Consider the following 119,393-nt stretch of genomic DNA (forward strand, 5'->3'; position numbering starts at 1 on the left):
AACCGGTTGTCGTGGATCGTTTTATCAAACGTACAACTAGGACCCACAATGCAGGAACTGTGATTCTTCATTTGTCATTCAAATGCACGTTTTTTTTTTGTTAGAACCAAGATGGAGACTCTCTATTTGAGATGAAATCTTATAGGTTATATGTGTCTATGTTCGACAGAACTAAGGGTATTGAGTTTACTTCCGTTACGTCATATGCTTGAAACGAGAGACAATCACCATCTTTGGAACACGCCCGAGATTCAATTGCATTCCATTGTATGATGCCGTACCTATATGATGAGCTAATACGAACCCGATAAAGGAGCACCCTACTCAAAGTATCATGGCGTCAATTTAAAACCCGTGCTTAATAAAGGAATAAATGTATCAAGGTCAGTAACTCTACTGATGATTTTTTCTTATTTCATCGCTCCTTAAATAAATGCATAACATGGCACACATGATATATAAGTAAATATAATTATTAAACAAAACAACAAACTTAATACTGATTGTAATGGCGACGGTATTTATTTTATTTGCCAATTTAAAAGGGCGTCAATTATGGCCTACAATTCAAGAGGCATTAATAACGGCCCACAAGTCGAGAGGCGTCAATAACGGCCTACACAAGAAAGGGCGTCAATGTCGGCCCACAAGTCAAGAGGCGTCAATAACGGCCAACACAAGAAAGGGCGTCAATGTCGGTCCACAAGTCAAGAGGCGTCAATAACGGCCAACACAAGAAAGGGCGTCAATGTCGGTCCACAAGTCAAGAGGCGTCAATAACGGCCTACACGAGAAAGGGCGTCAATATCGGCCCACAAGTCAAGAGGGGTCAATAACGGACTACACAAGAAAGGGCGTCAATATGACTCATATACATGTAGTACATAGACTTTATAATGTAGTACATAAATCAAAGGCGTCAATAACGGCCCAATATGCATAAATACCAGTACAATAAAATGAATATAATGGCAATGCAAGTTGACTGAAAATTAAGACATTTGGTGATCAAGGAGTGTCCAATGATCATCTCATATTATGTCAATTTATTTAAACTTATATGTGAATGAAATATAATATATAATTATTCACTGCAACGATGTTAGCGAATTTCTGCCACATGGCCTATGGAAATAAACTATTTACATGAATTCACATACTAAATATAACGACAGAACACTAGAATTTCTTTGTTGAGGAAACATTTTAAAGTTTTGGTTTGGTTTGGTTTATGAGAAAATATTGAAAGTATTCAAATATCTATCTCATGCGTCTTTATCTGCAAAACGCACTAGCTCGTTCGACACCTACATTTAAAGGGACATTACGGTAAAACGTTATTTTTTTTATAGATTGTACATATTTTATTCACTTCCGGTTACGTTTCGTGCTGTCGCGATATTTATGATTTATATGAAGTATACGGAGCCACAGTACGTAAACACACATTTTTCGACATCGGATTCGGTTATAGCTGTGACAAATGTTACATGATATTTCGAAGTTGATTCAGAATTATGAATTAGGAAGAGTAAACTATACGTTCACGTTTGACTCGTCTCCCAATACACTCTCACCGGCAATGCTGCAGAATATGTGTATCGCTCAGATAGCTTCAGCTTGCATAAATATGGCCCATCTGCTGTATGTAAATGGTGCTTCCCTAGCGAAATACAAGGTATCTATCTTGGCCACTTGGCTTTCTTTTGCTTTGTAACTGTCGCTTTAACCATCTAAACCATCTAAAACTGCAGCTGATTCACTTGGGAAGCCATTTTGTTCAGAGTTGTGTGGTATCTTGTGCGCATCCGTTATCGTATATGACGCAAACAATTCACATATCCAGACTGTTGATCCACAGCGAGAGATTTCCCTTTTTCGGTTATTAATTCACATTTTCATTTACATATTTAACTAAATCCAATTGTCATTCTTCATATACGGATTAGATGGATTTTTCTTCATTTTCATGGGGACTATGAAAAGTAGTAGCTATCTATAAAATGCGCGAACGCGCACCTCGAAAGATATGTAGATAGCAACTGCTATTCATAGCCGCCATGCAAATGAAAACAAAAATAGATTCAATTCATATATTTAGGATGATTTGAAAAAAAAACAGCAAAAGAACCGAGTCATTATACATTTTTGAACTCGTGATTACTATATACGAAATATGCTCAATGAATGGAACGGTCTGTGATCCCGCCAATGCACAATCAATTACCTCATCATTTCGCTCCTCAAATTTCTGTCGATTTTTTTGTGTGTTTGTGTTTGTTTTGCTTTGCTTTTTATTAAAAGAACAAACACATGGAATATCGGATACAATAATTCGTGTTAACTCAGAATTATTTGATGTAAATAGAAGGCAAAACAACCAACATTTTACGAAAATGAAACGGGGAGTATTTTTCAGGCGTATTAATATCAAACTGTTGTAATGTGTGGCAATTACCACATGAAACGATGTTTCTGTATTCATGGTGTTTTCATGGTCGAATGTTTAGTGTGATCACTTGGTATGTTCATATAAAGAGTCAACACTCAGATATAAGGCAATACGTTTGATATATTTAGATATGTATCGGGAAAAAAAGTACGAAAAACGAAAGTCTTACCGTGATGTAACTTTAAAACGTTTTACTCCGGTTAAGGGTTAAACAAATCAGTTTGTATGATGCGCACAGTAGGCCCTAGACACCAATGTACAAATATTAATTGTATAAATCGATTATATGTATGGTAGTTTAAGGAAGCACTGTTCGGGGCGGGATAATATACGCTGTGTCAGTCAGCTGTCCTTGAGCGTGATGTTTGGTTGATATAATCTAGAATTCCCATAGGAAGAGTTACCTTACGATTGCCAGATTTTAGTACTATTGTTGTTAAACTCTTACACAGCCTTATACGTCAGTTAGCATACGTCAAAGGTACGAAGCTATAGCGTCATTTGACTTCAACAAAATCCAGGTTTAAAAAAAAATCAAAAGAATAATTACGAGCTGTTAGAAAAATACTTTAAAAATGGCCAAAATGTCTCTATGGAGAACACCTCTAAGTGAGCAATAATGAATTGACGTTTTCGAGATCTTAAAACACTGATCATGGATGGGCCATCAGGGTCAATTAAAAATCTAGCTTGACAGTCCGTATTAATCTGAGAGCTTCATGACGTTTTTGCACCATTCCAAAGTCCACCAAAGCTATACTTTTTCAGGTTTTTATTGCAATGAGCCATTGTATTCGTAGAGTAGTAAGTTAGGGGTGGTATTAGTGATGGGGACCGAACCAGACTTGTAATCAATTGAAATTTAACACATTTGACACAAGAAAGATGACAATTTTCCTTAAGAGACGCCAAGACACTGGCGCCATTTTTCACCTGATTTATCCTTCCAGACGGCCAACTTATAACGACCGCATGCCTGACGCACTTATGGCCAATACCAAGCGTATGCCAAGATTATTTCCGATTCGCATGATTCATTAAAAGCCTACTGCTTCTAGCTGTTTTACTAACTAGTGAAAATCTATAGCGTGAACATTAACCATTTGTCACCACGAGCTTCACGAAACGTGATGATCTCGAATACTCTCTGGGTTTTCAGTACGCTGTGCATTTGTCATAAATTGCAAAAAAGGATAATGCGTTTAGACTGCTGGTCAACACTATGAGTTCGTTTGTATTCGCTATGAGTTCGTTTGCATTCGCTATGAGTTCGTTCAACGTGTGTTGAATCTTTACTGCAAGTACGCTTTAGATCAGTCGATCTACGCCGCGTTTTACCGATTCGGGACCGATTCGGAGTCGGTGCACTATGCATTTATAGTTTAAGGCCTGTATACGCGCACGAACCGTAGTTAAGTACATGTTCATCAGGCGGTTCGGGACGTATTGTGTACATGTCGAGGAACATAAAACGTCGACAAAACCATTGAGATGCATATGAAGTGTAGGTTTAAAGTCAAGATTAAGTTTAAAACCACTACTCGCAACTCTAGGTGTTGGAACATTAGTCCGGGATGACTGTTAGCTGGAGTCAGTATGTGTTGCCCTCCTTCTTTCCCAACGCTGGCTCACTTTGGATCAGCTATGGTGGAGTTACGACCCTACCGGTATCTGTTTTGCTCATTTACAGATTTTGTGATAGAATGACTTTTTTTCACGACATTATTCTCATGATACTTATGTTGTGATGTGTAACGCAGCGTTATACACAACAGGAATGACAAATCCTCTCTGATATAATCAACGACACATCATGGGATGGTTGGTATATCTATGTCATTGTTATTCATAAGGTCGTGACGGTGAATGGTGTCGCTAAGATGAGGTCTATCCCCCTGTCATCTACACGAATGGCCAGCTATTCGGCCAGATAACGCCACGAATAAATATTAGTTATTAAGCAACACAACACCTACTTCTGATTTTCAACATATCGAATATTATTTGACATCATGTGATTACTACTTGTCTTTTTATTTAAATCTAATCAGTAATTCTGTCTGTCTCTCTATCTGTGTCCTTCACTGTCTGTGTCTCTTTCTCTCTGTGTCTCTCTCCGTCTCTCTATCTTTCTCTCTTTTTTCCTGTTTTGCGATAAAGCATGTTATGGATATTTCTCTATGACATTTTCTTGTGAGAAACCCAGACATTCAGACATTCTTGAAATGAATTAGCTGGAGATGACATTGTTTGTTCACGCCGAATAAAATACAAATTCATCGGTAGATTATTCTCAAATTACATCAGAACAAAACAAATGGTTCAGTAAATGATTCCTTAAAATGACGATTTCCTTTAATGAAGCATGCTGTTGGTGATTTTCTTTTCGATTATTTTAAGATAATACATTCAGCATTGTATATTCTCGCGATGAATTCTTCAATTTGCATATTATGCTTTAAAAACAATTAATTATCTTTCTGTATATAAGCATTGTACACGCAATTGTGTGTATAAATATAGCTGATATGAACAATTGTTGTAGCTTTAATTTCTCCTTAACCTGTTGCTAAGCTAGAGCAACTGTCGAAGATAAGTAAAATAATAGATATTTACTGCATAATGGTAGCCAGCTCCAGCTTGTATATGTTATTATTTAAAATATTACTGTTAAAACTCCTAGTTTCTATGGTTACGATACAAGAACATATCCTAGCAACGGGATCATTCGATTGAACATTAAAATCACGTGTTTACCATTTCCTCAAAAGATATAATGAAAAATAAATAATATTTGCAAAGGTTGGTGTAATATATGAAATCTACATAAATTTAGAGAGGATATAGGAAAGATTCATGAAACATAAGATTATACATAATTATAGTAAAGATTTAATAGCATTATATATGTACATATTGTTTTATATATTACCAGTGAAGATTTGTAGTACATACAATTCATTTATTTCTTTATTTGCTCCACCATATTGAAGAATACAATTGAAGTAAGTGCAGAGGGATATAGAAAAATATGCCAGTGTTGATTGACATAAAAATAGTTAATCATCACTGAGTAGCCATAAAGTCATCAGGGATAAACTGGCTTGGAAGAAAATACTAAATGAAGCCTTTTCAGAGAAAATAAGACAGTCTTTAGTTAATGATTGTCAATTTTGTTGCTTGTATAGACTGAGGAAGTGAACCTCGTGCCAATGAAATGACATGTGAAGCAGACCATATACAATTATCACGAGGTTCCCTTCCTTTTATCAGTCCATGACAACAACAAAATTGACAATCAATCGTGATATTTAAGTTAACCAATTTGAAATTCCCGTCGTCATTCACAGCAAATATTTAAATGTTTTATAATAAAAACTTTACCATATCCCAATAAATACGAATGTAATGCGCAGTGTTTGTATGTCTATGCATAGTACATGTGTATGTGTGGACTGTGGGATAGGACAACACTCGAAAACCTTTTATAACCCGATTTTACAAGGTTTTGTTATATGCTTTATATATGTTTTTTTAGTCCTGTTATTCAAAGATTCTAAATCCAAACTCCTGTGACCGCATACGCGATACAGTCTGATGCTGGGGTGTTCAGAGTACAAGATCACTGGAAAAAGTGCAATAATGTTGTTTTTAGTGGCAGATTAATTAAGGATTTATGTGATGTTCTCGAAATATGGAACTTCATTGTCGCACTCTGATGTAAATGCTGATAAGGTATAGTACATTGATTTGAAAGTTGGCGGTATTCCACGACCAGAAACTGATGACCTCCATTGTCATAACTGAACAGAAATTTAGCAGGTCATGAGCTCGGTGCTATCGGGAGTGTCAGTGTTCTGTCAGATCATGTTTTTTTCTCAACTGTCTTCATTATACTGGTATTTGTTTTAGCACATAAATCTTCTGTTCCACTTGTGCTTATATAAGTGTTTAAATAAGTGTTTAACAATGTTACACATTTCACAAAATAAAAAATGCATTCAAGTCTGAGGCGGGACAAAACTACAGTGAATGTATCACACGCCGAAAAAAAGTGATTCGTCTCTCAGAACAGAAACACGGGACCAAACATCTTCATCGAAAAATGAAGTAATCAGAGTTTACGAGCTTCACTCAGACGGATCGAAGTGAAAATTCATAATTTTAAAAGATGTATGAGACGGTATATTGTTTTGGAACACTGCACTTAAAACATTACTGGGACACCCAAAAGAGTAGCTTTTAGGACATTTATGTCTGTATGGTCGAATATCGCATATACCTGGACAGGATACTAGATTACAAGTTGAGTCATCAGAATATCCTGTAGATTCGCTAACTCAGACACTCGTCGATCTAGTAAACAATTGGCAAACACATCCCTTGTAAAGCCCGTTACAACGAACACATGAAATATCATGTGGAATTGGTTTTAGTTAACTATTTGCCCAATATTTCATTAAATAAAACCATGGAATAGTGACATTCGCATTTAGCCGAGCCCTTAAGGCTCAACACCTTGCTATGAAGCTTGAAGACAACCTGTTAAAAACTGTTCTAGTTATTTCACACAAAAAAACACCGAAAAAAACGACGTTTTTAGATAAAGCAAGGGACTATAACTCCGTCAAATTGAGCCATACATACCTGTCGATCGAAATAGGCCGAGCCCTTAGGGGTTTAAACCTCGTTAATACGTTTAAAGAAATGTTGTCGTAATTGCACGGAAATGAAGCGTGACAGACGGTCAGGCGGACGGACGGACGACTTCAAATTGATATCCCCCACTTTCACCGATAAATAAAATGAGATTGAACAGTACACATTAAACTATGCATTCACAGAGCGGATATTGACAAAAAGTGACATGGATGGTCCCTTACAGCTGATTACGCATGTGAAACAGAGAATCAGGAAGAAATACTTACTCTTGGTTCGAAGGAGTTTTTAATTAGGTCTATACCAGACACTTATCTCAAAAACTTTGTTCCGATATCTAGGTAATATCCCTTTTTACTCCAGTGCACGAAAACTCATCGATCTATATAGTAGCGTAAGCCCCCTTGACCGAAATAGCAGATACAGGCAAAAGCCAGTTATAGACAACTGTGTTCCCCTTAAAACGACTGTAAATGCTCGTTATGCCAATGTTTCTGTGGTGGTGTCCAATTTTGTGACACACAGGCTATGTCATGGTTCACGAAGTGGTTACCGACAGAGAAATACGTATTAGGGAGATCATTTTAAAGTTTTGAAGTATTCAAATGCAGTTAAGATATCAAAAGTGTTTCATCTGCAATTGAATTAAGCGTTTTCAACTTGATCGACCCGTCATGTACAGGTCAAATCCGTATTATGTCATGTTTTCAATATAGGAACCAGGATCATTTCAGCATAAACATTTTGGAAGGTCATCAAATGTTTGTAAAGGGCCGGTTTCCAGTAATGTTAATTCTCCATAGGAGCCTGCCCCCGTGTAATTTCTTATCTAGCTCAACTACAGTTTTTTTTCTTTTCCGAAGAATAATTTTACACCTTTCCGACACCCAGATTTCATAATGTCAATGAAAATGTATTTTTATAAAGTTGTCATTTTGAGCATCAAAGACATAAGGTCGTAAATAAAAGAAAGTTATCTCGAAATTGTAATTCGCAACATAGTATAAATTTCTTTTGATAAATATTTCCAAAACATCGTGTTTATTCATAAAACATAAAACAAAAATTTTCTCGGATGAAAATGCACTAGCAGAGGCACAATTATGAAGAAAAATGCCATAAAATTGTAATTTTCTCCCGTTATATAGTTTTGGATGCAAATTTCCATCACAAAATCGGATAGAGCTTTACTTGTTTCATATGTGTACCAAAAATCAGCTAATTCCATGTGGTGGATCGTTCTCATATCGCCGCCTGAATGTGGTTGTAAATTGAAAGAAAAGGGGAAATGAGTAACAACCTTGTCTGAAACCCTATTATATAGCTTATTATATACAAAATTTTATATTGAATATCAGAGCGGATATTTTCATGACAGTTTTATGATATCTAACGACTAAATAAACAGTATCGATATAAAGATTTACACTGAGGACACCCCCGCCAAAATTCAAAAATCGAGCAAAAATGCCTAATTTATTTCAGCTTCTTCATTTGAACACATACAGACTTGGTATTTGGAACAACCATAGAACGTAAGAGTGGCTACAAAAGAAGTTATTTTTCACTGACCCTGAACTTCATTCAAGGTCAAATAATCAAAAAACAAAAATTAAACAAAAATTCTTTTGAATCAGGTTCTTTGTTCGTTCGTTTTTTTCCTTAAACAATCAATGCATCTTGTAGTTCATTGGTGGGGCTCACTTTTCTCCGCGCTATGTTATCAGAAAATATGTCAAGGTCAAGGTCTAAGCGCGAGGTCAAATCAAGGTCAAAAATTCAAAATTCAAAATGAGTTAATTTTTTGACTGCATTGCAAAGTGCATGATTAATGAAGAGGAACGGTGCAAGTTTTATGGTCGTGCGTGATAAAAAATGACGTAGAAATGGCACTTTGAAAAATGTTTGTTTTCCCGCCAAAATTCAAATTTTCCCCCAAAATGCACTTAATTACCCTCTGCTCCAAAATCTTTACATACACAGATATTATATTTGGCACAGTGATAGCATGTACGAATGCCTACAAACTTCATTGCTTTTCAATGACCTTGACCTTCGTTCAAGGTCACAGAGGTCAAATGATCAAAAATCGAAAATTTCAAATTCTCTTTCAAACGGTTAATTTTTATTGTATATTGAAGAAAACGTTTGTTTGAAGATGTTTGCAACGTTTCCAGGTCAAAACATCAACTTTATCTCAGAAAAAATACATAGGAAAACATTTAACTGCCAAAATTAAATATTATCCTACAATTTCACTTAAAATGTTTTTCCTCCAATACTCTGACACCAACAGACTTGATAATTGGCACATATAAAGCATTAATGACTGGCTACAAAAGGTATGCACATATTTGACCTTGACCTTCGAAGTTCAAGGTCACAGAGAGAGTTGAAAGTCAATTGATCGGTTAAAGAAGGGAAGCGAAGAGAAAACGAAGAGAAATCGTAGGTAAAACGTACAAAAGCGTTCGTCAGAACGAGAACATGTCTGCAATCATTTTCTAGTTTGAAATCCCGTGTTTTGATCTTGATCAAATCTAGTTTTGTTTGTTGTTCTGTCTATTTGTCAGCCAATGTCTTCAACCACGGGGACTTGTGAAGTAGCCATCTTGGATTTTTTTTTATGAAAAAGTGTTTCTCTCACTTTTTTTCATATCTGTGTACATATTCTCAACATACCGAGCAAATACTTTCGTGTTTTTGTTAATTATCTAAAGAAAGTCGAAAATCGGCAATTCAAACATAGGCTAATTCAACCCAAGATTTGAAAATGTTCCACCTCTTACATGTTGATGATTTTTCCTCTCATCAATAGCATATTACGTACTGTCTAATAGGATAAACATTGGTTTGCATCCAACCCCCATAAAAGGGTGTATCCTCTAAAAAACACAGTTTTTGTGTCTAAAATGTTATCATTGAACATGGCATTTTTGAGATTGTTTCTTCCATAAGACAGCCAAATGGCGCGATGGAAACATGATTTTTTGTCACAATCACGCCATGAATGTATTCTTTACGGTGACCATCATTTGATTAGATTTTCATTAATATTTTACATAACATTCACATTTTATCAACACTTAGACAGCTTCTGAAAGGTACAACTTTGAGGAGCCATAAAAAACAAACCAAGTGACCTAAATCTTTATACTTTATAGATTTGTGACCACAACGGCATGGGCAATGCACCACCAACAGGAAATTTGAATCAGAGAAGGGGCCATTTTGGAAACAGGCCCTTTATATGTGCTTACATTTATTCATAGCGGTAATTGAAAATTCATCTTTGTTTTTTCAATGATAATCTATCAAATATATCAATGTGCAGTTGTATATAGAAAATATAATTCTAAATAACATCATATCATCGTGAAACCAATGAACGTGTGCCCCTCTCTTTGCCGATTAATCAACCTGATGGATGTGATCAATTCTAATATCGCGAACTTTCCTTTTCTTGATAGTAACAGTACTGCTTTGCAACGTGTACTTTGATGAAGTATAGAAGTATATGAGCAATTCAATTAATCGAAATCATGATCTTATGACAGACAATATTTGCAGGATACATGGTGCTTGTTTATTGTGAGAGGTGCAGATCAACAGAGATTCACAGAAGACTCGCATCCTTTTGTTTTTCTCTCTGTTGTCGTATAATGTATCTCAGTCAAGGCATTTGTTGTCGGTCAGGACGTCAGTGAAACATAGGATGCTGTTATACCCGCACTCTGTAGCGCCCCACTTTGCATCAATTTTCGATACGTTTGGTTCGTGAGATATTATCATGCAGACTAATGTTGCATCGTGTATGAGGAACAATACAATTGACGGAAGGATATATGTACATACGTACCTTGTAAGTACTTCTGCAGACAAATCGTGCGGGATATTAACATAGTTATATTACCTTTGATTTACAGTCAAATATTGTAAATGCAATATTTCTTTTCTAAATGTAGATATAGTTATGGTCGGGATATCTTATGCTTTTTTTCTTTATTTAGTTATTTATTATTTGTTTTATTTATATATATTTTGTTAAAGATATTCGCACGTAATGTTATAATATTGGTACCCATAAGACCGTTCATAATAAACAATTTACCGTCTATACTTATCACATATATTTGATAATATTTTGAAATATGCATTATATTTACGGATGTTAATAGGTTAAAAACACGGTTGTTTATGACGTAATGTTATCTTGGAGCAATGTCTTGGCAGGCCAACACGTTCAACATTATTTTTACATGTTTATTACGTAGTTGTCTTGAAGAATAACTTGATTTTTTGTTTGTTTTTGGGACCACCTAACAAGTATTTAAAAGTGTTTTGAGCATGTCTAATAATGTCGGTAAGTTTACTGAGAATGTCTTAGATAATCAGCAAGTGTACTGACCATGTCTTAGAATGTCAGTAAGTGTACTGAGCATGTCTTAGATTGTCAGTAAGTTTACTGACCATGTCTTAGAATGTCAGTAAGTGTACTGATCATGTCTTAAAATGTCAATAAGTGTTCTGAGCATGTCTTAGAATGTCAGTAAGTGTACTGAGCATGTCTTAGAATGTCAGTAAGTGTACTGAGCATGTCTTAGAATGTCAGTAAGTGTATTGAGCATGTCTTAGAATGTCAATAAGTGTTCTGAGCATGTCTTGGAATGTCAGTAAGTGTATTGAGCATGTCTTAGAATGTCAGTTAGTGTATTGAGCATGTCTTAGAATGTCAGTAAGTGTACTGAGTATGTCTTAGAATGTCAGTAAGTGTACTGAGCATGTCTTAGAATGTCAGTTAGTGTACTGAGCATGTCTTAGAATGTCAGTGTAGTGAGCATGTCTTAGAATGTCAGGAAGTGTACTGATCATGTCTTTGGTAATCAGCAAGTGTACTGAGCATATCTAATAATATCGGTAAGTGTACTGAATGTCTTAGATAATCAGCAAGTGTACTGACCATGTCTTAGAATGTCAGTAAGTGTACTGAGCATGTCTTAGATTGTCAGTAAGTTTACTGACCATGTCTTAGAATGTCAGTAAGTGTACTGATCATGTCTTAAAATGTCAATAAGTGTTCTGAGCATGTCTTAGAATGTCAGTAAGTGTACTGAGCATGTCTTAGAATGTCAGTAAGTGTACTGAGCATGTCTTAGAATGTCAGTAAGTGTATTGAGCATGTCTTAGAATGTCAATAAGTGTTCTGAGCATGTCTTGGAATGTCAGTAAGTGTATTGAGCATGTCTTAGAATGTCAGTTAGTGTATTGAGCATGTCTTAGAATGTCAGTAAGTGTACTGAGTATGTCTTAGAATGTCAGTAAGTGTACTGAGCATGTCTTAGAATGTCAGTTAGTGTACTGAGCATGTCTTAGAATGTCAGTGTAGTGAGCATGTCTTAGAATGTCAGGAAGTGTACTGATCATGTCTTTGGTAATCAGCAAGTGTACTGAGCATATCTAATAATATCGGTAAGTGTACTGAATGTCTTAGATTGTCAGTAAGTGTACTGAGCATGTCTTAGATTGTCAGTAAGTGTACTGAGCATGTCTTAGATTGTCAGTAAGTTTACTGACAATGTCAAAGAATATCAGTAAGTGTACTGAGAATGTCTTAGATAATCAGCAAGTGTACTGACTATTTCTTAGAATGTCAGTAAGTTTTCTGACCATGTCTTAGAATGTCAGTCAGTGTACTGAGCATGTCTTAAAATGTCAGTAAGTGTACTGAGCATGTCTTAGAATGTCAGAAAGTGTACTGAGCATGTAGAAGAATATCGGTAAGTGTACTGAGCATGTCTTAGAATATCAGTAAGTGTACTGAGCATGTCTTAGAATGTCAATAAGTGTACTGAGCATGTCTTAGAATGTCAGTAAGTGTACTGAGCATGTCTTAGAAAGTCAATAAGTGTATTGAGCATGTCTTAGAATGTCAGTAAGTGTACTGAGCATGTCTTAGAATGTCAGTAAGTGTACTGGGCATGTCTTAGAATATCAATAAGTGTACTGAGCATGTCTTAGAATGTCAGTAAGTGTACTGAGCATGTCTTAGAATGTCAGTAAGTGTAGTGAGCATGTCTTAGAAAGTCAATAAGTGTACTGAGCATGTCTTAGAATGTCAGTTAGTGTAGTGAGCATGTCTTAGAATGTCAGTAAGTGTACTGAGCATGTCTTAGAATGTCAGTAAGTGTACTGAGCATGTCTTAGAATGTCAGTAAGTGTACTGGGCATGTCTTAAAATGTCAGTTAGTGTACTGAGCATGTCTTAGAATGTCAATAAGTGTACTGAGCATGTCTTAGAATGTCAGTTAGTGTACTGAGCATGTCTTAGATAATCGGCAAGTGTACTGAGCATGTCTTAGAATGTCAATAAGTGTACTGGGCATGTATTAGAATGTTAGTAAGTGTACTGGGCATGTCTTAGAATGTCAGTAAGTGTACTGAACATGTCTTAGAATGTCAATAAGTGTACTGGGCATGTCTAAAAATAACAGTAAGTGTACTGAGCATGTCTTAGAAGAATATCGGTAAGTGTACTGAGCATGTCTTAGAAGAATATCAGTAAGTTTATTGAGCATGTCTTAGAATGTCAATAAGTGCACTGAGCATGTCTTAGAATGTCAGTAAGTGTACTGAGCATGTCTTAGAATGTCAGTAAGTGTACTGAGCATGTCTTAGAATGTCAGTAAGTGTACTGAGCATGTCTTAGAATGTCAGTAAGTGTACTGAGCATGTCTTAGAATGTCAGTAAGTGTACTGAGCATGTCTTAAAATGTCAGTAAGTGTACTGAGCATGTCTTAGAATGTCAGTAAGTGTACTGAGCATGTCTTAGAATGTCAGTAAGTGTACTGAGCATGTCTTAGAATGTCAGTAAGTGTACTAAGCATGTCTTAGAATGTCTTAGAATGTCAGTAAGTGTAGTGAGGATGTCTTAGAAGAATATCGGTAAGTGTAGTGAGCATGTCTTAGAATGTCAGTTAGTGTAGTGAGCATGTCTTAGAATGTCAGTTAGTGTAGTGAGCATGTCTTAGAAGAATATCGGTAAGTGTAGTGAGCATGTCTTAGAATGTCACTAAGTGTAGTGAGCATGTCGTAGAATGTCAATAAGTGTACTGGGCATGTCTTAGAATGTCAGTAAGTGTAGTGAGCATGTCTTAGAATGTCAATAAGTGTACTGAGCATGTCTTAGAAGAATATCGGTAAGTGTACTGAGCATGTCTTAGATAATCGGCAAGTGTACTGAGCATGTCTTTGAATGTTGGTACATGTTAGTGTACTGAGCATGTTTTTTTAAATGTTAGTAAGTGTACTGAGCATGTCTTAGAATGTCGTTGAATGTGCTTGACATGTCTTAGTAGATGTATTTTTTCTGTATTCGAATAGAAATATATCCTCATGCGTATATATGAATTATTTACATACATTTAATGTTATATTACGTTGTCTCCACACGTATATTTTAATGACTTGCCTCTTTCTCTTCATTACGTTGTTCTACGTTCCTTTATATGCAATATTTGTATGTATATAGACTTCCGTATTTCTTTCGTTTTGAAAACATGGATTGAATTCGATTTTAAAAACTAATGTATAAAACATGCCTACATATAAATATACATAAATAATCGTGTTTGTAATGTCATTACGTAAGATTTTCGTTGTCAGCGCGTTTTTAGTTGTTAATATCTATTTGCACTTAAAAGTTTCAAGTTATGGCACGTGTGTTTCATAATATAGTAGGAAAATGTTGTCACATGAAGGTTAATTACACAAAAAACAGTCTAATATATTACTTTATTCAGATTTTTATCTAATTACAATATTAAATGTCCTAATGCATCATGCAGATCTTTACATTATAACAGCACTAAGTAGACACCACACACTTCGCACCTGTTTCGTACATTATTGTTGGGAGTGCACCAAAGAAATGTCCACTGTCAACTGCGTTCATACTTCTATATAGCCTCTCACAATGGTGTTCAATCGTGATAATAATATACCACAATATTTTAAGTTGAAATGTATCTCAACGATGGTAACCGCGAAATATGTGTGCTTGCTTGTTGATATAATTACCATGAGTTGAAAGCAATGCGCAATATTATTCAGAAAAAAAATGAATTCTATTTTATTATCGTTAGCTTTAAAATTCAAAAACGAAAAACAAGTGTTTAGTCATTTTCGTTTTGGAGGCTATGTACACACTGTTTCACTTTCTGGTAGTGTTACAGGTATGTTAAAATGTAATAGAACGTCGCCAACGCATGTTTTCTATTGTTGGCAAGAAAAGAAAAGAAAACATTCCTATCGTTGGCATATTGAAAGTAATATAACTCAAATATGCTACTTTATTTTCAGATAGTATGGTAAACATGTACCAGTCAATACAGCCTTAACTTTAACTTACGTATACAGTAAAACAAGCTGTAGCTGTGTTATATATCGTACATTTTCCTCTGTATTATATAGATTCTGATTTGATTTCGACTAAAAACCTGTTTCATTACAATGTTACCCGTTTGATTCAGTATACTAATGCCGTGTTTCTCAAACTATAACATCTAAATTTCATATATAACACTTTTGATCACACGTTCTACTAGTTACTTTATATCGTGATATTGCCACGCGAACGTGAATTTATAAGTAATTGTATACATAACCGGTAAACGTCCGTGTGTTTATAGATTAATAGTGATAAAGATATCTCTTTCAATTATATATATATGTATGCTGAAGATGTATTCAGAAATGTGCTAAGTCCAGGTTTCCTGTGAGCTTCCTGTTGTGGAACACCGGTGTCTAATTTCATCAAAAGATGTAAATATCATACGCTTATCACACTTATGTCTAGCCATTGTTTATTGGGGGATGGCCTTCCCGATAAAGGGCGGTGCAACGGAGGTAAAACAACTCGTGAAAACACTCAAACGTGTAATTCTATATAGGCAGAGTATAGATGAAATTGGTGTATTTCTCTGCCTAGAATCAATATCGCAGAGATGCAGCATGTCAGACAAACATCTATTGAATATTATGGAGTAGACTCACACGAATGGTGAGAGAGACTTTTTTACTGTAAGACAAAACCCATTGTCAGCAGTATTTACTCCGATTGTCTTGTGCTGTCAATGCATTGCTTTTGACTGTTATTCAGATGACATTACAAAACAAAGTGGAGATGCGTTTTAATTAAGTATTAAATGTTCTGTTGTTGAAGCTCATAGCTCACTCAGCTTGATGTAGATTAATAGATGCTCTATAATATGTCAATGAAATAATTTGATTATTGTAAGCGATAGAGCAGCCGTAATCCTGCATCTCCTGTTTAAACAATGATACTCCTCTAGACGATATGCCATCAATAATAAAAACAATGCCTTCATTTTAGTAAGTACAGTACTACCATGATATATTAGTTATCGATCGTCATATAAGCGTAGTTTCATGAGGATATTTGCTTTTTATTTCCCTGCCATAAAATACTTGTTTAATACCTTAAAATGCTGATATGAGGCGATATGTTTTCCAAATATTTTTATATCGATTATCATTATCAATGATTGGTAACATAATTAAACAATATAAATACAACTCTTGTTTCGCATTTTTTGTAAAATTAACAAAGTTTGATATTCTTACAACATAGACATGTTTTGGTAGGTGTCGTAAGAAAAGACTAGCTGTAGGATATCTGCAGATTCAGATAGGATATCCGATGTCTCTTCGTTGGGGGCTATTTGAGATCTCGAGCACAAGGCCTGTATGAAGATCTATGGATTTACTAAGCTTCAGTCCCTCGCAGAAACGGGACTTTTTCTTTTCTGTTTCTTCTGCTATACCACGATGCGTGGACTGTTTATCCTTCCTTCTCCTTTTTGTGGACATATTCCGTCCATTGTTTCCATCTGTTTTTAGTTTCTTTCACACCAATCCTGATTACCCATGCATCCATAACATCCATGACTATGATGCAAAGAGAGGAAAACCTTTGATAAATAAATATGTCAGCGATAATGAACAATGTCCTATTCTCTATTTAGAACGGAATTGACCTGTGACTTGTGACAAGACATGGGTGTAGCTGTCTTCATTATCCATGTCCATTGTTAACTAACTCACCATTGGGGAAATAGAAGACGCCTTAAGTATTCTCGCACAATTAAATGCTGTTAAGGAATCATCCTGGGCTTACAAACAATCGGATTAACGACCTTTCACGTCATGGAAAGGTCGACTGAAGACAGTGCCAACGTCACAGTGTACTGAGTGGCTGACAGATAAGCCAATCTCATCAGTTAAACATGCTGTTGAATTAGTTCTAATGAAAATTCGTCCTATAGGTCATACACAGGCCAGCAGATGAATGACAATTACTATCAGTTCATCAATATTGGTGACCGTAAACTGTTGATATAAAAATTGTGTTAATGTTTGTACTTGTAGATTGTTAGCTTTTCCTTGTTAAAATGCATTAGTAGGATTGACTTAAACGTTCGACTTAAAGCATTTGGGTGTCGTCCAGAATGCCTAGGTTCTATATATTGATGCAATCGAATTGACAACTATAGGCTGTAGTGCATAAAGACATTCCAACATATCGATATACAGGTTCATGCCAGTTCTGTATGGAAGTAGCATAGACATTAATTTAGGTGAATTAAAAAAACAAAAACAAAAAAAAAAAAAACAACAACAAAAACAAACAAACACTGCCTCCATAAAGAAAAGTTATCAACCATAAACGATTTATTGTAAGAAACTAAATGAACATTGCAAGGAAATTGTCAAAACCAATTTTATCTGATAAAAATATTACCCGTTTGACTACGGCAACTAAGAATAAAGCCCAAATCCCCTTCATCAACCAATCTTTCATGTTATGTCATATAACAGCATATATTTTGCGTATGTTTTGCCAACATAGCCGGTGTGCTCATTACAAATATAAAAGGCGTACTGGTCAAATGATGGGACATCATCTCGAGGCCATCGGATACACATAAACGTTAGCCCTTACAAAACACGTACAGTGTTTTTACCCATAGATACAGCCTTATACAAAGCACGTTAACATCATGTATCCGAAAGGGTCATCTATGATGGAATATTACAGTTACATGTAATTGACAACGCTATATATGTTAAGTGATACCTTCTAATCTTAAATAAGATTCGTATTAAGATATTTCAACAAAGAGAACTGTATTGAGACAAATATTGACGATCTGTGAAGTGAGTGGCTAGCGAGAATCTTTTAAGGCTATTTTATGACACCCTTACACCAAAAACAATTCCATGGAGTGGTATTTAGCTCGTTACCCGACCATTGATTACATGGCCGAATTCTTATTGTCATCTTCAAAGGCATTTACGATATCTGGATAAGCCATGCATTATAATGATGTCGAGTCAAGGGTGCTTGAGTTGTACACCGAAGTCAGAAATGGGATCTACGTGGCTCATTATGCTGGTATCTGCTATATCTTTGGGTTTGATGATACTAATATCTCTACCCCGAGAATAAAATGTGGTCTTGTGTTTTCACTAAATCTGGGCTAAATATCTAGATATTATGTTCCCTCATGCTTAACAATACAACATGACAATATGATAGTAAAAATAGAAATAGAAATTATTATATAATTTATACATTTTATTATCATTAATAATCTTAAATTGCATATGAAACATATTATAAGACTCTATCATATGTGGTCATGTAGGAAAGGGATATTCCACCCGAGGGGTCACAAAATGTGGTAAAACCCGAGGCTCCGCCGAGGATTTTACCACATTTTGTGACCCAGAGGGTGAAATATCCCTATCCTACATGAACCACATATGATTGAGTATTTTTCTCTCATTCCCCAACCTAAAATATGCAAAAATAGGCACTATCTGTCGATAGCTTTCTCAGATAGACACCATTTTTTCTCAATCCAAACTTTTTTTCTACTGCATATAATAAAAATAGAACAGCGCCAATCGATTTACCATACCCCATATATGCAAACGCTGTTTGCTGTTCTAAAAACGAAGGAAACCATTCATTTCCATAGTCTAACGTTGTTTCAGCAGCCCTGTCATTGCAAGCGAAGCCAAATCACTTGATGTCGGCCAAGCTAGTGTGTCCTTTCGCGTGAAAATATAGTTCCATGTTTTATTAATAAAAAACAATAAAAGAACGTGTTTTTTACATAATTTATATCACAAATAAGAAAAAATATTAGATCTGGCCTAGCACATGGAGCAGACGATGTGTTTACAAATCTATAGATAGATCTACTTTCGGTTCGGCGACCTACTTTTGTATCATTGCGCGCGCGTGGCTATCCTACACCGGAAGCGAGGTAATACACACACAGCAAGCATGGGTGTATTTACCTGGACAGACCAGTATGATACCGGTAGGGATGAGAGAAAACTTTGTTTAAATTTTGTTCCTAGTAAGTATACTAACAGATGATTAATGAGTTAACAAATAAAAATGGTGAACAAGTAGAAAGTTAAACCGAGATATATATGTACTTTATTGTGACGTTATATTATTTAAAGTCTTTCTTTTAAATCATTGTTTATATAGCGCTCTAAATTCGACAATTTTAAGTTGGTCATTTTTAGTATGATGTCCTGTAACCGCCCTCTGCCATGCTTATTTACTTCATACATGTTAGGTATCGTGTTGCTCATGTTTATTTTCCATCACTATACAGACTGGCGTTCATGACATCATAAAACGCTTAAACATAAAAGTTACGTAGTGTTCTAGGAAAAGGAAGCAATTGGTCACGAGTTTTAAATTTCGGTTTAGGTGTGTAATAAAAGGAATGGCCTTTCCGTTAAACAATAAAGAAACATGCCTGTAGTTCCTTTGTCCAAACAATGTAATATACCGTTTAAAATTTGTCAAAGTTAACATAAATTAATGGGTTTCGTCAAGCATATGTTTATATTTAGATAAAAACATTTTCATGAACACTTTCATTTTTTCGAATTAATGTCTTTGATTAACAATCAATGCTACCCATACCAGGCACAACTATCTAAATAAAACTACTGAGATGTCATGTAAGATGAGCGATGGCATACGCTGATATTAGACAGCAGAGAACAACACTGGGATGTATTAGTTTAGTTTCCCTCTTTGCGTCATGTTCTTGATATCCATTGCCAATAGAGAACAAGAGTAGCGTAGACGGATGTACCATACGCCCATCCGAAATTTGAGCCCAAACTCTTTGGAGCCTTTCCAATGCTTTTGCACATTATTGTATAAAAACGACATGGCCATTTACCTGAAAATGTTGCCCAAAATGTGAAACGGCAATTATTTTAGAATACAAAATAAATTAATACTTTACATATCGAATGGTGACGGATGTAATTTGTATCTCCTAACACTTCCATTGAATTATTACTTCCTATAGAAGTATGCAATGGTTTTCACGAGAATCAGCAAGCACTTCCGTATTAATTTTAGCACAAGCTACTCTATTGTTACATGTTTGCAGTAGCACCGATAATAATCTGTGCAATTGCTGGCAGTGTACAACTGACAAATAATATGCTATTCAAATGATTTCGTGTAAACATTCGCAATACCGAAGTAACTTTGTTCGGCAATAATGTAATATTTCTATCGCGTTGGTGATTGTTACATTGCGGACACGAAGGTTGCAAATCCTGTCCTTCTTTCTAGTATCTCCCTTGACAATGCCTCTCTTTTGCCTTTTTTAGTTGAGATGTCCCCCTGTGAAAAACACTATAATTTGTTCCCTCGCCTAGGCATACTAGAGTCTTTAACAATGGTAGTTGCTACTCCTGCTTAACGCTCAGCATTTTAGGAGTGGGACGACTGCTTCGCCCGTCGTCAGTATAATGTGTCCAGGTATGGTGTCCTGCCGAGTGTCTTCGACAGTATGCTCAGTTGGGTGACACTATAAAGTAGGCATTTGCTCCGCGCTCTTACAAAGAGACACACACGAACATATCGCAATCTCCCAAACATACACGTTCATTCACTACAATCATGCATCTCGCACACCAGTAAGGCCGTCCTCAAATGACCTTAGCTGTTGATAGAACGTCAAATGATGCTTTTTACTCATGAGGTGACGATAGAAATCGGATAATGTATTATGTGAACCTGTCCACATCCCCACATCCCCAACACATACACACCCATGCACGCACACACTCTCACACGCACGCACATTTGTTTTACTAATAAGTGTTCGTATGGCCTTAGCTTAATCGTAATAAAAAATAAATACTGTTCAAAATTGATCAGAAGGTGAAATAAGGATATAAGAAAAATTAAAATGCCTTTTTTTTTTAATTTGTCCAGTCCTCGAAATTCTTGTCGGAAAAATGGCTAATACAATATTTTATTACAGCTACATTTTTTTTGTAATGGATCAAACCTAAACTAAAAAACAAAAATCCTGGTCCTTAAATAGTTATGTATAAACTGCTTTGGTATTCACGTGTGTGTACAATGCGTGCGTGTGAACACTTGATAATGCTTACGTACATCCGGCCAAGGACAATGACAACACTTATAGTACGTATACCGTTGTCTATAAAATGACAAGTGAAGTTTCCTCACTTAGATTTACAGCCTGTCAGCCGAAGGATGTCTAAGGTGACGGTGGTTGTACGTATGCGTATTAACAGTTTGATGTAACATTGTGTGTACCATGCAATGATAACGTGTATTGTGCCCTTGTGGGTGATAAAAACACGTCGATGGAACTTACACATTTAAACTTAAGTCAATGTCTCGTAATCTATCAATAGCTTTTCGTGTAGCTAGTGTTAGCTGGGTTTTTTTCATCAGCAGCCGAATTTATAAATCATATCTCATCAGCAGCCCAATTTATAAAATATATTTCATCATCAACCTTATTTATCATACATATTTCATCAGTAGTAAATTTCTTAATGCATTAATGGAATCTATATTTCGTCCTTAGACAATTGTGTAATTATCACCTCGCTAAAAGTAGCTTTTACACACGGTGAGTAGCCATTTGGACATATTAACTGTGTACCAATTCATTCTTACAATACATATGCCATAGAGCAGGTATGGATATTTAGTTAAAAACTATAATTCAAAATGTTCAAACGTCTACCCAGTACCTAAGAGGTCAAGGACCATGATAATTGGCCAGAAGCCTGCAGGAATGAAGTGTTACTATATGTTAATTCAGGTCAACGGTCTCGACCGACATTGTATTTTATGTTCAATACTTAAAGGACTTTATCCGAACGACATAAACGCCTAGAGTCATGACATTGATCCAGTAGCACCTTGGGATGAAGGGATACTGGTTTTGTTCAAATGTATTACCTTTTAAGGTCAAAGAAGTCAAATGTGCTAGAATATACCATTGTTAATGCTATTTTAAATGTCATTAGAATAGAAATTGAAATTGATTCCGGCTCCACATCGATGAGATTAATTGAAATGTACATCAATAACCTTGCAACAACGACAATGTCATACGTATTAAAACAGGCTAGCAAAACAAGCCCATTGTGCCTTTTGTTTTAATATATTTTCCTTCAGTAGTAGGTTACATTATGAATAATAATAAGTTATCGGCTTTATTAGACATAGATTTTCGGTTTATTGTAAATTTTTGCTCTGAAAACCTTTTTGTTGAAGACGTGTTTGAAACGTCAGCAAATGATTTTGTGAAATGAAATTGAAATACCATTTCAAAATGTTCGCAATTTTTAAATCGCCTCATTCACCTTTAAAAAATCGTTCGACACGACATCGCTCTTCTCAGAAACCAGATCGTGCAAACGTATTTCTCTACCTTTAATATTGGTTTTATTTTAAGTTCTTTAAAACACTTTAAAAATAATATAATACCAAAGCTGGTGCTTCTGTTCATAGATTAGACTTTGATGGAGCGGTCATGAGCAAATTGCTATAATACCCCAGCGCTTGTTTGTATAATTCGATGCACAAGATGGTTAAAATGAATATGATGTGATGCACAAGATACATTCCCTTGACAAATAGTAGAACATTACACCTTTGATTAAACATGTGTATATAAGCAAAGGCGGAAGTAAGGATGATATGATACTAATTAACATCATGTATGTATATAAGGACCATATCCTCCTCTCAAGATGCACTGTTCCGGGTTGAATACATAACACTTCGCTTGCAGAAAAGTTTTAAAGCGACTATCGTTTCAACACTCATAAATCGGTCAAGTCCTCTATGTATATGTTATCAGGCTTAAAACTCTATTTATCTCGGTCAATGTTTACGAATAATGCTTCATGGAGAAAGCCGAAGGGAGTAACGTGGTTGGAGTGACGAGTCCACAATCGGCTGATCTTTTGATATTGGCAAAGATTACATTGAATCTGCACAAATAACAAAGTTTGATGTTTGATATTTTTTGTTTATGCATTTACCTTCGGTCATATAAGAACATTAAATTAAATGACATATATTTAGAGACCTTTATCGTCAGGTGAAAAATTAATAAAAAGCATATTGATTTTTTTTTCTCAATGTAATACCTCAGTTGAAGCAAAAGTCGACACACCTGTGCTTTATTTTACTTGGTCTTCATAGAAAGTTAATTTCCATTATCAATTTTTACACTCAATATTCAAAGATGGTTAAAGCATGATTTCAATTTATTTACTAGAAGCCCTAAAAGACATTTATTATGCAGATACCAACCATTCCAAAAACAACAATCAATTCTGTTACAATTATGTCCCGCTTTAGGATATATTTTGAGTAAATTGACTTGACTTTTCTCCTAATGATCGGTAAAATGTAATGTATGCATTCTTGTAGGACCTAACGAATTTTGATGTTATTTGCTCTGCACTGATCTAGGTATTTACGAAAGACTGTTGTGGACACTTTTAGTTTCCGTAATTAAGAAAAGTTTTAGTTTATGATAAATTTATGTAAATGTGTGTGTATATATTTATAGTTATAGTCGCTTTAAGACATTTACGCTGATTACTACACAGTTCTGCTTGTTTGTATTTCACGCTTGTAGAAACCGATCGCTTACTATATACAAGGATTATTATATGTGATATGTCTGTTACTGCATCAGTATTGACGTTTATCAAGGTAAGTTGTCACTTTTTACTGAACTCATCATGATGCTTATATTCATTCTAGGTTATGTATGTAGATCAGTACAATTTCCGAGAAATATAGTACTTCCGTGTTGAATAATTTTACTATCTACACTAGTTCGCATTGATTTATACCATATCATTTGTGATGTTGCAGCAAATTACAACATATTGGAAGCAATGATAATCAATCTAGGCTTATCTCACTTCTTGTAGTATTGCACGAGGCGACTGCAACAATTGCTTGAGCCCCGTTCTCATTTCAGGGTTGGATAACCCATGTAACCCGTGCAAGAGCAGGGAAAGAATATGCCTAATGCATCTTACTGAATGTTGTAAGAGGCGACTAATTATTGGGCCCCTGCTGTGTAGGGGGTGGTTTCTCAAATGTCTTATGTTCAAGAAACTTTGGAGAACCCTACAATAACACCCGTTTTTTTCCCATTGATTGTTGATCGCATAAGGCGGGTAAAAGTTGGTCCCCCTGAGAAATGGGAGATTTTCTCCCGTGTTTTCTATTTGGAGGACATTGAAGAGTTTAAAATAGATCGTCTTCCCTCACTACATCACTTGAGATCTTGCATGTTTCCTTTCTTTCCTTACTGCCTTGTACTCTCTGCTTTGTTTTCTTCTATATGTGTCCCCTTGACACCCGTCCTTATATCACCCTGGTTGTTGGTATCTCCTTGACATCCGTCCTTATGTCACCCTGGTTGTTGGTGTCCACATTGACACCTGTCCTTATGTCATCCTGGTTGTTGGTATCTTCTTGACACCCGTCTTTAAATCACCCTGGTTATTGGTATCTCCTTGTCATTCGTCCTTATATCACCCTGGTTATTGATATCTCTTTGACAACCGTCCTTATATAACCCTGGTTGTTGATGTCTCATTGACAACCGTCCTTATATCACCCTGGTTGATGTTATCTCCTTGACATCCGTCCTTATATCACCCTGGTTGTTGATGTCTCCTTGACACCCGTGCTTACATCACTTTGGTTGTTGTTATCTCCTTGACATCCGTCCTTATGTCACCCTGGTTGTTGATGTCTCCTTGACACCCGTGCTTACATCACTCTGGTTGTTGGTATCTCCTTGACATCTGTCCTTATAACACCCTACTTGTTGAGAGGATGTTAAACACCTAAAAACCTAAACATTTCAGGGCGGACTAGAATCGGAACATATCAGTTATAAACCAAATAGCTTTAATTATCACGTGTATTCAAAAACGATACTACATACACATCACATTTTTGCCAAAAATGCTTACTAAATACTAACTTTTTGAATTTCACTTTCGATTTTGGACCACAAAACCTGATGATACAAATATACAGGATCCAGTGACTCCTCTGTCACTAAATGTATCATTTTTCAATTTTCGACCATAGTTAAACTAGATATTTTCATCTTACATCTAAATATCATATCTTGACGTTGAAGTTTGGTTTTGCAAACTTACATTTTGGCGGGATGTTTTTTTCGGAAATTTATAACATAATACGTATACGTATTTCAACATTGACGTGGTTCAAATATTTGTAATACTAAACATAACGGAGAAAGGATCCTCGACCTCAATTGCTTGTCAAGATTTCTCCAGTGAAAGATGTTATTGTTATTCACTCTATAAATAGAACCATTGTGAATTATTTTGTAAAAGATGAGCCTGTTGATACGTAAACGTTGTAATAATGTGACACTTACTATGTAGCCTCGTGCTGATTTGGGTCATTTGTAATCAGTAAACGTAACCAATTCCCGGATTCTTTTTTTCCGGATTCATTGCAAATTCTAATTTAGCCATAAGATTATATAGTGAGCGAGTTTTGTTGCACAAATGGTGTGTTTTTGTTCTCACTTGCGTCTTAATCTATTTAAAGACATAAACATAGGTGAAAGGACCAATTTTATCAAATGTTTAATTAGAATCAATATTTACTGAATTTTTATGACCGCGTTATTGAATAAAAAAGAAGTAATAAGGTATTGCTAATTTCAATTTATTTCTGTTTTAGGTGTAATTAGAGAAAACGCATTATCCAGCTGTAGAAATATTTAATTGAAATAAAAAAAAAAGAAACAGCGGCATTACATGAACAATAATTGTCCATGGCGTCAAAACAAAGCGTCAACAATTACATAGCGTCAGAACACTTTGTAAAAAAATAGCATAGCGTCAGTATGCTCTGTCAAAAATAACAAAGCGTAAAAACAACGTGTCAACAACATAGCGTCAAAACAGTGTGTCGAAAAAGCGTCAATACACGACGTCAACATATAGCATAGCGTCAAAAATACAGAATGTGGCATAGCGTCAAAACATTATCAAGCGTCAAAACAATGACAGAATTTTAGATCGTCAAAAGGTTGTCAAATATGCACTGGTTTCAAAGATACTGTCAAAATATAACGTAAAGTCACAAAATATATCGAAATACAATATGGTGACAAAAATACATGTCAAAATACGAACAGTGGCAAGAGGTCAAGATCAAATTATAAATATATAGGTTTACATCGCGTAAATAGATTTTATCAAAATAAGATAATGTAAGAATTCACTGTAGCATCACGATTATTCTAAAACACCCAAGTATCATCTGACTGATTCAGGGTATACTAAAACGACATTACAAAAGGATGCAATAATGTTAATGTATCAGATTGGTTGTTTATTCAAACACTTTACTATCTACGCCGTATTACCGTTAATAAAGCTGGACATTATTAGAGATTCATGATCAATACGTTGCAAATTTTGATCTCTCTACTTTAAGGTCATAAATAAGACAATAAGGAATATTCAGACTATAAGTGTTTCAGTGGTGCTTATGTATTACACTGTTTCTGCTGTATTTAATTTTCTCTTCATAAAAAATAATATTGATAATAGTACATTTTACATATGGGACATGGATTTAAATAATCTCGATACTGTCATGTTGAAATGTAAAAGAGTCTTTAAAAATGGTAGTTGCTGCTTCTGCTTAGCGCTCAGCATACAAGGAGTGGGACGACTGGTTCGCCCGTTGTCAGTATAATGTGACCGGGTGGGGTGTCCTGCTGGGTGTCTTCGGCAGTATGCGTCAGTGAAGTAGCACTATAAATCGGCAAAAGTTCCGGCCTATCACAAGGAGACTTAACACGAACATACCGCAGCCTCCCAAAACACACATATGCACACACCGCACGCATGCATGTCGCACTCACGGGAGGCCGTCCTTAAATGACCTTAGATGTTAATAGGACGTTAAACAAAATAAACCAAACCAAACCAAACATGTCATTTTTTGTGACGTCACAATGTACGTGGCGCCTTATGGTGTGACACTGCATTTGAAACAGTGGCTAGAGCCAATCACAACTCCCGAGAGTTATTTATCAAACGTGTTCCATTCGGAACACTTAGTACCTTTCTTTTCCAGAGGAACGTCACGAGGTGTTTCGGATGACTTACTTTCATTAAAAAGGTGTTATGACACTGGTAACACGTAATTTATACGATAACCTCTTTTATTGCACACCCCGTTTCGTGAAGTGGTCCAGTTGCAGGAGGCTTCATTCAAACTTGTATGAATTTTGAATATTTATCACTACGTATTGATAACATTTATCCGTGTGCCACAGCTACTTAATGTCCCATATCTGATATCCTCAGCATCCTTATATCTCCGTCGAATGACACAATCAGTAACATGTGTTAGATACACCTGTATTTGTAAGCAGTTTGCGAGATAAAGAAGACGTACGTTTCACTAAAGGCCACCCCTTGTTATCATGTTAACGATAACTTTTACATCCATTACATATGTAACGGTATGGATGCACTTTATAAACAAGTAGTATATCATATAGATACTGTATAGAAACAAGCTCATTATAACATGTTTATTACACAATATAGATAAACAACCATGTAAAAACAAAAAAAATTACCAATTGGACCGATACTTAAACAGAATAGGATCAACACAAACTAGAACCTCTGATTCACCCAACACATTTCCCCTGCTGTGTTAACGACCTAGGTTTACAAGGGAGATAGGATTTCTTTCAAGTTTAAAGTCATCTAATATAAATCGCTATGCTCAACATCAAACGATGACGTGTCGTGACCCCGCTGAGGTGCGATGATATGATGACATTCGAAGGGCACAGCCCCTATATTGATACATAGACGTTGTATATCACGAAGCGTTCTTCCGGCGTTGTTTTAAGTGTCCACCCTATATCGTGTCTGGCCCAGGTTTCACAAAAGTTCCCTTACTCAAGGAAATACCTAAACAGAAAAAAAATCCTTTGTTATGTAAGGCTTGCCTTTGTACAATTTTAAAGTTAATGAAATTGATTAAATATTGACATAAATGGGGACAGGTTGGTTAATTTCGTTTCTGTGAAAATTGCGAAAAATATAAATAAATGAATGCAATCAATAACAATTTAATGTAATTGAGTGTATTGACAATTGACATTGGATTATGATTATTCCTTTTCATCAACAAGCTGACTATTTTTCATTATATAGTAATATATATAGTTAGATTTCATCCCACTGTGCCCTGGTAGGGCATTTCAGTGTGATAACACTGTAGATGAATCCATCAGTGAATTGGTAAGCAACGTGATCATATAACCTCAGCATTCTCAAGGATGAAAAACTTTAAACAAACCAAAGCATGCCCCTGAGAAGTAAAACAAATAATTAAGAAGTCAATCATAAGTTTATCCTAGTCCCCTTTCCCACATAGCGGCATGTAAACATTATATCGACCTGTTCTTATTGAGGTGTAAATGGCCCGCACACAAATAAAATTATCAATGCTAAGTTTAAAGTACTGTATATCGGCTGTACACGCGGATATTTAATTTTGCTATAAATACACCGCGGATATTTCTATAGTGAATCATAATATCTATTGATTGAATATCTTAATTCTCTACCTTTACACCTATTTTACTGAATTTTGATATTGTAGTGTTTCGGAAAATAGCAAAAAACTAATTCCAACTATGAACACTGCGAAATAATATCAGCCGATCACAAACAACTAGAGAATACGTGTTTTATGAGCTGTTTTTTAACGCAACAGTATTCCTGCTGTGCTTTCTTTCATAGCTGCAGTTACAAAATCCTTGCACAGTCAATAATTAGGAACACCCATTATTCTGAAAACAATGGCATGCCTTTGAAAAGCAATAATTTCCTGCCATGCGGAAAACGTCAATTTGAAACTAGTTCGAACTGTTATTATAATTTGAAATAAAACATCAATACTTTTTACGCCATTACGGAAACAGTATGACGAAGGACCTAAACATTTCTAATAAAAAAAGCATACTAGATAACTTCTGTTGTGATTGTTGGGGACATTTGTAATAAAATCCTTTGTGTAAGGAAATTGGAAAGACTATTTAGGGCTGTGCAATGGGAATTCGTTTATAGATTATCTCACAGAAAATACTTAAACCACTATGATATCATCAGGTTATATTTACCCCTTTCCAACTCACACACGCTGAAAGATACCACACTGCTGACAGGGAACCCCTGTATTATCCGGATGCCCGGAACTATTCTATTATCAAATGGTGATCTATGACATATAACGTTCCAAGATGCTCTGTCTGGACATTGCTGTCCTTAGCTACTGAATTAAAACATTTACCCAGAATACACTTTTATTTATTTTTATGGTTTAGAACTACATTAATAGCCATGGAGAGTTTTGTTATTTAACCACAATAACACTTCTCTGTTTATCTTATATGCTTAAGTGTTTCTATTACATTAACTCTTTACTAATCTTTGGTTGGAAAAACTTATATGATATACAAGTTTCTATCACATAACTGATATATTTTTGTAAGATTACTGATAGGATATGTTTGTTACTTAACTCATATAATATATTTTTGTTACATACATTTTACAGTATATAGAGCTTATGCTATATAACTACAACAACGTACAGTTTCGATTTTTTGCAACATTATAACTGTAAAACTATCCATGTGAACTTGTCTGTCACACCAACCTGACTCCGTTCGGTTTCCTCGATGTAGAATTGCTGACAAAAATCAACTTAGATAAGCAGTGATTTAAAACATGTATATGTGGGTTATTTTACCGTATATGCCCATGTATCCCTATATCTAAAACCCATTTCACTACAACTATGAATTCTACAGTAATAGCCGTGTTTTACATATATGCTGTCGTATCCGTTACAACTGGATTGTATCATGGTCGTGTTGAGTGGATATTTGCCCGTGATATATATTATTTAAATCAGTGTGTAATGTTTTAGCATTATTATTTCACATTACAATCCCATGGCATTACGTATTGCATGTCTCCAGATCGTTTATGATATAGACTTCCAGTTCTCAGAATCGTCGCTTTGTGTGTTTCCGGTTCCGGTTGCGCAATGTTGCCGTCTGGGAAAATGCTCTTCTCTCATCTACATGATTCCATTCTTGTATCTGATTAGCGGACTATATAGCTGTCTTACTAGTCTTGCAAGAGAACTGTCACGTTTATTAATAACTTAAATAGCATTTTTCTTTATTGTTGACCTACAGGTCCCAATGCGTCACTTGTGATATTGATCTCATCATTTCTTTCAAGTCTGTAATTTCTATCTGTGTTATGATTCTTCGCTTATTGAGGCAATGACACCCGCCCGCATATGACCCTGATTATTGCTATGATATGAGCTATGAAGTGACACAAAATTAAAAGAAAAAAGATGTTGTATACTGATATCTCATACTAAGCCGATACCGTACATATACCCTCTTCCCTTGTTCACGGCTTATCCTATCGTCTACCACTTAAAATATGCATAGAGAAACGACACCCTTCGTTTATTCTACCGAATTCGTTTATAAAACATGTCATAACATTGAATGACTAATATAAACAAACCCATCTGTTTCCTGCAGTAAGATACCTACACTGATTGAAGTGTCTATCAATGTCCTAATCACGTGTATTAATACAAACTACGCTGCAAGTTAATTATTTAATCAGCATGTCGATATTTATCTATAGAAGATAAAAATAACGTTTATAAAGTAAATAATCTACCTTATCGTGACTCCTGCGATTTAAAATGTAGGAAATACAAGTGTCTTCGGGCAATGCATGCCCTGAAGCGTTTCTCTAAAATGATAGCCTGCCTGCTGTATGTATCGAACGGCATTGCTATCGAATAGGGCTGTATGTGTTAAGCAAAGGCGAACAAGGACGGCGATGCTGCTATCGTTCTTTAAAAGTTATATAAAGGTTTTCCGTTTACACGTGTTGCATAGATAACGAGCTACCTTTCAAGCATTTCTTATCAGAGACATTTCCAAAATTGTATCAAATATGCTCCGTGCATCCTGATACTCTATCTGGACAAATATACAAAGGTTGGGGTAATTATCAAATTATTCCGTGAGCAAATTTTGCCTTTTAGCATCTGCGATATCACGAAATCAAATCTGAGTCAGGGTGAGGTTTAAATGACCGAAGCCTCTGAACCGTGTTACAAGCTTTCATGAGAATGTAACTTAGCACCCTATAATGAATGATGTATAGTATTTGATATGCTTTCTGTTTAATGTATGTAGGAACTAGACACTCCTGTGGTTTTTATCTTCGTTAGAGGTAAACAGATGTCTTATGGTAATGACAGTATATTGCAGACAATGTTTTATTATTAAAGACAGTATCAGTAGTTACACTATGAGTATTGATCAGATATTTATCATTCTAAACTACACTTCATACAAGGACATATGTCGATGTGTGACATGAAATTAAATTAATTTAAGAAAAATTCTTAATCAATGTCTAAAAAGTAATAAAACTTAATTTGTATTACTTAAGTTATATGTAAGTATGTTATATATTGGTTTGTCATTTTAACAATCCCATGATGATAAGTTAGACATATTGTGTGTCTTTTGTAAAATTTCTAGCACATATTTTTGAGTGTGTGGTCTGTCTTAAAACATACCTATAACACAGTTCACCGTTATATTGGCGTAAATAACCAGAGGCACTACGTTCCTACTTGATTTTAAATCAAATAAATCTAAAACTCGCTCGACAATATATCAACAAAACGAATTATTTTGTACGGAGATGAAGAAATAAACGTCTTCTTTTTCGTTAACGATATCCATGTCATATTCACGTAAGTTCACGTGGACTGCATGCAAAACTGTTATACTGTAAAGCGCAAACATATGTTATATTTCTCGATGAGAACGTGTTGGCGATGATAAGTCTTGAAGCCATTGTCAACCAGCATCTCATGAAAAAATGCGAAGGAAGTTTGATAAGTCAGTATTTATTGATGATTATTCCGTCAGCTGTCAATTAGCAAAAGAATATATAAAATATATAATCAATCATATTTATATATATGTTATGGAGGCATATGTTATGAAACCAAAAATGAAACACAACCTTAATTCGAACTCAAAACCTACACACAATTTCTAAACACGTACAAAGCCATTTTGAAAAAAAAAGTATATGACCTGGCACTCCGGAAAAGGAAGCGTCTTCTGCTTCATTGGTCACACTCAAGTCACGTCCTACTTAGTTCAATACAATTTATTTATTTTCATATTTTAGTTTTACAAATCACTGTTGCCAATAATACGGAGGTTGTATAGAGAAAAACAAACGCATGCTCTCATTTATTTAATATCAGGAGTACATTGTTTCAAGACATTTAAGTTACATTTTGGTATCTCCAGACAACACCTGGTATATTGCACAGCCGAACCGTAATCGTACCATTCTGCAGTAACACCGAAACATTTGGCATTCGCCGTAATACCAGCCACAGCCAACATTTGGCTGCTATCGAAGATACCAAACTGATCTAATACAGTTATACAAGAGAAAGTGCAGCGCTCGTACGCATGGTTATATATCAGAGTAGTGTGTCTCTTAGCAAGCTTTGGCGTATATGGTGGCATGCTGTATAGTTATGTTGCCTGACCGATAGCGGAAAGCCTCAGTGTGACCTCCGCACATTTCTATTCTCTATATAGGTGGTGTTATGAGATAGAACTACAAGTTAGGGTTGTACGAAACCATCTGTTCTGTTGTAGTCAGTGCTCAAAATGTAATAAGTAAAACAGGATATATCTTAATGGATGAACCTCCAAGCTCGTGTCATCTTTTCTTACGGTGAGACAAAATTTGATATGTTTCTCTATTTAATTGTAATATATATGCCTGCTACACTAGTATTGTTGTCGCTATACGATATCGTCGTTTTTCTACTTCACCATAAACTGTTTCACTTAATTATTCCTATCTTCCATTGACAAAACGTCTTACATGATATGACTTGTTAAACATTTTTATATATTTACATTATTTTATAAATATATTATGCTGTATAATTACTGTATGTTATCTCATTGATAAATATCTTCAGCGATTCACATTTCATTCTATTTATGTTTTCTATTTACTATTAAGATTCAAATACAAACTGTGTTTGTATAATTTTGTAAGGTATTTAAATATATCGTTGACTTTAGAATAACTTTAACATCTAGCGTAGTAAACCGATAGCCCCCCTCCGGTGTCAGGTACGATGTGTCAGTTTAGATTAACGAAATATTGAATACCTTATTATCTACATTGACTGGCGACATATGGTAAGAAATAAACGACTGTAAAATATATCATTGTGTACACGTTTGTTGATTACGGTAACATAAACACAAGTCTGTCACCGTAACCCGGTAGCGATATGTAAATTACGTTTTATGTCCGGTACACTTTACCGTGTATATAGACAGACACACAGACAGACAGAAAGACAGACAGACACAGACAGACAGACAAAGCTGTTGATAACATTACTATTTACTCTCAATTAACTTTATACAGTGGTGCTTGCCACAGGTTAAATCAATAAGGAAGTTTATCCAATAGAAATAGTTAGTTGTCTACTTCAATGTATGCACGGTAAACTGTATTAGTGAGATAGGCCTAGTGTTTATGGTAAAATTATATCAATTACTTTCTGAAATCAATATTGAAATGAGTAGATTCGTTTAATATGATACCTTTTATAAGTTAAAGGTAATATATTCAGGGAATATTGATTTTTGACTTCGATATTATTATAATTACTGAATTATATATGTATACTAAGATGTACCTTGCCGCAAATTACATCAGCAATAAGAGTAGGGTAATATAACTTGATGCAGAATGTGTTAATCCTTTAAGAAAATGATAAATGCAATAAGCTTTGCTCCATTCTATGAACTATTCTCCTTCTGGATTTTCTTTGGTGTTACACTGATGTATGTTTTAATCTTACAGTTGTTATTATTTACTAACTACGCTTGATGATTGCTGTAAACATTATTTTCTTATATACTTGCCCTTTGTAAGTTTTGTTTTCAATATTTGATTCCCTCAAACGTGAAGATACGGTAATCTTTTCATTAAACTTTCAATTTTATATTGCAGGTAATATATCGCCAAAGCAGATGGAGCCGGAATCCGATAAAGCTAAGATGTGCACTAGTTTGATCTAGTGTATGATCTGTATCCGTCATTGGATTTAGTTCTGGAGCCCTAGTCATCGTCATGCTGGATTAATTTAATTACCTGCACAGCACGTGTTGTGTACCGCATATTTCCCTCTATAAAATGGACGTTTAACTTCACAGGCTACTTGTACTGATTAATGAAACAGTATTGCTACGAATACATACAATTTGTATTATTGAAAAATCTTATCTATGATTGACTTAAATTCATTTACACAAATCGTTTGTATTGTGGAAGTAACAACTTGACATGCGTATTGTCGGACACGACAAGCGTTTATGTAATGAATTGCCCTTTAATATGAACAGCTAATTATTCACGAACTCGTATCATGGTCAACACCTCAATAAGGTGGTATCGCCCTGGGAACTACCAATAAGTATGCGACATACGTAAATCGATATAACTATGGATTGTGACACATCGGGTGGTTCATCAATCGAGCATACGGTGCATTAAACTCAAAACAAGTGTTGGAACTGTCACTTAACGATACACCTCAGAAGGTAAACTGTTAAATGATTGATAAGTGTGCAGCGTAGGGAGTTTCTGTCTGATCACATTACAACTTCATGGCCGATACCCGTCCCAGGGGGAAGTGAGTGATAACCCAACTCATCTGAAGGGGTGTTGGCAGTTAAACACTATATCAGACAAGTGAATTGTGGTCAGTGATGATTATGTGTTAGGACAAAAATGAAGAACATGTCTACCGACAACTGATACGCCTGCTACCAGTTTATATATACACAGATACCACAATTGTAAATATTACGATACCCGTAAGTATATTAATGCTATTTATAGGTGTTCTACAGCGCTTAAGGCAGCTTGTTTCTTTGAAGTATCGTTATCATAATTGCTTTACTATAATAGTATAGTTGACATAACCTATTCCTGTTACAGAAAAATAACATAAATGAACATAACACCTTTTATCCTTCTATGGATCGTCACTAAATGGTAGGGACCAAAACTATGGTAACCCAGACGGGAAAGTCAGGAAAAAAGTTAATGAACCTTAACAAAACCTGCAATATAGAAACGAAGTTGCCCTAAATGTTTATATATTCAATTTTGTTTAATATTAATGTGTTGTGACTTAATAATAACATGAAAATATGTAAATAAAAAACAGTTACGATGTCAAATTCGTCATTACTATTCGTGAAAGTGTAATATCATGTTTTAATGGTAAATCATTGATGTGGATGTTTGTTGCGTTACAATATTACACTTAAGTTCAGTGCTAAAAATAGGCATGGAAACCTGGCTCATATTGCCTTCTAGGTCACCAATGAAATATGAATGACTTATGTAGAAGTTCGTGTATGTCGTGAGCTCTGAGAGTAGTTTGCACTTCCTATTGCCCTTGTTACATAACAGTAATTTGATAGAATTAGCCATGCTTAATTATGACAGAACTTCAAAATGCCCTATAAACGGCCAAGTGTCACAGTCGGCAAAGATTATTATCATGCTTTTCCGTAGACTTCTAAGTGAGGATACAAACTTAAAATCACGGGCATGGCCTAGAAATAATATCATGATGAGGTAGAAAGACGAATACGATGAATACATATATATACTAAAGTATTGACAATATTGTTAAAAACCACATAGGATAATTTGAATTACCTTATAAATAATTACCGAAATTGGAAATTTGAAGCTTTAATTGTATATTAGTGTGTGTATATGTATATACATCGCGTCCAATTCTCTGTTGTATACACGACATATAGTCGATATACCGTGGACGAAACTCATATAATCAACGTAAAATATCATACAAGAGTGATTTGATTATGTTTGATGTTGTAATAAACTTATCACTGATATCGAGAAAAAAAACATTATTCCTTTGTTTTCCTTTCTTTTATATTTAGGTAAGATGTCCTGTATGATAACCTAAGAAGTCAAACTCACTGTTGGATAAGACAGTTAAAGAGACCACCCGTGTGTGTGGCAACTATCGGCGATATAGGACCTAGACCATTATCTGTGAAAGCTTTAATGAATCTCAGATTACACCAAACACTAACTGTTACCCTTGCTGCCAACAAGTCGGATAAACGATTAAACAAACAGCTCACGATGATGAGATTTTAGAAAATATATATATTAATTTGGAAAGGAGAAGGAAAAATCGATCCGGGAACAAAAATTGGGAAACAATTTGATGCTGACAGAGTGTTCTACTTCCAACAATAATTTGAATATTGGTCATTATGAACTGATTGTCTCGTCTTCAAGGTAATTGACTGGCTAATCCGTGTCTTCCCGGATTGATTTGTGGAATAAAAGAGTGCTCGGCACTGATTAGGCTCCCAAAGACTTGGTAGTTCCGTCTATGTTCGATACAACAGTAATGGACTTTGTAAAAACTGTTAAACTCTTACCCATTGACGTCACAGGGGACTTCGCTTAATTATCCACTGGAAAATAGAAAATAGCATCAGACTTGTCGTTGTAGATTTGAATCTGTGTTCTTGGATATGAAAAAAAATTCCACGAAGAGAGTAGTATCATACGATGATTGCCAAATCATTATGTTAAACCTTCGTATAAACACATAGAGTAGTGTAAGCACACACGACTTCCCAGAAGGATGACCTGAACAAACGTCAGTGTTTTCATATGTTTCATACTTGCAGTATAGCACATTGTACTGACTGCAGTTACACCTACGCTAATATGGCTTACATTAATTTCAATGGAATTTGGCTGCGTGTGTTGACAATTTGTTTACTGATTTTAGCTGTGTCATCATGGACTACCTGCAAGAAATCCAAAAAGGTAGGACCTTAATCTTACTTCATTTACATATATACATGGCACACATGTTATAAACCAACACGATCACAGGTCACGGTACAAAAAAAGGGAGAGATCATTTCTTACTTCAGCCATATCTATATCTGAAACTCTTGTAAGTTTCGTTTGTCCTGTCGAAACAATGAGGTAATATTCGGCAACATGATATATGTGTTAAACATGTGCATGATATATCAAAACAACAACATAGTTCACGGTTTAAAAATCGCGAGAGAAACCATTTTCTCCTTTTTATATCTGGTTGAACATACCACATACCCATCATACTCATATACAAATATATACATGAAGGGAGACCTAGATAATAAATTTGTCGTTGCAATCAAAACCTCCTGATATCTGCTTACAACAAGGAGACTCTCGCATCAATCGGATACTTTATACGGTATATCACCATTATGATCCTCTTCTTTGATGGAAAGCTGACAGCGGCTGGTCGCCTTTTGGCGTGGGGAGATGATTCGGCTCCACTGTCCTTAAAATTGAGTTATGAATTGTATGGTATGGGTGGAGGCTGCTCTGCTTATTTGTGAAAATGAGATTGAATGCCTGCTGACTTTAAAGTTCATCCGCTGATGTTCAGAAAGTAGCGATAATCGAATAGATACTTTCATAACAATGGTGTTCATTGGTGTATAACACAATGTATCCCATGTCTATTAAAGCGATGGTGTCGTGTTAAGCACATGTCTATAGACACCCCTAAAATAATTAAATATGCCTTTATAGTCAGACTCTTTCATAACGAATTGAACGAAACCCAAGTAAATAGTTCGTTATATCCAAAACTGTTATATGATTTTATAACAAACATTTTAACTAATTTAAATATCTTCTAACAATCGAAATAAAAACGCAATCAGTTTTCAATATATACTCAAAGTTAATGTATTTCACAAACCTCACTTTGTTTTGAAAACATCGTAACACAATGTACATGGACATCTAAAAATTCAAGCAATATCCTCTCTGGAAGATTTGTTGTTATCCCCGACTTTCAATTAATTTTTTTCGTAAAGAACACATCTCGTTGGATAGGAATGTAACTATCATCATTTGATACGTAGACATACCTACACGAATAGGATATTGAAAGATGTGTGCAGAACATACGAATAGAATATCGTATTCTGTTTAGATGAAACAAATATCACAACGAAAATAAAAAAGGTAAAGGATATATGGGTTGGGGTTATGCGGCTGAATTTTCGCTTGATTATAGAAAGTTTGATTCTTAATTGTGTAATTCAAGAGAGATTTTCACATAAAACTTTCCTCTACCAATTCACTGTTACTCTCGGTGTAAATTATGTGTCAAGTATTTATTCATGACAGAATTAATCGCTTTTAACGAGGCAGAATGATCTTTATGTTATGCTGTGCATATACCTATTGTACAGTCCTAATTAGCCACACTTGGAACATCGGCAGGTACTCAGTTACTTCAAAACTACATGGTTATCAGTGATCATTTGAAGTTAGGTCAGATAACTCTGTCACAAACAAAGGAAACAACACAGACAATTATCAGTGAGTGATCAACAGACATATATCGGTGTGAAAAAAACAATCAGGCGCGCTCATGTATATATCTAAACCTATTCAGCTAAAAACATATAACTGATAAAATGTCATGTGATATTTCAATTAATTCTCGACCAGCAGAACAATTTAATTGGTGTCAAAGGACACTTTTGTACTAGTTCTGTTAAGCTGACTGGTAGCAGATGCTCCGTGACATTGTCTGTCCCTGCTCCACTGGGTCAGACTGACCTTTGTGTCACTAACTAGATATGCCTACCATGTTCGGTGGACAAATCAATTTTTTTTATTTAGCATCAAGTTTTGTTATTTGTAAATATTTGCATCGTCGTTGGTGAAAATCGCGTGTCAAACTAAGCCACATCCTATCATATTGATATTTTGATAAGCCACGGGTCTACCTCTTGATTCAAAGAAGCATGCTCCGTCAGCTGAGTGACAGAGACCGTATTTAACAATATGTACAAGCCACATCGACTTGTTTCTTTTACATAAAGAAGACATAAGATATCAGCAGCATTTAATTCAAATAGAGAATTACATACAGTAAATTCAAATTAGTTGAACTGCATCATACATCTGTTTTGCCCTCTTAGGACTTGTCAATGATATTTCGAGGTTTATTGAATTGAAATCACTCACTCAGAATTACTAAATCACTAGGAAATTTACTATAGGTCTGAAAGTTTCTGGAATGTTTAAGATATGACAATATTTGATCAGATAGCTTGGTATATATGATTTTTTGTTTCTAATAAATAGTTTTCAAGCAGCATAATTTGTTATCTATCCATCAAGGTCTGCTTCCATACATACCTATCTACCCTTCAATGAAGGAAAGCAGTCATGCTAAGTGTTTTCCGAGAGCGATTTATCTCTTAGGGTCCCTATAATTACATCTATAAGAATCTCAAATGTGTTTACTGAAATTCTTAAACTTGTTTTTCTTATGATTATTCAAGCTGCCTGTTCCAGACTGGCATTTCTTTTAACGTAAAATCTGTCTCTAACCAGTCGGATTAACTATTACCGCAAACTATAATGCCGTTATCTTTGCTAGCGGAAACTTTTTATTTCTGTTGAGAAATTATCATTGTCAAATGTGTGGTTAATATGATTATTCAATGTGTGGTTAATATGATTATTCAATGTGTGGTTAATATGATTATTCAATGTGTGTTAAATATGATTATTCAATGTGTGATTAATATGATTATTCAATGTGTGGTTAATATGATTATTCAATGTGTGGTAAATGTGTCTCACTATACACTATATGTTACTTGCACATCATGGTTTTATATACTATTGTACAATATGTGATGCCTGGTGCGCTGCTGTTTAACAGTTCCGCTAATGTAAATAATTGTACATTTTTGAGGGGGTGGTAGGTAGTTTATTTGTATAAAGATATCACCACGTGATCTTACAACAGGGGGAGTGCGAGCTGTAAGAGCCAGCAGTTGAGTTTGCGTGTTTGTCTATCGGGCTTTTTGTTGTGTGCACAACGGAAAATAACAGATAAAGAAAATTTAACCAAAATATTGACTTTGGAATGTGGACAAAATATGCAACTTTCATCACAATCATCAGACGAAACAGAATAAAATGCATGTTTTCCACATAAGTCGCATCTTGCACTAAAGTATATTGGACACGACACATAGGATCAAGTGTTGCCCTTAGCCTTCTGGTGTTTTAGGTTTAGGTACTATAGGTTTAACGTCCTTGCAACAGTGAGTGTCATAATAGGACGGGTGTCAAGAAGACACCTATAGAGGGAAACAAAGCACAAAATGACAAAGCAGTAAGAACAGAGAGGAAAGATTTCAGATCCCAAATGTTGCAATGGGGACAGAAGATTTATTTTGGTCTCTTATGTCCAATAAATAGAAGGCACAGACGAAAATCACCGATTCTTCATGGGGTCCCTTTTTACTCGCTTTCTATGTCACACAGTTAAACAGGTAATGATTAAATGGAGGCGAAAAGACGTTGATAACAAAATCTTCTAGATTATCAATATATGCATATAGTAGTGAGTACACCTGACATAATAAACAACCTTTATCAACTACATGTAGACATCGTCAGTATAATGCGACCGGTGGGATGTTCTGTTAGGCGTCTTCGGCAGTATGATTCAGTGAGGTAGCACTATAAATCGGTAAAAGTACCGGCCTATCACAAGGAGACTTAACACGAACATACCGCAGCCTCCCAAAACACTCATACGCACACACAACTCGCATGTATATCGCATGCACGGGAGGCCATCCTTATTTGACCTTAGCTGTTTATTGGACGTTAAACAAATAAAACCAAACCAAACATCATGCGTAAATAATTAATACCTATACAGTAAAACGAGGAACCAAGTATAGGGTTAGCATGGATATAGAGTAACAAGAGAAGGGAAATAATAAAAAGAAACTTGCAATAACGAAATGTGTTGGTCCTGCCGAGAACGCTCAGGATGATAAAGTAGATGAAGCATAAACTGATAGATCCGCTTTTACTATCTATATGTATTTATCTATTTATCTATTAATTTATTTATTGCAAGATTACCCGTATGAGTGAACATATGGGTAACAGACATAGTTCATGAAAAAATATTTTATGGGTTCAACGTCCTTGCAACAGCTAGTGTCATATGAAGACGGGCGTTTAGAGCAAGAAAATAAATGACTGAGTATAGAGTAGTGAGTAAAGAAAGGAATGAGTTAAAATCCGAAGTTATACAATGGAGGCAAACAAATATCTATTTTGGTCTCTTCGATATATCCTTAAAAAAGACACGGATTAAAATCACTCAGGTACTTTTAGTCGTCTTCTACGATCAACATAATGTGATATACAGCGGGCCTTATTGTCAGGCTCTCCAATTATCACTGAACATTTCGGAGATAGTTTGATGTCGTCCTCTTGACGATATTTAAATAATTTCAGTTATGCCAGTTTCCTAAATTATAATCAGATTCACAGACAGTGTGCATGTATATAAAGACTTTCGTGAGGGAAATGAATCAAGCTAAGCCATTGATAAATAGTGACCGAGGTGCATTGAAAAAAACGTATCAAACCAACAGTGTAGTAACTAGAACAATAAACAGAAAGTACATTCATATAAGATGATTTGCATGTGTACATGACAACGAGAAGCTAACTTCATTACCTTTAACTCGATTATATGCTGCCCCAGTGGATGTGAAGTATTGTTACATTTGAATGTATCGTTCAGCACAACTGGAAACATTGATGCAGTGAAATGATTAAAAGAATTGTTAACCATCAAATGTAAGGGAAGGGCACACATTGTAATATCTCATGTTGGTAATAATGACGTTAGAATCACATGGCGCCAAACGTGAACATAATGAAGAAAGAAGAAAAGTACAGTTTGATATACAGGGAATTTTACCAATAATGTATCTTTTTCTATTTTGTTTAGGGATGCTATCTTTCCTTTCCTCACAAATACAATTTGTAACATGGTACAACAGTTTATATCAGGTACCCAATTCATAATAATTCGATAATGATTGACTATGAAAGAGGGAACACATGGCAAATGGTAAAAAAAAAAATGTTTTCCAAATATTTCTATTGTAGATAGTTGAATTTATGATCTGGACATGTGATGAATAAAAAATACTCTAGGATTCTTCATTACAAACAAATGCATGGTAAAATGTCCTTATGCTACGCTTTGGTAAAACCGTAACCATCATGTGTAGTGTTCTACGCCAGAGATTTATTTGCGTCCGTGACATTAAGTTATATTCACAAACCAATAACCATCATAGATGTTGCCTATGGCTTTGCTGTGTATGAACTGACCGAGCGTTATCTCGTTATTGTGCCATATACATTAACGTAGACTTAATTGAATATACCCACGAGTACCTATAGTTATAATGGGTAGATCATTTATGTATAAACTACTATGAACTACTCTGTAATAGCAGACAGCGAGGTTAGTATAGAAATTGGTGTCAAACGTTCAAATGAATCAGATTTATAATGATTGTGGGAAGTATTTGATTATATTGGACAAATTGTACGTAGAAATTAGCAGCGCAAGGTTAAGAGAGATAATGGTTGACCGTGACCAAGGAAGATTTTATGGTTAACATCATGATCTCATTTGGAAATATTCTATTTCCTTATGCGATATGAAGTCAGTCGTGTTCGATTATTGTTGATAAACCTAGTGGTTCCTTTGTCACTGGCCTAGTTATAATTTTGAGAATGTGATTTAACCCGAATTGACCTAAATTTATATAGCGGGTGTCGTCGTGACCTAGATTAATATGGCGGGTGTCGTCGTGACCTAGACTTATAAAGCGGGTGTCGTCGATAGGGCAAAAGACGCTTACCCTTCCGGAACATCTGAGCTTATTCTGGTTCTCCATTCAGATTTATATTTTTGTTCACGTTTTTCCGACATTCTATTAATTTTGATTTGGGATTATGGCTTCATTATTGTCTGCGTATTCTTTTATGTTTTTTATTCATTGTTGTTTGTTTGCTTTTTTAAATCAATAGCATAATGGTATCTAAAGATTGTGCCGAGTATTTGCTTCTCTGGTAGAGAAGTTATCATTGGATGGGGTAACGTTCAATAGAGGCTTTGTGATAAACGTCTTTCAGTTTTGATATCCATTTTTGGTAAATTCTATAAAACATTGTCACTATTCTAAGATCATATATATCATGTTAACTCGATGATCACGAAATTCAAAACATACTAAACGCAGACTTTTGTATAATGACATTAAAGGGAAGTTTGTTTATACAGTTGTCTAGGACTGTTCAAATGGAATACAAAAAAAATGTAAAGGAAATCGAATTCAATTACACTTCGGTAAAATATGTACAAAGAACGAGATTAAATACAAACATCGAAAAGTCAAAGATAAATCAGGCCACGTGATCAAAAATTTGGAGAATCTACTGCTTCATCTTTGGCAGCAGCCGTGTCAATCATATCATGTTTATCTCTTTAAAAAGAAGCGCTGACCTATATCAGAAAAAACTACGGAACCGGAACTTAATGAAAGTAATATCCTGTTCTCTTCCCATATAAGGAATGTGTTTGGTTGTTATAGGCCCATGAACACGCTGCGGTCGCCACAGTACATTCCTGCGTGTGTGATCAGTATCAGCATAATTGATTGGTTCTTTCCATTTATCAATAGTGGTCATGATTGGTAGTTTGACCAAAACTGGAACAAGGTAATCGTCGCTGTCCAGAATAGGGTCAGTTTGAAAATGGGTCTCGTGCACTATTTGGTATTTGTTGACCCAGTTAGGTACCACGGAAGATATTGGTCACTTGTTTATCGTATGCTTTCAACATCTAACGACCAAGTAAATATCCGTCAAAGCAGCCTCGGGTGATAGACATTTGACATTTCCTTTTTTCTAGTATGTTACTTTCTTCACTTAACAATTATTAATAATCATTTATTGAAATTGAAGGTTAGAGACATATACCAAAAATCATATCTGTCAAAAAATGAAATAAAAGTAGCCTTAGAGATGACCACTTGTGCTACTGTATACCTGCCTACGTTGATGGGATGCTTTCATTTCTATGTAACTAATGATAAAAAGCAAGCGTTCTACGACATATGAAAAGAGTATTGAATCAGTAAGGCATGGAGATACGGCATTTAAGGTAAAGATAGTTACATATGTATCTATATGAGACATGACCAGTTAATCCTGGTAGGAATATGACATTGATTCCCCTGTGGAATCAACATAGAAACACTGAACTGCTGTCAAAATTGTCTTACTATTTATTTTTTCGTCTCTTAGCTTCGTTCTTATCTCCCTCGTCATCCGTCTATTTGACACTGTGATGACTTTAAACGTCCTAAAATAGTAGCACATTTCCTGCTATTATACGTTGCTACAGAAGTTGAATATGCAATCGATTGTATAAACTATTTACTTAACCCAAACAATATTTTACATCTATTTCGTCCTTGGCGGACTAGACAGTGATGTCGATGACATCAAACGGCGGATTTGTTCTTCCAGGACTCGCTAGTGATGTTCGGGACATCAAACGTCTGTTCTGTCATTTTAGGGCACATCAGTGATATAAGGGACATCATACAGCTGTTTTGTTTTCTAGGACATGTCTGTGATGTAAGGGACATCATGCAGCTTTTTTGTCCAAGTTCTAGGACTCATCAGTGACACTAGGGGCATCATAAAGTTGCTTTGTCCTTCTATGGTTCGACGGTCATGGGGACACCAAACGGCTGTTTTGTCCTTCTAGGACTCGTCTATTATGTTAGTGACATCATGCAGCTCTTTCGTCCCTCTAGGATTTGTCAGCGGTGCTAGGGGCCTAAATTGTTGAAACCAAGAAGTATAAAAAAGTGGGAATAGAAAATAGGTCATAACACATCCAATAAAAGCTAGCATAGGCTATCAACAAGATCATTTCATCAATGCAGTGATTTAGGAATATTCGATATTTTTTTTAAAGAACATGGAACACATGTATACTCTGAACCGGTAGCAGGATAAATGGGATGTTAGATGTGACATGCATGCTAACGCCAAACATTGGGGATATACATGTAACATCCCAAATCATATATTTTCTATCAAACGATCGCAAACTATTGTAAAAACCAATAACAAAAACACCCGAATAACAACTATAAGTATGAGTTTGCCAATGCGATCTTTAAAGTAAATGGTTGTCATTTGATTCTTATGACAAATGCCATTATTATAGAATGCTACGATCTATGCTCTGATGAGAACAACCTATTTTTGGAAGAGTGCCAATTTCCTTCAACATGATGAAGGCAATGTAAGATAGGACGTGAATCGTGTCTTACTCTTTGAAACACGTGTTCAGTAATGAGCTGTTGATTGACAGCCAAAGAAATTAATTATGTTTGTAATATATCTAATTGTAATATGATACGTATAGAGGCATATCAAAGCAGCTTCCGATTGACACAGTAGGTACCCACCCAGGTAAACAATTTCCAAAGAGTCAACACAGGTATACAGTAAACGTACCTAATTTGACACACGCCAATTATAGCATTAAATCAAGTTACAACATTAGTTGAATGATTAATTAGAACACCAACAATCATTGTCATAGAAACCATTTACAGTATAGCGATGATGCTTATCGGTGTATCGACTTGTTGAATTGTATATATACATGATATACCCATTTCATATAATAGCAACACAAATAAAATTAACTTATATTAATCACTCCGGTTGGTTCTGATGGAAGCGCGAGAGGGATCTTACTCCCCGACGAAGCCAGGATACCCTTAGAAATATCAAGTAGCTTAAAAGGTGACCCCCACCATTTCACGTCCGAGTGGAATTCCGGCGCTGTTTGGATAGATGGGTTTGTTGGAAGGAGTGCATTTCAACTTTAGGTTTCAGTGTGTGTTGAATGACGTTTTGCTGTGTTATTGACATATTCGTCCGAGAAATCTTTGGTAAACAACCGTTGATCAATACCAGTTGTGTTTATATTCTATTCTTTGTGATCAATTGCACAATTTGACATCACTCGCTCAACAGAGCAGCTGACACGGAATGATATGTGAGAAAATTTCGATTATCTTTCTGATAAATTTATAAGTGTCACCCCTAGGCACAAGTGCACGTGTTGATCCAATATACTATATATCCGTCCATAAGTCACAATTATAGATACCGCTGGGACGGAGACGTCGCCAAAATCTCTCCTATATCTATCACTGTAATATATAAGTCTGATTCTACTCCTCGGGCCATTCTGATGGAGATGGTAAATTAGAATATATAACGTTGAATTCATTGATATTCCAGTGTATGGATTTGACGAATAATAGTACGTCGGAGAGCAGTATATTCCAGTCTTTAAACTCACTTCCTAATGCGACATGGGACTTAACACTGGCTCTGCCAGCAGCATTTAATGCATGACTAGTGTGTTCAATACATTGTTTGTATTGTAGCGAACTAATATTTCGGGATAGTAGTTTTATCCCATAGAAAGTTTCTTGCTACGGCCTCCAATCACCAAGCGGTATACATACACAGTAGTGGAATGACCTTCTGGCAACACAGTCTTAAGCGGATTAAATGCCATGATAATTAAGAATTAATGAGATATAATGTGCCATACAATCATAATGATTAATTTATTTTGTTGATGAAAGGATAGAATCCATATTATTACTATAGAAATATTGATGAAACCGACAAAACGAAGTACAATGTGAAGATATACATTTCATACATAAGTATTTTTTTCATGTGACGATCCTGGAAAATGCATAAATGGTATTCGATGTTCAGGAAGTATGTAATAAATCCAGGTTGATGTCACGTTCAAAGCATGTCAAAATAAGAAAAGGGGTATTGACAACGGAACACTAGGAGTATCAACGATTACATATTATATAGGATATCTAGGATAATGGAACGATTTCCAATGGGATCATTATGGCGACCATACAATTCATGGTGACCCCATTGCCTCACGCAATAGACACGATGGATATGCAAAGTATTATATAAACGTCTCGCATGATAAATGATGGTCATTAACTCACAAAGCAAGGGGTCACGTCATGTTAATCGCAAAACCCGGTATTTCATTTGCTATATTGAGACCTTTTAATTATTGAAAAGTATTGATAATTTAAACATATTATAGATATGTGATATTTGACTTCTTGGGAAGAAGAGTTTCTATTTATTTGGACCAAAGATATAAACGCTGTTGAACACATTGGACACAAATTTCAGTTACAGACGATCACTTTCAACGAAAGCAAATGGAACACCGCCCGTATATCATCACAATGATGATGATCAGGTTTTCTTTGTCGGGTTCAGATTTCAGATATAGTCTACATGTAATTGGAAGTTATCGTGATGGTTCGTTGGTGTGGATGTGATGTCGTCACCAAATATCATTGGTAAATATTGTTTTTTGAATCATTCCTCGGTCATGTCGGAAACGCGATGAATTATGAGGATCAGACAGAGCTTATATTGCATTTGCATTGATGTATAAACATGAATGATTACACTGTAGAAACTGTTTTAGCCATACAGTTGTATTATACACGTCTCCTAAAACACAATCCTCGACTATTTAACCTGATAGTTGTTCAAAACGCAGACAAAATCTTTAACTTCCTATATTGAATTCTAATTTTGTTTACATGCTTTATATTTGCAGTATTCATATGGAACACAACAAATTTATGGTTAATTTGTTTGCTTTACCTAACATATATCAAGCAATTTCATGCATAATTCAAAAAAGTTATCACATTTAAGTAAATGTATAAAGTTTACATTGCAAAATTATTCACAATGATTCAATATTTTTTAAAGTATGAATTTTAAAACATTCTTGAACACATTCTGTAGAATTGCGATATATTGTAATCGCTTATATCCGTTTAAATGAATTTTGCCATCTTATCAATTCTCATTTTGTGAATGTGACATGACCTCAGACAAGTTGCATCAATATTGACTTTAAAAAGTTTCCAGTAGGAAAGGACACGTGAATTTAGAAGGAATGTTCCTTAGCTATGATTTCTTTTTTCCATAAATTGTGTAATCCTATCCTATGGAAAACAATTAGTTACGGAACGTTTATGAAGCGAGTGTAGGGGTAATCCTAGATTTGATTTGCTGGTGAGTTCGGCACAGTAGAAAACGCTCAACCCTCCGGTACACTCGGTCTAATGTATCTTACAAATACTAATGCGTCTCTATGTGAAATCTATAATATTTTGTTTATACTTTGTATTGACTTTCAACTATAAATACGGTCTCGTTTACATACAGATTTTCTATCTGTGGAAACCGTTATCGTTTTTAAGATTGCTATATTATTGTCGGAGGTCATTAATATAATTTTACAACAAAAAAATAAAAATGTTGATGCGATTTTATTTAACTTCCATCAAATTATGCAGTTTTGTATGTATCATTATTTAGCATATGAATGGTATATTTCTTATTTGTATATTTATATGTGCTTTTCCGTAAGTGTATCCTATTTGAGGTTGGTATTGTCATCTCGCGTTGTTTTGAAATTAATTTTTGTCACAAGCCACATACAGCTTTGTTGATAAATACCACGTCAAGTTTTTTTATATATAAATGAAATATTTCCAGCGTATGATACACTTGTTCTCACTAACGAGGACTAGCAAACATCAGACATTCAGATGACAATCAGTATAATGAAATGATAACTTTACTTTCGTAAAGAATTAATCATACGTCAATAATATCTGTATGACCAGTATACGTTCAAGAACTATTGGGAATGTGTAAGTAATCTGTCCTCATATCCATCATCTCTAGACTACGCTGCATCACGATGGGATGGCAGCCCCATTCACATTGATTTCCGGTTGTATGGGCGAACTTTAATATAAATCATTTAGAGAAATATATAAGTATATTTGATATTATCTCTTTAATATGACATGGTTATGTGTTATGTGTAATTAAGCAAAATATATCTGTTGCTATTTGGGTTGTCTTCCTGTATTTATGAGAAAGTAATTAGTTTAAATGACAAGAAATATGATAAAAGAAATCTATCATTGGAATTTATTGAGGCGAAATTCCCATTTTACATTTCCGAAATTAAGGGAAGGAGTGTTTATTTAACTAAGGAAAAAGTACATTAGAAAATAATAAAACATTATTTCTGGAAAATATTGCATGTAAAAAAGCAAATATTCGCATAACGGATATATCATACAAACTGCAGCTATATTGAGATTCCCGTTACAACATTTGCAATACAATACATCCCACTTATAAATGGAGAAATTTTCTACCAAAGAAATTAATGCATTTACAAATAATTATTTTAATCTTATTCTTATTAGAACGATTTCGGAATCGCTTGTAATCAATTGTATAAATGCGTCTATTTCCCTTTTTGATGATTATCGAAAACGACATATTTTCACTGGTGAAAGATTTCGCGGGTTCAAGCAAATGTAATCGACGAATACAAATTGAATTAATGGAAATTAAGTTTAATGACATAGTAAGTTACACTGATAAAACACAGGCATCTTCATCTGTCAAACGCGATAGTCAGTAATCAAAAGACTAAGCAGCAAAGCGTATATTCTCTGTAATAAAAATTGCGACGTTAAAAAACGACAGATTTTATAAATTGCCATGACATGGGAGTCTTAACATTGATATTCGTCAGGACTTTATAGCCTTTTAAATCAGATTAACTCTCTACTTAACAGAAGATTGATTTGTATCCTGGCGAGCTCGCGGCCCCACACTCCACACGACGGAGGTTTATCACAAATTAACCACCAGAGCGAAGACATCTGATATCTTTAATGAGCATTCTGCTTTACCAGCCAAATATGAGAATCAGAACTTATATCAATATACATATCTCAATTTCTCACAAGTGGACACAATGAGAAAATTTATCCACACTGTTTTTTTTCTCATTCATGGTCAGGCGGCTGTTGTACAAGAAGCAATATGACATTAATCATTCTGTAGACTGATATATTGACGAACCGAGCACAGCATCAACGCCAAGTTCTGTGTTTCCCATTAAGTAATCGCTGTCTAGATATAGATAACGATAAGAAACACTACAATTGACCTATTTTCCGGAAAGAATAAATTTCGTTAAACGGTTCATGTTCTGTTTGCGATATTAAATCATTTATTCTCTTTTCAATTAAGATTCGAGAATCATGATTTATTTTCAGGGAACAGAGATTTTATTTTCGTTGAAAACCCATTGCTTGTGATGTATTTTAAATTGAGATATATGATTCCACTGAATTAACCAACTTGCATGAAAAACATACTGTTGTGAAACAGCATTGTATTTTACGTACGGTTCCGAGGATTCCGGGTAGTTATCCTCCGGAAGGCCTCGTGCCTTCATAATACCCTTGTTTTAGCCCCCAGTTATCGGTTATTATCGTCATACAGATATGATAACTCATTCTGCTCCTATCACACCACTCAATTTTACAACAATATTGTCGTTAATTCAACCTGTGACCACAAAAAGACAGAAAATGACATCACAAGGAACTATCTAGATATGTATACGAAGAGAAACAATGTAGGTACCCGGAATAGAAAGAAAGGTACCCCGATAACAGCATTATCTACCGGGATGATATAAACAGGTACTTGGAGGCAAAATTATGTGACCATATACCAAAATTGGGTATTTGGAACAAAATAATTTATCCGAATGCAATTTCAGCAACCCAGAATGAGAATCAGATAGCTGACAAGAAAATCAGTTACACGAAGGCGATATAACATGATTAAAGGTGATCTTTGTTACCCAGTCAGAAATGTATGTTACCAGGACGGCGAAATCGGTGGTCCTGACGGGGGAATCAGCTACATGAAAGGCGAAATCGGGTAAACTGAAGGTGACATTGGTGGCTTTGACAGAGCAATGACTTTAGTATCCAAGCGGGACAGTTCAACACTTGTATATTCATTATAGGCATATTAACGGTTGTACATAAAGGAGATGTGCTGGATGACACTTTCTAGTTACATTGTACGTTAAAAAAATGTTTGGTTAATGTTGGCGGTGTGTTGTCCTGTCAACAGCTACGGTCATTTAAGGACGGTCTCCACTGTGTGCGTGGGGCAAATGTATGAGTGTGTTCGTTAATGTGCCACCTTACTAAGTCACCCCTCCCAAAAAGCTGAGCGTTAAGCAAGAGCAGAAACTACCATTGTTATATAAAATGCTATGTCTCAGACAGGGGACGGAACCCAAAGTCCCTAAGGGGCAAACGCTCAACTAATGGCCACAAGTGTGTCATTGTCATGAGAAACATAAGGAAGAACGTTGTTGAGAAAGAAGAGAATACATTTCAAAATTTAGAGGCAACTTACGATCATGTAATAGTGGCAGCAGGTCCAATTCTTGTAATGCAAATGTTTATAGTGAGCAAGCATTAATGTGGAGAAGATAAATACCGCGATGCCTTATTGCTGAAGAACAGTGTGACTGTTGCAAAATAGATAGATACTGTTCCCCCAGTTAGCTGTAACGACAAAGAGACAACCTATTGGGAAAACGTATGCAAGTCGAAGAGCATCTAACGAGTTCACTTGTCTGATAAAATAATATCCCCCCCCAGTGAAACAGTTAGCTGCAATGAAGAGGGACAATCTATTTGTATTTGCAAGTCAAAGAACATCTTTCTTGTCGGATTGGAAATGGTAAAGACAACGCTAAAATAAAACCCCAGTGAATATTGATAGACACAGATTTATAAAAGGCTTTGCTACAGAATCTGAACGAGGCTTGTTTGCACCAAAATTTAGCACCTGCCAACTAGTAACGACTGGGACAACTGTGATGTATCAGCCTAACGTAATTTAACAACTATTTGCTAATTATAATAAACTTCGGTTTCTTAACCTAAAGCCACAAGTATTAACCTAATGAAAAATCACCTTTACTGAAATATCAACAATTCTTCAATGAATTGCATACATTATCAGGCATTATATAGATGGATTAACTGCTGTTTTTATTGGGGAGTACAAATGTGACGACATAAAATTGACCGATGTCAAATTTCCAAATTAGATGTCTTAGTCGATTATTCTGTTTTCTATACCCAGTGAATTAAATTTTCGCGTTTTTGTTTTTGTTTTTGTTTTAATATCGCATGATATCAATTGTACAGGCATTTTTACACATTCTACAATTTGTTATTTGCAAAGATAAGGTAAAGGTTTAATAAATAGTCAGTTACAATTATTCCTATGTAATATGGTCAGAGGAATCATGGGGTAGTCGAATATATGCTGGTTATAGAAAAAATAACATAATTTTGCCGTTATACTATATAAAATTCAATTTTCAATAGTATTTTTTCCGCGGATTCAAACTATTTAGTTTGAATTACTAACTGTTTTACTCTATCTAAACATACTTTGTATAGTATTCTTGAATTTTGACTGATTTCGTAGCATTTGTTTTTCGCGGTTCCTGATAAACCTTGAAAAACAACAATGTCATCGAAAGAATATTGTATATATTCTTCAGAGGATGAAAGACGATCACAAATAAAAATTGATCGTTCGGCCTTCTGGGGTTTGCAAAGGTTAAATATACCGACAAATTGTACATCCATGCAGCTGTCATTGACAAGGTCGAACAACTCGTATAAACGAACAGTTTAAATGCTGATCTAGTTGCTATTTGGAGATAACATTTCTTCTGATTGTGTAACAATATATAAGAAAAATTAGCGAAACAATTACATGAAGCTGTAGTATGTACGTTTAGATGCCAAACTCATAATCAGTTCATGTACACGTCAGACCAGTAACGAAGAGTTTAATACACAAATGTATGCCAGCAATTCAAAGCCTTCCACCATTACGATGGGGCGATGGAACAGTAGCTTCCGTCATACATAACCACGATCATACAATTACAACAGAGTTTTGCCATTTCTTAAGTGGAATCCTAAACGGCAAAATTGTTGAAATTCCTGAGCTTTGTGTCAGGTCTGACCTTGTCCGTTGTTTAAGACAATGTTATTACTACCGGAAACAAAAAGCAAAACCTTGCAATCATATATGTTATCTTCAGAGAGAAAAAACAAGCCACGTTTTGTTAAGATTTGTGTTACATCCAAACAATTAAATTCCTATTTACTGTTTAGGATAAGTAGACTGAATAGCCTTTCTAGATTTATAAATCGGGAAATATATTTCTTATGAAAGTTTTGTTTTAAATTGCATTCTAACATACGTCCAATTGACCCTTCTGTATTAATAGATCACAATTCATTTCTCTAATACACGTCCGATTGACCCTTCCATATTCATAAGATCACAATTAGTTTCTCTAACAAGTCTAATTTACTATTTATTCGTAAATCATAATTCGTTTCTTACTCGAGTCTGACTATCGAATATAACAAGATATTTTCTTTTCTGACGAAAATCTTCATAACGATTTCCATCAGAGCAAAAGTCTGAAATACCTTCATAGCATGGCAGTCTTAAACACTTTAACAATACATTCTATTGACACAGAACTTGAAATCTCGTGCATTTTCCTTCAAAGCTAACATACTACCCTCTTACCTCATTGTGTGCCTTAGGACATTAGCCCGAATATAACCGTTAACCTTCGTATGTTCGTCTAATAGGCAAGTTATGTAATAAACATGGGTATGTGCTTAACATATTACTGTTAAAATACCAGTGTGAAAACAAAACCGCTTTTAAAACTCGAAACCAAAAACTTTGAAATACAGACAAAATATGAATAAACGATATGTTTACACTAATGCCTTTGATACTTCACCTCATTGTTGAAATTGTGACATTGATTTCGGTACTCTTTAATTTTTAAATATGGATCTAGCTCTCAATTTTTGTATTGATACGTGCGAATATCGTGCGTCTTTACGAAAAATCTTTGATTATAAAACCAGGGGTTCCGCATGTCTAAGCGTCCTCTGTTATGTCAACGACACCTGTCATAACAATTTATGTAAATCCCAATGATATCACGTTCTCAAAATAAGAACCGTGACAGTAACAATGTTATCAGTAAGAATAATTTACAAGAATTTATGTTGCTGATATTCCCTGATATCATTGTGATGGTGCCTACATAATTCTATTACTTTTTGCACTGTCTTTTAGCTTTCAGTCTCTTCTATTGTAGTTTTGTCTCTGAGCAGTTGACATCTGTCAAACATGTATAATTATTCGTATGGCTATAGTGTGACCTTTACTCTGACGATACAATGCAGTGGCAGCATGATGTTTAAACAAGATCAAATCAAATAACCAGATGACATGCTGTTTAACGCCTCAGAAACATATGCTGTTAATAAGCGCTTTCATGTACATGGTTTGGTGTTGTATTGTTTTACGTCCAATTAACATCTAAGGTCATTAAGGACGTTTACCCTGTGTGTGAGCTGCATGTGTATGGTGTATGAGTGGGTTTTTGGTGGCTGCGATATGTTTGTTTTTGTCTGCTTGTGATGGCGCGGAACTGATTCCTACTTTATAGTGCTGCTTTCCTGAAGCATATTGCAGAAGACACCCAACCAAGTCACATTACACCGACCATCGGCGAACCAGTCCTCCCACTCTAAAAATGATGGATACAGAACTCAGAGCCTTTCGTACAGGGGCGAATTCCCTACTAAAGGCATGAAGCAATGAAAGACATTAAGCTGCCGGAAAGAAAAGACAAGAAGTCAAATTTAGTGGCCTCTTACGATCATATAATGGGGGTACAATTCTTACGCCATACCGGTAGGTCATGCATTCAAGTTCAAAACAGCTTCTCGGGGCGAAACATCCTTCCGAGTATATAACCCTCTGTCTGTCACAGTAATATAAACAGAATCGAAAAAATGTTTTGTTTTGATTATAAAGACAGAGTATTGCTTAGATACTTAAATAACTTCGGTTGCTGATAAAGAAACAAAACACTTATAAAGTAGCATTTTATCAAAGATCTTAAAAGTAATGAATAGTTTTGCAGGTGTCAGACAACATCTTTTTTATGAAAATGATATAAAATTAACTATATACATTTTCAATTTCAATGAAGGGTGAAACGGTGCATTTAGCGCTGATCGTATCGTGAAGGAAAAATTGTGTGCTGTTGTTGTGAATGAATCGATAATTATAACAAACTTCTTTACAAAACTAATATATGATACGCTATATAAGAATTATATACCAGTACGGTTGATCCTTTGTCTGTAGATGACAATACACAAAACTTAATAGTACCCTGTGGCCGCCTTAACCCAGACGATCTATAACTTCTTAATCTTAGCGCACGAGAGGTACATAACCCTCTTGGGATCTATAAGGTAATATAGCAGCTAATGTATTTTAATATAAGGTATTTGAGTAGCATATTCGCCCGACCAGGATCGACAATTTGTACAATATGTTAACTCATGGTTGTAATGATTTCTCTAACATAATAATTTGTTATTTGTAATCTGAAAAAAAAAACATTTAACTTAAGAAGGATGAAATCTCACAGCCTGCATTTTTGGACCTCTTTTATCCGTGGAATATATTTTGATGTCATTATGATCCTAGTTCTTTGCTTTGAAGGACATTTTAACCATGACCAAGAAGCGTTATAACCGTTCTATTTCGGGATATTATAGCACGTGACAGAGAGTTATTCGTTTACTTTTACTATCTGAACACCACCTAAGATGTTTTCTAATTAATCATAATAGGGATCATTTTCACAACATAACGATATCTATTTTTGTTTGTACCCACTATATTTGTGTAACCTTTCCATGTTCTATGTCTATATGTGATCGCTTGTAATTTACCTGTGTCTTGATAGATTAGACAATTTACTTGTCTGTATTGTCGTTATTACTAGTTCACAATTATATATAAATGATATTATATAAGTATATGAAATTAATTAAGAAGATGTTTTCCCGAACATTTGCAAAACGAGTTTTACCATTTCGTGACTTAACGTCAATGTAATGCAGTCGCAATTAAGTACTGGCTGACTGACGCAGCCAGTAAAACGCCCCAGTACACAAAACAGGCATTTACATATGCATAAGTACTAAATAAACAAATTCACTACATAACATAAGTAATAGATAAAATTTTTTCTGAATGATTTTATCAAAATATCATCAAAACAATTTCAGCAAACTTTTTCAAATTACAAAATGATATGACGTCATTCAAATAATGACGTTACGGCAATATATGCTATGTAAATACGCTAGATCGATCGCACAAGACATGGGAAATGCTTGCACTGGATAATACTAGAGATTTCACTGTTGTTGCACGATGGATTTGGATCAGACTAGCAATTGCCCCCATGGACGGGGTATTATTGCTCGCTGCTGATAATTTGGCGACCATGATATGCATTACCGGTGGCCAATACTTTATGGAGCGTTATAAACTGTAAAACTGCATGTATGAAGTTTCATATGCATGAAGGCTATTAGGTGAATATAGTACATGCTTATCCGACAGCTGCGACAAATACAAAATCACATCAAAATCTGCAGTTGAGGCGTTACAGCCTTGCATGCATAGTGGACGGACTTATCCATAAACAAAACATAAATGTAAAACAATATGTCGATGAAAGAACATAAACGTTTGAGTATGTTCAAAAGCTAGACATCTTAAGTGTTATCATATTAAAACAAACACAAAATAAAAACATTTGAAGCATAAAATGCTCATGGTCTTTTTTGCACATAGGATACATTTCAAGCCAAACTTTCAATATTCTTAAACTTGAAATTGTCCATATGAAAGCATTATTTAATTTAAGTTCCCTAATTAAGCTTTTTACCCTTAAATCTAGTGCTGCTTTTGCTATTGTTGATGAAACCGGATTCTGAATAAATTAAATTATTTTGATTAAGGAATCGTTAAGTAACATGTAGCTGGCATTAATGATTTTGTTTCGGATTTCAGGAAGTGTGAGAAATATTGATGCAATATTTTTGAAATTACGCTACAGTATAATTATATGATTGTTTACTTACACCAACAGTTACAAATATAGAATATATTAAAGAAACTATAGATCAAAAGATTAGATCTTTACTTTTCAACTTCACTTACAAATTAAGCGTGTTTTAAACGACGGCGCCAAATAATGAAAATCACGCTGATTATAAATGTCAACTGTACTACAAAGCCGACAATTCAATTAACAATAAAAGTGCTAAGACAGTTTGATCATGATAAGCCAAAAAATCTTGGGGTATATTATCAGACGTTCATTTCTGTAACAACCTGTCGACAGCATGTGCTTGGTAGTTCGTTTTACCCCCTAACCGTGGGACAAGTTAAGTACTAACGCCTATAGCCCGTAACGACAGCAACCTTATCTAACAGGATATGATAATTCTAAGAATATCTGAGGTGAGCATTCATACACGATTATTAACGAGATATTATTTAAGATATAAACAATGCAAATATGACACCACATGACGATTTTATAATTTATAAATTGCACAATCTGCATCATCGTTTTACCTACGCTGCACTTTATTATAACAAATTATAACATAAAGTCATGCAATCTTTATTCTGGCACACATGAAAAACAGTTAATTATTTCTATCTTAACTTACGAAGTGAGCAACGGGGACGGCTAATTGCAATGCACTTAGGAACGCATGTATATCATAAGTGCACTTTTCTTATAGTAATGGTCCACTTTCTTAATAGCAAATTACCTGTTTTTTAGATTGAGATTGAATGCATATATCACATGAAGTAATTTGAGGTAACAGTATATGAAGTTTATAGATTTTCTGTTGAGTTTATGTCATTAGAAAATTATATTGTTCCTTTCAAGGTTTGAATATAATCAATATTAATTCATATGCATATTTTGAAAATGCTTATCATCCTCTTTGTTCATACTTAGAAAACCTACTTTTTAATTCGATTAATTTATTTCTTTATTGATTTATTTATTTTGATTCGACGGAAATAATCAATTTCATTATCCAGCATTTGACCTGATATAATTGATAAATAAACGTGTACTTTATAAATAACAGTAATATTGATTAATAAAATTGATTTACTGTGTAGCATTTTCTGACAGTTGTTTGTCAATCACCTTTTAACTGCACAATACGGCAGGTAAAGTCATTTACTTTGACATATGTTTAACATGCACAGCTTTCCTATGGCAATACGATATGAAAAGGTTCATGGTATGTAACAACGGCTACATTAAAAATAGACGCTTGTGAGTATGCGTAAGCCTGTAACAATTTTAAATACACAGAAATACGAGAGTACCTATCAGCTAACTAGACTGTACGAGATTTGATCATGTCAGTGTCAGAGTGTGCTGTTCTCTGTCTATAAATATATGATATATTTGTTTACATATTTTTTTACTCAAATGGGAGTTAGCTACAAGACATTATATTTAAGTACGTAGTTTCTGCCAAGACCCCACACGACATGGCTGGCTGGAATATATTCCTACCTGTCATACCTCCAGATTTAATGACCGAATTAGTGTTGTATTGGACAGTGAAAATGTAGGCTGCAATACACGGAATGTTCATAAAAGTTCCTCATATACATAGTGTATATATATTTAACACAGTAAAACTACGACAGAAAATTCAATGTTTTACGTTCAGATCAACAACATTTAGTGTATCAGATATGTATAACAGAGAAACAAAAATGACGAAGAAAGACAATTTATTGACTTACACTCTGGTTTTGCCACGAACTCACGAAATATCCGTTGCTGTCATAACTTCGCGAATTCGAATTCCCTAAAAAGGACGTTTTGATGTAGTCGATACCTAGACATAATTCTGCAGACAATGTATATAATGAACCCCTGTATCAGCATTAATATATACAGAGAGGCAAACTGTACACATAAGATATAATATTCTGATGTAGGTAAGAGACTATATGTTGAACATTAAAAACGTGATAAGTATTAATTGAACTGAATTAAATTGTCGTTTTTATTTGATTAATTTTGTCCAGTACTTGGACTCAAAGCAGCAATTTCATTTGATGCAAGCATTAACTGATATGAGCTGTAATATTTATTTTAATTCACCTGAGACGTAGTCTTAAGTGACCTATTCTAATCGCCTTTTTGCCGTCGTACGTCCATAAACAAATCAAAATCTTTTCAAAGATGGAAGAATTTCGGGGTCCATTACCAAAAGTGTGAATTTCATGACTCTTGGGTCTCATACTTGCCCCTGGGAGACGGTAAAGTTAACTATAGTTTATATAGGGATATTACATTTTTGAGCATTATTTGTTCCAATTGCCATTGTAAATAATACAAACTTGGCTAGAAGTATCAGTATGGAATGCTTGTTGTAAATTACTTTGCGGACCCCTAGGGGTAATGGGCGGGGCGAAAAGGGGTCAGGTTAACTAGAATTTCAAGATACTTCTTCTCAAGTCCTAAATAAGGTAGAATCTCTTCTCTTCATGTATGGAAGTGTTCTAAGGTGCTTTACCGAAACTGTGAATTTCATCACCCTTGGGTCTCACGTTTTCCCCTGGGGAGGGGGTAAACTTTACTTAAGTTTATTTAGGGAAATGATGTGTTAGACTATCATTTGTTTGATTTCTATTAATTCTTACTTTGTGAAAATTATCAGCATTTGACGACAGCTCGATGATATGCATGTTGGAACTTACTGACTCCATGGGCTTATGGACGAGGCCAAAAAGGGTAAAATTAACTGAAATTTCAAAACCCTTGTCCTAAAAACCCAATAAGATAAAATCAAATACACTTCATGTATGGAAGGGTCTTAAGGTGCTTTACGAAAATTGTGAATTTCACGACCCTGGGGTCTCATGTTTTCCCCTGGGGAGGGGGTAAGCTTTACTATAGTTTATATTGGAAAATCATATTGTTGGCAATCATTTGTTTGATATCTATTGATATTCATTTTAACTTTGTTAACATTATAAGCATGAGGTAACAGCTTGACGGTAGGCACATGTTGGCCCTGACTGAGCCCCTGAGCTGATGGACGGGGCCAAAAAGGGTCAATTAAATTTACTTATATATTTAAAAACTCAAATTACCGTTACGACCCATGGGCTTTTTGCATGACCTCTTGGGAACTGGCTTTATATTAGAAATCTTTTACACCAAGATGAAAAGTTTTATATACTTTCGGCCATAATTGTGTATTCAAAGTGACACCTAGCTGTGGCAAAAATACTGGTATTATTTTGGTTATAAACGTAAAGCGCTTCAATATAATTGGCTTCAATTCTTTCGGAGGAAGTCGGTTTTATATTCTCGCACCTGCAGAAAGCAACAGCCTTAACACACGGTGATGTGCGGTCGTCTACCATCAACCCTGCCCTGCCTGTAGAAGTTAGACAGTTAAGTTAGCCGTGGTGGAGAGACAGCTAGTTCCTGAAGGATTGCATCAAAAACTCCAAATTTATTAGCACAATTAGAATACAGACTGATAGTTAAATACAGTATAAATCTTAACTGAAATTAACTGCATCATACTGCTGTTTTGTTCTAGGACACATCAATACTCTTTAGCACTGATAAATACATGTAAGAGATGAAAAAATCAGAATTTGGATTCAGGGATGAAATATGCCAATAGTTTCGGGATTTTCAATATTCGATCTCAAATAAATTTACCTTTATGTATATTTTGAACAATTTCATTAATACAATAGATTAAAACGAGGCATGCAAGTAACACGGTAAGCCACTAGCAATGCTTCATTTGCTTGTGGAATCGGAGTAAACAGGTATTGAAATAACAAACAGTACCAAAACAGCTTTCCCTATCGCCGATACAGCTCAGGACCAGCACACTAGGTCTCTAGATTACTGTTAACGGGCCACTTATCCATATTTTTGAAATATTTCGTATATTGACAGATTTCTGTGTGTGAAATTTTACCGTTATTGAGTATGAAACGAAATGGAAGGTGACATCGTTTTACCATACCTGTATTACATGTATGTTCAACATGGTAAGTTTAATGCGGGGGTTTTCCTCTGTCTTATTCTAATTAGAACGCGTAACAAGTTTCTGTAAACGCCACATATAATGTATATTGCCTTCTATAAAAATTGTAATTCTATTTCTGCAGATTATACTGTATATATATCTATATAGTTGATCATATTCACGTGGGTTAGTTTCAATGTATTTCATAAATATATGACGACAAAAAATACCAAATAAATATATACAAGTTTTTTTATTGTTTACATTGCATGATCCGAAATAGACAACTGAGAAATATTAGCCTGTGAAATTAAACTATATAACTATAGTAAGATAAAGTTTTCTCAAAAACAACTAAACAATGCCTTTTTTCATTATTCGAAGAAGTATATTCTATTTACATAATTCAAATTAGGAGATGTTATCCACTGGTGTTTATTTCGTACAATCCCTTTAATGTGACTCTAAATAAACACCCACTGCGTAATAAACATTTTCTTTATGTAAACCTGGTGAATACTAGCCGCAATATACCGCTCGTCTAGAGAGATCTTTAGCTCGACCGGTTGAGCGTAAGACCAGTAAGAGGTCCCGGGTTCGATCCCTAGCGGAGGCATACATTAATCATGCGTTCTGTTACATAGTGAATTCAGTACCGCTTCCTATTAAGTCAAACATTCCCTATAACCAGTCATAAATCTGCGATGGCTATTAATTATGAATCGAAGGTCACATGACACATGTGTTATACTGTAAGAGTTTTCAGATCGAATTTCAAATGAATTATCGTCAGAAATAACTCATATTTTCATTTAAGGATTAATGTATTAATTTCAATTAAGGATAGATGTATTTATTCCATTTAAGGATGGATGTATTTATTTTATTTAAGGATTGATTAATTTATTTCATTTAACCATTGATTAGTTTATTTCATTTAAGCATTCATATATTTATTTCATTTAAGTATTGATGTATTTATTTCATAAATGTACACAAGATACATACATGAGCTTGATCAATATAAAAGAGAGTGACACAACCAGTAGACATCATCTTCATGAGCATTCACACTTGTGGTTGTAAAACCATTCTCGTGCTCAAACAGATATCAGCACTAACACACAGTTCCTGGTTAAAGTTTTGGAGTGTAATCAAAATCAATGATGATACGAAATGTAAATGAGTAATGATTTGACAGATTTATTGCGTGAAAGGTTGATGAATATGGCAACTGATATCACTCCCGATGTTACGTATAGGTTATCGATGACGACCTTCCATTCAGTCTGCCTGCTCTTTTTTTAAGTCTTGTAATATTGACTTAAGTTAAACATTTTCCTTTGTGTATTGGCGCCGATATATTTTTTAAAAAACTTACATCAAGTCTTAACAATAAATCTAGCTAGGATTGCACGTTGGGGCACCCAGTGGCAGCAAACACATAACTAAGTAACCTTGACAAGCCGTACATATATCTTCTTCTTTTCTCAGATTCATTTTTTTGATATATCTAAATCTCTCGAGGACAGTGCTGTGTTCAGAGCTCCTGTTCTATATCATAATAGATCTGATCAAGTTGACAAAGCTTTCGAAAATGTGTTTATATTCGTCAGTAACTCATTAACATTTTATTTTTGGCTTGTAATACGAAACGTATTTTGAATAAACTATTTGGTATAAGAAAACAGCAGGTGGTTAGTCAATTAGACGGGAAGAATTTTAATGTAACATAATAACCCGCTCGATGACGCTCGAATTTATTATATGGTGTATTCTTGTTTCGTTATGTGACAGTATTCTTGGCTTTTCTGCCAATCCCCAGAATTCTCCTGAGCACACCCGTCTTCAATATCGAATCGAGAATTTTTAATGTGGACGTCTATTTTAGGTGCAATACGTAATGTTGGAGCAATTTAGCCATCTTTAAGTTTTCCAGAAGCCAATTTAGTTTCGAAGTTAAATACTTCAAGGCCAGAATAAATATCCATACGGTTTGTATATCATACTTCTTTTCCGAAATCAGTTTCAATATATGTAATGATGCAGCAAATGTATGTATATAAAAGAGTCTTTAATATATTTTGGCCTTGTCTGATACATCGTCTGTGTAGCAATATCCTTCTTAATTGCGGATTTTTCTTGATAAAATAAAGCTCAGTTTTTAATTTGTGTCATTAATACTAAATATAGTCTAAATGTACCTGGGTTTGTTCCTGACTAAATCATCAGCGAAAATAATCACGAACGACTCATTAACGCGAGAGTATAAGTAGGTGTCATGATTATTGAATCCTTAACTTTCATTAGAATTATAATCACAGGCATTATCAATACCAATACCGTTGCAAAATGGAAAATTGCCAGAGGCAATTGTCATTTACTCTGCCTATAATTAACATTGCCAATGTCGTATGATTTTTTATCAATGTAACCATTACAAACTCCTCTATATTGTGTGTAGTTTTGAATGAATAGAACATTACAAACGAATGGGTCTCCTACGTGTGAGGGCAGTTTCTGTACAAATACTATGCTTTTCTGAATGAGATTATTTTTAACATGAAAAAAGTGCTCTATATTGATATAATTTCTACAGACTTGTGGAAGTCAGGGAAATCGTTTTGGCGTATTGATATCTTCTTTAATTCTAGTGTTAATTTTAAACAAATTTTTAAAAAATGACACTAATCAAACCGTACACAATTTATTTTTAAATACACATAGGATCCTAAATGCATCAATTGATGAACCATAAAATTATTGCTATCGTTGTATGTTGAAGCCTATTATAATGCTCTGCCTTTAGTTTTATGCTTTCAACAGTCTTGAACCCCAACGTCTCTGGCAAGTCATTAGAGGATCAAACCACCGATTTTTATATCCTTTTTTTTAGCGTATGCTAATTAGATCTTAAGCAGTTATTCATTTCTAGGCGGCTTTGTCTCTACTTCGCAAGGCACACTATTTAATCTTGACATTTGTATGGATACAGGTATGTACATGTATATTATTTGCATTCACAGATTATAATCCATGATATAAGCGCCGTTTTATTCTCCAGCTATATTCGGAAGCCCCGAACGGCTTCATTAAATCCATTTTCCACGAAAATTTAATCCATCTTCGCGAATATAATCATCTATGCAGTATTCTCCTATTGTGGAGGAACGTTTGTGCAGACACAATGATCAGATACATACTTCAGTTTTCACTGTGCCTTGTTAACTAGGACCTATTCATAAGTACACGAAATGCTCATAGCAATATAGGAAGATATAATCATACACCATTACACCTCAATATAAATAGAGGCGAGAGGAAGTATTGCCGACATCGTGATCTCACCAGGAAGAATGGTATTACCTTGTACCTTGTACGATATGAAAAAAGTAGAAAACAGCTACAGGGGATAAAGTTTAACGCATTCGATGCTCGGTAATAGGCCTAATGACTACCTGATAACTACATTGGTTCTTAGAGTAGGTTTGTTTGCATTGTGTAACGTCCTATCAACAGCTAAGGTAATTTCAGGACGGCCTCTCATGTGTACATCATGCATGCGTGTTGACTGAAGTTGTGCATGTTGGGATGATGCGACATGTTCATGTTGTGTCCCTTGTAGTGGCGGTACTGATGTCGACTTTATAGTGCTACCTCACTGAAGTATACTGCTGATATCAAGCTGGAAACTCAACCGGTCAAATTATACTGAAAACTGGCGAACCAGTCGTCCCATTCTCAAGATCGCTAAGGAGCCACTTATATTGACTGGTATGTCCTGGCCAGGGAACAGAAACCAAAACTTTCTTTAAAGAGCGAGAAATCAACTTAAGTAAAATGTGAGGCAATGTCAATGAAAGCATTCGGAAGATGATTTGGTTTGGTTTATTTTGTTTAACGTCCTATTAATAGCTAAGGTCATTTAAGGACGGCCTCCCGTGCGTGCGACATGCATGCGTGTGGTGAGTGCGTATGTGTGCATTTGGAAGAAAAAAGTTGTTTAGAAAGAAGAGAAAATGTGAGATCCCAAATTTCGTCGCATCTTACGATCATACAATGAGGACAGCAGGTACAAATCTCACCGATGTACGTCCAAAATTCAAATTTTCCTGCTGACTGTCTAGCCCAGATTCAGTGATCCAGTTCAGTAATTCTTAGCAGGCATGCTTAGTGTATGAATTACTTATCAAAACTCCAGGATGAGACAGTCATTGTACCGGACCCTAGTTCTTCCAAGCAGCCATGGATCCTTAACCCAAAGACCAAATTTCAGTGGTTGTCATATGGCGATATTAAGAAGAATAAAGTTGCTTAGAACGAAGAGAAAGGGTAATATCCCAAAATTAGTCATCTCTTCCAAATCATTGATGAAATGGGGTCAGCAGGTATAATTTTCTTTTGACCTATCTGCAGGACATTATTAGTATAAGTAACCAGGATTTGACGTAGATTAACGTGACGGGTTTGTTGATGAACCAGAACACGATTACCCTTCCAAACATTTGGTTTGGTTTGTTTTGTTTTACGTCCTATTAACAGCAAGGGTCATTTAAGGACGTGCCAGGTTTTTGAGATGGAGGAAAAGCCGGAGTACCCGGAGAAAAAAACGACGGCCTACGGTCAGTACCTGACAACTACCCAACGTAGGTTTCAAACCCGCGACCCAGAGGTGAAGGGCTAGTGATTAAGTGTCGGGAACATCTTAACCACTCGCCCACCGCGGCCCCTTCCTAAACACCCGATCTTATACAATTTAATCATGTCAATGTGATTCTATATCATTTCCCTATTTTATGAAATCTGAGTTAGAATAGGGGTTAGAAGTCATACGTGTGAACCCTATTGTCCTGCTGGTAGGATGTAAGAATTATAACTGCTGCCCCAATTGCATGATCGTAGGAGGCGGCTAGATTTGGAATCTTATCTTTTCTCATTTTTCTTAACAACTTTCTTCTTCTGTGAGATAGGCTTTTGATTCTGTCCCCAGGTTACTCCTGCTTAGCGCTCAGCATTTAGGACTTGTTCGCCTGTTGTCAGTATAATGTGACAAGGGGTGGGGTGGGGGGGGGGGGGGGGGGGGGTCGGCCTTAAATGCTTAAATGACCTTAGCTGTTGATAAGACTTTACACAAATAAAACTAAATCAAACCAAAGTATGAAGCCCAATAGCTTAGCCTATAGCTTAAGCCTATTACGAGCAACATTTATTGCTGGAACTGCCATTCTTGGACATTAAGTAGGGCTGCATATCAGTATTCTTTGTTGTTTTTGCATCAAATGAGATAAGCTCAAAATAGGTCTTGCGGTGTTCTCAATTCATGACGTCACCATTAGTTTAGTTTCAGAACGTTCTACTTAAGTGAGTCCATTGAAAAACCATTATTCCTAAGTACGGTAGAAAAAACTGCGCTTTTGGGGGTTTTTTCAGCAAAAAAAGGAATGCAGTTGACCAATTAATTAATTTGAATTAAGAGATTCCTATATGATAATAAACGACTGTGAAATTGGGCCGAATGTTTTGTTCGCGTTTGTTGTACAAATAACACAACAACTCCATGTATACATATCATACAGTATGTATTCAGATTATATGTCTGTATTAAGTAGTGACATTGACACAAATTCCGGATATATCGGTTATAAACAAAAGTAAATGTGCAGGTATATAGAGATGTTTTCATTCGCGAATGACCTAATTGTAGCATACCAGTTTGTCATATTTAGGGCGAGGCGCTTACGTTGAAGATAACATATTATCTCAAAGGTCATTTTTCAAACATAGGTGCTTTACATGCCTATACAACTTGTAACACTCAGATAGTGGAGCCATGGTTAATTTCAGTTTGTTTAGATATACCGTACGGTGTAAACGGTCATACATATGAACATATGAAAAATACATGTTTCTTCCTATCAGAGCACCCCCTGTCATAGATTTACGATAGTGACATGATGGAAATAGCAATGAAAAGCAGGAGTGCCTCCATTTCCATACTATACACAGATGCGCCAAAATGAAATGGATATGTGTCTGTATACTTTTCTACATTTCTTTGACTTGCGGTACAGCCTGGCGCTGAACAAAATATCCTCAGGATTCACTATCTTCGTTCCATTTTTCTCTGCTAAGAAGCTTTACAATCTTGACCGGGCTTCACTCAAATAGTACTGTACAATTATCTACTATATCTTGTTCTCATAATTAACTTAAGGTTATGACAGTGGACTCACCTTTCATTCTAGCAAAAATTAGAAATAAATACTATGCCTAGCAAGAGCATGGCTGTATTTTTATAATTCCTTGGAGACAACTATTGAAATTAAATGTGCATGTCTCACAACCTTGTATGAGCTGTTAATTTGTCTCTCAGCAATCATTATTGCATCATATTTTAACAATCCCTTAATATTGAAAAAACAGACAAGAATAAACCAATGTTTAGAAAGCTTGGATTGCTCAATGAAGCAATGGAAATGTCCATGTAGGGATTGTGTTATTGTTTTTAGCAATTGATAGAAAATACCCGATAGATTTTTCCGACAGTGAGGTCATATAGTCCGGCTAAAATACTTTACACGTACATATTTTTGCGTTGAAATTCTTCCGCTAAATTATCATTGCCCTCATTGTAGATTATGTATATAGATTTCTACGGTCAGTACTTCAGGTGCGCTACATAATCATTACTCTCATATGTTTCAATTCTGGCATACGCACTATAATAAAAACATTTAAAGTAGAGGCAGTGCTTGTTCCCATGTGGATGTCAATTTTCTGTTTTGGATATTCTTACGACCGTTTGAAGATAGTTTTTGCTACCAAGGCTTCTCGCAATTATTTTCTAGTTATGTTTAGTGTTGGTAATATTGGTACATTAAAGCATGCTCAAATCTTAATCTCAAACATGTTTTGTACTATTGACGTTTCCGAAAAGTAGCTGCTTTCATGAGAACGAACGCGTTTATTGGGTTTGACATTAGCTACTATACATAACGTTTCAAGAGAAGAAAGATTTTTGAGTAAATTTGGCCATGTTTTATCAAAAGGTCTTATAGGATTCTTCAAAACATACACATTATATTCATTCACACCTGGGTCACTGTCACAATCACATTTGAATTATCAAGTGGTACTTTAAATTGATGTAAAAGGTTTAGATAAAGATAAGGTGTTTCAATTCTCTGAACAGATTCTCCTTGTTTCAAGCAAACCTTATACTTTTGCAAATGTAAAAGTGAAGACAGGTAACAATCCAATTCTTGAATGTATTTCCTCTTATTATGATTTTGACATGATTCTCGGTGAATACTTGTTTGTTCGTTATTTGTTTTTATTTCGCGCGTTCGACACTTTCAAAGTGTTCATGAAACTGACGGAGATAAGAGAACAAATCTTCTATGATCTGTTTGTATATAATGCTTCGTAAAACTAACAAAGCATGCACAAAGCCTGCAACAAACTACCTTTTTATATGTTTGTAAAAGTACATCGCCTTGAAAAAAATATTGCGTAAATTTGCTAGAAAGTTTGGACGAGATTGATGAGAAATCTTGAGCAAGGTGTCATGTTAATTAAACATGCTTAATAGGCGAGGGAAAGGTTATTTAATAGAGTGAAACGAGAAGTTATGTCAATTCCTCTTATGTTTATATGTTAAAGTGATACTAACATTTGCTACGCATTTTACTTTGATACTTAACATTAATATTTACTTCAAATTGACAATCACAGCGAAATCCTTTTACTACATTTGTTTTTGTATTGAAAGATACAAGTAAATATACCACATGTTCGCATCCAAAAGCATGTGTTATATCAAAACCTAAATTTAGTACCTACTGCGATATGTTGTGACGGCCACAATCCCATTATCATCATCGAACTCCCTTAACGGTACAAAGTGTTCAAAAAAGATCTCCTGACAAATACATATTACTGAAGGTTTCATAAATTTACTGTAAAAAATATCTTTCTTTCGAATCTGGAAAATCTATAAATCCCTGACGAATGATATGTAGTTTAAATTATTATTTATACCCTCGTTGGAGATATCTTTGTGGGAATGACTGACATATTATATAAATCTTTGGAAGATTTACACACCTACCAAGCAACAAGAGTACCATTATGCTAAGCTATGACAATAAACTGGCGATAACGTTGGTGTGGTCTTTCGCTGTTAGACTATTATACATGTGGATGACTACAGTCTTGTTTAGGACCGGAATTACACGCTAGTAGACTTGAAATGATCCTTAACGTCGACAAGCATCAAAATACAAAAGAAACAAATGTAGGGTTACACTCTAGCAGTTACATCCGGAAAGTCTGCAGTGGAACCGGATTCAAATTTCCGGGAAAATCTGCACCAGAGTGTTGTAATATTCTGTGTGCTTGACATCTTCATATCTTTGTATATATACATGTATATAGTTTTGACAAAAATAGATATATCAGAGATTTTTGCGATCACCAGATAAAATACCATATAAATCATGGATGTAAAAGTATAAAAATTGAATAAAATCAATAATTATAGAAATCGTTCTGGTAAGCGAAGATCAGACAAATAAACATGTTTATAGAACGTTTAGTGAACTTCTTTTCTTTTTTTCCTTTTTTTTTTTTTGTCAAATAGAAAAAAAAATAATGAAAATAAATTTCTGACTAACAGGTATATCAACTAAACCTGGAAAGAAAGGTAGGATATTTACAAATATAGGCACAGGATATCTCTCTCATTAGCTCTACTATCACATGACATTAAGATTTTTATAATTCGAACAAGATTTTACAGGCGAATTACTATTGTTTTATATCCTTACGCTGCGCTTTTTCGCTGTTACAAAGCGAAAATAAACCTTCTATAAACGTAAATAAGAGGAAACAAAGTGAGAAACTATGCAATTCTCGGTAGTTTAGTAAACAATGTCCCGTGTCTTCTTTCGCAATATATCTACATTTGTACGTTCAATCTAAAGAAGAAGTTCCATTTAATTACATTTAACGATTTGACGGCGACAAGGCGAATAGATAAACAAGGCATCGAAAGACAAATGCCAGTACAAATAAACCTATTATCACTTTACGATTTACCATTCGGGCTAAAATGTGTTAGCTACATTTCAGAGCAACAGCACACGACAAAAGGTAGTAAAATATCACTCTAGAATTGAAATATTTAAAAACACAAATTTTATAAATAGTATCCACTACCCCAATATCGAAGTCGGCAATAGTAATGTGCTCTACCTTTGAGCAAAATGGAAACCCTTTAAGCATGATCAGTAATAAATACATGTATCTAGATATGTCGCCATGTAGGCATTTCACTTTAAGATCTCGTCTACGTGACGTTCCGAGAACTCCAATAGTATTGTTTGAGAAATATGAAGCTAACACAGTGGTCTTGCGATGTTGATAAAGTGAAATGATCTCTAATCGGTACAGTGAAAAACGACAAGCTATGTCCCCCTTTGGGAAACACTATAAACGTTATATTGTCTGGAAACTGATGTGTTAAACGAGAGTAATTAGAGCGCATTTAATCGTGTAAAGTATATTTGTAAATACGTCAACATATCCGTGATACATACCAAGCTCGAGAAGAATGTCGATTACCGTGAAATTGAACTGCGTTACCTCCTGAAGGCAGCTCTCGTAAACAACACACGGATTCACTTTTTTTGTAGAAGATTCGAGAGTCTATAGTTTCTTTGAATTCAAACACATTAAAGCCGCTGTTACTGTCAATCCATTGTTTTCCTACATGCAAGGATCACACTCAAAAAGTCATCTTTTGTTTTAGATATTTGTTCATTCTTCGAATATCATTGTTGTTGTAGGTAGAAGCTGTATTATTAGCCGATAATCTTCAATCTGTAATGTCACATATTATTCAACGCGAGGATTTATTTGTCTGATGTTTGTGTTGATTTTACTATCGATGTTATTATATATTTCATCTATGATATTACAATATCTGATGTATTTGACATTATTATATTTCCACACCAGCATACATATATTCTTGAAAATCCTAATGTCAGTTACATATATGCAATGTATAGATTAACCGGCACATATGAAATACAGACAACTTAAAATCTAACAATTAATAATATCGGCTTAGTCATACATTGCATACCGTGCAGCCTGGGAATTGATACTGCTTTTTAAACTTATGTTTTTGAAAGTAAACGTGATATACAGCAATCCTTAAAAAATATCATATGGATTAACTATTAACCAGGGAACTCAAAATAAAAGAGCTCTCTATACACATAACTTTAATGTGTATATCAAACCTTAAGTCATTGAAATGTTTGAATACAAGATTGTATTTACTTTCATTTTAGGTATATATAGTCAATGCCAACGCAGAACAACAAACACGAGGGACAACTAAAGCAGCCATAGCTTGCTTCCAACGTATGCAAACAGAAACACCGCCACCTGATAGTAAGTCACAAAACACCAAAAAGAAAATATAGTTAAAATGTAAAGACAAATAGGATAAAAAAAGTCGACACGTGAAAATGAGAAAAGAGCATCTCGCAAACACCAAACAATATTTTAGCGATCGAAACAACACTTACAAAAGTGCCAATATTTTCCGTCTTTACCAAAGACTTTGCAAAAAATGGACAGAAGTTTGGGGTGTGGAGAGGTTATCATAAAGAAATGGAAAATTCAGTTAAAAATAAGTTGTCTCGTTGCACATGGTTAATTTTGGATAATTTAGTTTTCTTTCAGGTTCATGTATAGCGACATTGTATAACTTACTCATTTTCATTACCCGAAATTCATACAGGAGTTTATTGTAACATGACGTTCGGCGGAGGGATGTGCTGGCCGTACGCTCGGGCTAATACAACGGCTAATGTTGATTGCCCAGACTATATCCATGGATTTGATCTCCGAGGTAGGTTTCATGGTATTATTTCACCATTTAATCACAAAATATTACTTAATTTTGCTTCCTGTTTACAGTCAAGGTGGGATTGACAATTCTTTTTTTTTTTTTTTTTTGATTTTAACCAAAGGCTACCGAACATTATATTTCTGAATAAAATAAAAAGGTTACGCGCAGTTTAGGGCTAGGCACATAAATACACTGGCCCGAATTCCCGAGGTCAATATACAACGAAACTGGGGAAGTCTGTTCTATAAACGGCATATCTTAGTATCATACATGTATATCATATACAAGCAGATGGATTCCACTTTGAGTAGATGGATTAACGTGGAAATAAACTGAAATTCACTTGCATTAACGACCATCGACCATCACCTAAGCTGTTTCCTCTAGTGCTTAAGAATTCTGTGTTTTACACTTGTGCATTTTATTTCAACTTGTTAACGAATATTAGCATGGCAAACTCTAGAAATTGAATAAACTAATTAGTTTATGTCTGCGATTTAAGCTTGAAGCCGTTTCACAACTACGTCAAATATCCTGTAGCGTAGTGCTTGTGTGAGAAAAAGAAATATTTAATTTAGGCTTTCGGGACCATTTCGAAGGAAAAACAATGAAACTGTTTTTCATTCCATGTACATTTTGTAACTGTTTTGTTAACGGATCAATTTGCGGGAATTTCCAACATGAAGTGATAATTTAAGAGCCTTCACAACCAGCCAATACTATTTAATGTTACCTCTTCGAGGATTCCAGTTTTGTTGAGCAACGGGTAAATTAAAGGTATCGGTAATAATTATATGGAGTTGTTATCACAGGATAACGTTCAGTGTATCGATGTTTGGAATGGACCACAGTTAATATTTTAAAGGATAAATTTCAGTATTTTAAGTTCAATCTAGTATATTGTATGCTACATGTATAATCATACATTAAATAAGTAACTGCTATAGAATCATGTTATTTTGCTGAGGTCAAAGTGTATACATTTCACAAATGTGAGTGGAGTTAAAACAATTTCGCGCAACACCGCCGTACAAAAATTGTGCATAAATCTTCGCTTAGCATATTTTAGCGAAGTATTCAATGATCACGAATAAAGCAAAAGTAAAAATCCCCACAAATATTACCCAATATATAAAATGTGCTTAAAGCCTATTGGATGCAACTGTTAGAATAGTATTGTTGTTACGTTTGATAAAAAGTCGTATTTTTTTTTTTTTTTTTTTTTATGAATCGTGTAAAGTTTATTAGTTTATTTAAGAGTACAAAGTATGTATCACGATATCACATGATAATGGTTATACAGTGTCATAGCTTGTAGTATGTTTTCAAGTATCCGATTTCCATCACAGGTAACGTTTTAGAACGATGCTATGCCAAAATAGAGTCTTTGATAAATAAAATAGCATTGAATACTTTCGGATTTGTCATCGTTATTTAGTGTCATGCCGTTTCATAAAAAAGAATTGCCAACAACACGTTATACAAATACTCCTTCCGGATAAAGCAGTTCCGGAAATTCAATACAAGTTGAGTAGGATTTTAGGTCGTTCGTTTACATTTGTCAGTGACAACGGACAGGCTCAGTCATTACTTTGTCAAAGTGCTGAAGATGCTCAAAAACAAGGAGAATCGCATTTCACATATTTTCGGAAAATCATTTTAAACCACACTTCGATACGTCAGTAATGAGCTAAACTGTCATGTGTCAAATTATGTTTGAAAAGAACATCACATGTTCAATTAATCGCATGATGATGTGATGTAAGAACCGTTTCTTAAAAATACAAAATATATTCATTTTCATGAACAATAATTTAAGTTTATGTCAATTTTCCTTTATGTCTTTTATGTTGTCGGTTATATTTTTCTCTGTATGTGATTAGCTTAATGAACGTGAAAAGTTATCAACGCAAATGGCTCGTTTTTGCTGATTTCATCCACTTCATTTTACAGAGATCTCCTAATGTAAAATTGCAGACGAAATGCCATTAAGACGAAATGTTCATAATATGAAACCGCGTAACTGTGAAATTAATCTTCTCGACAGGAATTTACAACGATGCATGTCATTTCTTAATGAACAGTGAATAGTCACCTTGATGTGACCTGGTTTGAAACGGAGGTCATTTAAGGGTTGCATTTCCTAGAAGTCTGTCACTGTCGTTTAGGTTAATGAACAAGCACACTTTGTAAATCATTAAGAAATGTTTCGTCAAATGAAATATTTTGATGGATGAAGCCACATTTAGTTGATAACAATTTTTTTGGTTTTGTTTGTTTAAGAACTATGCCTTTCTTTGTCTCTAACGACGAGTATTACATAACAATTCCATTGTTACCAGGGGCGTCTACTACAAGACCGATAGTGTTGGCTTTTCTTCTATGTTATCTATTACGGGATTAAAGTGTTTAGAAAACATTGTTCATTGTTCTGGTCTCCAATTGAACTACTTTCCCATTAATACGGACCACTCCTTATGAAATGGACGATGGAGAAACGCTTATTTATCACGGGGTTAACACAAATGACAAATACGAATACTAGAATCAATATAAAAAAAATGGGATAGAATATTATTGCCTACTCTTTAATCTTTCTTTTTTTTACAACTTAGGTAAGGCACAACGATTTTGTACCTTTGATGGAACATGGGCAATACATCCAACCCGTAATAAGACTCTAACGAACTACGATGGATGTACAGGATATGCGAAGGAGGACGCCAAACATGTACCCGTGTCAGCTTACACAAGGGTATGTTGACATTTATTCGTTTGGCATATATATATATAAATATATATCAACACGCTGCAATTGATTTGTCTACTGCTTGATACATTGATATTTCCACACAAAACGGCGCTCCAAAACAACCTTGATACATTATTTCAATCGGAAGTAACAAAGACAATAAATAATAAATAAATAAATATATATAATTCATTTGTTGTAAATGTACATGTATTACGTTTAAGATTCATGTTATGTTATTAATTCTTCAGAAGAAGATGCAGTGCCATGTGCATATATGGCTAAAATTGATAGCTGTCAGATGAAAGTATATTAAAAGCAATTCTATATGACGTCGAATTTTGCCCTTATGACTTAAAGCTTTCATGGGAATTGTTTTAAGGTATTTGTGTATTGCTTTACTCTTTTTTGCTTCAATTCTTCTAAAAGCAAATTTCAGCATTTAAAATAATTGCACTGTCTGTGGTATATAGGGAGTGCAGTCAGTATAGTGTTATTTCCCAATAACTGTACATAGGCTATTATCAGCTGCGGAGCTATGTCGAGAGCAGAAACATTTAAAAACTTAATGGTATTTCCAAAAAGTATTACCACGGTAAATACCATGTCCGGCAGTGCATCAGCAAGATATGTTCTTTGAGTGTAAATGAATGGGGAAAAAACAACATATCGAAAATAAGTAATGGACATTTTCCTGTAAAAAAGTTTTGTTGCAGACACAGCATAAGAAAATTATACCTAACACAATATAATCACTACTCCCTATCCCTACGATTTTTGAATTTACCGTTTTAATAACGCCTTTGAAGCGAGTGCCACAAAGGTGTGTAACTGAACACACATGAGGGTAGTGAGGGGTTAGTTGACTTTCCCTCTAACAATGCTATAGCTATTTCGATGATCCAGTAGAGAAAGTAGGGTTTGGTTTGGTTTATTTTGTTTAACGTCCTATTAACAGCTGAGGTCATTTAAGGGCATTAAGGCATATTTTTTATCTTTACATTCGGTTTTATATAAAAAATAAAAGCACAAGTTAAGATGTTAAGTATACAGAGCATCCTGAAAATATTGTAACTGCCTCATTCAGCTTTTGCGTCCCGCTAACGACATTCACCCTCGTGGCAATATCCAGTTTTTGAAATCAAACGAATGTAAATAATTAAGGAGTGGGAGGTTATCATACCTTAATATAATTGACAACATTTTGTGTATTGGATGTCATTAAAATAATCTGAACTAAGATTATTAAAACGAGATCCAGCTGATGAAGTGTTAGATAAAGAAACAAACTTTTCCTTAACAACTAAGATTTATAACAAGTGATTCTCAACCACTCGATTTGCTCATAAGATTTTATTGAAAATCGAACCCATCACTAGATTCACAAGAGACCAGTAAAAAGCTCTGTTTGGAACGATATTTGAAAACGTATCACAGGAGAATATTGTGTGTTCCATACAACTGCCTATATTGGTGTTTCATCACTGGAATTCAACCTTTATTAGATAATCATTTTTTACGTATTTCACCTCGTGAAATCTAGATTCCTGTAGTGCCATTAAGCAAGCATGTTCGAAACAGGGTTTTGACCGAAGGACTACGACCTTGAACTAATATAATGTATACAGACCTAGATATAGAATCGATTTGTCAACGAACTACTAAACTAAATACATATTTAACCGAAATAGCTAGATACGGTATTATATGGTATTCAACGATATTTACTCTCTTCTTGGGAATTTGATATTTGCATTAATTGATAAGAGTGTAAACGTGTAACGAAGAACTGTAACCTACGGTTGTGGTATTGAGTCTCGGGTTGAGAATTGGATTAATAAAAAAAAAGGGAGGGTAGTGTGAAAGGAACGGATCGGTGTAGCTTGTAGATAGTGTAAAATGCAGTCTCTGTCACTCAGCTGACGAAGCATGCTTCTTTGGTTCACGAATGTAGAGCAATGGCCTATCAAGACCCGGGCACGATTCCTGTCGGGGTACTCGACTGGAGAGTGTTTCCCCCTGTTCTTTCACATGAGTGTAACTTGAAGTGTTTTATTGACATCTTGTGCTAACTAAAGTTATATATAATACATATTTTTTTCAAATATTTGTAATAGTTCATGTTCTGTTTTTTTCATAGTCAAAATTATAAATCCTTTGTGACAACAAAGAATCCGTAGATCAAAGCCCCACTTAAATATCGCGTAAACTACTTATTCGTTAATTGTTATGCTTTAAATATGATGTTAGAGGAAAATTTCGATTACAAATCACATTGAATCCTTCATCAACCAAAAAAGAGTAGCTAACATTAATAGTTTAATATACTTGCCACGTCTGTGTAAGAAGTACCTCGTGGTGCTGAAATGTTCGCGAAGTATTATTTGCTAAATAACTTCAATCATTGGCTTGATTGAACATGTGAGGAAGATTATTCGCATTGGAAATATTGAGGGACAGACAGTCCGATGTCGATGGGGCTACAATTCGTCAACAGACAGACGATATTAGCAATTGCTGTTATACAATTAAATCTGTTATCGACAGATCACAAGCGCAATCTGAGATTGCTTTATCTCGTGGACACGCCAAGGCTATTGCTAAGCAAAAGGCTCAATATCCAACATCCGCACAAATGGACATGTCAGACGGGCTCTAGTTAATCTACACTGCACACGTCATATTGACGTACATGACGTGATTGAACAATCGGAACAACCAGTAAAGGGTTGTGTTTGAACGGTTTTTTCTCCTTTTTGTTACCAAATTTTGTTTTCGCCTTTATGAGTCCGCCTATTGCTAGATTTCGTCTTACCAACTAAAGTCAGTGTCCTTTGGCGTTCTTATGTGTTCTTCACTGATTAAATACATTTGAGACGCTAGTGAGACGCATTATAACATATTTACTAGTTTTACAGCTTTCATGAATATATATATTGCTAGGTTTTGTCTCACTGCCTGTTCTCTCAACTTGAGTTAGCTACTGGTTTACCGCCCACATGAGTTCGCCGATGGCTTAGTTTCGTCTCAACGACTATAGTCGTTGTTCTGTCAGCTTAAGTTTGCACTGGTTCCCCGCCAACATGGGTCCACCTATTGCTAGACTTCGACTCACCAACTAGAGTCAGTGCTCTTTGGCGTTCTTATGTGTTCTTTGCTGAGAATATACATATTTGAGACGCATTATAACATAATTGATTGGTCAAGAAATGTATTCGTTATTTTCCTCAGAGCCATGCCTACACAATCAAGGTGTTGTATGAGATCGGATACGCAACGTCCCTGGCGTCCTTGACATTGGCTGTGTTCCTCATGTTGGTGTTCAGGTATGTACCGCGTGACTGTGTCCATATTAATACCAAGTAGCCAGGGTTGCTGAATTAAACATTTCAATTTTTCATACATCACACAGGAACAGATTTAGGGAGAAAAGCAGTAACCCTTCATCAATCTACATCAATCTGAGACTTACATAGCGATTTTAAATTTACGTTATGTCAGTCAAATACCCTGTTCTTGCATTGTTCTCGTATTAAACATTTGGAGACCTAAATTCTTTAGTCTGATTTACGTTTAGACTTAAATACGCTAGGATTTTTCGGCCCTCTGCTCGATAATTTACATACCCTCACATGTGTCATTGTTGCTAATATTACGACATGCTTGTACTTTTATCGGTTTGCTTCCGGAAACAATTTGTCGGTCAAAGTAGTTAGTTATTTAGAAAATCCATACTGTAGTAATTTTGGGGCAAGGGAATCGTTGCCATATCACCTTAAATGATATAAATATAATTCTACTACGATACTATTTCATATTGATAAAACCGTCACGTACTACCTTTAATCCTTTGATTTCCACTATATATTATCTCAATCTTTTCGGCATTTGTGCATCACAAGTTGTCCAATGACCCTATATTCACTATACGCTAAACAAAGGAAATGAAATAATCGTTCCTCTTTAAGACAATTTGAGTTTGTTTAAATCAGAAAAAAAGTACAAAACAATAGTTCCAGATAACAATGTTCTAGACACAATATCATTAAACAAGATAATCGTAAATCATATTTAAATGTAAAGTCATAAATGGAACCCTTGTATGCCAAATATAATGATTATAAAACTACACTATTTATTTACGACTAGCGGAAGTCAAAATCGGCCTAAATTAAAAGAACAATAGAATAAAAAGTTGAATTACATGTAGGTGTAATATTAAATATCGTAATTTTTGATAATCTTACAAACGAAAATGATTTAAACCTGTCATAAAGGACTCATCAGACCCCTCCTTCCAATTTACCTAATAATTTACCTCTATATAAAGGACACTTGTCTATAAAGGACACTTTTGATCGGTCTATTTGGTGTCCATTATGTAAAGATACAGGATAGATCCTATTAATCAACTTATTAGGCACAGTGATATCATGTAACCGCCAGTTTAAACGCCAAAGGTGACACGGAACTGTATTCATATCTTCCTAACGATATACAGTGACGATTGTTCCTTTGTCTTGGTCTGTGAATTTTTTTTTTTTTTTTTTGTTCCGAGTTTTCTTCTTTAATAGTGGTATGATGTATGTGTGGGATGTTACAATACATAATTAAACGCATTTTATTATAGATAAATGTGCAGAATTTTGTCAAAAAATGTTTTGTTGTATCACATTATCAATAAGCTTGCTAGATATCGACTTGATTTATTGAAGGTTATTTATTAAAATATAAAGAATACTAATGTCCCATTATAACTTCAAACGGTTAATTCAGGAACCAATTTAATTTACCAGTACGATGTTGATGGTGAGAGTTTATTTTCTGTTTTACATTTAGGAAGCTTCACTGTGATAGAAACACCATACACGTGAACCTTTTCGTATCGTTTATACTGAAAGCTATTGTATGCCTCGTAAAGGATTTGCAGTTTATACCGCAAGGGTACTCCGCTATAGAAGACAACGAGATCCAGTTCATAGCGATTGGCCCGGTAAGAAACGCTAAATAGACAAAAAATAAGTAGATATAGATATGGACAGAGGCATGCGAGTGGGGCATAGTGGTTTTAAAACGAGAACAGTCAAGGATCTCAGATTGTCAAATGCACATGCGTCAGTTCACTCGGTATCCGTTTGAAAATGTAATTCAGTTAAGCTCTTATAATTGGACATAATATTATAATATTATTACATAATATAAATATTGCATCAACGTGTGTTGTGTTTACTGATAGTTTTGGATGTATAATGTAATACAATCAAAATATTTCATGATAATGATATCAGTATATTTGCACATCATAACCTTCCTACATCAGTTATGTTCACGCAATCGACCCAAACATAAGTATACATAGTATACCAGTATTAAGTTATATATAAGATCACAACCTTCACTTGATACCTCTTTTTCAGACATGGCCTTGTAAGTTGGTCTACTCCATATTCCACTACATGACGACGGCTAATTATATGTGGATCCTCGTGGAGGGACTCCACCTACATACTCTCATATTCTTCGCCATGTCCAATATGAAGAAACTTTTCAGATTCTATATTGTTTTCGGATGGGGTACGTCATCCATCGTTGTTCTGTAACAGAAAGACATCATAAAGTTTTAATAAATTTAGTCCAAAGTTGAACATATTATATTTGTATTATTATCAATATTTAGCGAAAAATAAGAAAAAAAGTACGATTTGTTTATTGATGTATTACTTTCCTTTTCTTGATAGTAACCTTAATGTTTTCCTTTTATTGTGGTATTCAAACGTTCCGGTTGATTCGTTGATTGTACTTGTTTCAATTTAAATCTACATTTCGCCCTAGTTTTTACTTTTTTTTTTAAATTTCTATATCTTTATCTGTATATCTTACACACACTCATTAAGAAACGAGACTTAACACCTTATATTTTCGTATGAGTGTTATCGCGGTAGAGAACTGTAATATATCGTTACCTTTAAAACCCATTTAGTCTCCACATAATATTTGTTTCTACAATTGCAACAGGTACTATTTTTGGATAATGAGTAGCATTTAAATTACTCTTGAATTACATATAGAAGTATGCATCGTTGAAATGTGATGTATTTTATATTGTTTTATATTTCAGTTGCCCCGTTTCCGTTCGTGCTATGGTGGGTTATTGTCCGCCTCCGTTATTCAGATAGTCTGTAAGTATTCCGTTTTCCACTTCTTCACATATCGATGGAAAGTACAGTAAATCCTAGTTTGTGAGAGCACCATGTTTTAATAACAACATGTGAATATTGAGTTTTTTCTATTACATTTGACGTAAAACTGAAAACGAATGGCCGAAATCAAAGTTTTAAAACAATAAGAGTCAGAATAATTGGCATTTGTCTTTATGGGCCCAAATGATCTAAGGGTGATTAAGTGATGAAATTCTGAATGAAACATTCGTCGTGAAATTCTGGATCAATCATTTTTCACCAATGTGGCAAAATTAAAAAAATTCTGTAACAATCTTCAAACTCTTCCTACTTGGCTATTTTAAGGAATATACACACAGATGTTTTGAATTAAAGTAAAAAAGGGAGTATCACTAATCAAATAATTAAGCTAACCACCTTTTGAACAACATGGCCCTTATATGTGTGCACATACATTTTACAGGTGTTGGAGTACTGACGAACACGGTTATCTGTGGATCATCCGGGGTCCTATCGTCGTATCTATTGCAGTAAGTTGACATAAGCTAAAAAATAAGAATTATATTTGTTGGCACCATTGAATGATCGTAAAAGAAGATAAGTCATGGATATTTTTTTTTATTTTCCTTCCAGCATCTTTTTCGTTCCTACTGTCTCCCTTGACACTGTCTCACTTTTGGCCTTTAGTTCGCTCCTGTGAGGAAGACTAATAGAATCTATCACGGGTCCGTTCCGTGGACAGGGATATCTCATCCGAGTGTAAGAGTTTGGCCAGTCAGCACGAGGCTTGCCGAGTGCTGACCAGCCAAACTCTTACACGAGGGTTGAGATATCTTTGTTCGCGGAACAGACCCATGATTGATTATTTTTCTCACATACTTGCAACTAAACGTAAGTTTTAATGAAAGTTTTTCATCGCACCGTCTTCAATGCTCCTTGGAATGTGCGTCAAATTTGATGACGTCATCATTTACGACTTGGTTACTCAACGTAAAATGATGACATTACGTTATTGTGACAGCGTCATATAGCGCGTGCCAGCTGTCTTTACCAACCCCGTGTAAGATCGATTTTACTCCCACCTTTCACTGATTTGTCTCCCGTTTTGAGTGTACAAGATTTCTCTGTCTTTTTTAGCGCGTGCAATCTGTCATACCCTAGGATGTGACAGATTGCACGCGCTCACTTTCTTCACCGGAAGTACTACCGGAACTACTTTTTTTGTTTACATTACGTCGTCTGCTACGTCAACAAACAAATTGTGTACACAATAATACAAAAATCCACAGTCTCTAAACAACTACAGACAACTGAACAGTTTCCAAAAACAAAAAATGTCTGCCATTCTTTCAAATACAAATGAATCCCCCAACTGTAGGCCTACAACTGAAACTGAGAGCACAAGTGCACCTACCTGCACCGATCGCGACAAAATTGTTCAACTGTCACAAGTAAAAAGATCGCACAACAGCATTTCCTTGTGCACAACTCCGTCCGATGTCACAAGATCGGTGTTTTATGGATCCACAATCAGTGGGGGAACATTTAACATCCATTTCCACAGCCATAATGACAACACAAAGTCGATTTCAAAGCGACCTCGTGTGATTTACTCCGAGTCGGACAGTGATAAGTGAGTGACGTCACCCCACGTGAAATGGATGAATGGAAATGTGTGCATATTTCCCGCGGTTTTTTTGACATTTGTACTTGTTTACAAACAGACGGAGATCGCCGATGGGAAAACACATAAAGAAAAGAGGTGGGAGAAAAATAATCATTTCCTACCTTGAGGGTGTAACAAAGAAATCTCAACCTGAGGGGGAGATTTCTCTGTCACACCCTCAAGGTAGGGAAAGATTCTATTAATCTTTTCCCTAGCAACCGCAGGATAACCCTGTGAAGTGTGGGAGAATATTGGTGGCCGAGATAGACCAGAGACTATAAAAATGGCATTTGCTACTCCTGCTTAGCGCTCAGCATTTTTGGGGGAGTTGGACGACTGGTTTCCCTGTTGTCAGTGTAATATGACAGGGTGAAGTATTTTGCTGGGTGTCGTCGGCAAAGAAGTAACACTATAACGTCGACATCAGTTCCGCGTCATAACAGGGAGAGACAAACACATACATACCACAGCCTCCCAAATCACACACATATACACTACAGGTCCGCGTCATAACAGGGAGAGACAAACACATACATACCACAGCCTCCCAAATCACACACATATACACTACAGGTCCGCGTCATAACAGGGAGAGACAAACACATACATACCACAGCCTCCCAAATCACACACATATACACTACAGGTCCGCGTCATAACAGGGAGAGACAAACACATACATACCACAGCCTCCCAAGTCACACACATATACACTACAGGTCGGCGTCATAACAGGGAGAGACACACACATGCATACCACAGCCTCCCAAATCACACACATATAAACTACACGTACGCGTCTCACACAAAGGGGCGACCGTCCTTAAATGGACATAGCGAAACCTTAAGAACTTAATGATAAATCAGAATTCTTCATGACTACGCGATAGTCGACATGCCTGACGTATTTAGAACAAACAACATCATTGACCCATATCTGTAAACAGTAAACTCCAGAAATATAGTGAAGCATTTCTATGATACGTTTTACTGACAAAAACAAGACATGATCAGAAGTGATGAATAAGTATTGAGACAGTGTATAATATCATGTGTAAGGATCACGTGATGTATATGGCGGGCCATATGCCAAGTACCGAAAACATGACTGTTGAAGATAAAGCAAGCATGCAAGAAGTTTGTGTTATATTGCCGAGCATATCAAACAATGAATTACGCTTATAGCAAGCCGTTGATGAGCTTTCATTGTTTCAGTGTTCCATTACTTTGACAGTTTTTCCGTTAATTATGTAAATAACTCATAGCGCAATACACACTGTAATACAATAACATGAAAGGACATCAAAGTATAATATGCCTCGAATATCCTAGTGCTCAGTCTTTGGCATAAGAGCTGCCCTCTGACACGTGCATACGTAATGATATCTTTGATGCATGAATATTTATCAGAATGTTTTCAACAACTTAACAGTTTTGAGGTTAAATGTCTGTAAACTTCCATTTTTGCCAGATTGATTGTGAATTCACATGTATAATATTTCAGATCGAGTGTTTTTGCACTATGTCAAATAAATTCATTCGACAGTATATAGACATTATGTTAATAACCGCGCAGATGCAACAATTATTTGTATAATTGCTTATAAGCCTACCAAAATTGTATAATAAAAAAAATGACATTTTACGATCAACGAACAGCTGAATCTAGTCCCATTCAAAACAGACGTCATTGCTGTAGGCTCTTAAGTATCTAGCATAGGCTTAATCCAATATAAATCTGTACGTGTATCGGCATTAAGTTTTGTTTTTATTCTCTCAAACCTAATAAACCTTACACACACCTGCGACATCCACGTGAATTAGAGAGTGGTCAGGTGATGGTCTTATTTTTACTACTATTAACGTCAAATTGTAAAAAAAAATGGCACAAAGTTCCACACCCCGGAGGCAATTTAACAAATTTAGCCGACTGGTTAAAAAAATGAAAAATGGATGGTTGCAAATTTCCCGTCAGACAATTATGATTGTGGATGCCATCCTACTATGCTGTCCAATTACGCGTTTGTCTTAAAGCGACTATAGGCGGATTTAACACATGAATGCATCGAGCGGGCTTAAGGCGACTTAAGGCGAATTTCGATTTTTGCATTTGAATATAAATTGTGTCTTAAACCGACTAAAGGCTAGTTTCGCATGTATGTCTAGTGCGGATTAAGCATAGCTAAAGTTAAATTCGAGAAATACTTCTAATCCGGTGAATCTGAAACCGACAAAATGCAACCAAAAAGATAAAAGACTCATACAGGTTTATTGATTTAAAACGGTATAATTTTGTCATCGATGATAGCATATTGATGAGTCTACCGCTGGACGTAAACATATACAGACAGCCATGAACCGCCAGACCTTAAGCGATCCCGTTTTATGTAGACACAACGCAATGTGTTAATTCGTAAACCTACTGCATATAAAGTAGCAGTGTGTCCTCCCTCCACACTACAAACCTCTATTCACTTCTTCAATTGCCTCCATATAAATCTAGGTTTTTTTGTTCATAGTTTCTCTCGTTTTATCGATCTGGATGTAAAATTATGGTTTTGTTTTACAATGTCTCAAAGAGCATTGTGCTTCTTTTAAACTATGAGAAATACAAAGGTGATACATCTTCCTTGCCAATGTAGTCGGCATTCCAGTATCAGTAAAATTGATTGAATAGGAGTAGACAACTAAAAGTTATTTGAAAGACTAAATTCATCATTCACGTACCATGTGCAGGGATAAGGATGAAAACCGTATTATTAAGCTGCTCCGTTGGTAAAAGAAACCCTCTGTGTTTTCCCTGGTATACACATCCAATACAGCGAGTAGAGATATCTGCCCTTAAGCGGCATTTCCGCAATTCGTCATTTTATGTAGCAATAAAGAAAGTTTTCTATATAGGACACGGTACACCTTAAATTTGGCATTTGACATAAGAGCAGCGCACGAGACATTGTCATTTTCATTGGATGCGTACAGTTAAGTCTCTGACATGTTAAAAGGCACAGTACTTCAAATGCTTGGCATTTGATATATAAAACGCGAATTCCTTCATAATAAGTTCCCGAGAGGCTAGTCACGGAGATATCAGACGATAAGCAACAGCATTATGTAATATGGCAGAAAGAGATTCGAAAATTAGTCGATTTATCATAATCACTTTAGGTGAAGGGGTGCATTTAACAGGAATTTCCTCAACCTTCTAGGATGCTCGATAAACCTACGTTTGTATTGTGTCCGTAAATTTATTTGTTTTTGATTGCTTGATAAAATTTATTTTTTTTCAATTTCAGATAAACTTTTTGCTTTTCATAAACATCATCCGGGTCCTGTTTACGAAACTTACAGCTACCAACAGAGCGGACCCAAACAGATACAGGTCTGTACAGTGTAACAATAACAACGTAATCAGGCGTATAAACGCCATATAGACATTAAACAAAATTCAAACAAGAAACTGTACACCTAATGAAGGTGTTTAATGTCATCACAAGCGGTGTGCATGTCCTGATATATTTTGCATACCATCTTCTTTTGTGGAACGTTAAATAAACAATCGACCCCCCCCCCCCCCCCCCCCCCCGCCCGCCCCCTCCCCCTTTTTTTTTTTAATAATGCGAGCATTTTGTATGTCTAGCATTTACGTTGATGTTAATAATTGTCCATAACCTCCATTAGTCACTCGTCGAAGCCTGGTACATAATAAAAGAGGAAAATGAAACATTTGAGATCCGTGTCATTGTTAATATATGGTGGATATGGTTGGTGCAATATGGTTATTGTTGATATGCCTGATGCCACTTCGTCTGTTCTCATTTTAAGAACAAAGTATTCCCTTGATTCAATATAGATTATCTGGGGACGCTTAATTTCCCGGACCACATGGGCATGTTTCTCATGTACATTCTTTGTGAATGTATAGTTTGTTTATATTCTGTCTTTGTTCTATCGATTTGGAGTGGCATAATATAAGATTACGATTTCGTTTACTCGGGGTCGTTGTTTCTGATAGAGCATTATATGTCCAAAGGTCTTTCAAAAAAATGTGCCCTTAGTATGTACCTACTGCAAATACAATTTGTAACTTCGCGTCGTGAAAAGAGACGAATAGTGTATGATCACGCAATAGGGATTTCTACAATGTAATAAAACAATCGTTTACTTTTTATTTTCATAAATATATTACAATCATGGTAGACATAGCTTTATAGACTGTACCTGTTAAATCCTCCATTACTTATGAAAAATCAATATCAAACGGATATTAATAAAAATGTTTAGGAATATAATGATTCGCGGATCTCTTGTTTATGTCTCTTATCATCAATAATTCAAGATAGCGACTTATGTTTTATACAAAAGCAATTACATATTCCCATAAAAAATACCTAGAGATAAAAGATGATTTTGCCTCTATTTTTGAAAAAAATAATTATGTCCATCACCAACCGTGCTCTATCAGCTTGAAAGTTAGATATACAATGTAAGTGCTTTCTTAATAGTAGTGTATATCATTATCTAATCCTGAGGTTGATTTACTCTGCAGAAAGTTGGCAAGATCAACCCTGGTTCTCATCCCACTGTTCGGGGTCTACTATATCGCCTTTGCCGCCGTTCCTGATTGTATTGGTGACTACGCCTACGTGGTGCTGATGTATATTGAAATATTCTGTAGCTCCTTCCAGGTAATTATATCATCATAACAAAACGTAGGAAGTATGAGTATCAACATGAACAATAATATGATCACATGTATAACGGAGGAACAATGGTGGTAGGTGGTAGGGCTGGGTGACCGAAGGGTCACTAGTTCGAGTACCGGCACGGGCGATGTATTATATCATTGAACAAGATACTTTATTTAGTTTTGTTCAAGTCGACTAAGGTGTAAATGAGTACGTAGTAGGGCGGTGCAAGAAATGGTTTGTGTTGATGTTGCGTTAATGTTAGTATTTCGAAATGGCAGCTCCGGCTGTTCCTCCTATGGGAGTTGAAAAAGATATGGCTGCTTGATAAAGACCAAATGACCAGGTGTAATCATGTTTGAAGCGCTTTTAGACGGGTATGTTGCTGCTATATAGCGTTATATAAAAATCCAAAGTATCAGATTATTATCATGTACCTGTAATACATGTTAAAATTGGATAATTGGAATCATTCAATATATTACATGAGATTAAACATGTACCTCTCAGCTAAACCTGTTGATTTTTTAATATCATTTTATAGTCGTATTATGCGGTCGTCAATACATCAATTTAATTATAATACCCCTGATGATAATATTGAAACGTAACTATTGAGTATATCAATATTTATAAATATCGGTTGATATAGAAATCTGAACATATTACTATGTTATATAGTAATCTGATGTTACTACTGTCTTATATAGGAATATGTACATATTACTGTGGTTTTATATGAATCTGAACATATCACTGTGTTATATAGGAATCTGATCATACTACTGTGTTATATAGGAATCTGATCATACTACTGTGTTATATAGGAATCTGATCATACTACTGTGTTATATAGGAATCTGATCATACTACTGTGTTATATAGGAATCTGATCATACTACTGTGTTATATAGGAATCTGATAAATCTACTGTGTTATATAGGAATCTGATCATACTACTGTGTTATATAGGAATCTGATAAATACTACTGTGTTATATAGGAATCTGATCATACTACTGTGTTATATAGGAATCTGATCATACTACTGTGTTATATAGGAATCTGATCATATTACTGTGTTATATAGGAATCTGATCATACTACTGTGTTATATAGGAATCTGATCATACTACATATGTACTGTGTTATATAGGAATCTGATCATACTACTGTGTTATATAGGAATCTGATCATACTACATATGTACTGTGTTATATAGGAATCTGATCATATTACTGTGTTATATAGGAATCTGATCATACTACATATGTACTGTGTTATATAGGAATCTGAACATATTACTGTGTTATATAGGAATCTGATCATACTACTGTGTTATATAGGTATCTGATCATACTACTGTGTTATATAGGAATCTGATCATAATACTGTGTTATAAAGGAATCTGATCATATTACTGTGTTATATAGGAATCTGATCATTCTTCTGTGTTGTATAGGAATATGATCATACTACTGTGTTATATAGGAATCTGATCATACTACTGTGTTATATAGGAATCTTAAAATACTACCGTGTTATATAGGAATCCGATCATGCTACTGTGTTATATAGGAATCTGGTCATACTACTGTGTTATATAGGAATCTGATCATACTACTGTGTTATATAATAATCTGATCATACTACTGTGTTATATAGGTATCTGATCATATTACTGTGTTAAATAGGAATCTGATCATATTACTGTGTTATATAGGAATCTGATCATATTACTGTGTTACATAGGAATCTGATCATACTTCTGTTATATAGAAATCTGATCATACTACTGTGTTATATAGGAATCTGATCATAATACTGTGTTATAAAGGAATCTGATCATATTACTGTGTTATATAGGAATCTGATCATTCTTCTGTGTTGTATAGGAATATGATCATACTACTGTGTTATATAGGAATCTGATAATACTACTGTAATATATAGGAATCTGATCATACTACTGTGTTATATAGGAATCTGATCATACTACAGTGTTATATAGGAATCTGATCATACTACTGTTTTATATAGGAATCTGATCATACTATTGTGTTATATAGGAATCTGATCATACTACTGTGTTATATAGGAATCTGATCATACTACTGTCTTATATAATAATATGATCATATGACTGTGTTATATAGGAATCTGATCATACTACTGTGTTATATAGGAATCTGATCATACTACTGTGTTATATAGGAATCTGATTATACTACTGTGTTATATAGGAATCTTAAAATACTACCGTGTTATATCGGAATCTGATCATACTACTGTGTTATATAGGAATCTGATCATGCTACTGTGTTCTATAGGAATCTGATAATATTACTGTGTTATATAGGTATCTGATCATATTACTTTGTTATATAGGAATCTGATCATACTACTGTGTTATATAGGAATTTGATCATACTACTGTGTTATATAGGAATCTGATCATACTACTGTGCTATATAGGAATCTGATCATACTACTGTGTTATATAGAAATCTGATCATACTACCGTGTTATATAGGAATCTGATCATTCTACAGTGCTATATAGGAATCTGATCATACTACTGTGTTATATAGGAATCTGATCATACTACAGTGTTATATAGGAATCTGATCATACTACTGTGTTATATAGGAATCTGATCATACTACTGTGTTATATAGGAGTCTGATCATACTACTGTGTTATATAGGAATCTGATCATACTACTGTGTTATATAGGAATCTGATCATACTACTGTGTTATATAGGAATCTGATCATACTACTGTGTTATATAGGAATCTGATCATACTACTGTGTTATATAGGAATCTGATCATACTACTGTGTTATATAGGAATCTGATCATACTACTGTGTTATATAGGAATCTGATCATACTACTGTGTTATATAGGAATCTGATCATACTACTGTGTTATATAGGAATCTGATCATACTACTGTGTTATATAGGAATCTGATCATAATACTGTGTTATATAGGAATCTGATCATACTACCGTGTTATATAGGAATCTGATCATACTACTGTGTTATATAGGAATCTGATCATACTACTGTGTTATATAGGAATCTGATCATATTACTGTGTTATATAGGAATCTGATCATACTACTGTGTTATATAGGAATCTGATCATACTACTGTGTTATATAGGAATCTGATCATTCTACTGTGTTATATAGGAATCTGATCATACTACTGTGTTATATAGGAATCTGATCATACTACTGTGTTATATAGGTATCTGATCATACTACTGTGTTATATAGGAATCTGATCATACTACCGTGTTATATAGGAATCTGATCATACTACTGTGTTATATAGGAATCTGATCATACTACTGTGTTATATAGGAATCTGATCATACAACTGTGTTATATAGGAATCTGATCATATTACTGTGTTATATAGGAATCTGATCATACTACTGTGTTATATAGGAATCTGATCATACTACTGTGTTATATAGGAATCTGATCATACTACTGTGTTATATAGGAATCTGATCATAATACTATGTTATATAGGAATCTGATCATATTACTGTGTTATATAGGAATCTGATTATACTACTGTGTTATATAGGAATCTGATCATACTACCGTGTTATATAGGAATCTGATTATACTACTGTGTTATATAGGAATCTGATCATACTACTGTGTTATATAGGAATCTGATTATACTACTGTGTTATATAGGAATCTGATCATACTACCGTGTTATATAGGAATCTGATTATACTACTGTGTTATATAGGAATCTGATCATACTACTGTGTTATATAGGAATCTGATCATACTACTGTGTTATATAGGAATCTGATCATACTACTGTGTGATATAGGAATCTGATCATACTACAGTGTTATATAGGAATCTGATCATATTACTGTGTTATATAGGAATCTGATCATACTACTGTGTTATATAGGAATCTGATCATAATACTATGTTATATAGGAATCTGATCATATTACTGTGTTATATAGGAATCTGATTATACTACTGTGTTATATAGGAATCTGATCATACTACCGTGTTATATAGGAATCTGATTATACTACTGTGTTATATAGGAATCTGATCATATTACTGTGTTATATAGGAATCTGATCATATTACTGTGTTATATAAGAATCTGATCATACTACTGTTTTATATAGGAATCTGATCATATTACTGTGTTATATAGGAATCTGATCATAATACTATGTTATATAGGAATCTGATCATACTACTGTGTTATATAGGAATCTGATCATACTACTGTGTTATATAGGAATCTGATCATAATACTATGTTATATAGGAACCTGATCATACTACAGTGTTATTTAGGAATCTTATCATATAACTGTGTTATATAGGAATCTGATCGTACTACTGTGTTATATAGGAATCTGATCATAATACTGTGTTATATAGGAATCTGATCATATTACTGTGTTATATAGGAATCTGATCATACTACTGTGTTATATAGGAATCTGATCATATTACTGGGGTATATAGGAATCTGATCATACTACTTTGTTATATATGTATCTGATCATATTACTGTTTTATATAGGAATCCGATCATATTACTGTGTTATATAGGAATCTGATCATACTACTGTGTTATATAGGAATCTGATCATACTACTTTGTTATATATGTATCTGATCAAATTTCTGTGTTATATAGGAATCTGATCATACTACTGCCTTATATAATAATCTGATCATACTACAGTGTTATATAGGAATCTGATCATACTACTGTGTTATAAAGGAATCTGATCACACTACTATGTTATATAGGAATCTGATCATACTACCGTGTTATATAGGAATCTGATCATACTACTGTGTTATATAGGAATCTGATCATACTACTGTGTTATATAGGAATCTGATCATACTACTTTGTTATATATGTATCTGATCAAATTTCTGTGTTATATAGGAATCTGATCATACTACTGCCTTATATAATAATCTGATCATACTACAGTGTTATATAGGAATCTGATCATACTACTGTGTTATAAAGGAATCTGATCACACTACTATGTTATATAGGAATCTGATCATACTACCGTGTTATATAGGAATCTGATCATACTACTGTGTTATATAGGAATCTGATCCTACAACTGTGTTATATAGGAATCTGATCATTCTACTTTGTTATATAGGAATCTGATCATACTACTGTGTTATATAGGAATCTGATCATACTACCGTGTTATATAGGAATCTGATCATACTACCGTGTTATATAGGAATCTGATCATACTACTGTGTTATATAGGAATCTGATCATATTACTGTGTTATATAGGAATCTGATCATACTACTGTGTTATATAGGAATCTGATCATACTACAGTGTTATATAGGAATCTGATCATATTACTGTGTTATATAGGAATCTGATCATACAACTGTGTTATATAGGAATCTGATCATAATACTATGTTATATAGGAATCTGATCATATTACTGTGTTATATAGGAATCTGATTATACTACTGTGTTATATAGGAATCTGATCATACTACCGTGTTATATAGGAATCTGATTATACTACTGTGTTATATAGGAATCTGATCATACTACTGTGTTATATAGGAATCTGATCATACTACTGTGTTATATAGGAATCTGATCATACTACTGTGTGATATAGGAATCTGATCATACTACAGTGTTATATAGGAATCTGATCATATTACTGTGTTATATAGGAATCTGATCATACTACTGTGTTATATAGGAATCTGATCATAATACTATGTTATATAGGAATCTGATCATATTACTGTGTTATATAGGAATCTGATTATACTACTGTGTTATATAGGAATCTGATCATAATACTATGTTATATAGGAATCTGATAGCACTACTGTAATATATAGGAATCTGATCATACTACTGTGTTATATAGGAATCTGATCATACTACTGTGTTATATAGGAATCTGATCATACTACTGTGTTATATAGGAATATGATCATACTACTGTGTTATATAGGAATCTGATCATATTACTGTGTTTTTTTAGGAATCTGATCACACTACTGTGTTATATAGGAGTCTGATCATACTACTGTGTTATATAGGAATCTGATCATACTACTGTGTTATATAGAAATCTGATCATATTACAGTGTTTTATAGGAATCTGATCATATTACTGTGTTCTATAGGAATCTGATCATACTACTGTGTTATATAGGAATCTGATCATACTACTGTGTTGTATAGGAATCTGATCATATAACTGTGTTATATAGGAATCTGATCATACTACTGTGTTATATAGGAATCTGATCATACTACTGTGTTATATAGGAATCTGATCATATAACTGTGTTATATAGGAATCTGATCATACTACTGTGTTATATAGGAATCTGATCATACTACTGTGTTATATAGGAATCTGATCATACTACTGTGTTATATAGGACTCTGATCATACAACTGTGTTATATAGGAATCTGATCATATTACTGTGTTATATAGAAATCTGATCATACTACTATTTTATATAGAAATCTTATCATATAACTGTGTTATATAGGAATCTGATCATATTACTGTGTTATATAGAAATCTGATCATATAACAGTGTTATATAGGAATCTGATCATACTACTGTGTTATATAGGAATCTGATCATACTACTGTGTTATATAGGAATATGATCATACTACTGTGTTATATAGGAATCTGATCATATTACTGTGTTTTTTTAGGAATCTGATCACACTACTGTGTTATATAGGAGTCTGATCATACTACTGTGTTATATAGGAATCTGATCATATTACTGTATTATATAGAAATCTGATCATACTACTGTGTTATATAGAAATCTGATCATATTACAGTGTTTTATAGGAATCTGATCATACTACTGTGTTATATAGGAATCTGATCATACTACTGTGTTGTATAGGAATCTGATCATATAACTGTGTTATATAGGAATCTGATCATACTACTGTGTTATATAGGAATCTGATCATATAACTGTGTTATATAGGAATCTGATCATATTACTGTGTTATATAGGAATCTGATCATACTACTGTGTTATATAGGAATCTGATCATACTACAGTGTTATATAGGAATCTGATCATACTACAGTGTTATATAGGAATATGATCATACTACTATGTTATATAGGAATCTGATCATACTACTGTGTTATATAGGAATCTGATCATACTACTGTGTTATATAGGAATCTGATCATATAACTGTGTTATATAGGAATCTGATCATACTACTGTGTTATATAGGAATCTGATCATACTACTGTGTTATATAGGAATCTGATCATACTACTGTGTTATATAGGACTCTGATCATACAACTGTGTTATATAGGAATCTGATCATATTACTGTGTTATATAGAAATCTGATCATACTACTGTTTTATATAGAAATCTTATCATATAACTGTGTTATATAGGAATCTGATCATATTACTGTGTTATATAGAAATCTGATCATATAACAGTGTTATATAGAAATCTGATCATAAAACTGTGTTATATTGGAATCTGATCATATTACTGTGTTATATAGGAATCTGATCATACTACTGTGTTATATAGGACTCTGATCATACTACTGTATTATATAGGAATCTGATCATACAACTGTGTTATATAGGAATCTGATCATACTACTGTGTTATATAGGAAATCATACTGCTGTGTTAGATAGGAATCTGATCATATTACTGTGTTATATAGGAATCTGATCATACAACTGTGTTATATAGGAATCTGATCATACTACTGTGTTATATAGGAATCTGATCATACTACCGTGTTATATAGGAATCTGATCATACTACTGTGTTATATAGGAATCTGATCATACTACTGTGTTATATAGGAATCTGATCATACTACTGTGTTATATAGGAATCTGATCATATTCCTCAGTTATATAGGAATCTGATCATACTACTATGTTATATAGGAATCTGATCATATTACTGTGTTATATAGGAATCTGATTATACTACTGTGTTATATAGGAATCTGATCATACTACTGTGTTATATAGGAATCTGATCATAATACTATGTTATATAGGAATCTGATCATATTACTGTGTTATATAGGAATCTGATTATACTACTGTGTTATATAGGAATCTGATCATACTACCGTGTTATATAGGAATCTGATTATACTACTGTGTTATATAGGAATCTGATCATACTACTGTGTTATATAGGAATCTGATCATACTACTGTGTTATATAGGAATCTGATCATAATACTATGTTATATAGGAATCTGATCATACTACTGTGTTATATAGGAATCTGATCATACTACTGTGTTATATAGGAATCTGATCATAATACTATGTTATATAGGAACCTGATCATACTACCGTGTTATATAGGAATCTGATCATACTACTGTGTTATATAGGAATCTGATCATACTACTGTGTTATATAGGAATCTGATCATACTACTGTGTTATATAGGAATCTGATCATAATACTATGTTATATAGGAATCTGATCATACTACTGTGTTATATAGGAATCTTAAAATACTACTGTGTTATATAGGAATCTGATCATACTACTGTGCTATATAGGAATCTGATCATACAACTGTGTTATATAGGAATCTGATCATATAACTGTGTTATATAGGAATCTGATCATACTACTGTGTTATATAGGAATCTGATCATACAACTGTGTTATATAGGAATCTTAAAATACTACTGTGTTATATAGGAACCTGATCATACTACCTGTGTTATAAAGGAATCTGATCATACTACCGTGTTATATAGGAATCTGATCATAATACTGTGTTATATAGGAATCTGATCATATTACTGTGTTATATAGGAATATGATCATATTACTGTGTTATATAGGAATCTGATCATACTACTCTGTTATATAGGAATCTGATCATACTTCTGTGTTATATAGGAATATGATCATATTACTGTGTTATATAGGAATCTGATCATATTAATTTGTTATATAGGAATCTGATCATAGTACTGTGTTATATAGGAATCTGATCATACTAATTTGTTATATATGTATCTGATCATATTACTGTGTAATATAGGAATCCGATCATATTACTGTGTTATATAGGAATCTGATCATACTACTGTGTTATATAGGAATCTGATCATACTACTTTGTTATATATGTATCTGATCAAATTACTGTGTTATATAGGAATCTGATCATACTACTGCCTTATATAATAATCTGATCATACTACAGTGTTATATAGGAATCTGATCATACTACTGTGTTATATAGGAATCTGATCATTCTACTGTGTTATATAGGAATCTGATCATACTTCCGTCACATATAGGACACCTTTGTACAGTAAATCGGTCTTGTCCTCCTCCCTCGGATCATGTAATGAAACAGTGTCGATTGGTATACTTAAATAGCTGTGACCATCCTCAATACCAATAAAATCCTTAACTAATTTCACAGCTCGCTAAACAAAAGTAGCGTTCCTAGTTCAGATGTTCTGATTCGAAAATGATTTACTTCTACGTTCTAATCAATTCCCATGGCGATAAGTGATATTTTATTTTTCATATTTAGTATCATTTCCTAGCGAAATATCAGCAAGGTATTTAACTATAGATAGAGGGGGATCATCGAATGACGATGTACTGTCGAACATTTCCATAAATAAAATATTGTATTGGTCAGGATTTAGACCATTACCTAATGTTAATTACCTAATATAATAATCACTGTTAACACCGCAGTATAGTGTATGTGTCCTATTGGATTAGTGAATAGTGAATACGTTGAAATTAAACAAACGCAATGGAGCGATTCTATAAGATTATATAATAAAACTCGAATTGAACCTAGATAACTTTAGATCTATTTTCGATTTAACAATTTCTGATTTTTTTCCCGTGATACTTTTATCACATATAAACAGTATTATCTACGACATTACTGAAAGATATATCTAAAGATGGTAACATATGTGTGTCTTCTGTACACTCCCTCCAGCAATACTACATAGGATATATAGTATTCTTTCAACTGGCGCCAGGATATGAGTATGACTGATGATTTATTTGTATCGTTACAGGGCTTGATCGTGGCTGTACTCTTCTGCTTTATGAATAATGAGGTACGTTACCATCAGCTATTGGCACAAGTGTGTCTTGTTTGTCTTAGATTGTGATAGTATATGTTTTGTTATCCTTTTTATCTACAAACATGTTGAGCTATGAGATACCAATGCTACAGAATACCTGGGAATAGGACGTGTTTGATTTTGTGATGATATAGGTTTCATACGCCCATCTTTTGAAGATGAAAAGTCATCATCCTCTATATACGAAATAGTGTCTGCTGTGTGTGTTTTTTCATTGTTTAATATAATTATAATATTATTTTCTTCCATGTTTATGATATTCTGTTCAGTGTTATGGGATGAATCCGTGTCAATCCTTATCGAAATATCCAGAGCGTTGTATTTCAAGTTACATGTTGGCATATTCTAAATCGAGTGAATACAGATAAATATCGACCAACCTTCATTCTGTTTCTTAACATAAACAATTAATTTACATCATTTCTGTTTTCACTCAATGCCATATTCAAATAAAACCGGTACAATTTTCTTCGTCCTTTCTTCAGTCTATCAATGTAAATTACTACAACCATTATACATGATCAAGACAAAAAATATACACCCTTAACCCGTACACTACCTATCAAACCTGACAATGCCACAAAAACTAAATATCTACTGGTCTATCTCCCTTTATTTCATCTACAGTACAGCATTGTTGCCCATTTTACATGAGAAAATTAACGGCAGATAATAAAACTACTCGCCTCCTCCCTCCTACGTATAAACATATGTTGGGTGCTGTTTTACTTTACTAGTTTTTGTTCTGAAAGTCGGCAGTGACACTTTAAATCGACACTTTGATAATTATATCACCAGTGAAGAGGTCTTAAAGATGTATCTTACCTTGGCGAATGCCCGTTGACTTGGATAAATGCCCTTTCCCTTCGGAAATACCCCTTGCCTTGACGAATGCCCCTTGCCTCTCTAGGCGAGAAACATGAGGAAATGACATAAGATTGCACTCCACAATCCAGCTAGGTTTTTACATTCGAAAAACATCCCTACTTCCTCTCATATCGAATAAAAAAACGTGATGTTTTCATATACTCATGGCAACTGTTATCATAACAAATTTATTCATACAAGTAGTTAGATTGAAAACAATTTGTGGCATCGTTCATATGTATTAATGGCAACATGAGGTAGTGTTAACCTTTTGTTTTCCTATATAAACTCATAGCTTAATATGTACATTATTATATGAGTGTGTTTGTGTTTTATACAATATATTTGCATGTGGTAGGCAAACACCTATATATATCAAATACGTTACAAACCCATATATGTTCATTAGTTTTGAGTGGTTTTGTATTTTGGTTTTCCTTTTTTTCCAATAATTCAATTCTTGGTGGATAACGCCCTTACATCTCTATTCCAGGTATCCAATGAAATACTAATTAAGTGGCGGAGATTTGTGAAGCCAACTGATAATGTGAACCCGATCTGTGTTTCTGCTCCACCCCAAGTCCATTATAAACCAGAAACATGAACCTAAAAACGTGGGGTATATTCAGCTTTTGATTTAAGAATTTGGTGGGAACTGTCCGCGTTTTTGGCATATCATAAAAAACATATTTTATCATTTTCATGCGCTTGCATACTCCGTCAATATTATGCATGATTATCATTATTTTATTTTTAATAAAAATGGCATTTTTTATATTATTAATTAGCATTCTATCTTTTATGACATTCTTTGAAAAAACAATTTATTAATTAAATAAGCTAGATAAATAATAAATATATGTCAATTCCTCACTTTTTAATATCAATCTGCATAAATTTCGAAATGTATATGCCAAATATATCGCTATATAAGACTTCCCGTTTTAAAGTGATATTTGATCAAATTGATTAAGTCAAATCCTAAACTATCATACAAAAGATAATTTCGTAGAGACCTGATAATTTAATGACGATTTTGTTTACTGATTTAATCACATTGGATTTTAGCCCAAACTCACGGATCGTTCCGGCCAAATGCTGATTCAAAATAGCTTCTCACGTGTAAATTCAATCGCGGATAGGATTCTTAATAAATGCTTTGCTATTTTCCAGGTGCGTTCGGAGATTGCCAAAGTTTGGAAACGACATATGCTGCGTCGACACAGTACTATATCATTCCGATCTAACAGAACTATTTCAACGGGCAGTTCCATGTTTTTCCAAAGGGGATCCCCAACTTCCACCCGTCACAATGACACAATTCGAGACATGGAAACGTCAATTTCCCCACACACAACATCAACTCTTCTGCCAGCTACCACTGAAACTAAAAATGGTGACATATATACCGTGGATACTAATAATGAGATAACTATCACCGTAAACGGAACTCCTGTTAATGGTGGACTGTCTACTTCTGACGAAAATTTGACTGAAACAAGTCGGATGTTGTAAATGGATTAAATGATGAGTGATGATGTGGTTTTTACTTTAAACACCACTTTTCTATGGTCCAAGGTACCGAAATGAAGTGTTTTTAATTTGATTAACTAAGTAAGACATTTGTTAGTTAAACTGTTTCATCATCGAATGGAGAGTTTTTGAAATACTGAATGGTTTATCGTGAAATGTAGACTGATTTGTTTCTGGAAATATACTTGTTGGTTTTATTAAGGAGCACAGGGGGTGGTCATAACATGAAATCCTAACTGGTTTCATTGTAAAATGTCGTTAAATATCAAAACGTGATCACACCAATTAACATTCGGTTTCGATTCAAACTTAGTACCATGAAATGTCCACCAAGCGTCTGTGGTGAACAATGTCTCAAGCCCTTGATAAAGCTTTGATTGCGCCGTGTAAATCAATGTCTCTGTACCAAACACTCCTAGATGTATAACTCAACTATTTAAGACTTTGTGTGTCTTTACTTCAATTCTCGAATGTCGAGTACTCGAAGTCTCACGCGGCAATTATCCAGACTCTCGCGTATCTAGTACTCAAAGCCTTGCATATATATTGGTCTAAGTTTCGCGTATGTAGCGGTACCCGAAGTATCTAGTACTTAAAGCATGACTTTCTGCATGTCTACTTCCTAAATATATCGTGTCTTGTGCTGTGAACTTTAACTTTCGCGCGCATAGAACCCCATTCTGTCTTGCACGGTACACAACGTTGTTGTTTTTTTGTTATTTTTAAAAAAATGTGTTTAACTTTTTCTCCTAACATGCATCCCCAATACATCCTAGACATCAAATACTTAATTTTTTTAAGACTGCATTAAGTACTGTATATTTGACGTCAGGCATTATTTTATAAGGCTGCTTAACTCTAGGTTTTACTTTGGACATCAGAAACTACGCAATAAAGCTACAAAACCTTGCATTTGACGTTTTGACATCAGACAATATCTTATGGCTACGTGACCCTAGATTTGACGTTTGGCCTCAGACACTTCTTCTTAAGGCTGCATACCCCTAGATTTGATGTTCGAAATCAGACACTACTTCTTAAGGCTATCTACTCCTAAATTTGACATTTGACATCAGACACTACTTCTTAAAGCTACTTACCCGTATATTTTATGTTTGAAATCAGACACTACTGCTTAAGGCTACATACCCCTATATTTGACTGATGGCATAAGACACTATTTCTTAAGGCTTTGTACCTCTGTATTTGACGTTTGACATCAAGCACTATTTCTTAAGGCCACATACCCCTAGATTTGAAATTTAAAATCAGACACTACTTCTTAAGGCTACGTTCCCCTAGATTTGATGTATGACATTAGACAATTCGTCTTAAGGCTACGCACTCCGCTAGATTTCACATCAGTTACAAACCTCTATTTCCTAAATCTCACACCATTTGAGATTTGAGATGAGACATCAAATGCTATGTTAATGCTACCAAGCCCGTTTTACTTTATTTTTATATCAAACAATATTGTCAAGGTTGGATTTGTCTTCAAAAGATACTTAAATTATTTCAATGATGTACCAATTCTAGTCTTTTGCTTTTTTTATATGTGTGTTTGTCTTGTATTGTTTAACGGCCAATCGACAATTGGAGTCATTGAAGGCTAATTAGTTTTAACGAACAATGCTGCAATATAAATGTCCATTCATATCGCTCACATAATAGAATAATGATAATGTAATATTGCTCTTTAGAATATATGTAATAGTACATTGTTCATGAATATGACTATTGTGAATTAAGGATTATCCTTGATTTTTATGTTTATTGCATTCAGAGACATGTGAGTGTATTCCCTGGTGAATGTTATTAGGAATATTGTTATAGCGTCCAATATTTCCATGGCAACGTTATGTATCATAAACCCGGTGAGAGACGTTATTATGATTACAACCGGATACATAGTCAAAGCATTTTACTGTGATAAGCTTAATAATTGTTTTGATAGTGCTATTGTTATCATTGTAATGATTGAGCTACAATTACATATATATCAATCTATTGTTAATTCTATGTTCACATACATATTAAATTTAATGTTTTTTCTCTATGATTACAGACAATAGAGTACATATAGTGTTGAGTTACTGTGAAATCTGCTTTCGATACTGTGAAATCTGCTTTCGATACTGTGAAATCTGCTTTCGATAGTTCCAATCTTGGCGGTTACTCAAATTATGAAACAAAATATTTGTTTCGCAGAAAATGTAAAACAGACCTTACATTTCCCCTAATTTGCATTTCGATTATCTAGTTTTTGTGATTTCTCCTAAACAAGAGCTCCTCGAGAAAAAAAACTGCATTAACAGTTATATGAATGCATTCACCCAAATCTATTAGTTGTGCATTTTGTATATCAAAATACATGATTGAATAAACAATGATAAGAGTTCAATAACAATTAAAGTATTGCCAGCGATATGGGTATATGTACACTATCATACAGATGAAGACATGGTTACAACTGTGTTATTGTGATTATAATTGTATGGTATCGTATACAACATTAAGTATATATATTTGGCTCTTCCGTCAATTGGCATTACTTTGTTGCTGAGCCTGTATACTATGGAATATCCGTGCCAGATTCCTTTGTGGATAATTGAAATTAAGATACAAATTTCTTTCAAACTCCCATGGATACCCGCTCATAATCAAATAGTAACTTTAATCGTTGTATTTATTTTCGAGATTCCTTATCAACCAGGAAAACCGCGATTATTTACTCCCAAAAAATATATTTTATGTTATACAGTATATTGTTATATGTTTCTTACAAAATTCTGACAATCTTTCACCCATTTGGATGTGAGGAAAGGAGATCTCAACCCGCGAGGGGTTTCTTAAGTTGACAGACACGCAGCTTATGCATCTTACCCTAAGTGTTGAGATCCTCCTGTCTTTACACCAAGGCGGCGAATTATTATTTTTCTCTTACCCTGTTTACCCTCTCATGTATCTGTAATTGACGTTATATCAATGTTAGACAATGTTAACGTGAATTGATTGAATTGTCGATGTGACGTCACTGTATTGTTTCCGTAATGTCTTACAGTTGTTGAGAACGTGCAACGAGCACGTGTATCTAGCCTCAATCCTACGATAAGATATGAACATTTCATACCTGTATAGTTGTGAACATCACTGCCCATGGTAAGAGAAAAATATATCACTACTGTACTACTGTTTTTTCACTGTTATATGTATATAGTAATTATTATTACTGTAATTTCTGTGTTTATAGTACTGTGGTTACGAACATACCTTTGTATTAATAGTAGAAGGATATTTTTGTATTTGTAAAGCTACTGATTATACTTATAATATTGTAAATATGATATTACAGCTACACATCTGTTTGATAGTTTAGTGTAATTATATGGTACATTAATGAAGGTCTATGGACATATCCCTATGAAACATTGGTACCTTCAATCAATTGCAATATCTTACCGTGTGTTTGGTCGCATGACATGCTGGCATATAGTGTTAAATCATACATACATTATGCTTTGTCAGCGAATTTGTAATGCATCCGAAATCATGAATACAGAGAAAATAGTCCACTATAGCAATATATCGCGTACAAGAAAAAACACAAAGAATACTGGCGTGTGAATGGCAGATTTATTCGTACTCAATATCGATAACAAGAAAGCAAACTAGGATTGAAACATGAATATACACGATGGTTCTTGAAATGTGCAAGGGACAATGCAAAAGGTTCCATGAGAGTAAGCGTCTTTTGCACTATCGGCGATATCTAATCCAAATCTACGTCATTCCATGTTCTCAAAGAAACGTAAACCGGCAGTGGCTGCGTTTTATTTCATGTGAATGCTATCTATCGCTACCAAATATGTTTCGTATCATCAGCACACAATAAATCAATGCCAAAATAACATTTCCTGTGAACGATAAACTGTGCATTGATATTTGTACACTATATCATATCGAGAGACGTCGATAATTCGCTCATGGATGTATAATGTATCGTTGAAACGCAATCGTTGATACGATTGTCATCGTAGTGTGCTCGATAAACCGTTTGTTGATATATATTACATATACAATGTATAACATCGTAATGTATGTATATAGTATACTTAAAACACCGTGCGTAATATATTACATTGTGCATAATTGACCATCGTTTGAAAAAATATCCTTTGCATTCGTACATTATACACAGTTCATAAGTACACATTATGTATATCATCATTTTATGTGTATAAAGAATTATTATTCTCCATAGTGTAAACTGACTAATATAAGAATTAATCAGTGCTTTCTAAGTTTACGAAAAGTTTCTTGGCTACCAATAGCATTAAAAATTTGAAATAAAGTTCTCTCTCTTGTCGTTTCAATTGCCATGCATGGATTAACGGACATAACAATTATAGACAGTTACGGACAATAATCAGGCCAAACAAGGAGATTTGGATTTGAGTTTAGAGTCGATAGACCATAGAATGAAAAAAAGCAATAGCGTACCTATATACTGATAATACATTGGTGTAGGTGTTATTGGATTTATGTAACGAAGACGGGTATCTTTAGTTGTATATTTATCTAACAATATGTTTTACTCCCTTTAGATTTTTTTGAATATGAATTTATTAATTAAATGTCATTGTGTTTCATTGTTTTCACTTGACGAAGTTTATTTGACTGAAAAAAACAGTAATGATTTAAATGGGGAAGATTTAGGAATATCGGTTTTCATGTTTCAGCAATGTAACCATTCGTAGCCATTTAACTTAATTTGGCATATTTAGGATAACTGGGTATCGTTGGCTGTCTTTCGCATGTTTAAACTCATTGATGAATACATATCAATAACTACCGAATCAAGGATATAAAGAAACATATTATTTTTATATTTTGTTTTGTTAAAATACAACAAAGAGCTTTTAATATGCGACCCCTTACAATGGTAATTTGTTTTACTTATGCATAACATTTCATTTAAACATTTTCAACAATGCAAATTTTCATTCTCTATCCTCTCCATTTTCAAGAATAACAAAGTTTGATAACTAAACATTTTACAATGTAGATATTTTGTCACACCAGTATTATAAATGTACTGTACTGATTAATTCAACTACAAATTAAACGTTGTATCATTTTAGGTATTTTTCACATCATTACAGTTCACAGAAAATGCATTAATATACGCATCATGCATCAGATATGTACCATTGTTACTGAAGAGTTATCGACAATGAGTTCGGGAAAGCCACTAACAATTCAAACTATCAAAATAAAGCAAAATGTGAAAATATTTCAACGTTTCTTTTTCATCCTGGTCACGGCACCAATTCTAATTTGAAGATTTTAAACTGTCCGAATCGAAGTCTTCTCTTTGATTTTCCTTCCTGTTTCGAATAAAACCTCTACTTTCCAAAACTGAATTACCGTGGCAAGTAATTTCATTTGTTCTGTTGCTTAAATACTGTATCACGTGTATATGTATATTATGTAGCTAAGTAGGATATAAAGAGGTGCAATAAACGCATTCATATGTGTAAAATCTGAGTAAATGAAACTCATATAAAAACAAACATTGTGATAATGAAGTATATTATTTTTGTATTTGAAATCCATAATATCAATCATTTCATTCATCAAACATAGCGCGTCCATTGTTCCAGACTACTAATTCCGGTCGATATTAACTACAGAAACGTAAATCTCGATAATATCTTTTATATTAAATCATTTTCATCTCTACATATCGTAAATTACATTGAATTTTTGTATAGTCTTAGGAATATCAAAACATTTAAAATGCGAGTGTTTCTTTTCAAATCATTTCTTTTTATTTCTGATATTATTGAACAAAATATCTGTTGTATATTTCACAGCAAAAACGCAATATTAACATGACGTTTGACACTAGTTTAACACGCTCGTAACAAAACTGCTTATGTATTTCCTTATATAGTTTATGTTCAGCTGTCGTTTTGAGACCAAAAAGTATCTTATTAAAATCTAGACCGGTGTTTATTGTAAACGTGTTGATCTGTATTAAAACCATTATGATGTATATAGACAGACAAACCTCGTTATCTTAAACTCTGAAAACTCTCCGACCTTACTTAACTGGAAATAAAAACAAAAATCGAATACGTGGAGTAAATATACTGTAAAAAAAAAACACCTCGAAAACTGAGGTTATTTCGAAATGTAAAAGACCCCCATCCCCCACAAAAGACTTTGCGCTAACGAGGTTTGACAGTGTCTTGAATTTATTTGTTATTAAAGTGTCCAGAGGCAGTGTATATACAGTTAAGATGCACTAGTTACACAATATAAATATATATATTTGGAGTTGATTTTAGTAAGATTTTTTGTGTTAATAAACTGCTTGGTTTATGTATTGTTTTCTTTATTATATTTGATATATATCTATTTGATAAGTTTTGGAAAAACATTCAAAATAAATATTGATTAAAGGAAATATGTTCTCCTTTATTGCTAATTGCACGATACATGTATTACTATGGGAAAAGACTGAACAAAGCTTTTAATATGATTGATTACCCTCAAAGACTAACAGCACATGACTGCACCAGAAATTTAACATTTTTAAGCTTAGAATGTCATTAGATCAATCTGAAGAATGACGGCGAGCAACCAGGGATATACTACAAGTCATCTGCAAGGATATTGTAAATTGTTTCCATTTCTGTTGAAAGCTTCGTCTTGTGATAATAATCGGCAATACCTCACAAGGACCAAATTGTTGTTCTTATGAACCGAACATATACTCTGTTTATTGAAAACATTCAGTGAAGAATATAAGGCATCAAACCAGAAATAGACTAATCTTGATGGACAAGTACGCTCTTCGTCGTAGATGAGGTTAACGAGGATGGGATGTCAAATGAAATAATTTCGTGAATTAATTTGAGCCAGCTATATTTTTGTAGTATAGCGGTTTATATAAAGAACTTCGAATTATTTCCCATCAAACGAAGTTGGACGTTTTTCGTTTTGAATATATTTCAGAAACAGTATCTATAACTGTTTTGCCCTGTTGTCTTGTGTATGTGAATACCCGTTTGTTGACGCACGCGTCTTAGATAACATGGTGTCTTCTTGCTCGGCCTGTACAACGCATCTGTTGCTGTTATCTCGTTGTGTCGTGATTAAACGTTTGATAAAGTCTGTCACTATTTTTCGAACTTTCCATCTTAACCAATTTACCTGTGTGTCTATCAAGCAGACTTTTTCCTGTGTGTCTAAACTCATTGACAGCCTTTGAGTATTTGTGTTTAGGTTCTAATGATGACTTGATTGGCATCACATGCTGTTCTCGTGGTGTCTTCCTTTGATCTGTGGCAAATGTCTAATTTAAATTTATTTTCGTAGTGTTTAAATTAGTTATAGGTGTTAAACTATCCAATGTTGAAATTCCTGGTGGTTACGTTCTATCCACAGAAGTTCCAATTTAGAGGCTTTACACGAATTTAATTTAATTTACATGGCGGGTGCTGACGTCGTAAATGAACCAGAAGACGCTGACCCTCCCGAAACACATGGTGTAATTTTCAAGGATCTACATGTAGATATGTTATCGTTGTTCATCCTCGATTTGTTGATTGTAAGTTTGGTTGATCTGGTTGAAAAGTATTTGCTAGAAAGAATATTGTAAAATGATATCGTTTCCTATGGTTTTGATTTGTCGGGTCTCAGAACATTTGCGCTATCAATGGTAATGCTAACTCTTATATGCATTTACTGCATTGTACAATATAACTAAAAACCAAAGACAGATCTAAATTATATCGCAAACCTACTAAGTAGCTTCTATTCAGTTTGGCATACATTTTAAGTTTTACGAGATATAGTCTTATGGGCGTCATATTACTTTCGAGAATTACATGCCTTTCCTATTTTTTGTCTCCCCAATGATTGCTATCGTTTCCTGTCGACGCTGAATTTTGACTTTGTCTTACGTGTAATTCATAGCACCGTATTGATAACGTGGAGAATGACAGGAATTCAGGAATGGCACAAGAAAATGTGAACTCGAGTTCTAGCGTAATGACAGATCTTCCAAACAATACATGGTGAATATAAATGTATATTGATGGATTAATGTTGCAGAGCTGACACATGCATGAAAACTGCTCGTTATAAACTATTAAAATAGTTTCTGTTCTGTTGAAAATAATTGTCATTGAAAACCTTTGATTAACATTCAAATCAAGGAATTATTCTTTTTGCTCATTTGCATCGTTACATTTTGCCACAATGAATATGATTGTGAACTATCACTAAAAATGCATTTCTGCTTGTGTCAAGTAGGTTTGCCTAATCATACATTTCAATAAAGCTTCCGGCAAATCTTTATAGTCTCCGTTTCCATTGTTCCAGATAATTTGCCTATGAAATAAAGGCCAATATAAAAATGTAAGTGTTATGTATTTGAATGCCACATAATATAGTGCTACCTTTTGCAAGGTCAAAGGTCGCTGTTGCTTTTTTATTTTCATGAGTTCTTTGTTAAGTCTGCACCAACTTTAGCTTTTAGTGGCAGCCATGAAAATGTTTTACACTTTTACACCTACATATTTATCTTCAATGTAGCTTGATGGTGACATACTGAATCGCCTCTCACCGAGCCGTCATAAACGTCTGGTGGGTTGGCCTACCGACCAAGCGGTCTTTCTTGGATACTCAGATTTCTTCCTATAGTTAGACCTAAACAAACAACAAAGCATACTGCCATACAAATGTTATAACAAAACTACAGTTCAAACTCAAAATCTAACATAGATTTCCAGGGAAACTCCAGAGAGGACAAGGATTATAGATCTAGGTGCTTAAGAGAGTAAGCGTCTTCTACTTCTTCGACGACACTCTCCAGACGATTCTGGGTCAGATTTTGGTTAGGGTGGTGACAACAGAGCCACTAGACATAACAACAAGCATCAAGCACGTATGACCTCATACTAATTTAAAGAATTGAATATACCCTAGGGAGATCATCATGTCTTACACACAAAATTTCCAATGTTCAACCTGCATCTCTCGAAACTTTGTTGCTAATTTCCCTGTCATTATTCAACATCTGTCATGGAAATGGTGATAACGGAAACAAACCCTTGAATATCAAACCACATTGGACATGTAAAGAAGGAAAGAAGGAATGTAGGGTTGTTGCTATCTAGGAATGGAAAATTAAAAATTATAAAATGGATTCATCGCGCTCATCATACACCTAAGTTACAAACTATCATGTTAATCACGTTTAAAGCAAAGATAGAGATAAGCAGATGATTTTGAGGAGTCTGAAAGTTATACAGGGTATTTTGGATCGATATTGTCAACAAAGCAATTCTTATTTAAAGTGACACATCGTCAATAAACAATTTACCTATATGTGAAAATGAAGGATATTGTAATGTATCTGTTACCTGTTCTGGAAAGATCTTCAACATCATCAGCCTAGAATAACAAATACAAATTTGTCAATACAAGGGCACAGTTTGTTTCCATAGGTATGCCAATAGTCTATTGGCAGATCTGGTCACCAAACACAACAAAGATCATAAATTTATATATTTTCTCGATTTTTATTTTACTGCAGGTTTCAACTCGCGAAACATATATTTTTATATTTTCGAAAGCCTCAAATATCGCTCTGAACATTTAAATATCCGCACTAAATGGTCCTAGCTTTTCACATAAGCATTGAGTATGGCGATTTGCCCTAGGCGCATAGCGCACTTTACTTGTCTCCAACCATGTTTGCAATACTTGTGCTAATCAACAGCATACTGGGAAGCTTTCAAATAAATACAATTCAAGCGATGAGAATGGGAAAGTAATTTGTCATAACTCATATCAATGTAAATAACATAAATGAGATGCCACTGCTTTCGTGTAATAGGGATTTACATTCTCTCATCAACTACTGTGCACATAACATCAAGGTAACACGTATCACTTCTGGACCTTTGGTGAGGTCAGCATGATGTTATCCCGACCTGGTGGAATCATATATTGACAGAGGGCGAGATCAATAATACCATATTAACCGAAACAAAGGTCCTTAAGGGTATAATCACCAATACTTTGATGTAGATGCTAATAATGTTTTTCTATAGAGTTACTTTGTGGAAAGATGTACGAGGGATGATTGATATGTTGTGAGCCTCGTATTGAAGGAGATAATCAATGATGTTCCTTTTAAGCCCTACTGTTCTCTGACTATATAGTGCCGTGTACCCAAGGCCTGGTCTCATTTGGTTAGTTTTTATCGACGATGTAGAACTCTAAAGTAAACAAGACAAGCGGCTTTTGCAAAATGAACAAAATCGGGGAAAGAGCAGTGATCCAAAATATTTGCATAAAAAAGGTTTATGACCTAAGGATATCCATAATGATATGGATGCAACACTAGGGAAAGATGTCCTTCATATGATACAGTGTTGCAACCCAAAATGGTCAAAAAAGTTCATGGTATTCTAACCGAGGATCTTGCAATGAGAAAGCTTTCGGCCCGATAGGTACCAAGACTTTTGACAACTGGTCAGAAGCACACCAGGTGCACATTATCGCGTGCTAATCTTAACCTTTTTAAGGAAGATCCTGCCAACTTTCCTTAGAGATTTGTCACTATTGATGAAACATGAGTCCATCATTTTACCCCAGAGGCCAAACAAAATTCGAAACAATAGAAGCACACTGGCTCTGCCCTGCAAAATAGGCCAAAGACTGTTCCATCAGCTGGGAAGGTTATGACCTCGGTTTTCGTGTATGCAGATGTTATTCTGTTGAAAGATTAACTCCAAAGGGGACAAACAATCAATATCACATACTACTTCTGAGGCAGTTACGGGAAAGTGTTAAGTTTAAGGTGTGTTATTCCAAGGACAATGCTCCTGTTCACAAGTCTGTCATTGCTATGGCTGCCATTAACGATTGTGGCTTTAAATTGATTGGCCATCGCCTTATTCACCTGATCTCGCTCAATCAGACTTTCATCTATCTCCAAAACTGAAAACAGCTATTTCAAGCACTTACTTTCAGTCCGATGATGACGTCATACATGCAGTGGATGACTTTCTGAACAGCCAAGAAATGACGTTCTATAAAAGTGGCATTGAGGCCCTTAAACACCGCTTGCAAAGGTGTTTAGATACTGAGGGTAGTATGTTGAAAAATAATACAATATGTCCGCCAAATTCAATTCCTTCAATATGAGGCTCACAACCTATCAATCAGCCCTCGTAGCACGGAATAACTCTAAGTCACACAAATAACCAAACCTTAAAAATGGTCAAGCTGTTATGCTCACAAGAGTCAATTTAACATGGTAGAAGCATTTATTTGATCGGATTAGACTTTATGTACATATAAACACTTATTTCTTTTGCCTCGAAATGCAAATGGCGGCTCTGATTAATATCAATATACACAAATATGGCATAACGAGATGCTTTTTAACAAATACAAATGCTCCTTTATCATACTTCTAAGACATCAGATCATAGTAAGAATGACCTTTTTAAGACAAATTATTAAACTTATGAGCTTGGGGCCTTTTTCAGAAACATACATATATTACCCCAAACTCAACGTTCGAATATTTTATTATAAAAACAGTATTATTGCTATATCTAGAGTTATTTATAGTGTCTAATACGAGCAATTGTGATGTTTGTATTGACTCCTTATGTGCCATATATGTGTTATATCTTTCATAACCACCATTTGCATTTCAAGGTCAAATTATAATCAGTGTTTATGTATATTATAAAGCCAAATCTTGTCAAACCATTGCTTCTATTTTGTGCTTTAGACTCTTGTGTGCAAAACGCCAAGGATATTTTGTGCAATATGTGCGATACAAATGAACTAATAATGCCCTCCTGAAACATGCATTTTAGCATATTTTGTTGAAATTTACCAACAGCTGAACAAATCACATCTCAACAGCATGTCTCACGGTTTGCCATGATACATACTAAAAGTTCATCATGGTACTGTTAAATTGCACCATAGTAGGAATTGATAGGCTTGTAAAATAACACTGTTTTGACTAGACTTGCTGTTTAGATGCCCCTAACTTTTGAGATTTGGAACTTATTTCCAACAGGGTAGGAATGCATTATATCTATCTTGATAACAGGTGAATTGTGAATCGTGACGTCGTGATGATTACAATGTCATAAACGTAGTATTATTTTTCTGAAAATAGAAACCTCCACATAACCATAATTAAGCCACTTAGAATGGAGAGAAATCGTATGGTATCATTGCATGAAAACAATTCAGGATTCAAAATATCCTTTATTTTTAAGGATATCTTAATGATAGTTCACATTAATACGTAATAGTGCTTACGATAAGTAACAATACTTTATAAACACCACAAGAGAATACTTTTAATCGAATCCATAATGCTTAAGTAGGAATAAGGACTAATGGCAAATGTCCTTATCATGCTCGGGCACAAACTGGTGCCTCCTAGCTATCTGATGCATTAATAAGTGTTACAATAACATAATTATAATACTTACTCTCCATTTTCACACTTTTAACTAAGAATTGCTTAAAGACCTGTAGAGCGGAAGCTTTAATTGATATGGGAAAAGTACATGCCGAATAACACCAAGAGTTCGGAATTTTTTATTTATTTATTTCATTTATTTTTTTTTTTTTTTTTCATGTCATCTTCGGTTGATTGTCAGCTAAGGTGGCCTACCTGTATATCACGTGTGAGTGTATGTGACGAATTAGTATGACCTACGGACGAGACAATAACTACAATTTAATATACTGTATCATATAGGTAATAAGACAAGAAAGTAGATATGCTCAACCCCGTTTGGCTTCATCACAACAACAGTAGCTGATTTAAATCGAATGTTGAAGACACTACCAGGCCTGTATCGGTGTAGAAAGGTTAGTGTGGAGGGATCGCGATACTTTACCTTGAGCTGAAGTTACATGTAAATCATAGTTAAAACCCATCTCCGATCACAACGGCAGACAGGTATTTACCAGACAATAATTTACCTGATCCGAGAGGTTTGAAAACTGTAAATATTGTATAACAATTCATTCTTCCCTGTCTAGACGATTGACCTTTTATGTACATTATTATGACATCTAGTTTTCATAGATCACAAATATACCATGACAAAATGAATCCCAACATAAAGCGATTTAAGACAGAGTTTGTTTATCCACCAAGCTTAGTCTTGGTTATTTATCTGTATGCTGTGGCTATACTTAATCTATGTTATTCGAGCCATCTGCTGGTCCTGCGTTTCGTCAGTGAAATAAAAAAAATACATGCAGTGAAATGGGCACACATTTTGAAATAAATGGAAATGTTAATTCTGTTTATGTTTTAACCATTTGATCTTTCGCATATCACTTGATAGCGGGTTAAATTTTCGTCCATTTTTATTAATTCCGAGTTAATCGTTTCTAGACATAAAACAGACTCATTATCTGGGTGAATATTGATTGGGTACGACATTTGTGTCAGGCCCGACTGATCTACTTACGCTACACAAGTTCGTATGAGTGTATGTAGGTCAGCGAATGCCAGAAGACGATAGTTATATTGGAATTAATTTCGTGTTGTAATTACAATAAAGATTTGAGTCATCAAATCGTTTGAATCCAATAGAAATGTGGTTTGATACCAACACACTTAAACAAGCGTTAATACCGACAGGAAAAAAAAACATACAATTTCCTCAAAAGAGATTGAGCACGTTTTTTACTTAATGGATATTAAAAGGATAGGTACAATGTATAATATGTCAATGCAGGTATAAACTATAAAATGTTGACATATATTGAATTCAAGTAGTACATTCAAATTCATATACATAGAGGTTACACAACGAATGGTTGTTTATTTGGTATTTCTTTCACTCGAGTTAGTATTTTTTTTGTAATATTGGAAAATGAACTAACGACAAATACCATACACAACAACCATGATTTTTAAGAGACTTGTTTCTACCACGATGAAAAAAAACTAATCTGAAGATGAATTTCGAAAATGCAATAATTTGATTATTAAATTTATATAAAAAATGAAGTTTAACAAAAACAACTGGGAACTTTTTTGTGTGTGTCACCATTTCCACGACCGGTGAAGCGACATTCAAGTGTTAGCCAATCAAAACGCATTGAAACACGTGATAAAACATAGTCCCTTTGGATGGCAACCGTGTCAACCAATCAAAACACGTTTAGAATTTATTTCATATGTGGTATAATTGATTGTTATTCAATAGTTGTAACGATAAGATCATGCCTTAAACGTTGGATAACAACCACCTATTATAGTAAATATTTAAGCATTGAACGGCTTTCAGTTGGCATTCATATCGACTATGAATGCCAACTGAAAGCCGTTCAATGCTTATAATTTACCATCTGCGATTTTTATTTGTCGTGCGATTTTATTTTTTTTTTTTTTGAAATTTTCGAATTCAAATTTCAGTTGGCAGTTCATAAGCTGGTGAACTCGCAACTGAATTGGTAGGGTTATATAGTGGCAGTGCCATACAATGGTAAATATATATATATATATATATACCACATAAGGAAATTGTTAACTCTATAACGGTTAAGATGAAACATTAAAGACAAAGCGCATTGTTAATCGTGTTTACAGTATCACACAACATTTAAATCAAATTACACTCATCATGATCAATGTCTTGTTGGAACACTCCTCAAAAGCCTTATAGCAGTGTTGTCTATATTTACATTGTGTCAAACTGTCGTAAAAAACAATGCTAGCAATAATTTTGAACCGAGTGATTTTGTTATATATTTTGTTATTTGGAAAGGACACGGTTTTTTTTAAATTTAAAATTTAAAATTAGAATTAAAATTAATATTTACGCGAAAATGATGTGATTATCGAAACGTTGATATTGTACTGGATACTCATTTAATTAAAGTGCTACATCTTCCTAGCTTGAAATGCATCAACCTACTAAAGGTATTGATTTTCGAAAACCAGAAAAGCAGAAGAGATATTTAGAGCTATACTTGTGACAAATCAACTTTTAACAAGAGATCATTACCAATAGATCTTTATCAAGAAATCTTTACCAGCAATTTTTTTTCTAGCGGATAATTTTATCTGGTATCTTGTACTTACATGTAAGTATTGGCAGCATATAAACAATCTGAAAAAAAGGTACTAACGCAAGTCAGTTAGGATTTTGTTATTCGATGAATTTGCCTATTTCCTGTAAACATTTTTCTTGTTGATTGATGAAATGACTATAGAGCAGGTGGGAAACTAGTTAGGTACAGTAACATCAAAAATTACTCTCGTATAAAACAATGTTCCTGCTTTTTAGCACTGTATTTTTCTTTGTTGATGGCAATTGGAAAGTCTAGAATAACTTACGTCCCCGTCGGCAAGCGAGAGCAGGTGACAAAAAATCTCGTTAATGATGACTGTGCGTAAGTGTTACATTCTGACGAAGGTCATTGGAAGCATCGTTCAACTTTTGAACTGAATCCCGACCGTTGTCCATTTACTTTCTAATCCCTTAAAGAAATGTTGCATGGAATAATTTCAAGTAGTTTGAATTCCAAGTGAATCGTACATAGCTTGTATAGTGATATAAAAACGTAGGCGCTCCGCACTTTGTATAACGGACATATCTCATTTAGAGAGAGACCCAGTGCAGAGCACGGAGACGGAGACCAATAAAGTCTATAACAAGGGTCATCTCAAAAATGTTCCATTGGCGCCGAAATATATAAAGTACCCATATATCTGGCCGAGGTACATGTAAATAGCATAGGTACCATATTATTGACAGGCCTATCGGCACACACATTCAGACTACTGCAAAATACTCTGTCACCAATCCGCAGGTACCGCACAAATGTCAACTAATGCAGATTATACACCACCTTAGATGACGTCACAGACTACCAACGATGCGATACATTTTCATTTTACGGATATGCATTTGCGTTTTTAAGATTTTTTTGAATTCAAGCAGGTTTCATTGAATATATGAATTTATTAAGTTTTGTGTTTGTAAAAATCCTGTTGTTTTCCTACCACAGAGGGTAAATGTCTCGGTATGTAAGGGCACCACAGACATAAAATCTGTTTGTTTTACTTGCATAATTAGCTACTCAAATTAAATTTTCCAAGTTCGTTGTCATAACTTGTTCAACACTTGTTGAAAGGTGAAATATTTCTGTTGGCGTCAATACATAATAAATTTGGATTAGCGACTTAATATAATAAATAGCGACATAATAAAATCAATTTTAAAAGAGCTTGTTCAGCTTTCTCGCCATGGGAGTTAAATAGTAAACTCCATTTGATATATATACATGTATATGGACCTTTGCGAACACCTGCCACGTCCCTGTAGTTTGATACGATGGTTTTAGATCTTCGACATGTACAATATTAACTTTGCTGGTTATTAGTTGTGAAGATATACATTATGTATGTTTTGTTATTGGACAGGACATGTCCGAAATTTTATAAAAGAGATAATATGGAGAAAAATTCTTATTGTTATGCTTTATAAAGCCACAGGGTCTTGATACTAATTCATAACCCATGGTCCATGTATACATTAAATAATACACATGTAATACATACAATGTAGTTTTATACATTGAACGTCCCTTGGGAAATCGTACCAATAACCGTTGCTTGGGAAATCGTCCCTGAGGTTTTAGCTTAGAGGTGAGCACGCGCAGGAGCGGAGAGTGCTTTTGAGATAACCCCAAGATTAACTGATTTCCGTGTCCGTCTCAATGCTCCTTGCTAGGTCTACCTCAAAATGAGAAATGTCTATTGGAAGAAGCAGATATGTAGAGAACGAGCATGGTTTATGGCTTCGAGTTAAATAAATGATATATTTCACTTGGATGGCAGAACATGTTTCTTGTGTCGTTTTGTGCTGTGAAGAATTAACCTGAATGATTTCAACGTGATTTTGTTACAATCCTAGCGTGTAGGGCAAATACACCACAAAGAGTTGTAAAGGGTGTAACACCCTTCGGGTTTTGTGCGATTGCATCGCCTTCCTCAATTTCGTCCGTTTTGATATGAGTGTTTTCTGTTGCGACCCGTCCCTCTAGAGTACACAGCTCTTCTAGCCAATCAAACGCGATGTTACATGGAGCGACTTCATGTGTGATGGGATAATAAAACGTATTCTTATAGGTGTGTTTTACTTATTATCTACTAATTTAACAGTTTATTTTGATATTTTCCTTAATGCGAATATGTAAGACTATTATGTATATAACAAAAGGATACGCCAAAATAATCACAAAATCTATTGTCATGTTATCTACAACTGAAATAAACGCAACGTTGAAATGTATTAATATGGACAGTGTACTAAGATATATAGCAATTTTACGTGTACCGAGACTGAAACTTCACTGTTTATATCAGCATACTGCTGGAGTTTGAATATACTTGATATATCATAACGTGTTTTGAATTGAAGCATGACCTTTTGGTGACTTCACAATTTACAATATCACCTTCATCGAACACATGTATAAGATTGTAAAAATAATCAACAGGTCTTTTTCGTCTATGCTAGAATCTTATATACACTGACAGGATGTAAGTATACGATATTGTAATCTAATCATATGGCATTTTCGTCTACACAAGAATTGATTGTACACTGACAGGATGTAAGTGTACGATATTTTAATCTAATCATATGGCATTTTCGTCTACACAAGAATTGATTGTACACTGACAGGATGTAAGTGTACGATATTGTAATCTAATCATATGGCATTTTCGTCTACACAAGAATTGATTGTACACTGACAGGATGTAAGTGTACGATATTTTAATCTAATCATATGGCATTTTCGTCTACACAAGAATTGATTGTACACTGACAGGATGTAAGTGTACGATATTGTAATCTAATCATATGGCATGTTCGTCTACACAAGAGTGGTATGTACACTGATAATGTAAGTGTACGAGATTATAATCAAATAGTATGTTTTTTCGTCTACACTTGAATCATACGTACATTGAAATATACAGTGATTCTAGTGGAGTACCTCTATATGGTTGTATTTTGGACATCTAAGAACATCTTAATATCGGCGACAATTATGACACACAGAAACCATACATAACTTGACCTACATGCTAGACGCTTGTCCTTTATTACCAATTATGAGGTAATAGGACAAGTTAGCTTCACGATTTATCATATCACGCTATAGTTCGCTTTCGAATGATCAAGCTTGAGCCAAATGTCCGTCGAGACATCTTTATCACCAAATTGTAATAAAATATCTTTGTAAATAACACAGACTGCCCTGGTCGTGCATCACACAAGAATAAGAACATTATTGGTCCGGAATCTACGGTTCCAGGTCCATGGATTTTCGATCCCGGGTCAGTTGAATGATTTACTGTCAACACCAATTATCTCAGCCATCTGTAGAAAGTACGTTAACAAACTATAAGACAAACATCCGGATAAGTCTGGGTTTGTAGGACGCTTGGCTTCTCCCTATGCCAAGGCATCATCTCAGTGTTTGATTACAGTATTCCCAGCTCGGCCAAATAACAGAATGACTTGTGTATTCAATGGCATTATTGATAGACAGTATTGCAACAATGATAAATCTATTTTGAAATCAGATAAGGCATATGGTGAACAACCGTTCAAGTTACCCTGTTATTTTTCTTTTCCTTGACTCGGTC

General features: G+C 34.6%; 1 protein-coding gene across 2 annotated transcripts; it reads left to right on the plus strand.

Moving 5' to 3' along the window:
* The first annotated feature begins 35,204 nt into the window (after nucleotides 1–35,204).
* Nucleotides 35,205–107,034, plus strand: LOC117343798 (parathyroid hormone/parathyroid hormone-related peptide receptor-like). 2 transcript variants are annotated; one of them, XM_033906301.1, is made up of 15 exons: nucleotides 35,205–35,626; nucleotides 36,734–37,643; nucleotides 72,172–72,274; nucleotides 72,627–72,737; nucleotides 75,353–75,492; nucleotides 78,721–78,815; nucleotides 80,329–80,482; nucleotides 80,907–81,063; nucleotides 81,608–81,668; nucleotides 82,132–82,198; nucleotides 86,628–86,713; nucleotides 87,881–88,019; nucleotides 98,174–98,215; nucleotides 99,603–99,723; nucleotides 100,283–100,368. In XM_033906301.1, the coding sequence occupies exons 2-14, from the start codon at nucleotides 37,485–37,487 to the stop codon at nucleotides 99,711–99,713; spliced, it is 1,425 nt and encodes a 474-aa protein (XP_033762192.1). In that variant the 5' UTR covers nucleotides 35,205–35,626; nucleotides 36,734–37,484; the 3' UTR covers nucleotides 99,714–99,723; nucleotides 100,283–100,368. The 2 variants fall into 2 exon arrangements, with proteins under 2 accessions (XP_033762192.1, XP_033762191.1); XM_033906300.1 differs by lacking the exon at nucleotides 99,603–99,723 and having other exon boundaries at nucleotides 100,283–107,034.
* Nucleotides 107,035–119,393: the final 12,359 nt, after the last annotated feature.

Source organism: Pecten maximus, chromosome 15, assembly GCF_902652985.1.
Source record: "Pecten maximus chromosome 15, xPecMax1.1, whole genome shotgun sequence".
NCBI lineage: Eukaryota > Metazoa > Mollusca > Bivalvia > Pectinida > Pectinidae > Pecten > Pecten maximus.

What these genes read in the sequence shown, in the direction of transcription:
- LOC117343798 (XM_033906300.1), top strand. Translation starts at nt 37,485, where the DNA reads ATGTTTCATACTTGCAGTATAGCACATTGTACTGACTGCAGTTACACC. An exon ending in CCATGGATTTGATCTCCGAG is followed by an intron (nt 72,738 to 75,352) that starts GTAGGTTTCATG and finishes TTTACAACTTAG; the next exon opens with GTAAGGCACAACGATTTTGT. An exon ending in AGTTCATAGCGATTGGCCCG is followed by an intron (nt 80,483 to 80,906) that starts GTAAGAAACGCT and finishes CCTCTTTTTCAG; the next exon opens with ACATGGCCTTGTAAGTTGGT.